The following is a 144179-nucleotide window of genomic DNA, read 5'->3' as shown; positions in this document are numbered from 1 at the left end:
AATATAAAAGCAGAAACATCATAAGAGAGTCTAAATCATGAATAGAAATCTGAAAATGTCTTATGACAAAATAGACTCAAACATATGTCCAACTAGATGCCTCTAAACATGAGTATGGGCGGGGGCTAAGACATGTCCTTAGCTCACCCTCAACATACAATGCAAACAAAAGTCTTTTGAAAAGCAAATAGTAACCAACTTGAAACTAGTCTCAGGTCAATGAGGACTCACACAACACATTCAGATAGGAACGCCTACTAGTTACGTGGACGATTAGGATCTTCAACCTCAACCCCTATATTATGAGACAATGTAGGCAAAAATTATGCATTAGTACGTTGGAATGTACTAAGTATAAGGGCGTGACATGCAACGTAAATCATGGAACTCAAACGTCAAGTAAAACACATGATAAGATGGAATATGTAAAGTCATGAGAAAATCATATTGACCAAAGTATTTAAAAACATAAATTCGAAATCATAACATTCTTAAGAGATCATACATATGTGAGATAGGAACCATAACCGACAATAAGACCATGTGAGCTATAAGATGGAATCCGATGATACCCACATCGAGAAGGAGGAGGCTACTTTGCCAAGGTAGACTCCTACATGCCTAAGTGGATCCACTAAGCGGTCGTGTGAACCGGGTACTCACCCCTAGTTCTTAGACTCGGGTACTCACCTCCAAGCCTTGATATTTTGGGTACTCACCTCTTAGAGATTTGGGTATTCGCCTTTAATCCCTTTGTTCCTAGGGTGACACATAGTTATGAGACAAGAGACTTTATATAAGGACCCTTTAATTCCAGCCTCCACCTCAAGTCCACATTCGGTGCTAAGTCAAATCCCACGGAATACGTACATAACATAATATCATAATTTCATATATTATAGTCATGACCATAGGTTTAAAATCATAGAGTAGCTCATTTTCATAACATACTTGTAATGTGAGAATTTTCTATTTCATCATTACAATCATATTTGCATAATTCATATTGTTAGGCCTTAGGTCACCTTACTTCATAACTTGCATGAAAACCATAATTTGAGACATACTTATAATTCATGATGATAATGAAAATATATAGTCATAATTCATACTTTGAAAATTCATAACCATAGCTTGAACTTGAAATTAGGGTAGGACATGAACGTATGATCAATTGACTTGAAAATCATGAAATTAACTTGAAAACATGCATGATCATAAATTTTTTACCAGCCCATACATAATTCATATAGATAATATCATTAGGAAGTATAATTAAAAATACTTATAATTTTTATCATGAACTCTAGAAATCAAAATAGGAGAATTCATTGAAAAACTCTTCAATTTAATTCAATAACCATCAATTTATATCAAAATAGACTCATGATCATATTTTAAATCAAAATTCATGCAATAAGAATAGAGATCATAAAACCCATAAAATACCATACTTTAATTTGATAGAAAATCTTGAGAAATTGATTGGACTTCATGGATAAAAGGATTCATGAATCAATATCCACATACCTTGAGTGAGAACACCAATTAATTTGGAAGAACTTGAGAGTTTTGATGGAGAAATTGAGTGAATTTGCTTGAAGTATTCAATGGAAACCCTTGAGAGCCCTTTTTGTAGAGAGAGAAATATTTGATATATGAATTGTAGAAGAATGAATAGAATTAGAGGTTTAGGTTAATTTATAGAGTTGAATTAGGTTCTAAAATTGTCTAGGTTCATTAACTAATAATTTAGGAAAAGTCTAAAATGCCCCTTAAAAAAACTCAATTCGGCTAGAAATGCTTCCCAGGTACGCAATGCGGACCTGTCGCGATAAACTCGATGGGAAAACTGCCCCCAGTCTGTAATGCGGTCCTATCACGGACCACACTATTTTGTGGATTCTTTGAAAATCTTTCTTCCGATCTACGGGTCCTAAAAATCTATTTGGATGCTAGAGTGATAACTATTATTGTAGGCAAACTCAATCAATGGCAAATGATCATCCCAACTTCCTCTAAGGTCAATCACACATGCCCTTAACATATCCTCTAAGTTTTGAATTGTTCTCTCGGCTTGCCCATCAGTTTTAGTATGAAAGGCGGTACTTAGCTTGACTTTAGTGCTGAGACCTTTTTGAAATGACTTCCAAAAATGGAAACTAAATTGAGAACCCCTATCCGATATAATCGACAAAGGAACACCATGAAGTTTCACAAGTTCACGAATGTACAACTTAGCATAGTCTTCGGCACATAAGAAGTTTTGACTGGTAGAAAATGCGCCAATTTGGTCATTCGGTCCACAATGACCCAAATAGAATCATGTTGTCTTCTAGTACGAGGCAAATCTGTACCAAAGTCCATATTCACATCTTTCCACTTCCATCTAGGAATTTCAATTTCTTGAGCTAGACCTCCCAACCTTTGATGTTCAACTTTCACTTGTTGGCAATTAGGACACTTATCCATGAATTCTGCTATGTCCTTCTTCATGCCATTCCACCAATACACTTTCCTCAAGTCACGATACATCTTGGTGGATCCTGGATGAATTAAATACCGAGAACTATGGGCCTCATTCAATATCAACTCTCTTATTTTATTAATATTTAGAATACACAACTGACCTTGGTAATGTAGTACCCCATCTTCTCCTAGGGAGAAAGCCTCAATAGACTTTTTGGCAACCGACTTCTTCAATTCGACCAAAGTGGATCATTGTCTTTCTTGGCCTTGACTTCTGCCGCAAGAGACGATTCCGAAATATTATGTATAAGAATGTCTGCATCATTGGAATCAACCAAACGCACACCTAAACGTGCCAATCTATGGACCTCTTTGACCAATTTCCTTTTACCTTCCTCAACATGTGCGACACTACCCATAGACAATCGACTAAGAGCATCGGCTACAATATTTGCCTTATCCGGATGGTAGAATACGTTTATGTCATAGTCTTTTAGGAGTTCAAGACACCTCATTTGCCTAACATTTAAGTCCTTTTGAATAAACACATATTGCAAGCTTCTGTGGTCGGTAAACACATCAACATGCACCCCATAAAGATAATGGTTCCAAATTTTCAATGCAAACACAACCGCCACAAGTTCAAGATCATGGGTTGGATAGTTTCTTTCATGTACTTTAAGTTGCCTAGAGGCATAGGTTATAACCTTACCATGTTGCATCAAGACACAACCCAAACCAACATTACTACAAATTCAAAGTGACCATACCTTGTCCGAAAGGCCGTCTTGGGAATATCACACTCTCTTACCCTCAATTGATGATAACCGAATCGGAGGTCAATCTTAGAAAAATAGTTTGCTCCTTGTAATTGATCAAACAAGTCATCTATGCTTGGGATTAGATATGTTTCTTTATGGTGACCTTATTCAATTGACAGTAGTCTATATACATTCAGAGTGACCCATCTTTCTTCGTAACAAATAACACGGGAGCACCCCAAGGTGAAATACTTGGTCTTATAAAATACTTATCCAACAAATCCTTCAATTGTTATTTCAACTCCTTAAGTTCTGCCAGAGACATACAGTAAGGAGGAATAGAGATAGGTTGGATATCGAAAAGGAGATCTATGCCAAAGTCAATCTCCATTTCGAGAGGAATACCGGGCAAATCATTGGGAAATACGTCGAAGAACTCATTAAATATAGGGACCGACTCAAGAGTAGAAGTTTTAGAATCAATGTCCCTAACTCGCACAATATGATAAATGCACCTTTTGGAAATCATTTTTTGGGCCTTAATACATGAGACGAATTGACCTTTAACCACTGAATCATTACCCTTCCATTCAAGAATGGGCTCATTAAGGAAGTGAAACTTAACTACATGAGTTCTATAACATATAGATGCATAAGCAGCATGTAACTAATCCATACCAAGAATTATGTCAAAATAAGTCATATTAAGTTCAACAAGGTCACATGGAATAACTTTTTACAAGACCCATATGGGATCATTTTTATAAGCTCTCTTGGCTAATACCGAATCACCAATAGGAGTATAAACCGAGAAAGGTTTTATTAACACTTCGGGGCACACATCAAACCTCATAGCAATGTAAGGAGTAACAAAACACAAATTGGCACCCGAATCAAGTAATGCATATACATCAAAGTTAAAAACTCGTAACATACCCGTGACCACATCGGGAGACTCATCAACCTCTTGCCTAGCATAAAGAGCATAGAATCGATTATTGCGTTGGCCACCATTAGATTGAGCTTGGGCACCTTGTTGCACTTGGCCTCCTATAGGATGACCATCTTCATCCTTGTTAGCTACAAGAGAACACTCGGATCGTTTATAGCCTATCTTGCCACATCTATAGCAAGCATCTATTCCCATTAAGCACCTTCCTCCATGATGCTTTCCAGACTTTGCACGCCTTGGAATAGAAGGGTTACTAGCATTTGCACCTCCTTCTCCTTGAGATTTAGGGTATGGCACTCTATCCTTAGCAAACTTTTTCTCCAATCTTTGGCCTTGATGAGAGCGTCCACTGCTACCAACAATCCTAGTATTGGAGAACCCACCTTCATACCGAGCCCTCTTAAAATCCCTCATCCTCATTTCCTTGAGCTTTTCTCCTTTAATTTGTTCGGCAAAAGTCATGAGCTGAGATATGTCCATCTCCTTAACAAGCATAGCGGTGCGATATTCCTTAGCAATCAAGTCTGATACCCCCGATATGAATTTACTCATTCGGGCACATAGATCGACAACCATTGAAGGAGCATACTTGGATAAGTTAGTAAACTTGAGGACATAGTCCCTCATCCCCATATTGCCTTGTCAAAGATTTATGAACTCCAACACTTTAGCCTCCCTTAACTCAAGAGGGAAAAAGTGATCAAGAAAAATAAGTTTGAAAGCTTTCCATTCGACAAGACCTTTATCTACTCTCTCCAACTTCCATTGAATGTACCATAGTTGAGCAACACCTTTGAGTTGGTAAGCCGCCAACTCTGCTTTTTCTTCCAAAGTCACTCCCATAATACTCACTATCTTGTAGACCTCATCAATGAATTCTTGAGGATCCTCATCAACCTTTGAGCCATGAAATTCCAGAGGATTCATTCGTGCAAAGTCCCTTACTCTTGTGGCTGGAGTAGGAACATTAAGAGGAGCCATGACACCTTGGGTCGTCACCACTCTATCTAGCATAGTGACAGTGGTTTGGAACTCCGCACTAGTCACTTGGTCTGATAGAGGACCATTGTCTTGAGGATTTGAGGGAGCTTGGGCTTCATTAATATTCTCTCCCCTTGGAAATGGTGGTCTTCTTGGAGCTATTTTTCTGAAAATAGCAAAGAAAGACTATTAGGGAAAAGAAATCTTAATGTAAACTCTATAGCACAACATGGATCATGAAAGAGGTGAGAATTCCTAAAACACCTTATAGCCTCCCACTCATAAGTGTGCCGCGCTTCACACCCCTGAATAAGACTCTACTTGATGCGGCATGTTGGACACCCTAGGACACTTGGAAAACCTTGTGCTCTGATACCAAGTTTGTCACGACCCGACCTAGGGTCTAGTCATAACACGACGATCAAAACCCCAAAGGGGTCCAACTAAGCCTCTTGTACATATCATAAGCATACATAAGGTAAAATATAAAAGCAAAAATATCATAAGAGAGTCTAAATCATGAATAGAAATCTGAAAATATCTTATGACAATATAGACTCAAACATATGTCCAACTATATGCCTCTAAACATGAGTATGGGCGGGGGGTTAAGACACGTAAGCTCACCCTCAACATACAACTCAAATAAAAGTCTTTTGAAAAGGAAATAATAACCAACTTAAAACTAGTCCCCAGTCAATGAGGACTCACACAACACCTTCGGATAGGAATGCCTACTAGTTACGTGGACGATTAGGATCTTCAACCTCAACCCCTACATTATGAGATAATGTAGGCAAAAATTATGCATTAGTAGCTCATATCGTTACTAAGTCAAATCCCATGGAATACATACATAATATAAGATCATAATTTTATATATCATAGTCATGATCATAGGCTTGAAATCATAGAGTAGCTCATTTTCATAATATACTTGTAATGTGAGAATTTCCCTTTCATCATTACAATTATTTTTGCATAATTCATATCATTAGGCCTTAGGTTGCCTTACTTCATAACTTGCATGAAAAATCATAATTTGAGATATACTTATAATTCATGATCATAATAGAAATACATAATCATAATTCAAACTTTAAAAATTCATGACCATAGCTTGAACTTGAAATTAGGGTAAGACATGAATGCATGATCAATTATCTTGAAAATCATGAAATTAACTTGAAAACATGCATGATCATAAACTTTATATCAGCTCATACATAATACATATAGATAATATCATTAGGAAGTATAATTGAAAATACTCATAATTTAAATCATGAATCCTACAAATCAAAATACGAGAATTCATGGAAAAACTCTTCAATCTATATCAAAATAGACTCATGATCATATTTTAAATCAAAATTCATGTAATAGGAATAGAGATCATAAAACCCATAAAATACCATACTTTAATTTGATAGAAAACCTTGATAAATTGATTGGGCTTCATGGATGAAAGGATCCATGAATCAATATCCACATACCTTGAGTGAGAACACCAATTAATTTGGAAGAACTTGAGAATTTTGATGGAGAAATTGAGTGAATTTTCTTGAAGTCTTCAATGGAAACCCTTGAGAGCCCCTTTTGTAGAGAGACAAATATTTGATAAATGAATTGTAGAAGAATGAATAGAATTAGAAGTTTAGGTTAATTTATAAAGTTGAATTAGGTCCTAAAATTGTCTAGGTTCATTAATTAATAATTTGGGAAAAGTTTAAAACGCCTCTTAAAAAAACTCAATTCGGCTAGAAATGCTTTCCAGGTCTGTGATGCGGACCTGTTGCGACCAACTCAGTTGGAAAACTATCCCCAAGTCCATGATGTGGTCCTATCACGGACGACACTATTTTGTGGATTCTTTGAAAATCTTTCTTCCGATCTAGGGGTCCGAAAAATCCATCGAGACCATTTTTCCTCAGATTTTGACCCCCTGATCGATATTTCGAACTCGGATTTTTCAAAAATATTAAGGATAATGTGTTATGTGAGCGACCTATTTTTAAGGCATTCTTAAGGCACTTATAAGCATTTTATGAGCATTTTTTTTATTTTGAGGGATGTTACACTTGGTTGTGTTCTAATGCAAAATGGTAAGGTGATAGCTTATGATGCAAGGAAACTCAAGGCACATGAGAAGAATTACCTAACTCATGATTTAGAGTTGGCGGCGGTGGTATTTTCTTTGAAGTTGTGGAGACTCTATCCTTATGTTATCCATGTCGATGTTTTTACTGATCATAAGAGTTTTCAATATGTGTTCACTCAATAGGACTTGAAACTTTGACAAAGAAGATGGCTTGATTTATTGAAGAATTATGATATGAGTGTGCTATACCATACTAGTAAGGAGAATGTGGTTGCCAACGCTCTTAGCAGATGTCCATAAATAGTGTCACTCATATTGAGGATGAGAAGAAAGAACTAGTGCGGAATGTGCATAGAGTAGCCCATTTGAGTGTTCGATTTGTTGATTCCAAGAATGGTGGTTTTATGGTGCAAAATGGATCCAAACATCTCTTGTGGAGGATGTAAAGGCAAAGCAAGATAGTGATCTCACTTAGGTTGAATTGATGAAAGTGGTTGCTGAAAAAGCCATTGAGGTTTTCTCTCAAAGAGCAGATGGTATTTTGAGATATCAAGGCCCATTGTGTGTTCCGAAGGTGGATGGCTCGAAGGATATGATATTGTCCAAAGCTCATAGTTCATGGTATTCTATTCATCTCAGTTCTATAAAGATTATCAAGATTTGAGAGAAGTGTATTGGTGGAATGGCATGAAGAGGAATATTACGGAATTCGTGGCTATGTGTCCTAATTGCCAACAAGTGAAAGTTGAGCACAAAAAACTGGGAGGTTTGGCTCAAGATATTAAGATTCCTACTTGGAAGTGGGGAGCCTTAAATATGGACTTCGTTACTGGTTTGCCTCATACTCAAAGGCAATATGATTTTATTTGGGTGATAGTTGACTAAATGACTAAGTCAACTCATTTTCTCCTAATTAAGACTTCATATTCAGCTGAAGACTATGCTAAGTTGTATATCTGAGAGTTGGTTAAGCTTTATGGTATTCCACTGTCTATCATCTCGAATCGAGGTACTCAGTTCACATTTCAGTTTTGGAGAGCTTTCCACAAGGGTTTTGATACTCAAGTGAACTTAGTATAGCTTTTCACCCACAGACGGATGGTCAGGCCGAGTGTACCATTCAGACATTAGAGGATATGTTGAGAGCATGCGTTATAGATTTTAAAGGAAATTAGGATGATCATTTACCATTGATAGAATTTGCTTATAATAACAATTATCATTCTAGCATTGAGATGCCTCCATTTGAAGCTTTGTTTAGTAGTTGGTGTAGATGCCCTATCGGTTGGTTCAACTTTGGTGAAGTTGCTTTTATAGAATCCGAGTTGATAATTGAGTCTATGGAGAAGTCTAGACTCATTAGAGAAAGATTGGAGATAGCCCAAAGCTGAAAAAAGTCCTATTCGAATGTGAGAAGAAGGAAACTTGAATTTGAAGTTAATGATTGGGTTTACTTAAAAATTTCACTAAGAAAGGGAAGCTATGTCTCCGTTATTTGGACCATACCAAATTTTGAAGTGGATTGGTAAAGGTCCTATCCCACACAGTTTTAGTTGAGTTCTAAGTTCTTACGATGATTATGAGATTGTTTTGATACATTGACCAATGTGATAAATGTTTTCATGAATTTACACATGTTTTAAAGGTATTGGTCTTTCATCCCATGATTTATATTGATTATGTTTTATATTTATTGTTCATGCATATTCTCATATACTTAGTGTATTCCATGTACTAACGTATACTTTTTGCCTATATTATATCATAATGTAGGGACCGACGATCACGTTCAGTCTCTTCCCAATCGTGGTTAGGGTTAGCACTATTATACAGTTGGTGAGTGCTCATGTTTCGAGGGTGAGACATTTTATTTTTTATGAGTTTATGAATTCTTTTACCATTTATAAATTGGGTAAGCTAGGGGGATTGTCTTACACCCCCATCTAGACTAGTAGAGGCATGTTAGATGTTCATTGGAGTCTATGTTGTCCCTTATTCCGCACTTCTTTGAGACTTATGTTCTATTTGAGATTTTGCTTCCGTATTTTGATTTAGCTTTCTTGCTTATTTATCTTATGTGTGCTCATGAATTTTATGCTAAGAGGCTTGGTTGGATTCCTTCAGAATTCTAATCGACTAGGCCCTTGGTCGGGGTGTGACAGATCCATAGATGAATTTCCTTATACCTCACTGAATTCTAGCTTGGAATTTGAGAGGAGACTTGACTTCCTTTGAAACACTAGCTTATTGGGGAAGAAGATCCTTCGGAGAGAAAACATTGATGCCTTAGATGATTTTGAGATAATTAGAGGGAATGGGGAAGGTAAAGAATGGGGAGTTAAAAGAATGGGGAAAGACCAAAATGACCCTAAATTAAAAGTTGTCAGAGAGGCCTATGGATAGGACCTACTGTCCATAGGACTTCCTCCGATCCATCTGAAGCACCTATAAAAGCCAGTCCAAACTCTAAGGCTACTGGAATTGCACTTCAATCCTATGAACCTTGTCCTATGGATCATAGAAGCCCTACGAGTCTTACAACATATTCATAGAAATCATGTACCAAAAATACAAGCTACTGGAAACTAATCACCATTCATATGACTCGAGTCTACGGGTCGTAGACAGTCTTACAAGTCGTAGGCACCACTCGTCCCGCACAACTTTAAAATCCCAAAATATAACTCTTTGAACCTTATTTTATGAGCCATCCCGACCCGTAGGACTTCCTACAGTCCGTCGGGACATTCGTGGAATCAGACCTTGGCTACTAGAATTTCCAACTCCTCAGGGACCTTCCTATAGGCCTCATCTATGGATTGTAGGACCTCATATGGTCTGTAAAGGACCCTCGTAGGTCAAACCCTTAAGATTTCAAAATTTTCTAAGTCCTGGGCTCACCTAAAAGTTCCCTCCTACGAGTCGTAGTACCTTATACGATTCGTAGGTAGGCCTTGTCTTATCCCGCACTAGCAATCTTTTCTGCAAGATATTCCTTCGTTTAACTTTTCAACTTCTAGGGTCTTACAATATTTCTCTCTTGGGAACATTCGTGCTTGAATGAGACTAATCTAGCATGAATAGAATAGTGAAAGAGATCTAACAACCCAACATGAATGCAATAAAACATTAAGAAGGCATAAACAAAGGAGTAATCAACCCCAAGCTAAAACATGACTTAAAAAATCGATTTCATAAACATGCATCCATACAAGAACATGAGAATGATTGAAATGCATGAATCTAAAATACCTCAAGCTAGAACAGAGGGAAAGAGCTGAGGATAAAAACATATCATATTGGTGTCGTCCTCCCATGTAGCACACTCAACTAGTTGGTTCCTCCAAAGGACTTTGATGGAATCAACTTAACTATTCCTCAACTTCCGGACTTGACAATCTAAAATATCAATCAAAACCTCTTTATAAGATAGACTTTCTTTGACACAAATACTTTTCATTGGCATAATAGACATAGGATCACCAATACACTTCTTCAACAAAGAGATATGAAACACTGGCTACGCTGATGCTAATTCTGAAGGCAAATCCAACTCAAAATCCACCTTATCGAAATGCCTCAAAATTTGATATGGGCCTACATAACCGGGACTAAGCTTCCCTCTCTTATCAAAATGCATCACACCCTTCATAGGTGAGATTTTTAAGTAAACTCAATCATTAACCTCAAACTCAACCTCTCTACTCCTCACATCTGAGTAGGACTATTATCGGCTTTGAGTCATCTCCAACCTCTTCTTAATGAGATAAACCTTCTCCATAGCTTCATAAACCAACTTGGGACCTGTCAAAGAAACCTCAACAACCTCGAATCACTCGATAGGAGATCTATACCTCCTACCATATTATGCCTCAAATGGAGCAATTTGAATACTCGAATGATAACTTTTGTTTAAGGCAAACTCAATCAATGGCAAATGATCATCCCAATTACCTTTGAAGTCAATTACATCAGACCTCAACATATCCTCCAAAGTCTGAATAGTTCATTCGGCTGGACAATCGGTCTGAGGGTAAAAAGTTATACTAAGCTTAACTTGAGTACCAAGACCCGTTTGAAGTAATCTTTAAAACTGAAATGTAAATTGCGTACCTCTTCAGAAATGATAGATTAAGGAACAACAAATTCACCAACTCTCAAATGTAAAGTCTAGTATAATCCTTGACTGAATAAGAAGTCTTAATAAGATAAAAATGTGCTGACTTAGTCATTCAGTCAACAATAACCCAAATTGAAGCATGTTGCCTATGAGTACAACGAAAACCTGTTATGAAGTCCATAGTCAACTCTTCACACTTCCAATTAGGAATCTCAATATCTTGAGCTAAATGTAAGACCCTCTAAGTTACAAAGTTGGAACCCAAAGGAAATCTTAAATTTTTTTGACTGACTTCATTTCTACTAGTCACTTTATGACTCATAGCCATTCCTACGACTCGTAAGGATGAGTCATAAAGTGCATCCCGGTAGTTGATCACGACCAAACTCGAAGAGAGGTCCTACAACTCAATATTATGACTTATATCCCATTCGATGAGTCATAACATAAAATCGTAACCAAACTTCAGAGAACCTTAAACTTGCAGGGTTTTAGGCCTGCAAAATGAGTCCATATGATGAATCATAGTCATAAAGACTAGTCGTAGACATGAATCATACAAAAACTTTAGAGACTCAAATTCAGGACTTTTTCTCATACCTGTAGGACAAGTCATGTTGATGACTCTTGATCTCTCCTACGATTCATAGGAACCAAGTCATAGGGTCAGATTCAAGTTTTATTGAGGGGTATTTGTGTCATTTTCCAAGTTCGATTCAATGAACCTAGATACAAATGGCTAAGTTCAAGCCTATATCTACCAAATTATTTGAAATTCCCTCATTCTAAATTACTCTTCAAAATTCTCTAAGGCATGAATATAATTCTCTCAAAGATTCTTATCCAAGCTACTAGCTAGGGTTTCATATTTTCATCAAGGTTTCTTCTCAAATTCTAAGTAATTTCAATCAGGTATGTGAAAATTGATCTATGGGTTCCTTTCACCCATGGACCCCTAAAGTTTTCTCAAAGTTTCTTTCAATTTTTAATGGTATATTAACCCTAGTTTTGATAAATTGCATTGGGTTGTTTCAATTTTATTTTAAATTATTATCAATAATTATTCTAAGCATGTTTCTACATGAATTGCACGATTTTAAGTTGAATTATGAATGCATATGCATAGAGCTATCTTAATTATGATTTTGAGGTTCAAGAATGATTTTCATGTGTTGTTTATGAGTTTAATAATTTTCAAGGAAAGCTTTTATACATAAAGTTGAGATTATGATTTTTATGATGAAAGTTATGATGATGATAAATTATGATACAAGATAGTTATTATGGTGTGATAAGTATAATTCTCACATAATCATATTTAAGATGGTGATAAGGACAATTCTCACCAAAGTTATGGATTCCTATGAATCACTAAAGTTAATGAGCTACTCTTAATATATTTTATAGAAATTGATTGATAGGTAGTTACTATGTTTCAAAATAATATTTATGATAATGTTTTAATGAATTCTGTTGGAATATTGAATAAGCATCGAGAGGACTTATTGGTGGGGTTCAATCTGGTAACGCAGTTAGTTACCCAAGAAAATCCTAGTAGCAACCTAAAGTCCCAAACTATATTACCCACGTAGGATTGCCTTCATAGCCTAACTAGTGGATCCACATATAGCATAGTTGAGTTAAGTTGAGTACCATGACGGAGTATACCCTGGAAAGGTAGCCTCCCCCTTCTCAATGTGGGGATCATCAAATTCAATATTATAAATCACATGGTCTTAAGATGTCGGTTAAATATCTTATCCCATACAAGTTGAATGTTAAGTTATGCGATTTACTATGAAGTTTTATGATGTATTGACCAAAAGTTTTCAAATTCCTTTAAGATTTGCTCATGTTCATTATGTTGGTCATACATCTTATGTCATATTGCTCATGTTTCTTTACTTGTTAATATATATATCACATACTTAGTACCTTCTATGTACTAACACATATTTTATCTACATTGTCTCATAATGTAGGAGCGGATGACAATAATCTGATTCTAGCTAGAGTTCTTTAGATATCAAGAAGTTGGTGAGTCCTCAATCTATCGAGGACATAATTTTCATTCTCATTATTCACTTGACTTTTCTTGATACAATTCGGGCGAACTAGGAGCTTGTCCTAAGTCCCAATCAAATACTAGAATTCAGGCATGTTTAGATGATATTTTGATGTAGTCCATTCGGACATTAATTGAGTATTTCTATCCCTTAGACCCATTCCCTTGAGTTATTACTTCCACTTATCTTTATCATGTTTTTTTACCTTATGTATGCGATGTATGCTAAGATATCTTAGTTGGGATCCCTCATAATCCCGATCGCTTTGTCACGGCTTGGCCTTAGTTCGGGTTGTGACAAACTTGGTATCATAGCACAAGATTTAGGAGTGTCCTAGGGAGTCTAACATACCGCATCAAGTAGAGCCTTATGCATTAGTGTGAAGTGCACCACATCCATGAATAGGAAGTTATGAAACGTCTTAGAAAAATCTTATTTCTTTCATAATTCATGTTGTGCGGTAGAGTGGTACACTAAGTTTTTTCCTCTAACGCTTGTTCTTTGCGATTTTTAGAAAATACCTCCATAAAGATACCCTATTAAAAGGAATGTGGTTGAACAGGAGCAACAAGCTCTAAATGATCCCTTGAATGACTAGTCTCTAATGCTGAGTTACGAGCGGCCTTCCAAGTACTCACTTAAGTCATTATGACTCAAGCCAATCGTGAGGTGGTTGCTCTTATGAATCAAAATATGGGTGTGGCAGCGACAAGAGTTTGTGATTTCATAAGGATGAATCTTTTGGAGTTTTGGGGTTCCAAGGTGGAAGAGGACCCATAAGAGTTCATTGATAGCATTTAAAAGATTGTGGAGATTATGGGGGTAAGCTCAGTTGAGAGGGCGGAGTTGGCAACATATTAATTGAACGATGTTTCTAGGATCTGGTATGAACAATGGAAGAATGAGAGGCCTAGGCAAGTGGATCCCGTGACTTGGGAAGAATTCAAAGGGGTGTTTCTTGATTGATTTTTCCCATTGAAATTGAGGGAGGCTAAGATACAAAAGTTAATCAATATTAAGCAAGGCGGTATGAGTGTGAGGGAGTATGCCCTCAAGTTCACTCAATATAAAAATATTCTTCATTTATGGTTGCCGACCCAAGAGCTCGTATGAGCAAATTTATGTCGGGCATATCAAATGTGGTCTCTAAGGAGTGTAAGATGGCTATATTGATTCAGGAGATGGACATCTCTAGACTTATGACCTATGTGGAGAAAATAGAGAGTGAGAAGCTAAAGGAGATTTTATAAGAGGGAAAGGACAGATGATGATGATTTCTCTCATGGTAATTTCGGAGGTGGTGGACGTCCTTATTTTTGCCAAAGGTACTCCATCCAAGGATCCTCAGACGTTACTACTCCAAGGTTTGATGTCATGACCCAACCCCCTAGGCCATGACTTGTGCCCATGTTGGACACTCGTACACACCTGTTAGCTATAATCCATTCGAACTGAACATAATCTGGGAATTCTTAGGAACAATATGTCATCTCAGAACTGTCATATATATATATATATACCAAGGTAACTTGACTTATGTGGAGTCACACTATCAATGGATAACATTGTACATAAACCGACAAGGCTATCATAACATATGGGAAAGTCCCAACCATTTACATACGCAAAACGATAGGGCCACCACTACATACAACATCCCAAAATATATATATATACGCAAGCCAATAAGGCTTCCACTACGAATGGGGATGTCCAAAAACACAAGTCATGCTAACACAACTGAACATCTATATACAACCCACACATATGTCTACAGACCTCTAAGAGTATCAACAATAAATATGATGGGATAGGACCCCATCCTAACCCTAAATGAACATATACATATATCAGTAGATTTGTGCCAAAAGTCTAGACTCTGGAACAACGGAGCACTCTAAGACAGCTGAGTAGAAGTCCTAAGCTGGAGGGTCACCAAATCAAGTATATGTACCTGCGGACATAAACGTAGCCCCCCCCTTCCAAGGAAGGGGGTCAGTACAAGAAATGTACTTAGTATATAAAACATGAAATACAGTAAGAAAGATCATAACTAAAGTAGAGAGTTCAGGAAACAAGTATGATAACCAAGAACTCACTGTACTTGTGTCTTACAAAACAAATCAAGCATATCATTGTCATATACCGTACCTGTCCCATTATGGTACTCGGTACCAAATCATATCATAATATTATCGTATCATCATATACTTATACCGTACCCGGCCCTCTAGTAAGGGACTTAGAGAATAAATTTGTGTGCACGTATACCATACCCGACCCATCATGAGACTCGGTGCCATAACCATATCATTGCATCATTATATCATCATATAGCATACTCGGCCCCCTAGTGAGGGACTCAGTAGATAATGTAGTAAAATATGTGTGATAACATACCCGGCCCTCTAGTAAGGGACTCGGTAAAAGATGTAATGACAGTATGCACGAGTAGAGTAATGAGTAACCACATACATTTAAATCATCATTTAAGACTCAATAGATAAGTAGACTAATCAGTACTTGAGTATCAGGGCGATAGTCATGTTCATTATTCTTTGAATGTCATTATAAATGATACTAAATAAAGTCTCAGGGATCATAGACACGTATCAAGATAATGCGAGACAACTTATAAAAGTAAGGACATTAGTCATTATAGAATATTTAAGCATATGGACTTTCACATACCAATTTATGTCCAACGTATAGAAGACTCAAGGGTAGTAGCTCAACTACTATAAGAGTTTTAACATCAAGAAGTGAATAAGAGACATGAATCATACTAAGAACTTATGAATGGAATTACCCCAAAGCTCATATCATAAATCACTTATATCTAAGCCATGCCAAAAGAAAGAAGGGATAGCTTTCCATACCAGTTATAGATTAACTATAACCAATCTTGCTTCGTTACCCCTTTAGCCTATTTAAAACGAAAGTAACACTATTATTAATAAACTATGGCTTTCCGACTTGTAAATTTACAACCAATCACTTATAGGAATTATTTCTTCATTCACACTTCTCAATTAATATTTTGAGTAGTTAAGGACTTAATGGAAATCGGGCAGCATTTCCTCTATATAACTCTCCTAACCCAAACTTCCAGTTAATCTCCGATTACCTCAACAACACAAACAACAATGATAACAATCTAATAACCTCTCGTCATCCTTCCTCAATTCAAATCATTAACATCTAATATTTTACACCAAGCAGATCAACATACGCTTCTTATATGATACCTTATACACTTGCTTTCTTCCAAATTTATGAGCCATATCAACAACAACATAATAACAACATCGACCACCATCTACATATAATAAAACTACTGTAATATCAGTTTAATATAAGTTCTAAACAGCCCACCAAAACTACGACATCATAATATGATTTTCAATCTTTACTTCGCAAAATTACGAACATACGGAAAAGAGCATAATGTTGCTGCGAATAGCAGCACCTATACTTATCTATAACTATATTTCCAGCCCTTTAATATAAATGAATTACCTTCAAATATAATATCATAATAATGACAACATTAATCAAACTTTAATCTAATAAGAACAACTCCAATTCTGCCCATTTATAACGCCAACAATAACCATGTAATTTTCTTACTTTCAATTTCACTTAATACAAATTAATCTCTCCATTAAAACATCATTAACTCCAATTTTAAAAGAAGAAACCTTACCTTAGCAACTTGGCTACTCAACTTGGCTGAACTTATGGATTCCAGTTGGACCTTCTTGCTGCCCCAATGATTAGTTCATGTTGTTAATCACCTCCAATTGATCAAAAAATTCCTTAGAAAATTAATTTACGGATTAAGATCTCAAAGCTCACTTTGCTTCATCTATGGCCGTGAGTTGCCATGGCTTGGGCTCTCCTTCTTTCTCTCAAGGTTTCTTAAGTTTAAAGATGAGAAAAATGGAGCTCTTAGTCATCAAATGAATTATATATATACAGCCCCTAAGAGTGACACATGTCCAGCCTTGACATGTGACCCATGGTTATCCATGGCAGCCCCTTAGAGTGACACATGTCCATTATGGACATATGTCCTACTATCATCCACATTCCAATCACATTCTATCACGTGTCTTGGTAGGGCCCACTTAGTGGTCCAATTAACTTAATTAATCTTAATTAATCCCTAATCCCCACTTAATAATCTAGACCAAATAAAATTTATAACCAATTTGTGTATTAATTCAAATCAGGAATAAACATCTCTATCTCGTATCCCGAAATAACTTTTTCCATTACTTTAAGAAAATATGTGCATCACCTCCTTGGTTCCTATCACAAATTCGTAAGTAGTTGCATCACCTACTTGCCCTTTTCATTTAAAATGCAGTCCACATATTCTAAGTAGGTGCATCACCTACTTGTCCTTTTTAGTAGGTTAGCAATTAGTCTTACCTTAAGAACCTGTGTGATCCTTGCTACTTAAGCTCGGTGTGTACTCAAGTAGCTTGATTATGTAGGACATCCAAACCAGTAGCTTAAGCAAGTAGGCCTCGAAACCCTTTTCAAATCCTTCCAAACCTATTTCAAACCATCACTACCCATATAGAACTAGTCTATGCAAGATATGCGGCATTACATCCTCCCTTTCTTAGGATTATTTGATAACGTCATGGATAACATGGATCACATGGCAACTTTAGAGGAGCTTAAAAATGTTCTAATGTACAAAAGTACGAGATATAACATTCGTCCCCTCTTTAGAACATTCGTCCTCAAATGTTAACTAGCCTCATAAGGTCTTACAAGGATTCCAAAAAGTCTCTATAATAGTTATCACATATAGCTTTCTTATTAATCAATATAACCAATTTAGGGGTTTAGATTAATTGTGGATAGAGGGAACAAGTGAGATGTTATACCTCGTACCTTTGTGCTTCGGAACGTCTTCTTAAACTTCTTGAAAGTTGTCTTGCGACCCAGATTATCTATAATATTATCAAATAACTCTGAGAAAGGGAGAACGTAATGCCCCATAAGAGTGAAGGTTGGAAATAGGACTATAAGGATTTGAAATGAGTTGGGGGCCAAAAATAACAAGTCGTGGGACTCAACTTACTTCTGTAAGCTACCAACTTGGACGTCTTACATACTTAAGCTACGGGAGTTGAGCTCATGTAGCAAGGATTTCATAGGTTCTTAAAATAAGATGAGATTACGAACCCACAGAAGAGGCGGAAGGAGGCATAACACCTACTCAGAAGTAAGTAGGTGATGCACCTACTTGGACTAAGTAGGTGATTCACCTACTTGGACCAATTAGGTGACATGCCTACTTGGGGGTGGACCCTACTGGCACGTGGCAGTCTAGGGGTGGTTGCATGGTTGAGGTGGCCCAATAAGGGCTTGACACATGTCACCCTTAGGGGATGACACATGTCACCTCCTAAGGGAATGTATATACACATATAAATATGAGTAAACTTCAGTTTACACTTCAAATATTCATCTTGGCTTAAAAGAGTTGAGAGAAAACGTGAAAGATGGAAGAAGGGCAGCCACGGGTTTGGCTAATTTGAAGTAAGCCTCCGACTTTTGATCCATAAATTAATTATTTAAGGTATCCTACAATGATATACCGGTGTCTAATAGCAAAAAAAATTACCATTCGGGGAAGCAAGATAAAGAAGCTAGCAGCCACCAAAGTTCAGTCGCGTCAAGGATCTCTGAAGTCAATTTTCGGTAAGTTTTGGAAGCCCAATTGCTAAGGTATGGCTTGATTCCATTCTACCACGTTTGGGAAAGTATTTAAACATGTTTTGGGTGTATAAATATGAGTTGGAAACGTGAAAATATGCACATTATGGCTGAAGGATGTGGCAGGTCATGTAGGGACTGTTTTGACGTTATTCTAGCAAGTTAAAGTTTGGCTAGTATTGTCGTTAGCATGGTGTTGTATTTGGAGGTATTTTATCTATGGTGAAGGGATGAAACATGGTTAAATATGAGTATATAGGCCGCTGGTTGCAGCCTCATAATCCTCCATTTTGTATGGTTAAGAGTTTGCGAAATAAAGAGCTAAAACCCTACTTTGGCGTCATAGTTTCAGGTGAGTTATGTGGAAATTGTATTGCGTGATATGGTAGTGATTTGAGTGTGTATGGATTATTCTTATTGTTTTTTGTATGGATTCTAATATTAGAGGTTAAAATTGGAAGTTCAGATAGGGCAAGTAATAGGAGAGATGCTGCCCAATTTTCGTTAACTTCGGAGCTATCCAATAGACTAGTCGAGGAAGGTGAGTAAGGAAATGGTGCCTATAGATACTTGAGTATAGATTTGGAAGCTGGAAATTTTAAAGTTAGTAATCTTGGTATTACTCTCATGTTAAATAGGTTAAAAGAGAAATAAAACAAGCGGGACTACAATTGAGCTACTATAGGTATGTAAAGCCTGTCTCTCTTTTCTTTTAGGCATGTCTTAGATTTAAGTGACAAATGATATGTGTATGAAGCTTGGGGTAATTCTATTCATAAGCTCTGAACATGATTCATGATTCATAATTCGTGTTCACTTATGAATGCTAAGACTCTTAAAGTAGTTAAGCTCCTATTCCTCAAGTCTTCTATATGCTGAAAAGTAGTGTATGTAAAGCTTATCTCTTCTTTTTTTTGGCATGTCTTCAAGTTGTAATGAATGATATGAGCTTGAGGGTAAATCTAATCATAAATTTCAAGCGTAAATCACAGTCCTTATTTACTTCTTGATGAAAGCACTCTTACAGTAATTGAACTAGGGCTTCTCAAGCCTTCCATACGTTAGGAAGGGATGAGTATGTAAAGCTTAACTCTTCTTTTCTCTTGGCATGTCTTAGCCATAAGTGGTTGGTATATGTAATGTGGAGATAGTTCCATTCTTAGAACCCCGAGCATGACTCGTTAATAGTATTTACTTCTTGATATTAGAACTCCCGCGAAGGTTGAGTTATGGTCTTGTAAGCCTTCTACGTGATAAAAAGTAATACACGTGAAGCCTATCTCTTCCTTTTCTTGAAATGGCTTAATATAAGTGAAAAGATGTATTTTATGAGTTACAGACAGTTTCATCTATAGGTTTTGGATGTGACTCATGACTTGTACTCACTTTTTAATGATAAGGGTCTTAAAGTAGTTGAACTACGACCCTCGAGCCTTCTATAGGCTGAATAGTAATGAAATATGTAAGCTCCTATACCTAGGGGCTCCTGAACATACTTTATGGTGATACCTAAGGGATGTTTGATATGTTACCAAGGCTTACATGCACGTCTATGCATTGTTATACAATATATGGATCAGGCCATCGTTCTTCGGCATTATTAAATGATATGCGTGCATACGGATTGGGCCGTCATACCTCGGCATTATTATAATATATATAGATCGGGCCATTATACCTTGGCATTATTATATAAGATACGGATCAGGCCATCATCCCTCAGCATTATTATATGATATACGGATCGGGCCATCGTTCCTCGGCATGTGCTTGCTATATACATGGATCGGGCTATACGTTCCAAAATGCTAATGGCATATATATTCCTATCATGATAGATGATGTTTTTGTAACACCGAATCCCTGAGCGGGCTAACTATAGTACGTGATAATGGTATACATGACCTTATTTTGTGAGGTGCAGGTACAGTACCCTATTAAATGTTATACTTGGTTTCCTGCATCCCTATTTAAGTTGTTATCTCAATTATGTTATGCTTATATACTCAGTACATATATCATACTGACCCTTCCATTCTCTGAGGGGCTGCGTTTCATGCCCGCAGGTACAGACACAGGTTTTGAGAGTCCGCCAGCTTAGGATTCCACTCAGTAAGTTTGGAAAAAACTCCATTGATTTAGAGCCGAGTTTTGGTAACAAACCTCCTATGTATATATTTGTTTATTCAGGGGTACGGCGGGGGCCCTGTCCTGCCAAATATAGTCGTTAACACTCTTAGAAGTCTGTAGACAAGTGTGTGGGTTGTGTATGTATGTGTGTTCGATTATGCCCATATGATTTATGTTTTGGGACGTTCCCTTTGCCGTGGCAGCCTTGTTGGCTCGCGTATATATATATATAATGGGATGACCCCACATGCTATGATAGCCTCGTTGACTCAGGTGTTATGCTGCCTAAATGATAAGTCATGGTCCCTTGGGAGACAGACTTACTTACGGTTTACAAGTGTATATATGGGTGTCCAGCTAGGGCACCTGGTCATGGCCTACGGGGTTGGGTCGTGACATGAAGATACTTATTCTTCATCTCCTCTTTGGTTTCCTAGGTCATCTTTTCTTTATTCTTGTTTCGCCATAATACCTTGACAGAAGCCACGTCCTTGGTATGTAACCTTCTAACTTGGTGATCAAGTATATCTATATGGTGTTCCTCATAAGACAGCTCCTCCGTCACTTGGACATCATCCATGGGGAATACTCTAGAAGGCTCACCAATACATTTGTGAAGCATCGACACATGAAATACTGGGTGCACTACTTCTAAATCAGATGGTAGGTCCAACTCATAAGCAATCTTACCCACCCTAAGAATAATCTGATAAGGCCCAATGTACCTCAGGCTAAGTTTCCCTTTCTTGCCGAACATTATTACACCCTTCATTGGTGACACCTTCAAGAACACCTAATATCCAACTTCAAACTCTAAGTGTCAACGTCGATTATCTGTGTATGACTTCTGTCGACTCTGGGCCGCTAATAGTCTCTCCTGGATAAGCTTTACTTTATCCATATCTCATTAAATCATGTTTGGGCCTATTAGTTTAGTCTCACCAACCTCAAACCAACCAATAGGTGACCTGCATTTCCTTTCATACAAGGCTTCATACGGTGCTATCTAGATGCTAGTATGATAGTTATTATTATAGGCAAACTCGATAAGTGGAAAATGATCATCCAGCTTCCCCCAAAGTCAATAACACAGGCCGGCAACATATCTTCTAGCATCTGGATAGTACGTTCAGCCTGCCCATAAGTCTGAGGGTGAAATATTGTGTTAAGACTCACTTGTGTCCCCAATCCTTCTTGGAATGATCTCCAGAAGTTACCTATAAACTGAGCTCCTCTATCCGATGTAATAGATGTGGGGACCCTGTGAAGTCTTACTATTTCCTTGATATATAACTTCGCATAGTCCTCGACTAAATATGTAGTCCTAACTGGAAGGAAATGGGTTGATTTTGTCAGCCTATCTATAATAACTCATGTAGAATCATACTTCCGTGGAGCACAAGGTAAGCCTGCAATTAAGTCCATATTCTGGAATCTTCAACCTCTTGTATTACCTTTCGATTTCTTTAAAAGACTTTAATTGTCACTCTACTTTTTAGCTCTTAATCTCAATCCTTAGGGTTGGCTATCAAGTAACGCTGGAGTTCCCCCATATAATAATTTTACATAGCTGCTCTATGCTTTGTCTATCATTAACTGGTATAATTCTAAAAGAATTTGACATAAAATTTCACCATCTTTTAGTAACCAGCTAGTTCTAATAGTCTAGCTTAAACCATTTTATATTTCCCTTAACCCAACTTGTAATTCTCTTGACACATTATCTCGTGTCATTTCTTTATCTTTAATTCAGACTTTTCTACTGCCCTTTTACTCAGATTTTGCTCTAAATTTTCTATTACACGTTATATTGCAATCTTTACAAGAACATGCGAAGATGCTCAACTTAGCCCAAGAAATACCTTAGCGTCATCTTGCTAGTCTTGATGCTTTACCTTGCCTTCTCCTCTCTTATCTTACAATTGATATAGAGATAGATCTTTGGACCAACCATGGCCATGTCCTATTTTCTCTTAGTATTAATTCTATCTTGGTAATTTGGCTTAACCCATCTTTGCATCTCTCTGTAACGCACCCAAAATATCATAATTGCATTGTCATTATTGAACCCTTACTCTTCTTATCATGTACACACTCACTTGGTCTTATGCTTAACATACAAATATTCGTAGGTTGCATAACTATTGTTGTAAAATTTATATAAGTTATATTCAATCTTAGATATAGTCTTTCCATCTCCTGGTTTATTCTGCTTTACATATCTCATTCATACTAAAACTCGCTCGTCCTATTTTGTCATACTTCTTCCTCTTCTTTTATTTACTCTTTGATTTTCTCATCTCCTACCATAAGAGATTTTCTATTCCTTCTCCTTGATTACTTATAATTCACAATATCATTAGTGAACAACTCTATAGCCAATATCTTGTCCTTTAATCCAGCATAACATCGCCATCCCTTATAATATCTCTTGAGTTATTCGATACCTTTCTCTTGTCATACTCTTTCTTTTTATACACATCCACCTTCTAACGTCATGTCATTCAAGGTCTGTACAAAAACTTCTTAACACTGCCTCAAATACCATCCTGACTTCTATCCATTTATTGCTGGCTTTCAGATCTTACTAACTTGTTTCAGCAAGGGATATCATTTGAAGTTTAAGCATCCATATCAAATATTATTGCAGTGTCAATTGTTTCTATCTCACCCGCTTCCCCCCTTAAGGGTGTACTTATACCATTATCCATTTATACTTTGCTCTGTGTCCCTATTTCCAATCTCAAATTCATCCAATCTCTTTTTCCAATCCACTTGGTACCGTACCATATCCATATCTTTCTTTATAATTTATAACTTGATTATCCACGTATAAAATCTTGACTAAATCACGAAGCAACGAGAACCTATACATAGTGCAAAATTTCATCTAATAATCTGTACTCGAGTAATGCGACCAATGTAACAGCTCATCCAAGGCCACATTCCACTCATTCTAATTAATAGTTAATTAGTACTTTTAGTTATTCCAATCTCAATTAGGCAGCACTTATATTCCAATGATAAGTGTCCAAAGTTCTCTTGAAATAGTATCTTTATCCCAACCTATATCATCTGTTTTTTTGATGAATATATATTGCACCATTTGTTCCTCACGCCTACTGTCTATGTCCCTTAAGGACTCCACTATTTTTGAGGTGAAGTCATGTGCATGTAGTACCCCTTTTATGCCTTATGCCTTTTTACCCTTATTGTGCACCCAACACAGGCTTCTAACTTACTCAACAACATACTAAGTTCTCCTCAATAATGGTCTTACCTTATCACTGTGCCGTCGTACTACATGTTTAAGTTCATAACTATATATTCCCCTTTTATTCCATACTCGTATTCAATTAATTATGTCTATTTTGGGTGCTTCCATTAGAATTCCCTTATCATTGCTCCCATCTATGTCTATCTTTTATTCTGCACACGAGGAATCTTATGCTACCTCTGTATCATTCGGAACATATTACTTCCGCATAATCCTTTTTCTCATTTCCAAAATGTATTCTGTTCATCCATCTTTATTCGCATCATACTAGTCATTTCCTAGCACCCATTCTACCCCGTTTCTCATCTTTCTACAACTTGGTCTTTCACAGTTCCATCACTTTTAGCATTCGTATCCATGTCATAACTTATTGCTACACTGTTATCTCACTTTCTTCTTGTTTACTCTTTTCAGTTACTCTTTCTTTCCTTATGCTCGCTATCATTTCCATTATCATATAACCTTTATTCGAAACCTTCCCTACAGAACTTGATAAGTCATTCTTATTTTTTCTATAGCTCGCTTTTCCATTTTATACTTATCTTTATATTCTTGTCACACAGACCACGTCATATTTTGGCCACTTTCTCACTAGGCTTTACTTATTTCCATAACGATCCTCATTATATTCACATTATATCTTGTTCGTATTCAACCCCATAGTATAACACTTCTTAACCTTTTTCATGATTCTTACTATGGGTCAATTACACTTGGTGAAGTAAGCATACTTAACCTTTTACCCTTCCTAGTCAGTCTTATCCTTAATATCTCACAAGCTGTCTTATTAATACTTCATATCCGTCATAATTGTTTGCCCCTGTACTCTTATCTTAATCACACTATTACTTCTTTTAACTATAACTCATCATAATTTATCCCTATTTATCAATTCAGTCGATGCCTTAATATATCACTCTATCAAGATCTACCCGTATTTTCTAAATCATCTTTTAGTATCACAAGTCTTTTCCAAATTCTTTTTACCATATCAGTATCGACCTCCCAGTTAATATTACCATCAATTCAGCAATTAACTTATTTTTCAGGTCATCCATACTTGTAGTTTAGTCAAATCTTATCATTACTGTGGACACAACCTTTCAAGATATATTACAACCTTATATCTCATTCTCCTTTTATTTCTAGAAAAATTTTGGTAGAGTTTTTTCTATATTTCTTACTATTTCAAAACCTGCACGTAGAAAATACCAATAGCGCCTCACATGGCTGATATATATATATATATATATATATATATCACAGCTACACAAGTCTCCCAATATCAACAACGGTATGAAAATGATGAACTCACCTCGTATATTCAACTCAAACTGCACCTGTTACATTTTCCTATTTACTTCCCTTTAAATCTTCAACCTTATATTTCAATTGTACTTCAATACCTTACTGACATATATCGTTCGTACCATTGCTTACTTGTGCACCTTGTAACTTCCAACATCATCAATCACTTTCTTCTATCGTGTCATTCTTTTGCTGCAATCAAAGGTTAGTATAAAGAATCTAATTTCCTATAGCTCGGCTCTATCGCATGATCTTAAATATAAAATAAAGGTAACATCCTAAATGTCCTGTAGCTTCCTGTTTATAGATGTGATGTATAACACACCGATAAACAAGACTCTACTAGAAATGATCTATAGACATTCTGAGGATGAATTGCTCTGATACCACTTCTGTCACAACCCAACCTTGTAGGCTATGACTAGTACCCATGCTTGACACTCGTATACACCTGTTAGCTATAATCCATTCGAATTGAATATAATGTGGAAATGATTAAGAACAATATGTCATCTCAGAACTTTCATACATATATATATATATATTAAGGAAACCTGTCTCCTGTGGAGTCAAACTATCAATCGATAACAATGTACATAAGCCGACAAGGTTATTATAACAATGGGAACGTCCCAACCATACACCTATGAAAGACGACAGGGCCGCCACAACATACAACATCCCAAAATATATATATATATATATGCAAGCCAACAAGGCTGCCACTATGAATGGGGATGTCCCAAAACACAATTCATGCTAACACAACTGAACAATATCTATATATAACTCACATATATGTCTCCAGACCTATAAGAGTATCAATAGTAACATATGATGGGACAGGGCCCCATCGTACCCCTGAATGAACATATACATATATCAGTAAATCTATGCCAAAAGTCTAGACTTTGGAACAACGGAGCACTCCAAGACAGCTAAGTAGAAGTCCTAAGCTGGAGGGTCACTAAATCAAGTATATATACCTGCAGGCATGAACGCAGCCCCCCCTCAAGGAAGGGGGTCAGAACAAGAAATGTACTGAGTATATAAAACATGAAATACAGTAAGAAAGATGATAACTGAAGTAGAGAGTCCAAGAGATAAGTATGATAATCAAGAACTCATTGTACATGTGCCTTACGAAACAAATCATGCATATCATTGTCATATACCATACCTGTCCCATTATGGTACTCGGTACCAAATCATATCATAATATTATCGTATCATCATATATATATATACCATACCCGGCCCATTATAGGACTCGGTGCCATAATCGTATCACCATATTATCGTATCATCATATACATATACTGTACCCGGCCCTCTGGTAAGGGAATCGGTAAATAAAGTCATGTGCACATATACCATACCCGGCCCATCGTAGGACTCGGTGCCATAACCATATCATTACATAGTTATATCATCATATAGCATACTCTCCCCTAGTAAGGGACTCGATGGATATTATAGTAAAATATATATGATAACATACTCGACCCTCTAGTAAAGGACTCGGTGAAAGATATAATGACAGTATGCACGAGTAGAGTAGTGAGTAACCATATGCATTTAGATCATCATTTGAGACTAAATAGATAAGTAGACTAATCAGTACTTGAGTATCAGGGCAATAGTTATGTTCAGTATTCTTTGAATGTCATTATGAACGATATTAAATAAAGTCTCAGGGATCATAGACACGTATCAAGATAATGCGAGACATCTTATGAAAGTAAGGACATTTGTCATTATAGAGTCTTTAAGCATATGAGCTTTCACATTCCAATTTCTATCCAACGTATAGAAGACTCAAGGGCAGTAGCTCAACTACTATAAGAGTTTTAACATCAAGAAGTGAATAAGAGACATGAATCATACTAGGAGCTTATGAATGGAATTACTCCAAAGCTCATATCATAAATCACTTATATCTAATACATGCCAAAAGAAAGAAGGGATAGCTTTACATACCATTTATAGATCAACTGTAACCAAGCTTGCTTCGTTACCCTTTTTAGCCTAGTTAATACGAAAGTAACACTATTATTAATAAACTATGGCTTTCCACCTTGTAAATTTACAATCAATCACTTATAGAAATCATTTCTTCGTTCACACTTCTCGATTAATATTTTGATTAGTTATGGACTTAATGGAAATCGAGCAGCATTTCCTCTATATAACTCTCCTAACCCAAACTTCTAGTTAATCTTCGATCAGCACAGCAACACCAACAACAACGATAACTACCTAATAACCTCTCCTCTTCCTTCTTCAATTCAAATCATTAACATGTAAGATTTTACACCAAGCAGATCAATATACGCTTCTTATACGATACCTTATACGCTTGATTTCTTCCAAATTTACAATTCATATCATCAACAACATGATAACAACATCGACCACCATTCACATACAATAATATTACTACAATATCAGTTTAATACAAGTTTTAAATAGCCCACAAAAACTTCGACATCAAAATATGATTTAAAATCTTCACTTCGCAAAATTACAAACATACAAAAAAGAGCATAATGTTTCTGCGAACATCAGCACCTATACATATCTATAACTATATTTCCATCCCTAAACATAAACAAATTACCTTCAAATACAATACCATAATAATGACAATACTAATCAAACTTTAATTCAATTAGAACAACTCCAGTTTTGCCCGTTTACAATGCCAATAATAACCATGTAATTTTCTTACTTCCAATTCCACTTAATACAAATTAATCTCTCCATTACAATATCATTTACTGTAATTTTAAAAGAAGAGACCTTACCTTAGCAACTTGGCTTATCAACATGGCTGAATTTATGGATTCACGTTGGACTTTCTTGCTACTCCACTGATTAGTTCACTTTGTTAATCACCTCAATTGATCAAAAAATACTTTAAAAAATTAATTTACGGATCAAGATCTGAGAGCTCACTTTGCTTCAGCCATGGCTTGGGCTCTCCTTCTTTCACTCTAGGTTCCTTAAGTTTAAAGATGAGAAAAATGGAGCTCTTAGTCATCAAATGACTTATATATATACATCCACTAAGAGTGACATATGTCCAGCCTTGACATGTGTCCCATAGTTATCCCTGCCAGCCCCTAAGAATGACACGTGTCCATTGTGGACATGTGTCCTACTATCATCCACATTCCAATCACATTCTGCCACGTGTCTTGGTGGGGCCCACTTAATGTTCTAATTAACTTAATTAATCTCAATTAATCCCTAATCCCCACTTAATAATCTAAACCAAATAAAATTTATAATTAATTCGTGTATTAATTCAAATTGAAAATAAACATTTCTATCTCGTATCCCGGAATAACCTTGTCCATTACTTTAAGAAAGTAGGTGCATCACCTATTTGAAGTAGGTGCATCACCTCCTTGGTTTCTGTCACAAATTCATAAATAGTTGCATCACCTACTTGCCCTTTTCATTTAAAATGCAGTCCACATATTCTAAGTAGGTGCATCACCTACTTGTCTTTTTTAGTAGGTTAGCAATTAGTCTTACCTTAAGAACCTGTGTGATCTTTGCTACTTAAGCTCAATGTGTACTCAAGTAGCTTAATTATGTAAGACATCTAAACCAATAGCTTAAGCAAGTAGGTCGATTACTATGACAAATTATTTGGCCTCGAACCCCCTTTAAAATCCTTTCAGACCTATTTCAAACCATCACTACCCACATAGATTTAGTCTATGCAAGATATGGGATATTACATCCTCCCCTCCTTAGGATCATTTAATAATGGCATGGATAACATGGATCACATGACAACTTTAGAGGAGCTTAAAAATATTCCAATGTACAAAAGTATGAGATATAACATTTGACAAGGATAAGGTTACCCAACCCTAAGACCTAAGGAGGTGCTCCAATTGGCCAAGTGACTCCCACATGCAAGAAGTGTGGTAAAAACCACAAGGGTGAGTGTTTAGCAAGTTTGAATGTGTGTTATCGATGTGGTAAGCTGGGTCATCATGCTAAGGAATGCAAGGTCAAAGATATTCGTCCTCAAGGCCAAGTTGCTCAAGGTTCTCAAGTGCAACCAAATGGTAGTAAATGCAACAACTAATTATATGCTCTTTATGGTAGGCAAGAGGTGGTGAAAACTCCCGATGTTGTTACCAGTATATTATGGGTCTTTCACTATGATGTTTATGCCTTACTTGATCTGGGTGGGAATTTGTATGTTTTTACTCCTTTTGTGTCCATGAGATTTGATGTTATCTCCAAAATATTTCTAGAGCCTTTTTCAATTTATACTCTCATAGGTGAGTTAGTTATGGCTAAAAGAGTCTATAGAAGTTGTCCAATTTCAGTTTTCCATAAAGTTTCTCTATGTGATCTACTTGACCTTGAGATGACCTATTTTGATGTTATCCTTGGTATGGATTGGCTATATGCATGTTATGCTTCTATTGATTGTAGAACCTGAGTGGATAAGTTCAATTTCCTAATGAGCCGGTCCTAGAATGGAATGGTAGTAATTCTGTGTTCAAAGGTTAATTCATTTCATGCCTTAAAGCTCATAAAATAATTTCCAGGAGTTGTATATATCATCTTGTGAGGGTTAGGGATTTGAATTCTGAACCCCCTACTCTAGAGTCGGCCCCATTGTTAATGAGTTTTCAGATGTATTTTTTGATGATCTACCAGTGTCCCTCTAGAAAATGAAATTGATTTTGGTATAGACCTTCTTTCGGGTACTCAACCCATTTCTATTCTTCCTTATCTAAATGATCCACTAGAATTAAAGGAGTTAAAGGATCATTGAAAGATTTGTTAGACAAATATTTCATTAGACTAAGCATATCTCTATGGGGTGCTCCCGTTTTGTTCATTTGAATGAAGGATGGTTCGATACGTATGGGCATTGACTACCAACAATTGAACAAAGTAACTATCAAGAATAAATATCCAATTCCGAGGATTGATGATTTATTTGACCAATTGTAAGGGGTAGGTTATTTCTATAAGATTGATCTTCATTTCTGTTATCACCAATTAAGGGTGAGGGAGTGTTATATTCCCAAGATGATATTTTGAACAAGGTATGGCCATTATGAGTTCTTAGTTATGTCATTTGGTTTGAAAAATACCCCGCCAACATTCATGGATTTGATGAATAGAGTGTTCAAATAATATTTGAACATATTTGTAATTGTGTTCATTCATAACATTTTGGTTTACTCTCTAAATGAGGAGTAGCATACTAGTCACTTGAGGGTTTTATTGCAAACTATAAGGAACAAACAATTATTTGCCAAGTTCAATAAATATGAGTTTTGGTTAAGAGAGGTGGCTTTTCTTGGTCACATTGTGTCCAGTGAAGGGATTATGGTTGATCCTTAGAAAATTGAGGCAGTTAAGATTTGGCCTAGACCGATGTTCCCTTCGGATATTAGAAGTTTCTTGGGCCTAGCCTGATATTATAGGAGATTTGTGGAAGGGTTTTCATCGATCTCGTCACCTTTGACCAAGTTGACTCATAAGAAAGTAAAGTTTCAATGATGGGAAGCTTATGAGAAGTGATTCTAAGAGTTGAAGGATCATCTCACTACCGCTTCTATTTTGACCTTGCCGGAAGTATCTGATTTTTTTTGTGAATTTTTATGCTTCAAGGACTAGTATTGGTTGTATTTGATGCAACATGGTAAGGTGATAGTCTATTCTTCTAGGAAACTTAAGGTACGTGAAAGCAATTATCCAACTCATAACTTGGAGCTAGTGGTAGTTGTGTTTGCTTTGAAGATTTGGAGACACTATCTTTATGGTGTCCATGTAGATGTGTTCACCAATTATAAGAGTTTACAATATGTGTTTAAGTAAAAGGACTTGAACCTTTGGCAAAGGAGATGGCTTGAATTGTTAAAGAACTATTATATGAGTGTGTTGTACCATCCAGGCAAAGCCAATGTAGTTGTCGATGCCCTTAGTCGGTTGTCTATAGATAGCATTGCACATATTGAGGAAGGGAACAGAGAATTGATCAAAGATGTTCATAGATTGGAACATTTAGATGTGCATTTGGTTGATTCAATTGATGGAGGCTTTATTGTGCATAATGGTTCAAAATCATCTCTTGTGGCGGATGTTCAAGCCAAACAAGACCATGATCCGGTGTTATTTAAGTTAAAGAAGTTGGTTGCTGAAAAAGGCATTGACGCTTTCTCCCAAGGGGGAGATGGTGTACTTTGTTATCAAAGTCGATTATGTGTGTCTAATGTTGATGGTTTAAGAGATTTGATATTGAATGAGGCTCATAGCTCTCTGTATTCAATTCATTTGTGTTCTACCAAGATGTATCGTGATTTAAGGGAAGTGTATTGGTAGAATGATATAAAGAAGGATATAGCAGAGTTTGTGGCTAAGTGTCCAAATTGCCAATAAGTTAAAGTTAAGCATAAAAAATTAGGAGGTTTGGCTCAAGACATTGAAATCCATTCTTGGAAGTGGGAAGATGTGAATATAGACTTTGTAACGGGTTTGCTTCGTACTAAGAAGCAACATAATTCTATTTGGGTTGTTATGGATCGAATGACTAAGTTGTCTCATTTTCTACCTGTTAAGACTTCTTATAGTGCCAAGACTATGCTAAATTATATGTTCTAGAGTTGGAAAGACTATATGGTGTTACCTTGTCCATTATATCGAATCGAGATACTCAATTCACTTTGCACTTTTGGAAGTTATTTCCTAAGGGTCTTGGTAAAAAAGTCATTAAGTACCACTTTCCATCCTCAAACTGATAGTCAAGCCGAAAGAATGATCCAAACCTTAGAAGATATGTTGAGGGCATGAGCGATTGATTTTAAGGGGAGCTGGGATGCGCATCTACCGTTGATTGAGTTTGCCTACAATAATAGTTATTACTCTACAATCCAAATGACTTCTTTTGAATCCTTGTATGGAAGAATATATAGATCCCCGTGGGATGGCTTGAAGTATCTGAGATGGCCTTTATCAGTCCATATTTGGTAATAGATGCTATAGATATGGTAAGAGTCATAAGGGAAAGATTGAAGATGGCTCAAAATCATCAAAAGTCCCATTCGAATAATAGGAAAAGAGAGCTTGAATTTGAGGTGGATAATTGGGTCTATTTGAAGGTTTTGCTCATGAAGGATGTAATGCATTTTGGTAAGAAAGAAAAATTAAGTCCAACGTATGTTTGATCTTATAAGATATAGAGGAGTATTGCCAAGGTCGCTTATGAGTTATGGTTGCCATTTGAGTTATCTATGGTTCACCCAAGGTTTTATGTATCTATGTTGAGAAAGTTTGTGGGTGATCCAAATTCCATCGTACCATTAGAGGATATGAGTGTTGAAGGCAATTTGACTTATGAGGAGGTTCCAATGGAAATTTTAGACCGGCAAGTGAAAAAGCTAAGAAACAAAGAAGTTGTGTCCATCAAAGTATTGTGGAGGAATCAACAAGTAGAAAGTGCTACTTGGGAAGTGGAGGCGGATATGATGAAATGATATCCCTACCTCTTTCCCTCTACTCAAGCCTAAAGTAGTAAGTTATTCTTATTCAAGTTAATTGAACTCTTACGTATTCAGTTCCTCCTCTGTCATTCATATGTATGCATGTTCATGAAAGTTGATTTTTAAGTCATGATCTTTGTTAAGTTTGAAATTTTCATGTTCTATGCATTTTAAGCTGTCATTATATTCATGTTGGGTTTCTAGTCCTATCACGACCCAAACTTAGGTCCTAGACGTGACATGGCGAATGAGAAACCCGAAAGTACCTCAAACAAGCCTCTTAGCATTCTTTTAGGCTTTCATAGGTAATGACAATAAATAAAAAGCAGAAATTATAATAGTAAATCTTCAATTTACATATGTCCAATAATACCTCTAACTTTTAGATTTAACGGGCTAAGACAAGTCTCTAGCTCACCCTGAATCATAATAGAAAGAAATGTCATAGTAAGTGTCTAAAGATCTCATAAGCTAGAAATATAAAGGAGTATTATTCCCGAAACATGGGAATTCACCAAAAGTAGTCTTCAAACGAAATCTCAACTAACCACGTGGAGGAGAACAAAGAGGAGCACTGGTCCCTACATGGTGATATCATGTAGGCAAAAGAGTATGCGTTAGCACTTTCAATATACTAAATATGTAAGAACGCATGAACATTGAGGAAATATTAAAATATTTATGTAATATGAATATAATGCAATGCATGCATAATCAATCATATAGATGTCCTTTAAAATATTCATTTTGTGGGAAGATGATTATAACTGATATTTAAGACCATGTGAGCTATTACATTGAATCCAAAATAACCCCCTACGTTGGCCGGGGAAACTACTTGCTGGGTAGAACTTCATCAACTTCATTCATTTCTTTAACTTTAACTTTAAGGGCTATTTGTAGATCCATTAGTCTAAGCCTACAAGGGCTCTTATGTTGGCACATAGTTAATGAGGCAAAGGGTTCCTACTAGGATTTTCTTATCGAATCTCACCTCAATGACCCATTCGGTGCTACTTTAATCTCACAGAATAGTTTAATACTTCAAAATAGTCATAGCATATACTTGAGAATTCAAAACATCATGTTCGGTAGAATAGCTCATTAAAACCTTTGGTAATTCAAATATGCAAGAATTATCCTGATTGCATAAAGAATCCATCATTCATATCTTTTCATCATTCTTTCATTTCATAAAACTCCCTTTTGATTATAGATATTGCTTTCATAAACATTCATTTGGAGTCAAAACTTTTAAGTCAAACTTTATTGAAAACATAATAAAACTAGGTGGGTTCAAATCACTTTAACTTGCAAACATGTATGTAAATGAATATGAATAAATACTTTGAAATCCATTAATTATAAATCATGTTTTAAATAACCCACCATGAATTTCAAGAACTTTTAACTAGATAAATAGAGAAATTACTTGCAAACCATCAATTGATACATATAAAATTATTTTGCATCAAAATAGATTAATAATCATTAGTTTAACCATTATTCAGGCTATTAAGTAGAAATAAAAATTACCCATAAGAAAATCTTATTTGAGATCAAGAGATTTAGTTGAAAGATTTTTGGACTACATGGGTGAAAGAACCCATTGATAAACACCCACATAACTTAGAGTAAAACTTAAAGAAAATAAACATAATTTATCATATAATAAAAATTCTTTAGGCATGAGAGTTGAAGGAATACTCTCATTGAATCCTTACATACCTAGAATCCAAAATGTTACTCAGAATCGAAGGACTTAATAGACACTCTTGAATCTTAGCATTTTCTCCTCGCCGGAGCATTTTGTGTACTACCCAGAGTATATGAATCACCAGAATAGTATTTATACACTACTAATAACTAAAGTTATATTTTGAGAATGAGTAAAAGAGTGTATAGAGAGAAGAGTTGCTTGAGAAAGCTTGATGAACAAAAAAATGAAATAAGGTGGATATTTATAGGTGTGAAGGAGGGACCTAACAATAATTAAAATAATTAAATAGAAAAACCTGAAAATTTAATGGAAGATTGTGATGTCATGGGTGATATCAAATGGAAGACTATTGATTTCATGGGTGATGTCAAGTGGATCTAGATCTTTCCATGGTTGGTGAGATAAACCTTGTTTTAACAAAATACCCTTTTTCGGAGCTGCATTTGAAAAAAGATAACTTCCTCATTAGGATTTGTTGTCTTCATACGAATTGTTACTATAGAAGTCTACTTTAATATAGTTAAAGAATAAACCAATTTGGAGTAATATACAATGAGATATGATTTATTTTCTACAAATACTTAATTTTGTCACAACACCATGCCTTGCAACAATTAATTTATTTGACCTACTTAACCTTCGAAACTTAAACTATGATCTTCAAAAAAGTTTTAGGTAATGATGTTCGAGTTATTCGTAAATTTGAATCACCTAATGTGGACCATCTTATTAAAAGTTATGCCAAAAATATAGAAGATGTATCATTTTTATCAAGAATTGGAACATCATATACAACATTTTTGGGGGGTGTTACAAGTCCTCTTTCTTTGTCCTTCTTATGACAAGTTAATATTATTCGAGGATGAAAGTTTCCAAAGGGGAGATATGGTAATACCCCGTAAGTCAGAAAGTTGTAACCCAAAGGAAATCTTCAAAATTTTAGACTGACTTCAGTTCTACAGTCACTCTATGACACGAAGACATTCCTACGACTCGTAGGGATGAGTCGTAGAGTGCACCCTGGTGATTGATCATGACCAAACTCAAACAGAGGTCCTACAACTTAACATTACAACTCGTAGCCCATTTGATGAGTTGTAACATGGACTCATAACCAAACTTCAGAGAATCTTAAACTTGCAGGTTTTAAGCTTGCAAGGTGAGTCCAAACGATGACCCATAGTCACGAGGACCTGTAGTAGACACGACTCGTACAAAATATTTAGAGAATCGAATTGAGGACCTTTATCCAGACCTGCGGGACTAGTCATCTTGATGACTCATCATCTTTCCTACGATTCATAGGCACCAAGTAGTAAGGTCAGATTCAAATTTTTTTGAGGGGTATTTGTTTTATTTTCCAAGTACGATTCAATGAACCTAGACACAATTATGGATAAGTTCAAGACTATATCTACTCAATCCTTTGAAATTTCCTCATTCTAAATCACTCTTCAAAATTCTCTAAGGTAAGAACATAATTCTCTCAAGGATTCTTATCTAAGCTACTAGCTAGGGTTTCAGATTTTTATCAAGGTTTCTTCTCAAATTCTAAGTAATTTCAATCAGGTATGTGGAAATTGATCTATGGGGTTCTTTCACCCATGAAATCCAAAGTATTCTCAAAGTTTCCTTCAATTTTCAATGGTATATTAACCCTAGTTTTGATGAATTGCATTGAGTTATTTCAATTTCGTTTTGAATTATTATCAATGATTATTCTAAGCATGTTTCTACATGAATTGCATGATTTCAAGTTGAAGTATGAATGACCATGAATAAAGCTATCTCAATTATGATTTTAAGGTTAAGGATGATTTTCATGAGTTGTATATGAGTTCAATGATTTTCAAGAAAATCTTTTATGGATTTCTATGAATCACTAAAGTTAATGAGCTACTCTTAATATATTTTATTAAGATGGATTGATATATAGTTACTATCTTTCCCAACAATGTTTATGATCATGTTTTAATGAATTCTGTTGGGATATTGACTAAGCACTAAAAGGAATTATAGGTGGGGTTTGGTTCGGTAATGCAGTTAATTACCCAAGGGAATCCTAGTAGCAACCTAAAGTCCCAAACTACATTGCCCGGATAGAATTGCCTTTATGGCCTAGCTAGTGGATCCACATATATTATAGTTGAGTTGAGTTGAGTACCATGACGAAGTATACCCTGGCAAGATAACCTCCTCCTTCTTGATGTGGGGATGATCAAATTCAATGTTATAGCTCACATGGTTTTAAATGTCGGTTAAAGGTGTTATCCCACACAAATTGAATGTTAAGCCATGAGATTTACTATGAAATTTTATAATGCATTGACCATAAGTTTTCATATGTTTTCAAATGTCTTTAAGCTTTGCTCATGTTCACTATGTTGGTCATGCATCTTATGTCATATTGCTCATTTTCCTTTACTTGTTCATGCATATCTCACATAGTTAGTACCTTCTATGTACTAATGCATATTTTGCCTACATTGTCTCATAATGAGGGGAGGGTGATGATCATCTAATTTGTGGCTAGAGTGCTATAGATATCAAGAAGTTGATGAGTTCTCATTCTATTGAGGACATGACTTTCATTCTCATTGTTTACTTGACTTTTCTTCATACAATTTGGGTGAACTAGGAACTTGTCCTAAGCCCCTATCAAAGACTAGAATAGAGGCATGTTTAGATGATATTTTGATGTAGTCCATTCGGACATTGATTGAGTATTTCTATCTCTTAGACCCATTCCCATGAGTTATTACTTCCACTTATCTTTATCAAGTTTCTTTACCTTATATATACGATGTATGCTAAGATGGCTTGGTTGGGATCCTTCGTAATCTCGATCACCGTGTCACGGCTTGGTTCTAGTTTGGGTCATGACTCTAAACTTTCTAGTTTTTGATGTTCAACCTTCACTTGTTGACAATTAGGACACTTAGCTATAAATTTTGCAATATCCTTCTTCATGCCATTCCACTAATAAACTTCCCTCAAATCATAATATATCTTTGTAGATCTCGGGTGAATAGCATATTGGGAACTATGAGCTTCATACAATGTCATCTTCCTTAATTCATCAACATCAGGAAAACATAAGTGACCTTGGTAATAAAGCAAACCATCTCCCATTTGGGAGAAAGCGTCAATGGCTTTTTCAATCTAAAATTGAGTTGTCCAGTTTCCATATCAACCAAAGCATATCCAGTGGCTAATGGTCTTTCCAGAATGATAGGAACCTCAAAGTTAACCTCACAGTCGAGAATGAAAAAATCTGCTAGGAATATGAATAATTCAACCTTCACTAGAACATCATAAAGAATGCCTACGAGCTTTTTTAAGGTACAATCTTTTATAAGTACCTGCATTGATGTCGGTTTGGGGGCTCCCAAGTCCAACTATCAAATCACCGCTAGCGACATCAGATTAATGCTAGCACCCAAATCACATAAAGTTTTAGCAAAGTTGAATGCTCCAATAGTACATGGTATAGAGAATGCTCCAGGATCCTCCTCTATTTCACTATAATGATGCAAGTTGTTGGCATGTTCGAACCCTACTGTTCTCTTCTTTGTAACAAGGTCCTTTGAGGATTGAACCCTCCACCATCAACTCTAGCCTTCTTGAACCCTCTTGAACTCTTCCTCAACTTCTCTTTTTCAATTTGTTCCACATATGTCATGAGTCGGGCGATGTCCATCTCTTTGACCAACATGGCCGTCTTGCACTCCTTGGATACCAAATAAGAAACACCGAAAATAAGCTTGATCATCCTTGCCCTTAGGTCGGAGACCATAAAAGGAGCATACTTAGACAATTTGGTGAACTTGAGGGAATACTCCTTCACACTCCTACTCACTTTGTGAAGGTTAATGAACTCTTAGATCTTTGCCTCCTTTAGCTCCAAAGGAAATACATGATCTAGGAAGGCACACTTGAACTCTTCCCATCCCATAAGCTCCATATCTTCGCCCCTATCTATAATCCAATACTCATACCAAATCCTTGCCACGCCTTTGAGTTGATAAGCTACTAGCTTGGCCTTTTCATTTGGAGGCACACCCATGATAGCCATATTTCGGTAAACCTCCTCAATAAACTCCATAGGGTCCTCATCTACCTTGGAACCATCGAACTCGGGCGGATACATTCTCTTGAAGTCCCGAATCCTAGAAGCTAGCATAGGCACTTGAGGAGGAGGAGAAATGCCTTGATTCCCTTGGTTGTTTATGGCTTGAGCCAATAATGTGATGATATTCCAAAATTCTGCATGGGTCACTCCCTCCTCATGATATAGAGGAACCGGAGGAGCCTTGTCCTCATCATCAACCCTTGCTCTAGGTGGATATTCTTTTCCTCGAGGTATTATCTAGAGAACACAAAATGGTTCTTTAGTTAGAGGAAGTCTTAGGACACTCTAGGGCACAACAAATTTGAAAGAAGTGAAAACTTTCCGAAATGTCCCATAGTCTCCTAATAAAAGTTGTGGCGCACTTCACAACCATGAACAAGACCCTATTCAACATGGTATATTAGACTCCTTGAACCATTCAAAACCTCGAACTCTAATACCAAGTTTGTTACGATCCAAGCTTAGGGCCTAGGTGCGACACTGCGAATGAGATACCCGGAGATACCTCACCCAAGCCTCTTAGCATTATCATGGCCATTCATAAGTAATGACATTCAAGAATAAGCAAAAGAAAAAGGTAATAATGGGACTAAGGGAAAAACAATATATCATAAGAGTAATTAACCATATCAACATAGTCTATTTGTCAAACAATACCTCTACTACTTTAGACTTGGCGGGGGCTAAGAAATTTCCCTAGCTCATCCTCATAATAAATAAAAATAAGTGTCATGATAAGTATCCCAAAAGTCTTTACATAAAAAGCTAGAAAGGAAAGGATGTTGTTCCCAAAATATGGTAACTCACCAAGGTAGTACCCTTCAATGATCAAACTAGCCACATAGAGATGAATGAGAAGCAACGCCGGTCCCTACATGGTGATATCATGTAGGAAATAGAGTATATGTTAGTAATTTGAATGTACTTAGTATGTAAGAATGAATGAACATTAATATAGTATAAAACATAGTGTAATATATGCGTAATCAATCATGTAATTAAACTTGAAACATTCATTAACCAACATTTAAGATCATGCGAGTTATTATATGGAATCCAACATAACCCCCTACGTTGGCATGGGGAGACTACTTGTCAGGTAGAACTCTGTCAACTTCATTCATTTCTTTAACTTGAACTTTAAGGGCTATTTGTGGATCCACTAGACCAAGCCTACAAGGGATCCTATGTTAGCCTATAGTTAATGAGACAAGGGGTTGCTACTAGGATTTTCTTACCGAATCCCACCTCAATGCCCCATTCGATGCTAAGTCAAATCCCATGGAATAGTTCATATAGTAAGAACATAATCATTTACATAGCTTTAGATCATCAAAACATCATTCTGTAGAATAGCTCATAAAAACTTTCATTTGATTCACACAAGTGAGAATTGGCCTCACACAAGTGGAATACATTATTTCATAATTATTTCATCATTCTTTCATTTCTTGAGATTCCCTTTAATCATAGACATTTGTTTTCATAAATATTCATTTTGGAGTCAAAGCTTTCACTTCAAACTTCATTGAGAACATAGCAAAACTAGATGATTCTATTCTTTCAACCTTTAAATCATTTAAAACAATGCTAGCATGCATGAGAGTAATAAAATGAATCAATTAAGATATCTTTGAAACAATCCACCAAAACACCTTGAAACCCTTTCATGTCTTCATATAAGCACCTTTAATAAAATCATCAATTTAATGAAATTAACAGTCAATATAGAGTAACATAGATAAATAAAATTTAAATAAACAAAAATCCATGCATTTAGAATCATGATATAGAAACCCATAAGATTTCACCATTTGAAATTGAACTATCATGTTGAGAAAAACATTTGGGTTCCATGGGTGGAAGATCCCATGAATGAGACCCGCATACCTTGGGGAATAAAAACCTAATGCAAGCTTGAAGGTAATAGAGACTTGAAGAACCTTGAATGAAACTCTAGGTCTTGAAAATAAAAACCTTGGGAGAACTTCAGATGAGTCTAAGTTTGAGAAATGAGGGATTTAGAAGTTTTAGGATCTTTATATAGGCCCTATTCGGCACCCAAAATGACCACACTTCAATATTAAAACATAGAAAAAGACCAAAATGCCCCTTTTAAATTTGTTCAGACTAGGAGTAGTAGGAGAAACTTTTAATTTATTCTGAGCCCAAATGATAGATTTAATAAGTTCTTACCAATAACCATATCCGCTAAATAGAAACCTTTACATAGGAACCATCATGGTTCGTGGTGCTCATCACGGCCCATGGTAGTGTCTGGTAATGATTGACTTGGAGGGAAAAAATCTTGGGGTTACAAGGAAAGTCACTGAACTTCTTCCATAGAGACCTTCACGGTTCTGTGGAGGGCATCACGACCCATGAAACGTGGTCGTATTATAGATTCTGTAGGAGGCCTGCAGAGTGACTACCATGAAAACACACCATGATCCATGAAGAGCTCAACATCCCGTGGTAGTCAGCTGTGGTCTTCACCTTGGAAAGTTTCCTGGGGCATTAGGGGAGGGGTTACCATGGATGGCACTACGGTCTGTGGTTCTCACCATGGACCACGGTCCGTGGTCCCTTCCCAATAGGTTTGAGTCTCTGAATCTCTACCACGGTTGCTCACCATGGTCCCTTGTGCGTACCACAACACGTGAAGGCCTTTCGTGGTCATCACCTGGTGCTATTTTCTATATTTTCTGATATTTCATCCTTTGTTCCCTGTATTAGGACTTTCTAAATTTCGGGGTCTTACAGATGAGTACCGTGTTGTTGGTGCTCACCTCTTACTTCTTCATATATGTAAGATCTGAGCATGGTACCTCCTACTCTTAGCGTTTATGTGGATTGGAAAAAGCTTTTGGACGTGTGAAAGGTAGCAAATTGTCTTCTCCAGTATACTCTCGCTGCCCATTTATCTTATATTTTGCTCTATTTGAGGATTGAAATATTTGGAGTTGTACTTTCTTATTTCTATCAAAAGCTAGTGTCTTGTATATGTGACACCAATTCTTGGGTGGTGTTAGACTTATCTTCCGCTAATCTTTATGTATATATACTTGTTAGACTTTACTCTTCCAAGTTTATTCTGTTTATAGACTTGTTTAGACTCTTAGGCTGACTTTCCATTGGTGGGTTAGACAAGTGCCATAACACCCAATTTCAGGTCATGAAAATTGGTATTAGAGCTCTAAATTCATAGGTCTCACATGTATATAAGCCTAGTCTAGTAGAGCCTTGAGGATCTGTGTAGAGATGTCTATTACTTATCTTTGAGGGGTTATGAAGACTATTAGAAAATTTTCTTTTTACTTCTTTCAATTCTATCATATGTGGGTTCTTGTATAAGTGCTGATTTATCGCGTGTTCTTTTGACAAATGGCGAGGACTAGAGCATCATCTTCTACTGGACGAGGAGAGCCAGTCCCCGAGATTGCTACTGAGACCCCAGCATGTGGTACAGGTAGAAGTAAGACCAGAGGTCGAGATAGAGGTTGGGGCTGAGGAGCAGCACTAGCCAGGGATCATGAGAGAGGTATTTCCCCCAAGCCTGCTATAGAGGCCAGAGGAGAGCAAGTTTCTCCTGAGTATGCGGTAGCTCTAGTACTACAAGATACTCTACTAACGGTTTTAGGCATGCTTGAGACTATGGCACAGACTGGCAGCATAGATGGTATACCAGGTACATCACAGACTCGAGTGAGGGTCTAATTCCCAATAGAAACCTCCCAAGGCTCAGAGATAGGAAGGACAGCCGCTTGTAGTCCCTATAGTTGAGATTCCTCCAGCACTAGCAGATGAGGGTCAGGATACACCAGTAGCTACATTGACTAAGGATGAGCAGCATTGATATAAAGAGTTTAAGAAGATGGACCCACCCAAGTTTCAAAATAGGAAGACCAAGGATGTATATGAGTTTTTGACTACTTGCAAAAAGTTGTTGAAGACAATTGGGTTGGCTGAGTCCCATGGTGCTTGTTATGTTACTATTCAGCTTTGTAGACCGTCTAGAAAGTGGTGAAGGACATATTTCAGGTCTCTACCAGTTGGGTCTCCTCCAGAGACTTGGAAGGTGTTCACCAGTTCCTTTTATGATCATTTCATCCCTTGGAGTGTGAGGGAGAAGAGTCAAATTAGGTTTGAGAGCCAGAGGTAAGATGGGATATCCATTTCTAAGTATGAGGTTCGCTTTTGTCAGCTAGCCAGACATACTACCACTATCATCCCCGATGAGACCGAGAAGGTTTGTCATTTTGTTAGAGGTTTGACTTATTCTAGTAGGCAGTCTGTATTTTGGGTATCTAGAGATTGAGCCTCCTTTCAGTTTGTGGTTAGTGTTGCCAAGGAGGTGGAGTTGATGGAGAGGGAGAAGTTTGGGGACCCCAAGCGAGCCCGTGCTTCTAGTCAGTTTTCGGGTACCTCATTTGGAGGTAGAGGTTCTTATAAAGGAGGTGGCTTGTTTCAATGTAGAGGGAAAGTTCATGCTTCTATACTAGCATCTGAGGGTGGACATGGTCACTTGGTTCATACAGCTCGTATCAAAGTTCTTCGAGTCATAGCAGAGGCCTATAGGCCAGGGTGGTTATAATAGTCCTCATGTTTCTTTACATCAGTCGTCCGTTCTGAGATCATGTTTTGGGCATGGATTCTTAAACTATTTAGTCCGATAGTTCCTTACGTAAACTTATTCTTTTATGCACCGTTCTTTCACAGTAGCGCCAGTCAGGGGTTCGACACCACTAGCCAGAGGTTCAGTCCCACAGACTCGAGGTCGTGGTAGAGGTTGGTTTGATAGAGTTGGGCATAGAGGATCTAGGGGAGTTGGTGATGCCCTAGCACTGTAGAGTGGTAGAGGAGTTTCCAGATAGGTGGCGGATGAGGAGCTCACTGCTATGCTTTTCTAAGAGACCCAAGGCTGATACCTCTGAAGCAGTCATCACAGGTATTATTCTAATTTTCCACCACCCCACATCTATGTTATTTGATCCTGGCTCTACTTATTCGTATGTGTCTGCATATTTCTCTTTTGGGTTTGACTTACTATGTGATCTTATACCCGTGCATGTGCATATTTCTATCCCATTAGGAGAGCCCTTAGTAGTGGATCAGGTGTAACAATCCTGTCATATGTCTTTGGCGGGTTATGAGATGTGGTTGGACATGATTATACTAGATATGGTAAACTTCGATGTCATTTTGGGTATGGCCTAGTTATCTCTGTATCATGTTTTTCTTGATTATTATGTTAAGACTGTGACCTTAGTTATGCCTCATAGGTCGCAGATAGAGTAGAAGGGTTCAAGTGGTTTTTATCCTAGTAAGGTTATTTCTTATATTCGGGCCCAACAATTGATCGATAGGGGTTGTTTGGCGTATTTGGCATTTATTCGCGATAATGTTATTAAGCTACATTCTATAGAGTCTGTTCCTGTAGTTCGAAAGTTTATGGATGTATGTTTTACTGATCTTCTAGCGTTCCACCTAATAGGGATATTGACTTCGCTATTGACCTCGAGCCGGGCACCAAGCCTATTTTTATTTCTCTTTATCGTATGGCTCCAGCAGAGTTGAAGCAGCTAAAGAAGCAACTTTATGATCTGTTGAGTAAGGGGTTTATTCGCCCCAGTATTTCACCTTAGGGTGCCACGGTCTTATTTGTGAAGAAAAAGGATAAGTCCATGAGTGGTGTATCGACTATAGACAATTGAATAAGGTGACTGTTAAGAACAAGTACCCTCTTCCCCGTATCGATGATTTGTTTAATCAACTCCAAAGATCTGCCTTATTATCTAAGATCAACTTGAGATTCGGGTATCATTAGTTGAGGATTCGGCCTTCAGATATTCCTAAGACAGCCTTTCGAACCAGATATGGCCACTATGAGTTTTTTGTTATGTCTTTTGGGTTGACTAGCACCCCAGTAGCATTTATAGAGTTGATGAATAGGGTGTTTCATTAGTATCTGGATTCATTTGATTTGTCTTCATTGTTGATATCTTGGTTTACTCTAAGATTGAGATAAATCATGTGCAATACTTGATGATTGTGCTCTTGAGGCTTAGAAAGAAGAACCTTTATGTCAAGTTCTCCAAGTGTGAGATTTGGTTGAGTTCAGTGGCATTCTTCGGGCATGTGTTTTCTAAGGAGGTCATTAGAGTCGATCTGGCTAAGATTGAGGAGGTTCGATGATGGACTAGACCCACCTCAACTATAGAGATTCGCAGTTTTATGGGTTTGGCTGGATATTATTGCCGTTTTATTTAAGGCTTCTCTACAATAATAGCTCCATTGACCAGGATCACGCATAAAAATGTGGTATTTCATTGGTCGGATAAGTGTGAGGAGAGCTTCCAAAAGCTCAAGGTATTATTGACTACCGCGCTTGTGTTGACCTTGCCTAAGGAAGGTGTTGACTTCATCATGTATTCTAATGCATCAAGAGTGGGTTTACGTGGAGTATTATTACAAAAGGGGAAGGTGATTGCCTATTCTTCGAGGCAATTGAAGACTCATAAATAGAACTATCCCACCCATGATTTAGAGTTGGCAGCAGTTATCTTTGTTTTGAAGTTATGGCGGCATTATTTGTATGGGGTCCATTGTGAAATATCCACTGATCACTGGAGTCTATAATATATCCTCAACCAATGGGACTTGAATTTGAGGCAAAGGAGGTGGGTTGAGATTTTGAAGGATTATGACTTGACTATTCTATATCACCTTGGGAAAGCCAATTTGGTAGCCAATGCATTGAGTACGAGCTGAGGAGGAACTCTTGGGTAGAGATTTTCAGAGATTGGACAATGGGTTAGTGAGATTGTAGCTTTCAAATAAGTGTGGAGTGCTTTCTTTCATAGAGGCCCACTCTTTTTTGATTGATCAGATTTATGAGAGGCAGTTTAAGGATGAGAAGTTGTGCCTCATTCGAGACAAGTAACGAGAGGGGAAGCTAAGAAAGCAGTTCTTGATTTTGAGGGTATTTTAAGGATTGGGGGTCATATCTATATGCCCAAGGTGGGTGATTTGATCAGATTAATACTTGAGGAGGACCATTACACTTGATATTCTATTCACTCAGAGACAGCAAAGATATATCACGACTTGAGTCAACACTATTGGTAGTGTGGTATGAAGAATGACATTATCGAGTTTGTGTCCAAGTTTTGACATGCCAGTAGGTTAAGTATGAGCACCAGAGGCCCAAAGGTGAGTTTCAGAGGATGCCCATTCCTACTTGGAAGTAGGAGAGTATCACTATGGATTTTGTGGTAGGTTTTCCCACTACTGTGGGAGGATATTATTCCATTTAGGTTGTGGTCAACAGATTGACCAAAGCTACTCATTTCATTTCGGTTAAGGTTAATTTCATAGTAGAGAGGTTGGCTCGGCTCTATATTAGTCAGATTGTTAGACTTCATGGAGTTCCTGTTTTCATTATATTTGATCGGGGCTCATTGTTCACATCTCACTTATGGGAGACCCTGCAACGTGGGTTGGGTACTTGATTAGATCTGAGTACTGCATTCCACCCTCATATGGATGGACAATTTGAGAGATCTATTCATATGCTCGAGGATATGCTACGGGTGAGTGTGATTGATTTTAGTGATCGGTAGGATCATCACTTGCCCTTGGCAGAGTTGGCTTACAACAACAGTTACCATTCCAGCATCCAGATGGTTCTTATGAGGCCTTGTATGGCTGGAGATATTGATCGCCCATTGGATGGCTTGATTCCATGGCGGTGGATAGCCTAGACACTAATCTGCTCAGAGATTCTGTTACACCCCACACTTTCAAGCTCGTAATGTCTCTTAAGTTCCTTAGACATTATCATGTGAGACGGATAAGCCACGACACCATCAAACCACTCTAAGGAAGGGAGAATGTGATACCCCATAGTAAAGAAGATTGGAAATAGAGTCATAAGAATCCGGAAGGAAGTGGAGGCCAAGTAATGAGTCGTAGGACTCAATGTACCTACGTAAGCTACTAATTTATAAGTCTTATGCACTTGAGTTGCTTCAGGACATATCAAGCTTGCGTAGCATGGATTACATATGCTCTTAAAATAGGATGAGACTATGAACCCACGAGGAAGGAGAAAAGACAACATGTGGCAGCCAATAAGGGGGTGACACGTGGCAGCACCTCAAACAAGCAGGTGACCCACCTGCTTGGGGTCAAGTAGGTGACCCACCTTCTTGGGGGAGGTGGGCCCCACTGCCACGTGGCAGCCCCACCTTGCTTGCAAGGACACGGTGGCCCAATAGGGGATGACACGTGTCACCCCTTGGGACCACATATATGAATGTATATTATGACTATACTTCAGTTTTGGGACTTAAAAATGCAGCAAAAATCAGAAAACAAACCCTAGAATAAGAGAGAAAATTGCAATGGCTAGGAGGAAAAAAATAGGTACGTTCCAATTTCATTTCATAAATTAATTATCCAGTGTATACCACAATGATATGTAGGTATTAGAAGTATAAAATAGCGGCCTGGTGCAGCCAAAATGGACAGCAACCAGTCCACACAGTTTCAGCGCGCTAAAGAGGTTTTTGAGGAGCGATTTTAGCTAGTTTTGGCCAATTTTGGGTAAGGTAAGGTTTCTCATTTAAATTTGGACTTTATGGAGTTGTTATGGAGTGTATTATGTACCTTTTATACTGCTGGAAGTATGAAAAAAATTGTGGGGATGCTCAGCGAAAGAAACAATCTAAATTGAAGTCGTCGTAGTTAAATGGTAGTCGAAGTGAGGCGTGGTGTGTTTGGAGGCTGCTTCTGGTTGTGTGGTGTGTTTTTCAGGGTCTAAATGTGTTCTAAAATAAGTGTGGGAGCTGTTGTTTGCATACAAACGATTCCATACTTCATACAGTTAAAGGTTTCGCAAAATAGAAATTAGAAACCCTATTTTGGATATCGTAATTTTGAGCGAGTTGTTCGGAGGTTGTAATGTATAATGTTGCAAAGTTTTCTATATATACGAGCTTATGGTTATGTTTTTGGTTGGATGTAGGTATTAGGGACATGATTGGGAATTCGGATAGGGCACATTATAGGGAAGGTGTTGTCCGATTTTTGTTAACGCCTTAACTAGTTAAGGAACTAGGCGAGAAGGCGAGCGAGGGAATGGGGTTTATGAATACTCTTAATTAATGTAAGACGCTGAAAGGTCTAAAGATGTTGATGTTCATATTGATTTCATGTTACCTAGGTTCACGGGACGACAAGGCAACCGGGACAAAGACTAACCCATAATAGATATGTAGAGTTATTCTTCTTTTCTTTTGGGCATGTCTTAGGTTTAAGCTATGAATGGTTTGTATATGAAATTTGGGTATAATTCCACTCATGAAACTCCAAGTGTAATTCATAAACTGTATTCACTTTGTATTGTTAAGACGTCTGTAATAGTTGAGTTATTGCCTTTTAAGGCTGCTAGATCATGAATAGTAGTATATGTAGAGCCTGTCTGTTCATCCTTTTGGAAGGTCTTAAGTATAAATGTAATAGCATATGATATGAGGTGGAGGTAGTTCCAGTTATAAGCTACAGGTATAACTTGTGACTTTTATTTACTACTTGGTATTAGAATTCTTAAAATAGTTGAACTACCCTCAAGTCTCCTATCTGTTGAATAATACTTGAATGTGTCAGCTCCTATTTCTAAAGTCTCTACGACGAAAAACATTTCTACTTCCATAAGCTGTTTAACCTTGTCTCGATACACATCTACGATTCCTGAAACTCCAGTTGATATGCTCCATAACGATGTTTAGAAGATACTTAAGACGATTACTACTCTGATCTTCAGGTGACGATTTACTTGACTGTTTCATTGAGTCTCAAATGATGACTTAGTTTCATATAGTTTCTCACTACTCTACTTTAACACCCTGTAACCCATCTTCCTCTGAGTCCTATAAAAGGGCCGGGAATGCGGTCATCCTAGTTTTACTATTCGTTCATCGAGTCCCAGGCCAGCTATATATATATAGAAGTATACGAGGATGAGGTGCCATATATGATGAAGTGAAGCATACGATGACGCCGTATGTGATGATGCTCGTCACCGCATCCCGGGCCAGATATATATATGATGATATAATGGAAAATATGGATTGAGCCATATATTCTTCGGCATTATTTTAAATTACGGATCGGGCCGAACGTTCCTCGGTGTATTTTACTATATGATGATGGTACGTTATAGACGTACACTACTCTTTCACTGAGTCCCTCACTAAAGGGCCGGATACTTTATGTAGGCATGCATATGAAAATATAGGGATACATTTGTGACCCCGAGCCCCAGAGTGGACTGGATATGCTGTGACGACATATGAGATTATACCGTCTATGATGATATGATGCCGTATATGATGACATGATGAAATGATATACATGATGATAGGACGACACGTGATTATGATGAATTAATTATGATATCGAGTTCACTAGAGGGTCGGGTACAGGGTATGATAAGGTATATGACTGCATGTCCTAAGCTGCAGGTACAGTAATCTGTTAACTATTATACATGTTGTTTGTATCCCTATTTTAGTTGTTGTTTCAGTTATGATATGTTATACTTTATACACTCAGTATATATGTCGTACTGACCCCCCATTCTCCGGGGGGCTGCATTTCATGCCCGCAGGTACAGATGTTCATTTTAGAGATCGGTCAGCTTAGGAGTTCCTCTCAGCTATGTCGGAAGTGCTTCACTATTCTGGAGCCTAATTTTTGATACTGGTCATTTAATATATATATTTATTTATTCGGGGGTACGGCGAGGGCCCTGTCCCGCCATATGATACAGTTATTACTCTTAGAGGTCTGTAGACATGTGTATGTGGGTTATTTGTAAGTTTGTTTCAGTTGTGCTCATACGACGTATTACAAATGTTTTCGTCGTATGGCAGCCTCGTCGGCTCGCATGCCCTTTCCTATTATGATACAGGTGAATGAGGCTATAGATTTCTGAAAAAATATTTTTGACCCATTAGGGTTTGTATATAGTATCACATTACACACGGTTCAACTTAAGGGTAGCTGATAGATACGCATAAGAGGGTTCAAGTCGGACCCCAGTAGCGGCCTATGGGGTTGGGTCGTGACAGATTCCATGGAGCGAGTTCGATTGATTCAGGGGTAGGTTGTTGACAGCTCAGAGTCACCAGAAGAGCTATGCTAACAGGTGGGTTCGACCTTTGGTGTTCATGGTCGGTGACCAAGTATGGTTGAGGGTCTCATCCTTAAAGGGTATCATGAGGTTTGGGAAAAAGGGCAAGCTCAACCCTAGATTTATTAGTCTTTTTGAGATCCTAGATCGAGTGGGAGAGGTGTCCTACAGACTTTCCTTTCTACCTAGTCTATCCTCTGTACATCCAGCATTTCATGTCTCGATGCTATGATGCTACATTCCAGATGAGTCTCATGTGGTTTCCCCTGATTCGGTTGAGTTGATCCCAGATTTGACCTATGAGGAGGAGCAAGTGGATATTTTGGACAAAAAGGTCAGGAAGTTGAGTACTAAGGAGATAGCTTCGGTGAAGGTCCAGTGGCGGTATCGGCCCGTGGAAGAGGCTACTTGGGAGTTAGAGTCAGGCATGTAGGCCCGCTACCCCCATCTTTTTGAGACTCATGGTATGTCCCTTGCTTTATGTTTGAGGATGAACATAGTTTTTAGTAGTGGATGATGTAATTGAAGGTCATTTTTGATTATTTTCTACAATATTACCATTTTACCCCTCCCGTTAATTTCCCTAAGTCAGTTTTGGTTGGGTTGGAAGGTTGGTTTCTTGAAATCTTGTGAAAAGTTGAGTTTGAGGTTGTGCTAGATTGATGAGTTTTAAAGGCTTAAATCCCAGAAAAAAAAAGGCTTAAATTGTCAAATTTTGAGTTTTGGAGTCATTTGAAGTTTCGAGTCTCAGAATAGAATTTTATCAATTTCATCAGCTCCAGAATGTGAAAATTAATCTAGGAGAGTTGATGTAATCAGATTTGGAGTTGAAACGTGAATTTTAGGTCTAGAGTTGGGAATTGAGTTGAAGTTTGATCCAAGTTTGACTTTGATCAACATTTGGGGTTCGAGTGCTCGGATTGGATTTATGATGTTCTAACGGTTTCAGGAGGTGATTCTAACTCTAGAAATGGCTTTGCTATAATTTTTAGAGGTCCTTAGGGTATTTTGGATATTTCAAGTGTCGAAACTAGTTGAGTTATATCTTATTAGATTCCGGATCAAGGAGGCCTCGAATTCAAATTCCAATGACTTCATTGACTAGCATATATTGTTTATGTATACGGGATTCCCAATGATCCCGAGGGTTATTTCGGAGACTTTGTGACTTAGTGAATTTCCCTTGGTTGCTAATATTTGGTTTCCTCGCTTTAGCGAGGTGAGTGTCTCTTAAGCTACGTTCGCTTAAGAGAGACTCCATTTCTAAAGCGATGTTCGCTTAAGAGAGACTCCATTGCTAAAGCGATGTTCGTTTAAGAGAGACACCATTGCTAAAAGGACGTTCGCTTAAGCGAGACTCCATCACTAAAGTGAAGTCCGCTAAAGCGAAACACTCATCGTTTTAGCGAGATAGGCCACTTAAGCAGGGTTCTCTTAAGCAAACCCTGTGTCGCAAAAGCGATGGTCCACGAAAGCGAACTCTTGGTCGCTTTTATGACACCTGAGAGGGGTTTTGGCTGGGGTTTAAGGTGTTTTCACCATTTTTGGACTTTTAAAGCTCGATTGGGAGATTTTCAAAGAAATTTTCATGGAAAACCATTGGGTAAGTCATTTTCAACTCATATCTTTGATTTACATTGATTAAATGATGATTTTAACCTCAAATTTGGTGATTTGAATTGGAGATTTTGGGGAGTTTTGTCTAATCCGAAATTTATCAAAAATTAGGTTTATGAACTCATTTTGACCCCATTTTTGAATTGGTTTTCACCATTAGATTTCTGATTACTTGAGGAATATTTTCATCTAAAAATAATAAGATTCCGAGTTTATTTTTTTATGTGGGATTTTTGACCATTTTCACCTGAATTATTTGATTTTAGTATCATTGGCTTTGAAATGTGATTATGAGTCAATATTTGATTAGATTGTGGTGATTTGGGGTATCGTTGAAGGGGAAAGGTTTTGGATTTGAGTTGATCGTGACTTTAGCTAAGGAAAGTAAATTTCTAACTTTTGTTTTGAACCTAGTATCTTCCTATGTGATTGGATTAAAGTGTATTGGGATATTAGATTGACTTTGGTTATTATGATATGAGGTATGATTGTGGAATTCAGATATGGGTAATTGTCTATATGTTGTGAATTATGAGATATTGACTTATTGTGTGATTGTGGACTATATAGGCATCATATGTGAATATTTATTTTGTTTTCACTCATTACTTGTGCATATACTTATTTGTGATGGCTGAGAAAGTTATATGAGGGAGATACTAGATATTGGGACCGAGATTTCTACCGGTAGAGGTGATTTTTTGAGATCTCTTCCAGCGGCCGAGGTCTTTTCCGGTGGATATTATGGTCGAGGTCTCTTCCAATAATGGTGATTGATACATGGTCCATGCGAAGCCCTCATAGGTTTTGATCTGAGGTGATCAGCGAATGTATATCATAGGATAAACATGCATCGCGATTATTTGACATTGTATTTGCATCTATTTCATCCTGTGATTATATATAATTAAGATTACTTGTATATGCCTGAGTATGGTGATGAGAGCATATATATACTTTCTACTTCTGGACTGTCTGGTATTTTTAAGCTGATTGTTGTATAAATTGTATAGAGTGGGTTGTTTGAGTGCAGGTGTGTAGTTGTGGAGGATTATGGTTGGAATGTCAGGAGTACCTGTGTTCTGCATTGCTTTACTTGGGATTTAATTTCTATTTTACTGAGTACCGTGTTGTTGGAGCTCATTCCTTGCTTCTACACCTGTGTAGGATCTGAACCCGGTACCTCCTACTCTTAGCATTTTTGTGGATTCGACCGAGCTTCCGGACGTGTGAGAGGTAGCAGCTTGTCTTCTCCGGTAGACTCTCACCACCCATTTATCTTATGTTTTGTTCTGTTTGAGGAGTGAGACATTTTGACTTGTACTTTCTTATTTCTGTCAAAATCTAGTGGCTTGTACATGTGACACCATGTCTTGGGTGGTTTTAGACTTATCTTCCGCTAATCCTTATGTATATATACCTTGTTAGACTTTACTCTTCTGCCTTTATTTTGTTTATAGACTTGTTTAGACTCTTAGGCTGACTTGCCTTTGGTGGGTTACCTTTGGTGGGTTAGACAAGTACCATCACACCCAATTTTGAGTTGTGACAGTTGGGGTAGGTGATTAGAAATCGAGAGACCATGATCATAATATTAAACCTATAAATCAGTAATGTGATAACCTTCTGAAATCCATGAAAGAGATACGAAGCATGAATTCTTAGTGCGCTACAGCCTTGGAATTTTTCCTATCATTGTAAGTTAATATTTTTATTCATATTTGATTCTTGCAATTTTTTGTATAAAAATATTAATAGTATTTTTTAGCTCACTTAAATAAATAATTAAACTTAATATAGTTTAGCAAAATAGTTAATCAATAAGTTCACGTGGATTTGACATCCATCTCCTAAAAAGAGACACTTTATTACTTGCATGACCGCATACACTTGTGTGTGCGTTTGGACGCAACAAATTTTTGACGCCGTTGCTGGGAATTTAGAAATTAACTATTTTCTAGGTTATATTTTTCTTTTTAATTATTTAAGTTTTAAATTTTTTTAATTTCTTTTTAATTCAAATAAATTTTTTTATTGAATATTTTGATACTCTTATTGAGATGTATGCTTGGGATAGATATTGACTGGGTGATGGGTATCCTTGTCAGTAATGTGGAAGACCTCACTTAGGTGTTGGTCGTCATACTATTCAAAGGAGCGGATTCTGTGTACCGATCCAATCCTTTGAATGAAATATATGTTATATATGTGATGGTCAGGATGGTCATTGGGATGGATGTCTGAACTCGTGTCTCCCTATCCCGAACCCCTATTATGATGCTTCTTTTATTTGTAATGTTGACAAGAGTAATGATGTGGAGGATGCGGAACAAGAAGCTCTCACTATTGAGTTGTTGAAGCAATTTATGGATTAAGAAAAAGAAATAAGGGAGGCCATAGAAATGACCAGTTCCAAAATCACGAAAATATAGGCTACTATTGACACTTGGAATCTGCAAGCTACAAGCCTAGCTAGTCCCTAACTGACAGAAGAAAGAGTTGAGCTCAAATAGGACATATATAAATTTGGCTCAGAAATTCATGACTTAAAGGCTCACTTGAACGAAAAGGTTGAGGTGTCTAAGGCCCAATCACTAACTGTCGTGGATGATGACCAATAGTGGAGCAGAAAGAAGGATTCCACCCATTCAACTACACTTTGTTCCTTGATGTTGATGTTGATGTTGAGGAGTACAAAAGAGAGAATATCGTACATAATGTTGTTTTGAAATTGAGGCATCTTGGACCTCGTTCGAAATATTTTTCTATATTAGGCTGGGGTGATGACGAGAAATTCGAGTCATCTGAACTAATGGAGGAGTGTCTAGATAAGGAACATGGCCCTAACATCCTAAAGTTTTCTAACTCACAAAGACGAAATAACATTTTCACATAAGGGCGAAGAAGTTCAAGATGCAAAATATATTTCTTGGTCCTTTTATCTTCAGACCAGCGCCCCTGGAGCGGAAAAGAAAAATAGATGCAAACTTAGGGGTGCAATTCATAGCCTCAAAGTAGGAAAAAAATGGGTGGTGATTTGAGTCCTATCGCGACGTTAAATCAAACGCTTGTTGGAAGACAACCCAATCAGCAGTGTAACTTCTTATTTTTAACTTTCTGTTAGTATCAATTTTTTGTATTGTTTTTGTGTTCGCAGGTTTAGGAGAAGTCTGAGTACCCAAAATTTGAAGCTAAGGAGCTTGATAAAAATTAAGTGTGGGGTCAGTCACCCCTCGTGATGAACACTAGCTAGGCTTAGAGGCCTCAAGGAGTTTTTCTAACCTTTGTTTTAAATTTTAAGTGATGCTTTGAGGACATAGCATATTTTCAAGTGTGAGGTAAGGATTCTTCCGAATATATTGTTTAGGGCGGAGTGTCCTTTAGGTTTGTTTAATATTCGTGTTCATTTTAATTTTTTTTATTTTAGTAAAAAAATTACAGTAGGGTCCACGATGGCTCCGCATTGCGGACCTGGTACGAAAAACAAATTCATAAAAAAAACAAAAATTTGTGCCTAGAAACAAAAAAAATTCTTCTTCACTAAGCCTACTTTTTGAATATAAAAAATTACAATTTTTTAAAATTTTTATTTTTAATTTTAATTTTTTAATTCTTTAGTAGAAGCACAATTAGTCCACCCTCTTGGTTTTTCTTTTTGATTCTTTTCCTAGGAGGGTCCCTTTGAACGGATTATCTTTTTTTTTTAGGAGTAGAATTTTCTTTTAATTTTGACTTGGTACTTACTAGGGGTGTACATAGACCGGGTTGAATCGGATTTCTTACAAACCAAACCAAACCATTTGTGTCGGGTTATTAAATCTATAAACCAAACCAAACCAATAAAAGTCGGGTTTTTCGATATCAATTTTCTCGGGTTTTTCGGGTTTTTTCGGGTTTTTCGGGTTTCTCGGGTTTTTTCGGATTTTTTCGGGTTTCTCGTAGTATCTAATAAAAAGCACAGAGCAGTGCTTCTTAAAAAGAGTTCTAGTACAAAATATCAACATATAAGATGGAGGCACAACACTTTTTGAAGTTTTAACTTTATAATATAATTTTATAAGATAAGTTTTTTTTTATATTATTTAGATGGGCTACTCAAGTCTAAATCTAAATGTAAGAAAGAAAACAAAAATTATGAAAAAAATTTTAAAAATATTTATAAATTACATTTTAATAAATATTTTTATGTATAACATAATTTAAAAGTAGTATATCTATAATCGGGTCGGTTTGGGTTCGGTTTGACTTTTTTTAGTTAAAACCAAACCAACCCTATAATGGTCGGATTTTTTTTTCAAACACCAAACCAAGTCAAACCAAACCACTAGTCGGGTTTTTTTTCGGTTTGATTCGGTTTGTCGGTTTGGTGCGGTTTATCGGTTTGTCCTGTACAGCCCTAGTACTTACTATTTAGGCCTAATTTTGAGTAGTACTTTCTTGTGAATGCTTGAGTGCTCATAAAATTGTAGATCATTTGACACCTATGCTTATAGTTGTAACTCTGTATATAGCTTATTTTATTTTATAGTTTACTATGACATGTCTATCTTAAAAGCAGAATTGATCCATCTTGATTGAAACTTGTGCATATGTGGTGAGAATTTGCATTCCACGTTTTGCATTTTAGTCTAGAACCTGTCTTGCATGTTATTGAAGCAAAATAAAAAGTGTTGCTCTGTTTAGAAGATAATAATATGCTTTTTTTGATTTGTCTTGTAAATTTTAGCCTTTTCAGATATTATATCATTAGTCAGCCCTTTTGAGCCTGAAGCCTTATGTTGGTAGTTGTAATATTTGCCTTGACTATTTTTTTGAATCTCTAATTTTTGCACTTTGCTTCCTAAAGCATTGTAGTATAAACTTATTATAATTATTAAATTTGAAGAAAAGGAATGGTTGAGTGTAAAAAGGTAGTCAATGATAGCTTTTAAGTGATGAAAAAGTCCTCTTTGAAAGAACGTGACTTGAAAAAAATTGCTTGAAAAAAAAAGTGAAACGTTCTTGATTAGATGAGATTACTATTGAAATAATTGTTAAAGAGATGGCTGAAAATAATGGGTGATGAAGTCTTCAAGTGCAAAATGTTTAGGGAAGTGTAAGTCACTATTATATAGTTTTCCTACTCGTCCCCTAGCCTACATTACAACCCGTTAAAGTCATATTTGATTCTATTCGAGAATATTTAATTAGTTTAAATGTACATAATGGGCAAGCATATGGTTCTTTGTGCATACATGTGAATTCTTTTATAGTGTAAGAGTTGTTTTATGAGGGCACTTGTTTCATGATAGATATGTGATTTTATTAACTTTCTTAGATAGAGTAGGTGAGCAAACATAATTGGATGAGTTAGAGTCCGTCTTTGCGGTTAGAAAGTTAGAAGTTTGTTATTTTATAATATATCTTGCATAATAATCGAAAAGTGTCCTTGTTTTGAACGTTTTGTATGACCTAATTGCTTGTATCAATCAAAATGGTGGTCCTAATTAATTTTTTGATGAATCTTAATATTTGTCGAAAACGAGCAAAAGTTTAAGTGTGGGAATTTAACAAAAAAAAAAAGTTATGCGAGGGTAATAACTTAATTGAACTATGATAAGTGAAAATAAGTTTTTTTTCGTGAGAATGAGGTCATCTATTGACGTAATACATATTGTTGTTACATCACACCAAAATTGAATCTTATGAAATCTGCTTAAAGTTTTAATTATTTATGATCTTTGACTCTCTTATTTGACTTCACCAACTAATCTGTGATTTTAACTTGACTCCAAACTTTCAATTTTTTCCTTAATTAGATACAACTGAATAGTGAGAATCTCTAAATGCAATATTTATACGGAATTATACGACCGTGATATTGTCTTCTACACTATACATAAACATAGTTACATGGTCCTAAATTTAGTGCTCACAATTATAATTTTTTTTCTAAAATAACTGTAGTCACTTTTATAGCACCAATAAAAATCTCAATCAGTTTTTCTTGAAAATGATATATATCTCTATATTATATTAAAAACATAAAATTCCTACTTAAAATTTAAATCGTAGAATTACCCTTCTATTTATCTAAATATATTATTTAATCTCCAGAATCCACGTTGTGGGATTTTCACTGGATCGTTATTGTAATTAATTTTAAAAAATCTCTAAAAAGAGACAACACTTGAGAGAAACACTACTTAAAAGAAAACATAACTTCACAAATCAAAGTCACCATTTAATTAAAAAAAAATCATTTTCATACCCTCTAGTTACAATCACAATAATTCACTAATACTTTTACTAATACTTTTTCTTTCCTCTGATCAAATTAGTTTTAACCTGTTGCTGCTTCTCCAACAGTCATGAATATAAATTGGAATTGCTTTTGTATATTTGTGAATAATTTGAAATTTCGAAATTCAACTTGAATTGAATTTCAAATTTTCTGAAATTTTATGGCCAAATACGATTTTCGAAATTTCACCTTAAAAAAAAAGTAAAAAATATTTGGTCACTTACTCTTTTTCACTAAAGGTTCCTGTCTTATATTTATGGGTTAGTCAATCAATGATAAATGACCAAATGAAGTATTTGGAAAAAAAAAAATCTACGTGGCCATTGGAATATATGCACAATTAAATGGAATTTTTGTCACAGACATTTATAAACTTGCATATTATGAGAATCAAAATAGATAGAAAATTCAATTTGCAGCTAGTGTAAAATTTCACAGAGAACCAATGAGACTAAGTTCAGTGACGGAGTCAAGATTTTTGCTCAGGAAGTTTAAAGTATAAAAAAGAAGCTCAGGTGATAATGCAAGTGCGGGGTGAGCATAGTAGCCCCCTCGGCATGCTCTTTCTACAAGCAATTATAAGTATTTCATTTGTTCATAAAAGTAAACACCAAACTAATCAAATATATCAAAAATAAAGATACGTTTATAAAAAGAGTTTTAGTGGATCGGTTGTATTACATAAGTTAATTCATTAAACACATGAAAATTAAAGAATGAAAAGGGGAGCGAGACGGAGAAGAAAAATATTTGCCTTAACCTACTAAATTAATTTACCTTATCATACCGCATTAAGCATTTATTCCTATTTTTACCCTGCTTCATCGAGCATTCTTAAAATTTCTTATGTTTTTATACTTTTATTTTGTAATGTTTTACTTTATTTTGTATTTTTTAAAAATTTTAAATTAGTATCCATTCAATCACATATTACTATGAAAATCGTCTAGATTCTCCAAAAGTGTGGAATAATAGAGTTACTAATATTATAATGCATATCCAGAAGATAAATAAATGACATCATCAATTTTTTAAGTTCATTTAGTTCAATTAACTAGGTTAGTCATCATATGTAAAAAAAATGACGAATAAATCAAATAAGTTTAGTTTCCATTGTTGACACTCAATTTTGACCCTTCACAACGCAAATTAGCTATCGAGTTTCTTTGAATTTCAAATATTTTAAAAATAATTGGCTTTTATAAAAACAAAGAAATTTTCATGTTATTCTTAACTATTTTTATCTTTTTATAAATTTTAGTATAATATACATATTTCTATATAACTATATTTTTAATTACTATTTATGTAGTTATTCGAAAACCATCTCAAAAAGATTTTATTTTTAACTAAATACAATGTTAGTTAGGTTAGTTTAATTATAGTTTGAAATTTTGAAATTTTTCTTTTTTTCTAAAAAAAAAATCACAATCTCCCACATTGAAAATGTATGAAAATTTGAGGGTTTTGGAGCCTATATAAAGACTCATATTCTTGTTGAGAAGGGAGAAGAAGTGGGAGGTTTTTTAGCCACTCCAAAGTTAGAAATTTTCTTAACTTGGCTAGGATTTTGGACTCTTGTCCGTAGCTTAAAAGTTGTGAAAAGTTCTAGCATTCAATCTATATTTTTTTCTTCAAGGAAAATAGGAGATTGAAGTTGAAATTTAGGTTAAGAACAATGTTCTTATAACATCGAACCCACGAAGGTTCGAGTCTAAATTTTTAATTTTTCTTTTGTGGATTGGAGTTCCATCAAGTTTTTTGGTGGTGGTGAAGTTGTCTTCCGCTAGTCGTCCTCAGTCTCGCTGCCCGAAAAGTGTTAAAAAAAATTCTCAACTTTATTTTATTTAATTATTTCATGTTTTATATTTAGTTGATTCGTAGTCTTATTTTTTTTAATTAGCATGTATTAAGAATAATTAGATTAATGATAGAAATTTTTTATAGTTAGCATGTGTTAGGATTATTTCATGAAAGCTATTAGTTTTGTTCATTATTTTTCTAAGTAGTTTTCTTTGACAATATTCATGTTTTCAATTTCTTCTTTTAACATGATTTAGATAACAAAAATATGCTTAAAGTTGTTATTTAATTAGAACTTTCATGGCATAATTGATTTAATTCTTTCTTTAAAATTTAAGCTAGAATAGCGTATATATTAAATTCGTATTTTTTAGTTACTTGAATATATTTCTTCTTTCCTTTCCTTTGTCTACATATATGCATGTTGTTAGTTACTTTTAGGATGTTCATCAATTTGATAATTTAAAATATCATGATATATTTCTTGGTTTAGCTTAGAATGAATAAATGCTTATGTAATTTTATTTTGGTGCATGTAATATCAATTCGAGTCCATCTTTGGACTCCATCCTTGCATATCATTGAGTTTTGAGTCTCCCATCATCTTGCTCGAATTACTGAAAAGTTGATACATGGAAAAGAAGCTAATATACATGGTTTGAATATTGATATTGGGTTGTATACATGGAATAGAGGTGGAAAATAGTGTCGTATACACTTATATACAGTATCTATACAGTCCGATATGTAAGAAAATAATATTGTATACACTAATATACAGTCTAATATACAGTGATATACAGCAAATACAGGGAACAAACATGTGGTATACTGTGTGTATACAGTTCGATATACAAAAATAATATTGTATACACTGTATGCAACGTATATACAGTCTGATATACAATGTATATACAACTGCAATATATAGTGGAATTGTGCTTAAGGCCCAAAACGCAGATGACCCAACAGCTTAGTCCAGACGTACATAAACTAAGTGTCGGGCCATATTTTCATGTGTTATTTATTATTTATTTATATTGATTGGGGTTGTAATAGTTTATTTGCTTATGGTATTTATGCTTGCTTAGATATTAATTTTAATTTATTTTAACTTAATTAGATTTTCCTAAAGATAAACCAATTTATGTTAATTTATTCTTTAAATGATTTTCTACCTTTACTTAGTCATTTGATAAACTTTTACTTTTTTTTATATACATGTATATTATTTTCAATGTTAACATTTCATCACTTTTTTTAAAAAATAATTTTAAAGTATTCATTTCCTCTTAAATTAATATTTTCTCAAAGTTAGTTAAGTGCTAAAACCTTCTTAAGGGGAACAAAGATGTTGCTGGGGGGATTTGAACCCTAGGAGCAATTCTTGAAACCCTTTTCCATTAAGCTAAGCTTATCATTTTATTTAAAAGGTTCATTTTTAATATATATACTCATAGAATCATAATTTGACATAAGATATAATTTATCGACGAAGGGAATTTAGGTGAACCCCTGAACACCAAAATGGTGAGAAAAAACATGCTAAAATAAAATAGGTAAAGGAACATACAGTTGGAACAACATCTATACGAAAGTATTACACGAGATACACTTCGTTATATGCTTGTATATCATACAATAAAAGTTAAAAAATTTATGCAACTAAACTTTGACCGTGACAAGAGAAATTGCTCAAATGATAAACAATTTTCATCTTTAATTTTGAGGTTGTGGGTTCAACTCAAGCAAAAAGCCCAAAAAGTGTGATAGTTCCTCAAAAAAGGATCAAAAATGCCTTTGAACTATGTGCTCGTTTATAGTTTGATCGAAAAATATTTTGTTCGCCAATACTTTGATCCAAAAATACTCTTGTTGTTACCAATGAGTCAAAAATGCATCTTTTTAAAGTAAATGTATTATTTATTTTCTTTTTGAACACATTTTTTCTATTAATATTTTTTTATCGGCAAATATTTATTCTACTTCAATGCAAAAAAAATAAAATTAAAAATATTTCTTATTTTATTATAATTATTTTTTATCGTTATCTAAATAAAAATTAATTATATACTTACTATGATCTTACATATAGACATATATTATTCATTAAAAGGGTGCATGAAGTTATTTCATTTTACTTGATAAAACGAAATTAAGAGAGAAAAATATTTATGACATTTTTATTAGAGGGAGAGAAATTTTATTATGTGAGTCACATAACCAACGTTACTTATATGAGTTTAGTTTATTATTTGACAAGTGGACTCATGGGTCCCACAAGCCTATTTTTAAATAAAAAAATAGAAAAGAAAACATTAAAATTTATACATTTCCTTATTAGGATGCTTAGTTAAAAGGAAAATTAAATTTTCAAAGATCTCCAAATCGACAAAGCAGTTAATGTTACCGTGTTAGAACTTAGTTGCGCAAGGCTTTCAAAGCATGAGCAATTTCCACATTTTGCCAGTGGCTATTCATAATCATATAGATATTCTATTATTTTTTTTCAATTAAGATCATATTTAATTTAATATTCATGAAAATTATATATTCTACACGAATCTAATCGTGTGACTACTCGAGCTACTGAAAGACTTAATTCTTCATTTTGTCCAAATCAACAAACAAGTTATAAGATTGATGATATTATAACTATCTTCCATACTTATTTTTGGATCGAATTCTCAATTTCATAGGGGTGATGTTCAACTAGAGACAACTTTAGAATTTAAGTTTTATAAATTTTATCTTTACATTTTTTGGCATTGAACTCATTACATTTTAAAGAGTTAAAAATTCATATCAATAATTTGTTACCAACATTCTACATTCGCCTCTACGTTAAATTGACTTTTACCGTTAAAATTCACGTTGCCACGAAGATGTATGTCCTCCATATTCTTTGATGAGAAAGTATGTTTGTTGCTCTTCTTCTTAACCGTTGTGAATGCAAAAATCCTAATATTATAATGAAGGAGTAAATCTTGCTAGAATGCAAGAACTTCAATTAAAAATTATAATGAAGGCAAAAAGTCTTGCAGCAACTAACACCAACGCTTTTGCTGGTTTGAAGATCTTTTAAAATTTTAATTTTCCTTTTAGCTAAGCATCCTAATAAGGAAATGTGTAAATCCTAATATTGTCTTTTCTATTAAAAAGTAGGCTTGTGAGACCCACGAGTCCATTTGTCAAATAATAAACTAGATTCACGTGACTAATGTTGGTTATGTGACTTACAAAATAAAATTTCTCATGGTAAAAAAAATGATTTTTTTAATTAGAAACAAAATGTATTTAAAAAAAATAATATATTTATTTAAAAAATGACATTTTAAACCGATTTATAGCAATGGGTAATATTTGAATCACACCAACAACAAGGGTATTTCATTTATTGGTTTCATATAATATATAAGAACATGTTTTATACTTTTTCCGTTGAATAAAAAGGAAAGGAAAAACGGAGTGTTCAACTTCATAGTATAACCAACTCAGCATACAATCATGCAGATTAGCAAGTGCTTTTTCATTCCTTTGTGGGGAAAATGCTTTTGCTTTGTACATGTGTGAAAACTTTTTCAGAATTATCTGCAACATTGCAAAAGAATAATCTTCCTCAAATGACAATTATTATACAAAGATTCTACAGATTATGTTACTTAAATAGTCTTCAACTACTTCTCCACTATATAAATACCCCCTTTCTCCAGCCCTTAGTGATTATACACCGTTTTCATCCCTTTTGTATGATTTTCTTGATTCTCTCTTGTTTCTTGATTCTTTTGTGTGAGTTTGAATTGAGACTTTTTTCACTGAAATAGTTGATTTTTTTTCCCTGATACTTTGTTTCTTTGTTACGCTACTTTTTATCTGATCAAAACCCTTGAATTCTTCACGAGGTTTTGGGTTTGATTGGACTTTTAGATTTTTGAGTTTCTGGGTTGGTTTAGAATGGATCCATTGGATAGGAATAAAAGAAATGGCGAGGGTATAAATTTGAGAGATGGGATTGGGGTGGAGCCATTGAGTATGAATCAAAGAAATGGGATGGAGGGCATGAATTTGAGTGATGAGACTTGGATGGAGCCATTGAGTGGGAATCAAAGAAATGGGAATTTGAGTGGTGAGACTTGGATGGAGCCATTGAGAAGGAGTCAAAGAAATGGGGAGGGCATGAATTTGAGTGATGAGACTTGGATGGAGCCATTGAGTAGGAATCAAAGAAATGGGGAGGGTATGAGTTGGAGTGATATTATTTGTATGGAGCCATTGACTAGGAATCAAAGAAATGGGGATGGCATGAATTTGAGTGATGAGACTTGGATGGAGCCGTTGAGTCGGATTCAAAGAAATGGGATGGAGGGCATGACTTTGAGTGATGAGACTTGGATGGAGCCATTGGGTAGGGATCAAACAGATGGGGAGAGTATGAGTTTGAGTGATTTCATTTGTGTGGAGCCATTGAGTAGGAATCATGGTGTGGATTTGAGTAATGAGATTTGTATGGAGCCATTGAGTAGGAATCAAAGAAATGGGGATGGTATGAATTTGAGTGATGGGATTGGGATGAAGAGGGTTCCTGGGGGAGTGGAAGATGACTCAGTGGTTAAAAAAATTAGGCTTGGTGAAGAATTTGATGAAATATTTGGTTCTCACAAATACACTGATGAGAATGTTGCTTTAGAAAAGGTTAAGGATGAGCATCTAGAGAGTAAAAGCCAATTCATGGTTTTTGAAAAACTCGATGAAAGTATTGGGCATATAGGTAAAATGGACATTTTGAAAAGGGGAGGGGTCAAGAATGGGGCAGTGGGTGCTGGAGAATTTATTGTTGGGTGTCAAGAAGGTGGACTTTTAAGTGTACCAGAAGAAGAGTCTCACAATGCTATTCAAATGTCAAATTGGAACTTAGGGAATGTTAATGGGGGCAGTGAATTGGGTTTTGATTTTAATGTTTCAGTTATGGAAGCAGCCAATGGAAGTACTTTAGTTGGTATGCTGGAGGATACTCAGAGGATTATTGAATTAAATGAAATTAGGTCTGATGTGAGTGATCACAGGGAAGAAAGAGTGAACAAAGGAAAGGCGGAGCAAATTGAGGAAATAATACCTTATGTCGCCTTCGGAAATTGCAAACTTGAGTTGGGAGTGATGACCAAAGACCAGGATATTTGTGGAAGTAGTTCATTGGGCGGTGAGAAGAGATACACCAGAGAACAAAAGGGAAAGGCTAAGGTTGACAACACTTGGCTGTCACTTACAACCTTGCCAATGGAGTTGGACTTGCAACACAGCAAGCAGCAGCAGGAGGCTGTTTCAACATTGCTGCAGCTAGGATCCATCCAGCATAGACAAAGTGTTGATGTGTTACCAATGGAAAATGCTGAAGTTAATTTGATTGCTGAACATGCAACAAGACAAAAAATTGCATTAAGGGAAAGGGCTCCTCGCTTTGCGCGCTTTGAAGCTCCCCATGAAGGCTCTTCTAGTCCGGAAACAAAATTGCCAACTTGGGAAACTATTAAAGATCAAGGGAACACACCCGATCCCTTTTCTACTGCATTGAAGAAGATTAGGGAGTGTATACCTAAACGAAAGGATGAGAAATTGGTTAGACGGGAAGCTTCTCCAAATCCTGAGAATAAAGAGTTTCATTGTGTGTTTCCTTCGCTGCTAGATCTTTCCTTGAAAACCCTTGCAGAAAATGCTGAAGCAATAGTTTCTCTTGAAGGTGTCCCTGATATCTTGAGGCGGCGATTGACTGAATTGCTCTGCAATTCTAGGAAAATGAGTTCTCATATGTTGGACCTTCTTATTCAAGGATCACCAACTCAAATTCGTATAAAGGACTGTTCATGGTTAACAGAAGAACAGTTTTGCAACTCATTTAGAGACTTTGATAGACGAAACTTGATGGTAATCTATGCTTCTTCATTTTAAATTTAGTTTATTGTTTTTGTTAATGTGGCATATATTACCCTCTGAAATGTTTCTGCCATATTATGATTAGGGTACTAGAAGGTAGAGCTAAAGTGTGATTTGTAGTATTATACAGTTGGATAGTTGGAGTAATCTTATTGTTGCATGCATTTAGAAACCTTTGTGGGGCTACTTACAACCACCTATAAGGCTAGGGAAAAACTAAAGAGCAGTCAAGAACGCAAGGGTACTTATCAAGCAGCAGATTTATTCTTTCTACTTCATGAATGACACAAGTTTTCTACCACAGGAGACAAGATACAGTAGATAATTCTTAGTGTTGAGAGTTTCTTACTGGGGACATATGAACTTTTCTTCTCGTGTTTTGCACAAAGGTTGGTAGAGGGATAACAGAGCATGTAAGTAGAATGACAACAGAATAGTGTCATCTGTTAAAAACATTTGCCGAGCTTTACTTTTCTTTTAATTGTGTTCTCTGTTTAGTATATACTTTTGTTTGGATGGTTCCTACTCTGTTCTGCTGTCTCAAAAACTGTGTTATTCTAAAGATTTACAAAATATATTCTACTTTTTCCAAGGTGTGGGGATGGAGAGAAGAGGGCAGCAGACCTTTAGGGAAGGTGTTTTCAGTAGGTTGTTTTGTCTTTCTTTATGGAGTACTACTTTTGGTGCATATGTTATAATACCTTTATTCATTGGGAAAGGAGCGGGCATTTCAACCTGACTTCTGGTCACCATCCTGTGACTTTTCTCTACTTCTACATTCTTTTCTCATCATCTTCTTTTCATCCTGGCAAGATTGCCTTTGTTCTTTACACAGATTGTTAGAGAAATTCATTTGTGACATCCTCCTGAGAATGCTTAAGGATTTAAACGTTATTCCTAAACAGCACTTTGCATTAGTCAAGTTACTTTTTTCCAAGAATGCGGCATTCCTTTTGCAACATGGACAGCCGTAGCACAATTTCAGTGAAGTAGTTAGCTTCTTGGTGAAATGGTTTGTTGGACCTTATGAAGTTGTATCTGTTTTGGTGGACTCTAAAAGAGTCGGCCCTGTGGTTTTTCATCTGAATAATTAACCTTATTATACTCTCTTATTGTTCCCTTTCGGGGTAGATAGAGGAATTACTACATAAAGAACTTCCCAAAAGGAGATAAATGGAGAAAAGCATGTGTGTAGCTCACGGTAACCCAAAATCATTGTCATATAACCCAGGCTTTCAGGGTTTTTGTTACTTGCTGCTGATATGATTTTGCTAGAAATTTTCCAGTTGATGTCCTCATTATTTCTGGTAAATTTTGAAGTGTGAACTGTTATGCAATGTCTAAGTAAGCCTTACTTCATTAATGTTGTTTTATCAGTTTCTTAATCAAAAGTAGCAACTATGCATAAGCACCTTAAAGTGTATGAGTGTTTGGATAAGTAGAGTATAGCAGGATAAGTTTAGTTCTCATAAAAAGAACGAATGTCTAGTGAGACTGGATGTGATTCTGGTGCCTAAATGCTGACAATTATTTTCAGGAGAATGACATGATAAATCGAAATGTACCATATAGAATTAACATAATATGGTAATGAAATTATTTGGGAAAGTTTGAGAAGCTTAATTAGTAGGAATCAGTTTGGTGGAAGTGAATGTCCAACTTCTCTCCTGAATTTCGGCAGACCCCAAACCATTTCTGATCATTCATGGACCAGCCCTCTCTCATTTCACTTATCCTTCCAGACTTCTACTTAAAACATCCATTACCAAAAATCAAAATTAGATCTTCTTTCTCTGAATTACCACCTTCCATTGCAGATTTCACTTACTATGCCAGAAAACCCTCTCATTTATAGTCTTGATAGCAGAATTAGTGATTTGATTCTGAAAGTAACTTAAGCCTAGTGTATGGCGGCAAGAAATATAAATCAAGTTATCTAACTTCTCTAGTTTCATTATCAACCAAATAGAAAGGAGGGCAATCTTTGTGGGCTGGCTAGAAATCATATCAAGTCAATTGAGAGAGTTGGCTGACAACTCGTCAGGAAGATATGAATTCCTTTAGAGGAGGCGGCATTTGGTGCTATCAGTGTTTTCAAACGAGCTCTTAAGCCCTAAAGCGAAGTGCAAAACATCTTGATGTATATTCTTCTACACATGTAGTCCAGGAACAGGCTTTGGTTGTTTTGTTTCTCGCTGCTGATATACATGAATTTGATAGAAGTTTTCAAGTTGATGTCCTCATACTTGCTGATAAATTTGGAAGTGTAAACTCATGCATTTCTAAGTAAGTCTTTATTTTCAATAATGTTATTTTATCAGGCTGCATAATTTTCTATCCCTTCTGTTTCTACCTTGTCGCTGGGAGCTGATATTAGATATACAATTATTGTTATTGTTGTCGTTACTACTACTGCTATTACTTTATTTTGATTATTCTGTAAGCTGATATGATTCTTATACTTTTATGGCTTGGAAGCAGGTGCTTCAACTAGATCTTTGCGGACAACCCACACTTGATCATGTGTTGGGTACAACCATTGCTCCGGCTTCAAATAGCTTACCTAATTTAGCCATCTTGTCACTGAGGGGTGCTTGTCGGATGTCTGATAGAGCTCTGGAAACACTTGTTACATCAGCTCCTTCTCTACAGTCCATTGATTTGAGTCAGTGCTCCCTTTTGACCCACACTAGTATTGGTATTGCAGCCAACTCATTGGGATCAATTCTCAAGGAGCTCTGTATAGATGATTGCCAGAGCATAGATGCAATACATATATTACCTTCACTGGAGAAGATGGAGTGTTTGGAACTGTTGTCGGTAGCTGGAATTCATAGTGTATGTGATCAGTTTGTAAGCGAGTTACTTACAGCACGTGGTCATAATATAAAACAGCTTGATATTTCCCGCTGCCAGTAAGTAAATATTACTTCCACTTCTTGATTTACAATGGCACAGTTGATGAATATTAAATGCTCATATCATTTTGATTTAATTTAGTCTCTTAACCTGATCTGTTCTGGATGCAGGAATCTGACTGATCATTCCCTGAAGTTTATTGGAGATACATGTGCTAACTTGCATTCATTAAATATTTCAAACTTGAGTAAATTGACAGATGTGGGACTGCAGTTTCTCGCGAATGGTTGTCGATCAATCCGGAAACTCATATTTTGCCGTAATAATTTCAGGTTTGGTCCTGATCTCCAGTTTGCTTCTTGAAATGTTCAATTATGCTACTATATTTGATGGAAATAGCGATGGCTCTTTCACTAAGATTTTCTTGGCAAGCATTTTCCTGTCCATACACTCCTAAAAGGAATAAACATTTATATGTGAAGGAACTTTGAGATGGTATTTCTATACCAGATAAGCTCAGAACAAAACAAAACAAAAGTACTTTATGTACTGACCATCAATTTACTTCTGTCATTACATGTTTGTGGATCGTGTTTTTTTTTCATTTTTCAATATTTGGAAGCATCTTTAAAAGGTTCTTCAGAGAAATTGGACTGCCCTTTTTAAGGAAAGAACCAAGAAGAAAGCAGTGTCCGGAAATTGGCCATACTTTGACTTGCTGCAGCATGCGTAGACTGTTCCTGCAGACGAGCAGCTAAAGAACTTGTTATGATATATTGAACATGTCTACCCTGCATCATGATTGGCAGAAGACTCTTAATTCCTTAGGGTAGTGAAGCTCAGATAGAGAGCTCAGCTCTGAGAAGGAAGAGATTGATTTCAACCGATGTTGCTCCGACTCTCCAAAAATGTAGCCACACCCATGTCGGATTGTCTAAAATGCATAATTTTGGAAGATTTGGCACAAACCCGTCACCATAATGAAGAGTCTGAGCAACATAGGTTTCAACATATAAGGTAGGGCATTCTTGAGGGGTCTTTTACAGAGGCTCCTGCAGTGTACTATTATGCTGTGCTTTTCACGTGAATAAAGGTGCTAGAAGTAAGGTTAGCTTCCAGGAGTCCTACAAACAACCAGAATAAGGAAGACAAAAAGAGTCCTTTCTATTGGTGCATGTTGTCATCAATAGAAAAGGAGAGGCACTAGAAGAATCAGGAGTGAGGCAGGAACCTAGTAGTTCCTTGTTCTGACACTCCCTTGGGAAATGGGGTTAGACGTGAAGCAATTAAGATTGAACAACTCATTATTATCCTATGTTTAGCTTTAAGCAATTGCTTTTAGATTTCTGGCAGTCAATGTAGTGGCGAAAAGAGAGAGACACTAATCATTTATCAATGGGCAAGAAAATGGGTGTATGAGAGGTGTGGCGAGTGGTCCCTGGACTTGGTTATTAAGTTGACCAAATTATGCCTCCATATCAGTTTAATGACATATCCTCCAACTAAAGTAGAATAATTACCACATAATACTATAAGTCTAATTAAGGTTTAGCGATAGGTTGGAGGTTTGGAAACAGATCCTTAAGTCAGGGTTCAAGTTCAGAAAGACTAAGACAATACTTGGAGTGCAAGTTTAGTGATATAACTCACGTGGGTAGATGTGGAAGTAAGGATTGATACACAAGTCATCTCCAAGAAAGGAAGTTTCAAGAATCGGGGTCAATAATCCAAGGAAATGGGGAGATTGACGATGGTGTTACACATCGTATTGGAGTGGATTGGATGAAATGGAAGCTTGATCCGGTGTCTCGTGTGATAAGAATGTGCTACAAGCCTTAAAGGTAAGTTTTATAAAGTGATAGTCAGATCATCCATACAAGGCTGGTCAAGAACTCGTACGTTCAGAAGATCGGAGCAGCATAAATAAGGATTCTGAGATGAATGTGTGGACATACTAAGAGAGATAGGATCAGGAATTAAGTTAATCAGAACAAAGAGGGAGTGTCCTCCATAGTGGACAAGATGAGGGAGGGAGGCTGAGATGGTTCGGCATGTGAAGAAAATATGCATAGATGCCCAGCTAGGAGGTGTGAGAGGTTGGCTATTCGAAAAGTCTTGGGAAGAAGAAGAAGTAATTAGGCAGGACATGACCCTAGATAGGAAGATATGGAGATCGAGGATTAGGGTAAAAAGTTTGGAGGTAGTCGAGCATTGGCTAGTTCCTTTATTAGTATTGTTATTATTACTCTCCCATCTTATTCTTTGCTTTTAGTATTACATGTTGTTTCCTTTGCTTTAGATATCGTATTATTTGTTGTTGCTACTTGTTCTCTTCTTAATTGTTTTTAGCATGATTTCTTTGCTATTGTATTTACTTTACATACTTGATTTATGATATGCTTTATTCGAGCCGAGGGTCTTTCAGAAATAACTTCTCTACCTTCACAAGGTAAAGGTAAGGTTGCGTAAACACCACCCTCCTTAGACCCCACTTGTGGATTATACTGGTATGTTGTTGTTCCCACTTTTTATTAGCTCCCCCTTTTTCAGTAACATATACCAAGAGTAAACTAGTAATTCTTTTCACTCTGATATCATGGTTATAGCTGGTGAATTGACTCCTTGATAAATGACTGTGTATGTGTTAAAAAATGATTCTGACTATTCCAAGTCATATATTTTGTCATCATGATAATGTTACATCTAATCCGTTATTGCAATGGATTACTTGAAGAGTTGCTGCCTATATCTTCATGATGTACCAGAAGACAGCAACAATGTTTTGTTTCTAATGGTTTTGAATGATAAGGAATTGCAGGAAAATACTTATGCGTAATGAAAGAACAAATAAAAGAGCTTATGAAATGAAGTTGAAAGTTCGATATTATTTTACTGCAATCTAAGACTACAAGTTGTAATAGAATACTAACTCTAAAGATAAGCAAAAAATTCTGCTGAAAATAACAAACTCCTAAAGTCTTGAATATACTAATTATTCAAAATTCAAATAGATATCAACTTTTAAATACCAGGTCTATCTAGTTGACTGGATCTATCTTAGTAATATTACTACAGTAAAGAGCTTGCAATTCTAAAGCAAATAATCAACACTCCTCCTTGCTTTAGGAACTGTAAAATTTTGATCTTCAATCTTGGATTCTTCACCCTTGATAACCGAAAGTGACCTTGTGAATAAATCTGCAGATTCATCTTTGGACTTCTCGTGATCTAAATTCACTTCTCGACGTGAATGCAACCCTTGACTACTAAATCATTTTGGCATGTCTTCCAGCTCCGTTAGCATCTTCACTTTAAACTTATCCATTTTATTTTCCTGAAACATAAACACATCCTCCATTGCTTCAATTCTTTTTGGAACATTGAAAGCTTCTTTAAGCCTAGCAAGTTCACATTTTAATAGTGCTTTTTCTATTGGAAGATCATCTTCTAATTTTTCTATAGGAACATCTTCCATTGGATCAAATGAGAATTGTTTTCCTCTCATCTTAATGTTGAAAATTTCTTTTCCAGCATCGTCACTGAAGAAACAATGCTTATTTTCAAAGGATACTTCGAATCCTTTTTCTACCAACCGACAAATACTCAACAAAATCTGATCCATATGAGTTTACATAAAGAACAGTTGAAACTGCCTTATCTTAATGTTGAAAATTTCTTTTCCAGCATCGTCACTGAAGAAACAATGCTTATTTTCAAAGGATACTTCGAATCCTTTTTCTACCAACCGACAAATACTCAACAAAATCTGATCCATATGAGTTTACATAAAGAACAATTGAAACTGCCTTATTACATGAACTTGTTTGATGACGACAATTCCTTTTCCTTCAACAAGAATTTGGCCTCCATTTCCGATCTTGACTTTGGATATTTCAATAGGCTTTAACTCCTTGAACAAACTCTTGTCATAAGTCTTTTGGTAAGTGCAAACACTATCCGTTAACCAATTTTTTTGTTGAAACCTTATTTGAGATACATGTTGCAACAAAAAGATGGTCTTCTTCTTCTTCATCGGCGACACGTGCATCTGCTTCATGGCTCTCAGATTTATTTTTACAAACCATTGCTTCATGACCAAGCTGATGGCACTTTCTGCACTTCATGTTCAGCCTTTTCCAACATCTGAATGGTGGATGGTCCACTTTTCCCCAGTGCTCACAAAGTGGGTAATTTTTCAAATTTTTACCCCTGCTTTGAGTTTTGTGACTGACTGCAAAGGCTCCTTCAACCATTACATCTTGCCTCATAAGTTTCCTTTGTTCTTGTACCTGGAAAGAGTTTATCAACTTTGCCAAGGTAATCTTGGACAGATCTTGTGTGTTTTCCAAGGTAGTTATACATGCCTCATATTTTTTGGGTACTTTTACAAAAAAATAAATTTCGACAAGTCTTGAATCTTTAAATTCTGTGCTTAGCAATCTTACCTTGTTAACAATGCCAAGTGATCTGTCTGAATATTCTTTGACTGTTTCAGAATCTTTCATTCTCTGTGACTTGAATCCTCTGTTTAAATTCAATTCTTGCATCTCTCGAATTCGTTCATGTCTAGCATATTGTTTCTTTAGATTATCCCGAATTTCTTGTGGTAATGTGAGAGGCATAATTCTCGTGAAAATAGTTGTTGAAACAACAACAAACAAAGTTGCTTTCATGTTGGACTCAGTGTAGTCAAAGGCGCGCTTTAAGTGTGCTTAAGCCCTGAAGCAAGGCTCAAAACGTGTTGAGCGCTTCACCTTGCTTTATGTGCGCTTCAGTGTCGTTAGTAACGTTCTAAGGCAAACTTTTCCTTGCCAATGAGCCTCTTCTAAAAAAGTGATACTAAACAATTGATATTTCACTTTATCATAGTTTTTTCTCAATTTCTTTGGTCATATGTTTGTCATTCATGTTTATAATTGTTAGTCTTGGACTAAACATATATATTTGTATATTTTTTTCCCTTTGTGCCTTTTTTCATTAAAGCCCACGCTTTATTTGCGCTTTGCGCTTAAAGCCCCAACAGATCTTAGAGAGTTTTTGCGCTTTTTGCCTTTGATAACACTGGTTGGACTTCGTGGTTTTCTTTTTCTTGTGACTCTTGATTTGGGCTATTGTGGAATTATTTGGCAGTGAGTTAATTTCATAATCCTCTTCCACGGCTCCCCAAAGATCAAGGGCCTCCAAGTAAGTTACCATTCTCACAACGCATAATTGATAATTTTCACCATCAAAAATAGGAGGAGCCATTTGTGAAAAACTATTTTCGGAATCCATCTCATCACTCATGGGTCCCTCAAGAAAAATAGCTCTAGATACCAATGGTTTGTTTTGAAAGAGAAGAAATTGCAGGAAAATATTTATGAGTAATCATCATCATACTATACTAAAAGTGGGAAGCTCCATAGTTAAAAGTTGGATTATGAAAATATCCTTCAAATATTGAATAAACAATTTAAAATCTTTTAAATAAATATAAATAATGTTATTGAGAGTCTTTTCCACTACTCTACTGAATATGCATACAAAATATGACATATATCTCATATCTTTGATATTTGTGCTGAAGTTTAAATGGTCAACCCAATTCAATGAATACTACTAATAAATAATCTATTGAACTCGAAAACAAAACCACGTCTCCTCATCTGCCTATAACACTTTCTGCATTACATTGTCTTTCCATCTTCTCCGCTCCCCCTAATTTTGTTGCTGAAACCCTCTATTAATTAGAACCATAACACTCAAATATCATTTATGTGTAATTTATGACACCCTTTCATTTGTCCAATATATTCCTATATAAGATCATTATTATATCAGAAACTCTAAATAAGAATTTCTTGGAAACATTATTGTTTATCCCAAAAATTTGATTAAATTGTGAATTTAAAGAAATTGGCTTGCACACACATCAGTTGTGCATTAGTGATATGAGGCTTAAATTTTCAAAGAGAACTTAATTACTTTACTTTTGTTTTATTTCGAGGTTATGGAGCTGAATTGTAAAACATTGATATATTTTTATAAACTTTTTCCTTTTCTTGAGGTTAGAATATTAATTATTTCAGATATGCAAATTCTTGATGATTATGAAGTATCTTGGAGTGATTGTGTTATATTAATCTTGATTTAGTTATGGTTTTTGTTAGCCTTATTGAGGTTAAGGATTTCAATGACAGATCTTTCACGCTTTAAGCCAATGGCAGCTCCTTTAGACCAAAGTTTAAGGAAATATACAATAGATTTGTTAGTCCTAAACATTAAAGCATTGTTACCTAATTTGAGTTTGACTAAAAAATTGTCTCACTTTTCTACTTATAAATTATGATTCTATTTGAATTTCTTCAATAATATGTAAATTTGTTATAATTTTCTCTTTGTACATATATAATCTTGAAGTAGGTATCTATTGTTTTCACCTTTTTCATATGGTGGAAAACAATGTAGTACACCCCCTAATAATGTTTTGAAAATGAAATACAATCAATAAGAAATGATATTGATGTAGGGACAGTCAAATAAAACCAACATCGTTTAATTATTATATGTTCCCTTCATCTAAAGTTTGATTTATACATAGATTTTTGTATTCATTTCATATTTTGCTAATTGAATTTGCAATTTTTTTCATATTATATTTTATATCTCACATACAAGTTTTAAGAATATTTATGTGGTTTAGAAAATTTTGAACTAATTGACAGAGATTACACGTGCAATGCACGTGTCCAAATACTAGTGAAAGAATAAGAATGAAGAACAAGAAAAAGAAGAGCATATGAAATGAAGTTGAAGGTTCCATATTATTTCACTGCAATCTAATACTAATTTATAATAGAATACTAACTTCAAAACCTACAGATAAGTAAAAAAATCTGCTGAAAATGGCAAAATCCTTAAGTCTAGAAAATACTATTTATTCAAAATTGAAATAGAAATCAACTACTAAATACTAGGTCTAACTAGTTGACTGGATCTATCTTAATAAGATTATTGCAGTAAAAGAGCTTGCAATTCTAAAGCAAATATTCAACAGTTTCCTACATAGGAGAGCTGTTAATGTAATTTTTTCTGCATTGTAGCAGTTTTAAGGATAATCAAAATTTTGTTGGCACCATCATTTTTGGTTTCTTTGTCATGCAAGTTCCGATCTAATATATACTTTGCATGTTAGTGATGAAGGGATTGCTGCATTTTTGGAAGCTTCTGGAGCATGTTTGGAGGAACTTTCACTGAATAATTGCTCTAAGGTATACTTATCGCGCAGGAGTATCTTTTCGACTCTCAAATATGCTTATTAAGCCCAATGATATTGCTAGTTTCTTAATACATTTCTGTGTAGAGTTACTGAGTAGTTTGAGATTCCCTACTCCTGAGTTGTAAACAAGATTTAGCTGTTGACCTGCATTTAAGGGTCTGATGATAATATCCTTCATAATTTGTGTTGTGATATGATCCATTTTAGATTCTTTCTAATTTTAGCCACTGTAATAGTTAGTCATTAAGTCGGTTAAGAGTTGGACATGTGCTACACACGTGAAGTCCAGAAATCAGTTAGACAGTTAGACAGTTGACTAACAACTTTTCCCTCCCAATTCGCAGAACCTATATCTGCTTCTCTTCAATGTAACACTGACTATTCTCTGATTTGTTGATGGAATAATATAATCTCTTTTTCTCTCTAGTTCTTCTCTTAAAGATCATCAGAGCTCGAGTGAGTCCGTTCAAGAACAATTTAGTATTTTGTTCTTTAGGAGCACTTATCTGCTTCCCTATCTAGTCACTTCTAGATTGGGATCTATCATTGGTATCAGAGCACTCGATTTTTCGGAGCTGTGGGTATGGGAGATCACAATACAAATTACAAGGATGCAGGAATTAAGGAAGGAGGTGTATCACCTCAAGGGATCCATGGACACCGTCGTCACATCCATATCGGAGTTACGCCAAGCGATGGATGCAAAGGTTGCACAAGCTATGGAGGAAATTAAGCGAACGTTGTCGACAAATTTACAGGGAGGGGAAACAACATTCCACCCAGAAGCTCCAAGGAGTGGTAGAATTCCAGGGGTTGAACAAGGAAGGCAGGACGATTATAGACTTCCGACTCGCGAGTATCATGTAGAATTCCCTAGATTCGATGGGAATGGGCTGAAAGATTGGTTGTACAGATGTGAGCAATTTTTCGAGGTTGATGAGACTCCGGATGAAGCCAAGGTGAAATTAGCCTCCTGTAAGTTAGAGGGGAAAGCCTTACAGTGGCACCAAGCTTTCATGAAACAAAGGCTATCCAGAGATTGGCCGAGATGGAGTGAGTACGTTCAATGCCTCTACGCACGGTTTGGGGCAGAGTTGTTTGACGACCCCATGGGGGATTTCAAGGATCTATGTCAGGTGAGTTCTGTCCAGGAGTTTGTTAATATTTTTGATGAGTTGCTTACTAGGGTTGAGCTTTCTGAAGATTATGTGGTTAGTTGCTTGGTGAGGGGTCTGAAACCAGAGATGCTAGGTCCTAGATCCTTGGCTAAAGCAATTAATTTGGCTAGGATTCAGGAACAAACACTGGTGGTGCAGAGGCAAGTTTTTTCTCAAACTCCAGTTCTCTCCAACCCAAGGAATGTGTCCAGATTTACGCCCTCTTCCTCCCAAGGTTTTAGTCAACCTTACAGTAAACCTAATGGCCCTCCAAAATCTTTTGGACCATCTAGTGGTAGTTCTAAGCCTGTTTACAAGAACCCGAGATTACTCACTCCTGCTGAAATGGAAGAAAGGCGGAGCAAAGGGTTGTTCTATAACTGTGATGAGAAGTATGTTTTTGGTCATGTGTGTAAGAAGAAAAGACAGTTGTTCTGTATGGAGGTGGAAGAACAAGAAGAACAGCAGGAATCCGAGGAGGAGTTGAGGGTAGATCCTGGTGAATTGCTAGCCATGATGGCACAAGGATTAGAAACTGATTCAGAAGGGTCCATTCTACCTCATGTATCTATGCATGCTATGACTGGCATCATGTATCTATGCATGCTATGACTGGCATCCATGACTTTAGAACTATGAGGGTAACTGTTTCTGTGAGAGGCAAAGCTGTGCAAGTTCTGATAGACACAGGGAGCACCCATAATTTTTTAGATCTAAACACTGCCAAGAGGTTAGATCGCAGGTTAACAGACATAACCCCATTTAATGTATCTGTTGCTGATGGTAATAAGGTCCTAAGCCACTATGTGTACAAGAAGCTGGACTGGAAAATGCAAGGAGTATCATTTGATTCTGACATGTTGATCCTGCCTATTGGAGGGTGCAGTATGGTCCTAGGCATTCAATGGTTGATCACCCTTGGGGACATTATGTGGAACTTTAGGAAGCTCAAGATGGAATTTAGTATCAAGGGTCATAAGGTATCACTCAGGGGGGGGGGGGGGGTCCAACCTACAGCTGTAAAGATGCTGACAGCTGGCAAGATGGACAAGCTACTAGCCAAACCTGCTGAGCTTTGTATGATCTCTATGGGGATGTGGTTAGGGGGAAACCAAGCAGTGGAAGGGAGTCTATTTTCATTGACAGGAGAAGCCTTAGTCAGTACTGAGACTCATGCACTAGAGGCTGTACTGGACAATTATGCAGACTTGTTTGAAACCCCAACAGATCTTCCACCCTCCAGAAGTCATGATCATAGGACTATCCTGAAAGAAGGTACTTCCCTAGTAAACCTTAGACCCTACAGATACCCTAACATACAGAAGAATGAAATTGAGAAAATGGTGAATGAGATGCTCAGTTCTGGCATTATCAGGAACAACACTAGCCCTTTTTACTCCCCTAATGTGATGGTCAAAAAGAAAGACGGAACTTGGAGATTTTATGTCGATTACAGAGAACCGAACAATGCCACAGTGAAGGAAGAGGAAGGCAGAGGAAAAAAGACGAGAGAGCAAGACCCAGACTTTTTGGGTGCTAAGATCCAAAGTCGAGAGGGAAATCTTGAAAGTGGAGTGGACAACTGGCATACCTTGAATCTAGCCTGCAATCGACAAGTTTCCTATTCCAGTCATTGAAGAACTGCTTGATGAGTTGCATAGTGCAGGTACTTTTCCAAGTTGGACCTTAGGTAGGATACCATTAGATCAGAATGCAGGAGGATGATATTCCTAAGACTGCTTTTAGAACACATCATGGACACTATGAGTTCTTAGTCATGCCATTTGGCTTGACTAATGCCCCTTCTACCTTCCAAAGTTTGATGAACCAGATCTTCACTCTCATTGAAAATTCATTTTGGTTTTGTTGATGATTTACTAATCTACAGCTCCAACTGGACTGAGCACTTACAGCATTTGGAGAAGACCTTTGAAATGCTAAGATCCAATGTCTTGTATGTAAAGAGGAGTAAGTGTGACTTTGGTGTAACCAGAATTGATTATCTTGGTCATGTTATATCTGAGGTAGGAGTAGCCATGGACAAACTCAAGGTGAAGGCTATGATGGAGTGGCCACAACCTACCAATCTCAAGGGCCTGAGAGGATTCTTAGGATGACAGGCTATTATAGGAGGTTCATTAAAGGCTATGGTACTGTTGCTAAGCCCTCGACTGATTTGCTAAAGAAGGGGAATTTCCATTGGGATCAGGAAGCTGCTACAACTTTTATGAAGATAAAAACAGCCCTCACCACTGTTCCTGTATTGGCACTTCCTGACTTCTCCAAAGAGTTCACTGTTGAGACTGATGCTTCAGGAGAGGGTATTGGAGTTGTGTTAGTTCAGGAGAACAAACCCATTGCTTTCTTTAGTAAGGATCTTTCTGCCAAGAATAGAGCCCAATCAGTCTATGAAAGGGAGTTATTGGCCTTGGTGATTGCAGTGCAAAAATGGAGACCTTACTTATTGGGCAGGTACTTTCTTATCAAAACAGATCATCATGGTCGTAAGTACCTACTTGAGCAAAGAATTTCAACAACTAGTCAGCAAAAATGGCCTGTAAAATTGCTGGGCTATGATTACACCATTATGTATAAGAAGGGAAAGGAGAACTTGGTGGCGGATGCATTATCCAGGAAGGGAGAGCTGGTTCAGATGTGTAGCATTTCTGGGGTACAAGCTGCTATCATAGATGAGGTGAAGTTATCTTGGTCCTCAGACCCTCAATGACAAAAGCTATTACTTAGCCTCTCCAAGGGCACTGCCCCAAACGATACTATCAGTTCAAAGCTGGTATCCTCAGTGGGAAGGGAAAGATCATGGTGGGGTCTGATGTAGCTTTGAGAAAACGGTTAATATCCATCTTTCATGATAGTGCCACTGGTGGACATTCAGGCATCTCTGCTACACTGCATAGACTACAACAAGAGTTTTATGTGAAAGAGATGAAACAAACTGTGTATTCTTTTGTCAGAGAGTGTGATACCTGTCAGAGGTGCAAAGGGGAGAATGTTGCATATCCTGGTCTTCTTCAACCTCTTCCCATACCTGATAAAGTATGGCAAGACATATCTATGGACTTTATTGAAGGACTACCTAAAGCTGCTGGAAAAGAGGCTATCTATATGGTGGTTGACAGGTTGAGCAAGGCTGCTCATTTCACGGCCCTCAAACACCCTTACACTGCTTTGGATATCACCCAACTATTCATGGATGGCATTTTTAGGCTACATGGTTTGCGCAAAACTATTGTCTCTGGTAGGGACCTTGTGTTCCTCAGCAAGTTTTGGAAAGAACCTTTTAGACTACAGAAGGTTTCACTACTCACCTCCACTTCCTACCTCCCCAAACAGATGGACAGACTGATGTTTTCAACAGATGTTTGGAGTGCTATTTGAGATGCATGACCTTCGACAAACCTAAGGATTGGCCTCACTGGCCGGCTTTAGCTGAATGGTGGTACAATACATCTTACCACTCTGCCATTAAGATGTGTCCTTATGAAGTGGTATATGGTCAAAAGCCCCCCTCTCTACTTCCCTATCTTCCTTTAGACTCTCAACTGGAGCTGGTTGATAGAAGCTTACAGGCCAGGGAAGCCACTATCAGGAAGTTGAAATTTCACTTGTCCAGGGCTCAACATAGGATGAAACGAGAAGCTGACAAACATATGACTGAGAGGCCCTTTGCTGTAGGAGATTGGGTTTTCGTCAAGTTACAACCCTGTAGGCAACTCTCCTTGAAGGACAACTCCTTCAAGAAACTGTCCGCGAAAATTCTTGGACCCTTTCAGATCATTGCAAGAGTTTTTCAGCGGCCTACACCCTAGATTTGCCCTCTGGTAGTAAGGTGCACCCTATGTTTCATGTGTCACAACTCGAGAAATTTGGCAACCGTGTTGCTTCTCTTACCTTGCCTGTGGTTCATTCTGATTCTGGTCACATCCTTCTGGTTCCTGAAGCCATTTTGGACAGGAGACTTGCTAAGAAGCATGGAAAAGCCGTCACGGAGGTCGTGGTCAAATGGCTTAACGCTGCCCCTGAGGACAGTTCTTGGGACTCGCAAATTTCCCCTATTCAATCCTTGAGGACAAGGATTCTGTGAAGGGTGGGATATTTATATGATCCATATTAGATTCTTTCTAATTTTAGTCACTGTAATAGTTAGTCGTTAAGTCGGTTAAGAGTTGGACACGTGCTACGCACGTGAAGTCCAGAAATCAGTTAGACAGTTGGCTAACAACTTTTCCCTCCCAATTCGCAGAGCCTATATATGCTGCTCTTCAATATAACACGACTATTCTCTGATTTGTTGATGAAATAACAGAATCTCTTTCTCTCTCTATTTCTTCTCTTAAAGCTCATCAGAGCTCGAGCGAGTCCGTTCAAGAACAATTCAGTATTTTGTTCTTTAGGAGCACTCATCTGCTTCCCTCTCTAGTCACTTCTAGATTGGAATCTATCATGTTGTGTTGCAATTTTCATGCCCTCTACATTTAGTAATAAGTTATAATAACTAGGATATGATATATATCATATTTTTATTGAGCTTGTTAATATTTCGAACATTTGCCCATGTGTGGTCTTCTCTTACAATATAATTGTATTGGGTAGCTTGGTGTCACGGACTTAGACTTCAACTAAGACTTCCGTGCGGCACTTGACAACTTACTCACGAATCTTTCACGATCTTGTAAGCTCAAGTAAGCCTTTAAGATTAGATCGCTAAGGGAATGCTAAATAGTAAGAAAGACAAGAGAGCTTTTATGAAGAAGGCTTTTGTATTGCTTTGGAAGAATGTTGATTGCTTGATGGTTTGCTACAAATGAATGCCCCCTCTATTTATACTACTCCTAAGGGGCTCAAGTGTAAATAAAAATTGTTATACAAGTCCCTCCATATTTACAAAGAAGTCCCTCTCTAGAATTCTCTACACACTCTAGAGAATTCTAAGTCTTTCAAGACTTCTCTACAAGCTTCTATAAGGATCTAGAGTCTTCCACTAACCTCTCCAAGACTCTAAATTCTTCCACCTTCTTCAAGATCAAGTGGCGGGCCATAACATTGGGCTTTTTTTTTGATTGATTGTTAAATTAAGGTTAGTCTGGACTCTTAGGCTGATAAGGAAATTAATAGATGAATAAGAAAGAAAAATAGCATCAATATCTCCGTAGAAAGAGAGAGAGAGATCAATTCCTCTTGGGAATTGGTAAAGAGCAGGGGAAAGTCATATAGTTTACTTTTCCTAAAAAAGTGTTGGTTTCTTTTTGGTACTACCTGCTTTGTTTAGTGACTGGCGGAGATCTTTGACAGGCTAGCACTAGCACTGCCTTCTCACTAGCCAAAAGTTCAAGAAAATTACTGCATTTGGACCTATCATGGTGTCGCAGAATAAGTGACGATGAGCTAGTGCTGATTGTAGACAGCTGCTTGTCGCTCAAGCTACTCAAACTCTTTGGCTGTACACAGGTATGCCTGGGAAACACAATAGCTAACAAGTTTTTCAATTTCGTTTTTGGCATTTTCAAGTGTTTACCTATTTGATGCACGTTATCGTTTTCTTGGCTCATATCCATGCATTGTGCTATTGTCTGCTATAACTATATAACAAGAAATGGTTCGGGGAATTCTAGCATCTTTTCAATTAGCGGCACAACCTATTGGCTCTCTCTGCCGGGGTTCTGTTCCAACTAGTTGGTGTCAGCAACAGTTTGGCCAACTGTCACTTTGCAATTATGATACATTTGATATCCCTACAAAGTGAAAGGGATACGGAATAGATAAGAAAGGTGGTAGTTCTATGAGCGGAACTTGTCATCCATCGTTTCTTATCTCATCCAGTTCTCTATTGTGTGTTCTCCATTTTCACAGTCGTCTGGTCCTTTCTGATTTAATGTCGTTGTCATATTTACTATCTTTTCTGAGGTTTCACTGAGCTTAGAACTGGGATAGTATTTAAGAATCAAAATGTTTGATAATTTGCAAAATCTTACTTTTTCTTGCAGATAACAGATGTATTCATAAATGGCCACTCAAACACTGTAGTGCAGATCATTGGATTGAGTATGACTCAGATATCTGATAAGATTAGCAGGTTTGACGGCGTGGAAGTTCTGTTGAAATATTCACCAGTAGTGACATCTTCTAATTCATGAAGGACACTTGACATTATGATTGAAGATACATCTAAAGATTCCTCAATGCACAGCATTGCTGCACCTATTGGAACAAATAGAAATTGCCTTTTTGTTGTAATCTTTTCTTTGGAACAGCCTCTCCTTCCTTATTTTCTAATTACATTTTACTTTACAGGTCATACATGATCACTAGACAATGGTTGCCAAAATTTGGCCTCACAGGCTTATAGCAATACCTCTCTTGTCTTCAACGTTATAGCTTGTTTCTTTCTGACAAAAGATTACATCGAGTTGATTACTATAACAAGTATCTCCTCCTTGCTAAATCATTCAAGTCATAATGACCTGCTTGGTTCCCACTTCCAAATGCATTATGTCTATGTAGATCTGTCAATTCAACTTATGAATTCGTGACTGCAGCTAGACTTACCAGTTCTATATTGAAGGGGTGGGCAACATTTTACTCCCAGTGTCCTCTTTTTAGTCGGTCACAGAAAGAACGAGTAACAATTTAACTTTAAACTTCTCATTTTACCCTTAATGAGAGATTTACAGCCACACAAATATTTATGGCTTATTGTGGACCACAAGTTTCAAAAATCCTCCTTACATTCTTAACTTTTTCCCTGGTCAAACACCTACACATAAATTGGGAGAGAGAAAGTAGTTATCTTGGATGTAGCAACCATCAAATACATGATTGCTCGTTTCCTTGCAGTAAAGAACGACAATGTTAAATCAAGTCTTGAGTTGGTTTTACTTCAATGTTTGCTGATGCTTTATAGCATGTTTGACTTAACTTATTTTAAGCAATTTATAAGCTAAAAAGTAAGTTGGATAGTTCAACTTATTTTTTTGACTTATAAGTTGTTTTTAGCTTATAAGCTGCTTTAGATAAGCTAAGTCAAACAGACCCAATAATTTTTTGGACTTATTTTAAGCACAAAATGACTTTAAATTGGCCAGTCAAACACTCAAAAAGCTGAAAACAACTTATAAGCAACTTAGAAGCCAATCCAAACGGGCTCTTAGTCCAAAAACTCTTTTTGCCCCCTTTGTCAAACCACACATGAACGCTAAGAATACAACTTGTACATATCTTTAGCCCTTTCACTATTCATGCTAGAGAGCTTTAAACTTCAAAACAAATGCAAGAACAAGGAGAAGAATAAGAATCCCAGTGGAAGAACCGCCAACCCTGTGAATCCAGTAAGGATCGAACCTGGTAAAGCTGTGGTCCAAGTAGCATGACATAGCAATGGCAATGATGAGAAACAACATGAGCAATGGCAAGTATGAAGAGATGCCAAGTGATTGCTCTTCAAGCTCTGGATCAACTAATTTTCTCCTGTCGATGTACAGAGGTGAGAGTATGGCAACAAGTGTAAGACCTATCGCTAGAAGCCTGTTATCATAGGATGAGAACCGGGCCAATTGATGAGAAATACTTATGCTCATGATGAGGGTGATCAAGAAGAGCAGTGGAAGATAGGGAAAGAGGAAGTTGATGGTTTGTTCTTCAAGCTGGGGTTCAGTAGTGTTTTTTCTACTGTCAATGTATAGAGGAGAGATGACAGCCACAAGTCCAATGCCTATGGCCAAAATCCTCCTATCATTTGTAGGCAACCTGCCTGTCCTGCTTAAAGATTCCTGCTCCATTGAATATAGTAGTCACCAATGCTTCCTCAACTTAGACCTTTGATAGGGGCATTGATTATTAAGTTGTTTTAATTTCCAGAATCTTCTATTTTTTTTTTCTAGTGAATTCCCATCCCTTGTTATCTTTACATCAAAAGTAACCCTTCAAGAAGAAAAAGAGTGACCCTTTTGATTGAGGATATTTCCAGAAAGTAAAAAGGTTGATATTCTTTTAAAAGATAAGGCAGCTCCTTTGTTGATCAATATCGTGTGCAAGTGGTGTTGTGTAGTTTGGCATCTGATTCTGGCTGCATGAACCTGGAATCTCTCATCGTGCTCCTCTATTTTTACAAAGCATTAGTGGAACACTTTTTCTTTTTGCTTATTTTGAGCCCGGGTCTCCCAGCTTTATTGATCATTGCCACATCCTTGGGTGAACATAAGTGGAAAAATACTCTAGTTGCACTTTATAAACTAGATTCCCATAGAAGGAATTGGGAGGATGCTGTAAGCATACAACCTACACTACTTTCTACTAGTAAAATAGTGTTGTAACCTACAGAAAATTAGCTACCAGAACTAAAGAGAGATTTTAGACAACCATCTACTAGGTTATCGGAGCCTCCATCAAAAATATTTTCACTTGATAGTGACATAACCTTCTATCCAAATGGAAGAGAACAGAGCCAAAGATTATTAGTATTTCCTCTCTTTTAGATATAGAAGCTACTGAACTGACGAAATTCTTTACATGATAGATTGATGAAAAGCTTACTGGTTTACATGAAAAAATAAATCCAATTTATAGTACATTTACATTTTAATCGCAAATTGTAGTGTCAACAGAGAATGGCTTAGCATTTGGTGAATACATGAATGATTAGCAGAAACCGGCTTAACTTTCAGCATCAGCAGTCTTTGACTTGTTTCCAGAAAGTCTCCTCATCCATTTCTTCTGCGAATTAGTAAGATGAAATACTGGTGCACGAGGTGTTGTATCTGATGAAGCTCTCACAGTTGTGGATGGAAGTTCAGCAGGAAGTGCAGATGCAGTGCTGGTAAAGGCATTCAAAACAAGAAATGCCAATATGGGTGAAAGATCCAGAGTCCCTCCAAGTGGTGGAATAATCCCACGGAATATGTTCAAGTATGGGTCGCATAGAGTGCTGAAAAGGAATACAACATTTTTAACAATGTATGCATTTCACACACAATTGAGCCATAAGTAATTTGACTCTGCAATACACAGCTGACTGACACCAACTTCTCTAAGTGGTATTCGTTCAGATAAAAATTAGAACAAAAATGTCCTGAAAACTACACTATCCACAGTTTATGAATGCTCAAATGAGAAGAATACAAAGCTCAGATTTTCTAAATACTTTCCACGATGTCGACCCATAATATTATAACAAAGAAGCAGGTCAACGGAGCTCTTGCTAATGAGTTGATTTGCTTGTAGAAGTTCAAATTATTTTCACTTTCACTAGGAAAGAAGTACACAATCTGCTCAAGGATTACTATTGTTGTTTTCTTTTAATAAGGTCCTAGAGGACTATTTATATAACATCGTAAGTCTTAATCCTCCAGTCTGATTCATCAATGCAAAGCCACAAACAGAAGACAAAACATGCAGATATTGTCTCAAAAGTAAAATAAAATAACAATAAAAGAATTTTTGAATTGAAGTGAGGAAAAACACACTCGAGCTACCAATAAAAATCTGGCTATTAGTGTCTTTTCTTTTCCCATTTTCTTTATGGATAATTAGCTATCAGTTTCATTGAAGTAAGAGGAGGAGGATGCCATTTCGATGCTTGAATTTTGAGGACTATCTTGAATCACTATTTAAAGCTTTATCAATTTATTTCCTCAGCATATATGTTCCTAGTATGCAAAGTTGTCATTGCTTTAATTGCTTATAAAGCAGGTCAGGTCATTTGAATCATAGACATTGTTGAACTATAAATCATACCTGAGGGGACTGACAATGGCAGGAGGAGCATTTGGGAACCAGGTTAAAATAAGCCTGACAACCAGCAATGAATTGTAGATGTTCAAGAAATTTATAACTCCATTTGCAACAACAATTCCTGCAACTGAGTCACCAGGCAAGACAGCTGCAAAATTGTGATGGGACAGATTACCCAAGTTCTGGTAAGTCCTGTACTGTACCTGGAAGTAAATTCAAATTATTGCACAGATAAAATAATAAAAGGCAATAAAACAAGTCGAGAAACTTATCATTTCTCGAATAAGTCAAGAGAACAAATTGTTATGTAAGAAAAGGAGGGGACATGAGAAGATAAAGAATTAGAATATTTGCATGAGAAAAACATAGAAACTTCAAGAACAATGAATATCACGTTTCATATCAGAGAACTTAGAGACTACGCCATGCAACTCATATGCATTCACATGAGGAATCGGCCAGGAGTTGCGAATTTGCAAATTGAGGGGAACTTGCAATGACTGGGGTATTTCAAGATTCAATTGCATTTTTCTTAAAATTGGGGTTAGACAATAATAAGTTCCCAGATTAGCTAAAAGCTTATGTATCAGTAATTTTTAAATGTTTCTCCATTAAGATTTGGCTACTGGTAAGAACTTTTGGAGAAATGAGTGTCTTTCATCAAGAGCAACTAAAAATGAAACTAAGACACATAACTACATAATCAATCTAAACAGCCTTCATTGTTTCCTAGTCAATTCTCATTTTTTTTCTTGATGATGATGGTGATGGTGGTGTTTGAGCCATCTTGCGCACACTTTAGACTATTCCACTTAATACCTGCTACATGCTACAAGCACAGGCACCAAGTAACTCTATCCAACAAGGTTTAGGCAGATTAGAGAAATCAGCTAGTGTTTTTTTGTTTTTGTTGGGATTTGAATTGTGAACTTCATATCCAAGGGTGTGGCTAGTGGTCAATGAAGTGGTTGAGAACCCTGAGGTCTCAAGATCAAAACTTCAGTGGAGACAAAAAAAAGGTGATTCTTCCCATCTGTCCTAGCCTTGAGAGTTACTTGGTACCAGTGGCGGAACCAGAATTTTCATTGAGGGGGTTCAAAAAAATAAGTAAGCACACTAATAGTATCTACAAATAAGCGGGTCGGATCGGATCATATATGAACGAATCGGATCAAATATAAGCAACTAGATAAAATTCAACTTTAGCTCAACACTAACAATAAAATAGAGAAAGTACGCGTTTGACATAATATTAAAATCAATATGAGAAAATATATTTTTAAAATTTTAATTATGGGTTCTGTCGCCGTCATTATTGTATATATACATTATTCAATTTTTGAAAGTAAATAAGGAACACAAAAGATTATACTATCCAAAAAAATATATGAAAATAAGATAAATAATTAAATGAAAGTTTAATAATGAGGGTTTTCTTAATTCTTGATTTGTACGTTAAAGACATATTTTTTCTTAAGTTGTGGTCACTAATCTGTAGTAGAAGGATATGAGAATACTTTCAAAATCCAATCTTATTTATTTAATCTTACTTATAACCATATTATTCCTTAATCAAATAAAAATTAAATGTTTGACTTAAAATGAGTATGAGAGAATATTTTTTTAATTTAAAATATGAAAACTCAAAAAAAAGTTATAACTTTTACTTAATTTTATAAAAATAGAAAAAAAATTATTGTAAAGTGTAGTTCATTTTATGTTGTGCTCTAAAATATTTATGTAAAATAATTAAACACATATAATACAGTTTAATATTACAATATTGGGGTTAGACTTTTCATTTATTAAGCAAATAAAAATGAAAATTGGCTGAAACTAAAATATGAAAAAAATGTTGTTACGCGGGCTCGAACTCGCAGAGTTTCGCTCCAGAATTTGCAATTTTGTGAACTCCTTTTCCGCTGGACCAAGTCTTTGGCTTGTATTCAGGGGGTTCATTATTAAATATATACTCATAAACCAACAAATTAATTCTATATATACGGTGTAATTTTTCGACGAAGGGGGTTCGGATGAACCCCCTAGACTGCATGTAGGTCCGCCCCTGCTTGGTACCTATTTCTGGTGGGAGGTTGTAGGTGGATCGTGGAATTAGTTGAGGTGCGCGAAAGTTGGTCCGAACACCACGGTCATCAAAAATAAATTAAAAAAAATTCTGAATTTCATGGTTCACCCACTTTATTGACCAATGGACCACCCCTTTTCGATTCACAATTTGGTTTCTCAAATAGATGCTCTCAAGTAGCACCTTCTTTTCAAAATGCAATCAACTTGTGATGTAAACAGGTGGCTGCATATGGCCAGTGGCCCGATAGTTCTTACTGTTAAACAGCAAAATGTTTCTCATGTATGCAGAATCCACACTAGCCATTATAACCTTCTTTCACTTGGAAAGGAGAAATGAAAATTTCTGACAGAGTAACTGATGGAGATGTCCAACAAAGCCAACAAAACCATTGAGAGAATGCACATTTCACAAAATTTTTCATATCGCTTCGAACTTCTTAGCTTTATCTAACCTCTTTTTATGCTTTTATTGAGCCGAGGGTCTTTCGGAAACAGCCGTCCTACCTTGGTAGGAGCAAGGTCTGCGTACACTTTACCCTCCTCAGACCCCACGTTGTGGGATTTCACTGGGTTATTGTTGTTGTAGTTCCTATTGCCAATCTGAGAGTTTTCCTTTTTCTTTTATAAAAAAAGGTAACATTCACAGTAGGAGTGAGCCTAAATTGTTCAATAGAAGTTCCTTATAATCCTTGAGGCATATCACCCAATACATCTATAAAAGATATCATCTTTTGCGATAAACACTTTGAATTGCTTTACACTATGTGTTACATTATCAAGTACTATCCTTAGAATCAAGCCGTTCCATATACATCCATCTTGACTTCGCGTGGAAAAAGTTAACAGTTTCACAGTCAGCTCAAGGCCTCATGTCCATAGACTAGATTTATAGCATGCTATACATATCCTACCAGCTCAGAGCCTAAGCGAGCCGCTTACTGACGAATTTAACTTTCTTGGTCAGGGCTAATAAGTTGCTCTATAAGTGTTCATGTATACTTGTGGTAAAGTGATGTTGATATTCAACTTAGATCAAACAAAACGTAAGTGAAACAAAATTACCAATTCATATATTGGTCCGGCTCCAGAGTTGGAGCATTAAAATATGCAGCTTTTAGCCTTCAACACATTTCTTTTTTGCTTTAATTCAGGAGTTCGTGGCCTGGATGGTCACTCAACTTGTGGTAAATGACCACTATAGTCACCTGTGTGCTGGAAAAAACAGAATTAAGTAGAACAGGTGGAGTACGAGTATGATTTATCTGATTTTTTGTCCAGAAGTGAAGAACAATCGTGTTCTTTTAGTTAAATGTTATTAAAGATACTTTTTATTTAATCAACTAACAATTGTGTTCTTTTAGTTAAATGTTATTAAGTGGGGGTTGAGTCCCCAAAAAATCTAAATATTAATTTTGATTTTAAAATATCTTTCTTCTAAAAATTTACAGCTACCACGTGATTAAATAGGCACCGAAAATTTGAATTTTCAGCTAAAATGTCCGTGGAAGCTAACTAGACAAATTGAGTGACTTTTGAAAGACAAAACAAAATTGAGTGACTATGATGATCATTAATCATAAGTTGAGTGATCATCCAAGCCATAACTCTTTAATTCAGTAACTGTCTCCATTTTGAAAAGGCTACTTGTTTCCAAGTGTACGCACATTGCAACAAAAATACAAAGCAAAATCACAGATATCATTCTTTTGGTGACCGTGGTGTCTGGGTTCATTTGAGGAACTAGAACATATAAAAGCAAGTCACCTAGTATTTTTTTTTATCTATACTGAGATTTGAACTTGAAATCTTATGGGTCTCAATTCACTTTATTGAAGTCCCTGCTAATCTTTTTCACACACACACACATCTATATACTCCCTCCATTTCATCTTCTACAACACTTAACATACGGAAAAAAAATACTAATTTGAGGAAAAGTTAATTGGAAGAGAAATCATCACATCATAGTTGAATAAACTTGAAGTTTTCTTGATAAGGTAAATGAATTAGTATTGGTTAAATGTGATAGAAACTGAAATAAGAGAGAAGAGCATGTACCTGAGAGAAATGAGAAGAGAATTTCATGATTTTGTTGAAAAGGGGTTGAGTGGCAACAAAAGAATGCAGCAAGCTGAAGCATTTCTCAGCTGTGGAGAGTAAGGAGTTGTGAAGATGAAGAAAGGCATTTGGTGCCAACTGTAGATTTGATTTTGGGAGTTGTTTGAAGAATGGAGGGGTTGAAAAGGGTAGTGAAATTAAACAGTTTGATACCACACAATTTTTCTTCTCTCCTAATGCTTCACCCATTGATTGCGCTGAAGATTGAGCAACCATTCTTGAACTCCCTTCTTCACTGCTAGGCTATTGGAAACAAGATAAGAAGCGCTGTTTTAGTTTTATTTATTTACTTTGTTATTCTTTTTCAATTATTCGTCGGTTTTCTATTCCGTCTTTCAAAATATAATAGAAAAATATCATAAGTCCACCCAGGGTGGCCCATCGGGTTTAGGCACGGCCCATTTACATACATAATATAATATTTTACATTAATTACGCATAAGATATACTCTTACAAAAAAAAAGCATTAGTTTTGTTATCTGAAATATCAAAAATGGAATAAATAAATCATTCTATTTATTTCTCTCTGTTTCGTTAAAATTCTTTTCTTTATTTATCTCCGTTTATTTCTCTCTCTACTCAATGAATTCTCCAACGGTTAGCACCAATTCATCATCATAACTAGCAGCTTTGTTTGTGTTTTAACTCAAAATCTTCAATTTGATTTTGTGATACAGATCTATTGAGGTATGTTACTTTAGTTTGTTTGAGTTTTTGTTTTAAAATTTGATTTGAAAAATAGAAATTCGTGGTATTTTTCTCAATTTCGATCTACTAAACAGTCAAGTTCTTTCTTGATTTTGTTTGCACAATTTCATTTGAAGTTTTGTTTCAAATATTGAATTTTAAAATCATAAATTCATTTTAATTTCCTCTATTTCAATCTGCTGAACAGTCGAGTTCATACTCGATTTAGTTGCTTGATTTATAGCCTGTTTGGATTGACTTATTTTTAAACATATTCTAAGTTGAAAACTGCTTATAAGTTAAAAAAAATAGGTGCAGGCCAACTTTTTTTTGACTTATAAGCTATTTTCAACTTATAGACTGCTTAAAATAAGTTCATCCAAATAAACTCAACTATTTATTGAGGCTTATTTTAAGCACAAAATAACTTTAAGTTGGTCAGCCAAACACTCAAAAAAGCTGAAAACAGCTTATAAGCAGCTTATAAGTCAATTCAAACGGCCTCTTAGTTTGAGTTTTTATTTTAAAATTGAATTTGAAAATCAGAAATTCATTGTAATTTCCTCAATTTCAATGTGCTGAACAGTCAAGTTCGTTCTCGATTTCGTTTGCTCGATTTAGTTTTGAGTTTTTGTTTTAAAATTGATTTTGAAAAAAATAAAAAATTCATTTTAATTTTCTCAATTTCAACTTTCTGAACAGTCAAGTTCGTTCTCAATTTCGTTTGCTCGATTTAGTTTGAGTTTTGTTTTGAAATAAAATTTGCAAAACAGAAATACTCGATTTGATTTGAATTTTTGTTTTAAAATTGAATTTCTTCACTGATTCGTTTCTTTTCTCCCTTAAATTCAAATTACTGTACGAGTTTGCACAATTCATGTTAGTTTATTATATGAATTTGTAGGCATAATTAGTTATAAAATGACAACGATACCTATTATGCTTTACCACAATGGAAGATGGGATAGTAGCAATCGATATATTGATTACAATGTAGATGCAATTCTTATAAATTCTGAATCAAGCTACAAATTGGATGATTTATCAGCATCAATGATAATACGAAATAATATGAGGGTACAAGTGTATGCTGAGTTGAAAAAGAATAATCGGGATATCATTAAATATCCTTTGTGCATCACAACAATGGAGCTTGAGGTCCAAGGGCATGAATCAAGCTTGATTCCACATTTGTGTGCATCTGATTTTGTCTTAACCTCTCAAATTCTTAACACATACAATTTTAATTCAATGCTTGAAATTGATGATGCGATACAAGAAGTTGGAATGGAATCATGTCTGAAAATTCAGGAATATTCATATGATGAATCTGAAATCATAACTAACCCCTATCAGGAATTGATTGAAAAACATCAAGTCTATCAACAAAATTCTATTTTAGTTAGTGCAATGAAGCGTTATTTCATTTTGCATAAATTTCAATTCAAGGTCATCCGATCAAATGCAAACAAGTAAGCATTAGTTCTCTCTCTATTAAAAGTCATTTAATAGAATGGTATTCCATTTTGATTTTATAAATAGTTTGTATTATGCTTGATTGTTTTGAAATTTGTTGTTTTATTATTTTGATGTTTGGATTGTGGACTCACTTTAGTTTATTTTTTATAGTTATACAATAAAATGTAAGGGTGAGAATTGTGACTGGGGTTTACGAGCATCAAGTTTGAACAAATCTGGAATGTTCAAAGTTATAGAATATCTCAGCGAACACTTGTGTCTGCTAGGGAACAATTCTATTTCTGAAAGACATGCAATAACATCTATGGTTGCAGCCATTATAATAAAAAAAGTTATAAAAATTAAAGTTGATTACACACCACGGGACATACAACGTGACATGTTGGATGATTATGGTGTGTCACTAACCTACATGCAGGCTTGGCGAGCTAAGGAAAAGGCCTTAGAACTAGTGAGGGGTGATCATGTTGATTCATATCATAGACTGCCTAGTTACCTTTATATGTTGAAAAAAACTTATCGTGGTTCACATGTAAAATTGCACAAGTCAAATAATGGGCATTTTCTTTATGTATTTGTGGCATTACATGTGTATATAAAAGGCTGAGAGTATTGTAGGCCTATTGTAGTTGTTGACGAAAGTTTTCTTAAAGCTGCATACAAAGGGACAATGTTAACTGCTATCACTTTAGATGCAGCAAGTTAATTTTTTCGTGCTTTCAATTGTGTGTTAAAATTGTGTCCGCTTGTATTAATTTGTCAATTCATTTCCTACATGTAGGTAGTATACTGCCATATGCTTATGCGGTTGTGGATTCAGAGAATGACGCATCGTGACAATGATTTTTTTAACAATTCAAGGAGGCATATGGTCAGAGACCAATGATGAGTAGTTTCAGATAGACATGACAACATAATCAAAGCAACTTCAACAGTTTATAAAGGAGTTCCTCATTTTGCTTGCATCTAGCACTTGTGGAAAAATGTAACGAAGAATTTCAAAAAAAGTCAACATAAGATAAGTGAATTATTCTATACAATGGCAAAGGCTTACACTCAATTGGAGTTTAATAAAAGTATGAAAAGGATTGAAAGGATAGAAAAATGAGTTAAGGACTACTTGTTTGATATTGGGTACAGTAAGTGATCACGTGTGTATGCCCCGGTGAATAAAACTTGGACAATGACTTCCAATATCGCAAAAATAATAAATTCAATAAATAAGGAAGCAAGGGAGCTGTCAGTTTTGAAACAGCTCAATTTCATGCGCTTGCTAATTTAGAAATGGAATAACAATAATTAGTCAAAGGCAACGTTTTCAGCTTTCCACGTTGATAAAAAATATCATAATCTTAAAACTTAACAAAGAGGAAGTAGACAAAATGAGGGTATGTAACTATCTAAATATATTATAATTGTCTAAACATTTTCTAACTATTTAAAACTATTTTTACTAATTGTAGGTACGAAAAACAACTGAGTACTTGTATACAGTGATTGATGGTATCGCAAACTTCACAGTTAATATTCAGGATAGAAAATGCACTTTCTGAAGATTTCAATTGGACGAACTATCATGCCCACATGCTTTAGTGATTATAAATAAAAAGCATCTTGACTATGAACCCTACTGCTCCGCATACTGCACAAAAGTAAACTTGTTGCAAACATACCAGCTTCATCTGTAAAATCTCCCTGAGTCAAGCACTTGAAATGTGCCGTTACATGTATCAACTGAGATAAAAAAAAAGCAGCTGGAAGACCAAGCAAAACAAGAATTAAAACAGGTGAGAGCAAAAAGCGCAAGCGATCTAAAAATTCGTGCAGTAATTGTGGACAAGCAGGTCACAATCGAAAGAGTTGTAGAAATATTTGAAACAAAAAGTGAGGCACACTTTACAAATTTACTTTGCCATCCATGATGCATACCTTTTTCAGAAAATACTGTTGAATTTCCAATCTTCTGTTGGACAAGTTTTATTCTCTTATTGTTGATTGAATACATTGATAGTTCCTATACTTTTGAATATTGACTGAATATATTGAAAACTGCCACAAATTCATATACCTCTTCTTGTTGTTTGATATCGATATACAAGGCAGATTGTGTCATCTTGTATTATAATTAGTTTAATAGATTTGTGTTACAACATGGTATTAAATATGTATTAAATATAGTTTAATGCTCATTAGTTTAATGGATAGATTTGTGTCATCTTGTATTAAAATTAGTTTAATAGATTTGTGTTACAACATGGTATTAAATATATTTTAATGCTCATTAATTTAATGGATAGATTTGTATATTAAATATAATTTGTATTACAAAAGATATTAAGTCTGTGGTGGCTACATATGACTTGGGCACACCTATTCAATACATGTGGGTTACCAAAAAAAGGGGGAAACTCAAAAGTATTAAATTTGTATTGAATAAAGATTGTAATCTATGTTGTTAACACTAGTGTATTAAAAATATATTAAATTTATTTTGAATTATAAATATAAGTCTGTGCTGGTTACGTATGACCTGGAAATACCTATTCAATACATGTGGGTTGTAAAAAAAAAAGGAAACACAAAAGTATTAAATTTGTATTGTATATAGATTGTAATCTATGTTATTAACACTAATGTATTAAAATTGTATTAAACTTGTTTTGAATTATAAATACAAGTCTGTGCTAGTTACGTATGATTTGGGCACACCTATTCAATACATTTAGAATATGAAAATGATGTTCTGAAAGGCATATGAAAGACACATTTTATACAGTTGGTATTGTTCTCATATTTAATACATGTGGGTTACAAAAATAAATGAAAAACACAAAAGTAATAAATCTGTATTGTATGTAGATTGTAATCTATCTTATTAACACCAGTGTGTTAAAATTATATTAAACTTATTTTGGATTATGTAGAATATGAAAATGGTGTTCTGGAAGGCATATGAAAGACACATTTTGTACATGTGGGTTATTTAAAAAAAGGGAACACAAAAGTATTAAATCTGTATTGTATGTAGATTGTAATCTATCTTATTAACACTAGTGTGTTAAAATTGTATTAAACTGTTTTGGGTTATATAAAATATGAAAATGGTGCTCTGAAAGGCATATGAAAGGCACATTTTATACATGTAGGTTATTTAAAAAAAAAAGCAACACAAAATAAATGCTTAATTAATATTCAAGGGGAGTACAAAATACAAACTGGACAATTAAAGAAGAATGAAGGGAGTACTTCGAAACGTCCTATCAAAGAGGGGAAAGATGCAGATTATCATATGCAACAAGGAATACGAAAGAGTACAATAGATAGTTCAAATACCATTGTCCTAACCATTACTGTATTTTTCTTATCTTCTGTTTATCTAATTTTTACTTTTCTTACTCTCTTTTCAATTTATGGATCACCTCTGATTAATTTTGGAAGAACATAATTAATATGATTAATGGAAGCTTGTTTATTTTTTCCACCATAGCTTCGAAGCCATTTTTCTTTTCCTTCTTTATTTTCTCTCAAATATAACATATTTTCATTTTACTTTATTTATTTTCAACTATGAACCTTTTAATATTTAGGTAAGATTTTACATTTTGATGACATGAATTTTTGAATTTATTTGATTTATTAATCGTGGTTTTTTTATTACACAATAAATTTTCTATTTTTAGCCACTCGACAAAAATAAAGAGAAAAGTTGTAAAAATGTGATACAGATACCATGCCAGAAATTTTACATTTGACAATTGACTTATATATTAATTCTTTTGAATTCTTTTGATTTAGAGATGGAGAAGAATCCTAAAATTTTAAATTAGTGGATTCATCAAAGTATTATATTAATTATTGACTATGTGTGCCATTTCCTCTCGTTTGGTTTTGCGTGATTTTCAGATGAGTTCGAGCTTAACATTATGACAAGTAACGATAGTCTCCCAGATAATACTAATCATATTCGAAAGGACAACAACACCAATAGTAACTCAAAACTTCCCATAAGTGATGAAAAAGATCAAAACTACTATTGCTTGAAGCAAGGGGTACCAAGGAGCACAAACTTCGCTCCATTATTGATGTATACAAGGTGCTTCAAACTACATTGAAAAATGATTTCCGTACATTGATCTTGTATATACTTATTTTAGTTAGCTTATCAAGTTTCTTATTATTTTACAGCATACAAAGAGACTCTCATCATCTAAAGAAGAATATAATTGGAGTCGTCCAAGTACTTTAAAGAACCAGAAATCTGAAGTACACAATAAAGGCAAAATGGGAAAGGATCAAGTAAACCCTATCAAGGAAATACTACCCAACAAACAAAAATAAAAAATTATTCATGGTACATAATTAGTTAACTAATTAATTTAAACATCTTACAATTGATGACTTATACTATTAATTATCCTATTTTTTAATTGGTTATTTCAGGTGAATTTGAGAGCGTTGAACATAGCCAGGAGGACAATTCTAATCATACCTTAATGGAGGATAACATTGATAATAGATCAATTCTTTCAATGAAAGAGAATAAAGATGAAGATAACTATTTAAATAAGGGAATATCAAAGAGTACGATGTTTAAATCCCTTTTTGACTTATGCGAGGTAATCAATTAATCATGACTTATGTCTATTTACTTAATTTAGGGAATATTTGGATTTTTTTTTTCTACTATGAAATATTAATTTTGAGGGAAAGATTTTACTTTTCGCTAGCATGAATTTTCTGTTGAGCTTGCTCATTGTATTCCACAATAAATGTTTCTTCTCCAAATCATTTATAAGAAAACAAACTGAATTTATAGGTGATAATAAAACACGAGACATCGCGATCTGAAGAACACGGCAGAAGTATAACAAGAAAGGATCACGAGGACTCTATCAAAGAGGAACTACCAGAGGAACAACAACAAAACAACATCACTGGTACACAAAGAATTTTACATCTCACAATTGATACTTACATTAATTTTTTCGATGGTTAAGTAGAGGTGGATTCTAAATTTTTAATCAGTGGGTACATAGTATTACCCTTCTCACTATCTCATCTGATCCGTTGAAAAAGAACGAGATTTCTTCTAGGATTGGAACTCCGGACCTAAATGGCATAGGGCTGAGTTGTAGACTAAGGTGCATACATGAATTACATTCCAACTCGAATATAATTCTTTTCCTTTGTTATCATAGCTCTCTCATTTGTTTATGCATGTTTTTCCAAGTGAGCTTGAGCTCAACAAAGTCACAGGTGAAGGTAGTCTTCTGAAGATTAATCCTGATTGTGTTTTAAACGACAATGACGCCAATTGTGGATCAAAACTTTTGAGAAGAGATGAAAATGATGGAAGCCATCGTATCACACAAGGAATATCGAGAAGTATAAAATTTCGTTCCATTAGCAACCTCTATGAGGTAATTCATATATATCTTGTGTCTATTATATTTTCTTACATTAACACTAAGTATTATTGAACAACGGTTTGCTCCTTCTTTAGCTTTGATCCTTACATATTTGACAAAACAAAATAAATTTTTTAGCTTATTTTGATTATATCTTATAAAGTTTTCTTGCATTTCCACAGTGTACTACTAGACTTTCACGTGTTGAAGATGAATATAATTGGAATCTTTCGAGGGGAGAAGATTCAAATATGAATCACTTGAATAAAGAAGACTCAAGTGACAAAAAGAATTTCTAGTATAAGAGAAAATTTAGAGAAAACCAAAAAGGCAAGGGAGAAAAGGATGCTACGACTTAATTCGTCCACCTCCAATGTTGTATTTCAATTATTTCTTTTCATATTGAATTGTGTCAATTCATTTACAAATTTAAATTTAAGCCACCTTATAAACCTTTTCAATTGCTTCTTCAGTTGTAAGTTCTTCATTAATTAGCTTTTATAAAAGGTTCATTTTCAAAATTCTTTAGCAAGAACGGTGTGATCTCTCTCGGGGATTTTTTTAATTCACGCATGCTGAATGTTAATACCAAATTAATAAATATGAGCTCTACTAATGTGTCTGATTAAATTACAACATTTTAACTCCATTGAACAATAATCATGATCTTTCCAAAAGGGTTTTGGCACTCAAATAAAGCTTAGTACAGTTTTTCACCCTCAGACAAATGGTCAGGCTGAGCCATTCAGACGTTAGAGGACATGTTGAGAGTCCGTGTCATTGATTTTAAAGGTAATTGGAATGATCATTTTCCATTGATAGAGTTCGCCTATAATAACAATTATCACTCCAGCATTTAGATGGTTCCATTTGAGGCCTTATGTGGTAGGAGGTATAGGTCTCCTATTGATTGGTTTGAGGTGGGTGAAGCTGATTTGATAGGACCCAAGTTGGTACATGAATCTATGGAGAAGGTGAGATTGATTAGATAAAGATTGAAGGCAGCCCAGAGTTGACAAAAGTCCTATTCAGATGTGATGAGAAGAGACCTTGAATTTGAGATTAATTGTAAGACCCCGAAAGTCAGAACGAAGGAAGAATCTCAAAAAAATGGAACCAAACTTAGGTCTACGACTGTATCTACGAAATGTAGTCACTCCTAAAACTTGTAGGAATGATTTTTAGAGTGAGTCCTTGAGCCTGTCCAGGACCATTCTCAAAAGAAGCCTCTACGGATCAACAGAACGAGTCGTAGTCTAGCTGACGATTCATAACATTGACTTGTAATAAAACTTCAGAGGCTCAAAATATGCAGGTTTTTAGACTATAGGACGAGTGGGGTTTATGATTCGTAGACTCAAGGATGAGTCATAGAAATAATTCGTGGAAGAGAATCAGAGACCCCAAAATTTCAGGGTTTTAAGGACCTGCAGGATGAGTCATTCCTACTACTCGTTAACACTTCTACGAGTTTTAGAGTCCTATTTGTAGGTCCAAAATCCAAAATTTAATGAAGGATAATTTTGTCTTTTCCCAAATTCGATTCAATGAACCTAGACACTTTTATGTCCAAGTTCCTCTTGCAATTTAAAGCTAGGGTTTCAAGTTCAACAAGGTTCCTCTTCAAATTCTGAATTGATTTCACCAAGGTTTGTGGGATTGATCCATGGGTTCCTTTCACCCATGGATTCCCAAGGTTTCCTCAAAGTTCTCTTTAAATTTCATTGGTTTTCTAACCCCAGTTTTGATAAATTGCATTGGGCTATTTCAATTACATTTTTAATTATTATTAATGATCATTATAAACATGATTCTACATCAATTGTATGATTTAAAGTCAAATTATGAATGTTCATGCATGAAACTATTCTCAATGATGATTTACATGAATTATGATTAGGAAGTTCAATGATTTTCAAAGTACTTTCATGGTTTTCAATCAAATTGACCATGTATACAGATTTCATCGTTCAACTCCTTCACTACGTATCTAAGTTCGAGTAAAACGACTATGTCTTTCCAAAAGCTACGTTCGTTCAACTCCTTCGGTGTCGGATTCAAGTATGAACAATGATTAGGGATCTCAATTATGATCAAGATATGAATTTCATGCAAGTTTAAAAAAAGTTGACTCAGGATCCTTAATTGGTGACCTAGGGACCTAATGACATAAATTATGCAAGTATGATATTGTGATGTTGGAAGGATTTTACTCACATTGCAAGTATGATATGAAAATGAGCTATTCTATGAAGTATGAAATTTATGAACAAGTTTATGGTATATGTTAAAGTGTGATTATTATGCTATGTGTTCCGTGGAATTTGACTTAGCACCGAATGATGGCTTGAGGTGAGGGATCGACCTATGGGGTCCTTATGTAAAGTCTCTTATCTCATAACTACGTGTCATCGTAGGATTTACCTATATGACCTAGCTAGTGGATCTACATATAGCATATGTACATGACCCACCAAGCGGGGTAGAGTCTACTTTGGCAAGTAGATTCCTCTTTCTTCCATTGTATGGGGAGACATCGGGATTCCATGTTAAAGCTTGCACGGTCTTATTGTCGGTTATGGTTCTATCCTACATATGTACACTTTTCTTATGTACTCTTTTATGATCTCAACTATATCTCTTAATGTTGTGATCATTATGATTTTCTTATGACTTTACTTGTGCTTTCTTTGTTATCATATATGTTATTTGATCATTGCATCTTATGATTTATAATGCATGAGATTTCCACATATTTATAATGCATGAGATTTCCACATACTTAGTACTAACGCATATTGTTGCCTATATTGTCTCATAATATAAGGGTCAAGGATCATATTCCTTCCACACATGGCTAGTTGAGTTTCTACAAGATAGAGTTTTGGTGAGTCCTCATCTATCGAGGGTGAGTTATGAGTTTGTTCTTTTTTAAAGAATCGTGTTATATTCACATTGGCGGTGATCTAGGGACACGTGTTAGACTCCATCCTTCTTGATTAGTAGAGGCATTTGTTGGACAAATGATATAGACTCTATGTTGTCGTACTCCTATACTTTTATGATTCATGATTAGAGACTTTTCTTATGATATTTCCATTTTACTTTACCTTATGTATTCTTACCATATGTCAAGAGGATTGGTTGGAGCCATTAGGGTTCTGTCACGCCCCAAGAGGGTACCTTAGGCATGGCCGACACTCAGAAGCCATTGCTGGTTCCCAAACGAACCACTTGGCCTGATCACACATTCATTGACTCAGCGAAAGACTTAGTTTAAGAGAAAAACAATTCTTAGTGGGCTAACTCATTCATCAATCTCCATCATTCAAATCAAAAACATAGTTTGAAAGAAAACTAATTAAGAGTTAAAGCCATCAAAATAACTTCATCGCTATCTAGTCTATGAAGCCTCTATATCTACTACCTAAATAATGCCAATGACAAGTTCATGGCTACCTCAAAAAACTACTCATAAACAATGTAAAGAATGAATATGATCCCTCCGAAGGCAAGGAGGTCTCACTACTATCAGGAAAGCTCGAAAGCTTGACGAAGAAGCGAAAAAAGCCTATCTATTCTATTTTCTTAGTTTAGTAAAGGGCTTTTCCCTTACTAGTCAAGTGGTAAGGTAGGGCGCTAATAGATATTTAACGAAGCACCTGTTTCATAAAATGATGAAGGCCCAAATAGATGTCAGTACGTCTAATGTATGAGTATGTAATATGGAAGAATGAAATAACAATACATCAATGGTACTCAAGATAGAATGAAACTCACCCAGCTTAGTATGATATGCAAGTATAAAATATAACAATGCTTTAAGAAGGACTCGGTAATATACAACTTGTTCAAAACATGTCATATACTTTCATGCACAATATGGGAGTCTCTCTTAACCGACAACAATCCCACCACCTATAAGTAGGTAATGTACATCGAACTGACATCATTGCCACGTCCGTCCAATACTTGCCAAGGTAAAGGACAAATCTATCAATCTGGATCCACCAATCAATCAAGTCCTATTTTTTCAAGACAATAAAATAGGGAAACATCCGACTTTAACGGTCCAATCCTCTCCTATGTTGGATACGTAGTTATTGAGTTTTACTCTCTCAATTTGGTGCTCAATACTACTCTCAAAACTCAAAATGCTCATGCAACTTAAACAAATCAGTTCAATCAAAACTTTCGACTAGTCTTATTAGACTCTCATCGAAACTCAATCTCATCTCAATCATTATGCTCTTTCAAATCTACTCATTGAGATTAAATACTCAACTTTTTTAAATCTCTTTAAAACATGCAATTTTGACTCAAAATAATGCATAGCGAAATCACTATCAAAATGGTTAAAATTCTTAAAGACTCTTTCAATTCAACTCGGGCTTGACTCAAGCTCAAATCATCAAGTTCTTTCACAAATATATTTTTGAAAATCAATCAAAACTCATTAAAACTTTATCTCAAAACCATCATTTATGCTTAAGATATCCATATTCTAAATAATGAAAAAATCAACTTATGTGAAAACTCAAACTCTTGTACAATCAATGCTCAAAATCAAATATAATCTTCAATTAGGTTCACATGTATGAAGACATGAACATGCATCCAAATCAAATACTCAACCCATGAACAACATCAATACGTATTTTAAATATGTACAAGGAACCCAAAAAACAATAGATAAATCAAGAATTCAATTCAAGAAACTCGAAAACTCCAACTCAACTAAGCCACAGAGTTTGGATACGATTTCCCGATCATAGATCCATGAATCACATCAATAAAGATGAAGGGGCACATGGACGAACTCGGTCCAATATTGTGTTAGCCTTACATACCTGAATCTTAGGAGTTATTGGATAAAAGTGTTGGGTTTGGAACCTTGTAGCTTGAAGTTGAGAAACCAATCTATAGATTTGTGAAAGAGATCTTGAACTTGGAGTCTTTAGATCTTCCAATATTGGAGAAATCACTTTCTTAAAGTTTTTGATCTTTGGGAGAAGGAGAATTTGGTATTTTGAGAGTATCTCTATGTGTACGAATATTATTAGGTTGAAAGATTGAGAAAAATTACCTTTTAATAAATCCCATCGGCAATTTCGGTGAGCTGGAGGTCTTCTCACCGACCTATTCAGTGAGTCACGGTGTTTTAGCTCACCCAATCCAACAGTTTCTAAAGGATTTTGGGCACTATTCGGTGAGTTAGGTCGTGGTTCACCAAACTATTCGGCAAGTCGCCAAATTGGCTGGTGAGCTCGTTGAATTGTCCTGTCCGGACATGCTTTAGTAAAACTATCATAAATATTTACTTCGAAATCCAAAAAATATAATCTTAGTGGCGTTGAAAAGAAGACTCAAAGAGATTTAATTTTATAGGTCATGGGCCACCAATTCGATATATTCTAGGATATATGATTGTTTGAAGTTAACCCTTATACGAACTCATTCGGAAACTTAGCCGATAGAAATTCTTTGGACTTGGCTTGGTTTTAGGGATCCCTTATGACCCTAAATCACATCTAATACCCTTAAAATACTTAATAATTTATCCTAACTCATATATAAAATTACAAGTCATTCAGTTCGAGTCTACACACATATGAAGAATGGTTCGAGTCTACACACATATGAAGAATGGTTCGAGTCTTGGCAAAACAAATTGGGGTGTTACAAGTTTTGATCATCGTGTTACAGCTAGGCCCTAGTCCGGGTCGTGACATTAATGATTGAGTTTACTTGAAAATTTCACTTATGAAGGGTGTGATGAATTTGGGGTAAGATAGGAAAGCTAAGTCCCCGCTATTTTGGCTCATATTAGATTTTGAGGCGGATTGGCAAGGTGGTATATGAGTTGGATTTGCCTTCGGATTTGGTATCAGTGCATCTCATGTGCCATGTGTCCTTGTTGAGAAATTTTATTAGTGATTCAAGCTCTATTGTTCCATTGGATAACATTGATGTGATGGAGTGTCTCTCTTATGAGGAAGTTCTAGTTGAGATCCTAGAACGCCAAGTTAGGAAGTTGAGAAACAAGGAAGTAGCTTCAATCAAGGTCTTATGGAGGAATCAAGAGGTTAAGGGTGCTACATAGGAAGCAGAAGTTGATATGATGTCAAGATATCCTCATCTCTTTTCTTCTATACCTAGTTGAGGTATTTATTTCCTTCATGATCGATTCATCCCAAACCATGTATTTCAGTCATTCTCATGTTTTCATATGCATTCTTGTTCATGAAATGAGCTTTAAATTCATGTTTTATCTTGAAATTGAGTATTCCATATTTTATGCACTTTTGAGATGTTTTGCATTCATGTTAGATGGATATGTTCCTTTACTATTCCATTCATGCTAGTTTGAGTCCAATTCAAGGACGAATGTTCCCATGGGGGACATATTGTAAGACCTTGGAAGTTGGAAAGTCAAAAAAATGAGGTTCAAAGAAAGTTTCTCAGAAAATCTTAGTTTTTGGCACCAAATGGTCCTTGACAAGGCCCTTCACGGCCCGTAATGCTCTCCACAAGCCATGGAGAGTGATCCTGAAGATCATCAGTTAAAGGGAAAAGTTACAGGAGGGACCACAGATGACTTCATGGACTGTGGTGTGAACCATAAGCCATGGTGTGGTCCGTGATATCCAACTCCTCAGATTACTCTTTAGGGAGTCGACCATGAAAGGCACCATGAGCTGTGGTGGCCCCCATGGAGGTCACCCCTCAGAATCCCAATTTCCCAGATTTTAAGGCAGTCACAACGACCACCACCACGGGCCGTGTGAGGTTCACAAACCGTGGTGGGTTCCCCGTCCAACTGCAGTTTCAGTTTTAAGTTGGACATAGTTTGGTCATTCCCTATGTTTTTAGTAATGAATGTGGATGATTTTTGGGAGTTTATTCTAACCTATTAACTACCCTAAGACCTCCTAACCCTTTCATTCTCACCCTAATACTCTAAATCAAAAATCTTCTTTTTAAAACTATGCTCTCCAAATCTCCTTCTTCCTCAAGCAAATTCTAAGGATTTCTTCAAGTTCAAGCTTCAATTCTCTGCAATTTAGGGCTTTTAAGGTCAAAGATATGTGGGAATTCATTCTTGGGCCCTTTCACCCATGGAATTTCAAAGTTTTCTCTCAAAATCTCTTATGATCTCTTCTTCTAAAATGCTGAAAAGAGCCACGTAAGCTGAAGATCAAATATATTCTTGTCAATAAATGTTTACCTTGATCAGGATAAGTTACAAAAATTGACACTATCCCCGAAACATCACAGATAATGATTTCTTCGAGAGGGTAATTCTCTATTTAGAAATGTGTGTTGTTTTGTGTGAAGACGAGGGTTGGTGGGGAGGGGGGTTGAGGACGTTAATTGAGTTGAAGTGCGACTTCTAGTAACGGAAATGCAGGTTGACACTTATGTTGCTCGGACTCTTCAAAAATATTATCACACTTCTGATTCTAAAAAAATACACTACTTATGGAGCATCTGACACATACCCTCTATATTTTTGAAGAGTCCAAATAATATAGGTTGAGACTAATGTCGCAACACTGTAATCTTTTACAATGTAAAAGGAAAATTTATACCTAATGCGAGCATAATATGTTTATTATGTGTTGACAGCAAGAAACGAATATCTCAACTTAGCTTACCATCAAGTATGCAGAATATGAAAAGTCAAATACGCCAAAGTTTTCACCATCAATGACAAAAGATGGGCAATTGATTAGTTGAGTTTCTGCGACAAACTGAAATTGGAAGAAATGGTTATAAGTTTTGAACCAAGTCTTTTACTGTGAAAGATTTGTGAATCTGTCAATGATGTGTTTATAAATGGTGTGTACCGAAATTCCAATGCCAATAAGGTGTAGGATACTGACATCCTTTCTAAATACTCGTGCTCCATGTGTAAACCTATTCCAAGAATGAGTCCTAGTACCAGTCCTAGAACTACTCCCAACTACACATTTCATGAACTAGATCGTTACTAGCTCATTCACGATTAAAAATATACTCGTACGTGAATACTCTGTTATTAGACAATTTTAGTACCTGTGACACCTTTGATGCTGTTGCAGAACACCTACTGAAGTCCTTTTGAGCAAATGCACTTGCTAGTATTGCATGAAAGGAGAAAAGGAAAGTTGAAGTTTTGAAGTTTGTTCACATAATATGATGACCATCGATGCTTTCTCATGGTGACGAATATGAAATTACAAATGTTTTTCACTAGAGATATCTGAAATAATACACTGTCAAACTTCTCTATAACAATATCATTTGTGCCGATATTTGTTTGGTAGCTATTGGGCATTGTGTGATGACCCGCCATACCATTACGCCATATAAGCGCCACGTAAGTGCCATATGTCACAAAGTTGCCCATGTGGAAGCCTTACATAGGAAAAATGCTAGTCCATAGTGGAAGGTTATAGAGACATGTGGAGAATTTCCTTGAAAGACTTTAGAATTTTATGGATTTGCATAGAAAGTTCTTAGAATCTTCTAGTTGTGTAGAGAAATCTAGAAGAGGTATTAGTTTGTAAATATAGAAGGACTTGTGTAGTAATTTTTATTTACACTTAAGTCCCTAAGGAGTAATATAAGTAGATGGGGCATTCATTTGTAAAAAATCATCAAGCCATCAAACATTCTTCCAAAAGCAATACAAAAGCCTTCTTCATAAAAGCTCTCTTGTCTTTCTTACAATCTAGTGTTCCCTTAGCGATCTAGTCTTAAAGGCTTACTTGAGCTTGCAATATCGTGAAAGATTCGTGAGTAAGTTGTCAAGGGCTGCACGGAAGTCTTAGTGTGAAGTCTAAGTCCGTGACAACGTGGTATCAGAGCGAGGTTCTACTAAGGGATATGGCAAGTGAGGAAGACATCAACACCACTACCGCCACCAACGTCAAGCAAGATAGTGGAAACAAGTACCGCAAGGGAAATAAAAACTCTAAGAGAAATGAAGAGGTACCACTTGAGCCTACCCCAAGCGAGACCCTAACATCCTACTCACCCTCGTCCACTAAGGTGAGTGACGATGAGCGAGGCGAGGAACCCGTGGACATCACACCCGACATGAAATGGATCGCAAGGGTGGATATTGCCCGACAGGCCATAGAGATATTGGGCAAGCGCTTGAACAAGTTTGACGGCAAGTTTAAGTCTCTATAGGAGCTCACCCTTGAGGAGAACGACAACATCCGAAAAGAGTTGGAGGTGCGCAAGGCTTCCAAGTACGAGATGAATGAGGTGATCACTTCCTTGGAGTGTTGGCTCATGGATGCGCTAATAACGATGGAGACCATGAAGGCCGAGATAGAAGCACTCAAAGGAGACATAGATGCTGGTAGATGCATGACATCCAGTGCAGACCGGGAGGCCAAGATTGAGGCTCCCAAGCCACCGACGTTCAAAGGTGCCTATGATGCACAAGAAGTGGAGAACTTCCTTTGGCACTTGGAGAATTACTTCAAGTGTAACAAAGTAAAGAATAACGAGACGAGGATCAACACGACTATGTTTTATCTCTCAGAGATGGACATATTGTGGTGGAAGTGCAAGGAGTCTGAGATCAGGAAGGGTCTATGCACAATCAACACCTGGGAACAGTTCCGGGATGAGTTTAAGAAGGCCTTTTCCCCCAATAATGTCATCTGTGATGTCAAATGCAATTTCGGGAATTGAAGCAAACGGGTAGCATACGGGCCTATGTGAAGGAGTTCACTACTCTCACGCTTCAGATCCCAACCTCACGGATGATGACATATTGTTCCACTTTATGTATGGGCTATAAAATTAGGCCAAGATGGAGTTGGAACGCCGACAAGTCAGGACTTTCGATGAATCCATCACACAAGCCGAAGCTTTGACAGATTCAGGCATGATAAGCATAACCGAGGAAGAGAAGATGAGACGATAGGTAGTCATGAACAAGGTGGGGGAGGTTGTGAAGAGAAACAACCTCATTCCAAAAACCATGACAACCTTAAGTCCGATGGTAAGAAGGCTGGACGATGAAGCGATACCGATAAAAAGGCATAGACTGCGAAGGGGAATAGATGCTACATATGCGGAGGGCCACATGGCTATGCAAGGTGTCCTGAACTAAAGAACCTTGGTGCCATCCTACGGGAATGGAAGGAGAAAGATGTACAGGAGGAAGAGCAAGGTTCAGACATGACGCAATTGGGACTGATTGGACTATGGAGAGCTATCGCAAAGAAATCAGGAAAGCCGAAGGAGTACGGCACACAATATATAGACATCATGATCAATGGACGACCCGCTCGTGCAATAGTTAACACAGGTGTAGAGGCCAACATAATGACCAAGTCAGCAGCTATGAAGTTGGGGCTAAGTTACAGTCCAAGTGATGCCCTCCTTAGGACGGTTAATGCACCCCTGACACCGATGTACGGAGTCGCTCAAGGAGTAGACATCACATTGGGAAAGTGGCGAGGTAATACCAACTTTACCGTCGCTCCTTTAGATATCTTTGATATCATCCTTGGGCAGGAGTTCTTCCAGAGATGCCATACAATGATCGACCCCTACCTCCAACAACTCGTAGTTATGGAGCAAGAGGGATCGTGTATGGTGCCCCTAGTCAAGGTGCCAAAGATGGATGTAACGACCCAACCCCGTGGGCCGCGACTTGGTGTCCGAGCTGGACACTTGTATATACCCCTGATAATCGTAAATAAACCTATCGCCTTTTTGGGTCACAGCATCTCAATAGGCAACACAACTTATAAGCCGGCGAGGCTATCGTAGCTTGTAGGGTCGTCCCATTATAAATATACACGTGAGTCGACAAGGCTGCTCGACTAAGAGAACATCCCAAAATCTAATTCATACAGGCACAACTGAACACGCATATGTACACAACCCACACACGTATCTATAGACCTCTAAGAGTATTAGTGACAATATAAGGCGGGACAGGGCCCCCGCCGTACCCCTGAATAAACAAATATACATCAGAGGTTTAGTACCAAAAGCTAGGATCCGACACAGTAGAGCTTTTCCCAAACTTGCCGAGTGGAACCCTAGGCTGGCGAATCCCTAAAGCGCGCGTCTGTACCTGCGGGCATGAAATGCAGCCCTCCGAAGAAAGGGGGTCAGTACGACATACGTACTGAGTATGTAAGCATGTAACAGTATATGAAGAATTACAGTTAAAACAGGGATGCAGGGATAATTATAATATTTAACCATTCATCGTGACTGTATTTTATGAAATAAAGTCGTACATACTATTATCGCGTACCGTACTTGGCCATTTCAGGGATTCAGTGTTACAAACACATCATCTATCATGATAGGCATATGCATATTATTAGCACTGTGGGACGTACAGCCCGATCCATATATATAGCAAACACATACCGAGGAACGATGGCCCGATCCATATGTCACATGATAATGCCGAGGTACGACGGCCCGATCCATATAATGCATAATAATGCCGAGGTACGACAACCCAATCCGTATAATGCATAATCTGTCGTGGAACGTACGACCTGATCCTTACATAGCAAAATGTGCCGAGGTACGTTCGGCTCAATCCATATATATCATAATGCATATACGTGTACGTAAAACTCTGTAAAATATCAAATATCCCACATATATCATCCTAAAGCATGTTTAAGATTCCCTAGGTATAGGAGCTTACACATCCCAACACTATTTAACCTATAGGAGGCTCAAGGGTCGTAGTTTAACTACTTCAAGGCCCTTATCATTCAAAAGTAGGTACAAGTCATGAGTTACATCCAGAATCTATAAATGGGGCTATATCCAAATCCATGTCCTATAGAACCTTTTGTTTAGTCTTTCTAGAAGCAGGAAAAGATAAGCTTTACATGCACCACTTCCTATCACATGGAAGACTTGAAAAGTAATGACTCAACTTGTTACCGGAGTTTTAATCAGTAGGAAGTGAACAAGAATCTTAACTCACCCTCAGAGTTTTAAGAGTGGAATAACTTCAAACTTCATATACGCAATACTTACATCTAAGTCATGCCAAAAGAAAGGAAGAATAACTTTACATACACTACTTCTCAGCATATAGAAGACTTGGGGAATGGAAGCTTAACTACTTTAAGAGTCTTAACATTCAACAGTGAACACGAATTATGAATCATGAATCATGTTCAAAGCTCATGAATAGAGTTACACCAAGCTTCATACACATATCACTTGTCATATGGATCTAGGACATGCCCAAAAGAAAGAACAGATAGGCTGTACATACTTATACCAAAACATGCCAAAAGAAGGCTTCACATACCTTTTACGGATTAATATTTACCACGTTCGCCTCGTCGTTCTCTGAACCTATTTAACACGAAAGCAATATGAATGTCAACAACCTTAGACTTTTCAGCGTCTTAAGTTATACATGAGTATTCATAGAACTCCTTTCCTCGCTCGCTTCCTCGACTAGTTCTTTAGTTAGCTAGAAAGTTAACGGAAATCGGGCAGCACCTCCCCTGTAACATGCCCTATCCGAATTTCCAATTACACTCCTAATAACTACAGACAACCAACAACAACAACCTGCAGCACATGTATAAGAAGTTCACACCAACATAATACAATATAAACTGCAAATGACTCGCTCGAAACCACGATACCAAAATAGGGTTTCTAGTTTCCATTTTGCAAAATCTTTAACTATAAGAAACGAAGGGTCGGGTGGCTACAATCAGAAGGTCCCACACCCCTTTTAGTATAATTTTAGGCCCTGCAACACAACACCACAAACTGCAGCAGCACCTCACACGAACATCACTATACTTTGACGGCAATTCAACTATAGCGACTCCAATTTAGTTTGTTTTTAACGTCCAGCACTTATATGAAGTTCTTACACTTCCAGCAGTATAAAAGGTGTATAAAACACCCTATGATAACACCATAAACTTCAAATTGAAAGAAAAGACCTTACCTTCCCCGAAATTGACCAAAACTAGCCAAAACCTAGTCTCAGAAGTTTCTTAGAGTGCTGAAAAGTAGTGAACTGTTTGCATCTTTTTGGTGCTGCTACAAACCATAAATTCACGTTACTAACACCTTCACAGCATGTACAAACGCTTACCAAAACGAGGGAGAAGATAATCAAGCCATACCTTAACAAACGGCTTTCCAAACTTGCTGAAAATTAACTTCGGAACTCCTCGACGCGACTGAAATTAAGGGGCTGTTTACGTTGCTTCTTGCTTCCCCAAATCCGAAATTTCCATTATTAAACACCGTTATATCACCGTAGAATACCTTAAATAATTAATTCACGGAACGAAATTGGGCCTTACCTCTCTCTTGGCTCAAACCCGTAGCTAGTCTCTCTTTTCCTCTAGCTTTGTCTAGTTTTTTTTTTGATAAGTATAGATGCTGAAATGAACAGTTAGTCAGCAATATATACTTATATACACCTCCTTAGAAGGTGCCATGTGGCATCCCCTAAGGGTGACACGTGGCATCCCCCTAGGGTGCCACCTCAATCGTGCACCCAATCCAAAACTGCCACGTGGCAGCATGGGCCCCACCTCAAGTAGGTGCATCACCTGCTTGCTTCCGAGTAGGTGTTACACCTCCTTCCGCCTCTCCCGTGGGTTCGTAATCTCGTCTTACTTTAGGAGCCTATGTAATCCTTGCTACGGAAGCTCAATATGTACTCCAGTAGCTTAGTTATGTAAGTCATCCAAGTTGGTGGCTTACGTAAGTAAGTCGAGTCCTACGACTTGTTATTTTGCCCTCCAACTCGTTTCAAATCCTTATAGACCTATTTCCAACCTTCACTCTTACGGGAAATCACGTCCCCCCTTCCTTAGAGTGATTTAATCATGTTATAGATAATCTGGGTCACGGGAAAACTTTCAAGAAGCTTAAGAAGACGTTCCGAAGCATAAAGGTACGGGGTATAACAACGGAAGGACCAACCCAACTTTCAGCCATGCAGCTTGAGAAGGGCCTAGAGGAGGGAGTACCGATGTTCATAGACACCATTGCGAGTTTGAGCGAAGACAATGGTGTTGGAGAGGCATTGCCACCTTGCATGAAGAAGGGCGTGATGCCGAAGAAGTTAAGACACTTGCCTCTAAGGTGCCAAGAAGGACGGAGGCCATTGTTCACTAAATCGGGCAAAAATTGGGACAACAGGCCATTGCCATATTCCTCGGGGAGAGACTATTTTCGAAGGAGGCCACATAGGAACGGTATGAAGACTTGTGGTAGCTTAAAGACAAAATCCGAGAGCTTTTGTAGCAGCAGTGTGCCGAGGTCATCGCAACATCAAGTGGAGGAGAGTGTGATGACCCGCCACATCATCACGCCACATAAGCGCCACATAAGTGCCACATGTCACAAAGTTGCCCATATGGAAGCTTTACATAGGAAAAATGCTAGTCCATAGTGGAAGGTTCTAGAGACATGTGAAGAATTTCCTTGGAAGACTTTAGAATTTCATGGATTTGCATAGAAAGTCCTTAGAATCTTCTAGTTGTGTAGAGAAATCTAGAAGAGGGATTAGTTTATAAATATGGAAGGACTTGTGTAGTAATTTGTATTTACACTTAAGCCCCTAAGGAGTAGTATAAGTAGAGGGGGCATTCATTTGTAGCAATACAAAAACCTTCTTCATAAAAGCTCTCTTGTCTTTCTTACAATCTAATGTTCCCTTAGCGATCTAGTCTTAAAGGCTTACTTGAGCTTGCAAGATTGTGAAAGATTCGTGAGTAAGTTGTCAAGGGCCGCACGAAAGTCTTAGTGTGAAGTCCAAGTCCTTGACAATTGGCTATAGAGAAATGCTTTTATAGAGAATAATAATATAACATAACATGACAGATCGGTTTCACAGAAAACGTGATTGTTGAAATGTTGTTCGAGCGGATGAATGTTATGGAGAGGTCTGACTATTGTATAGAGATCCACTACTTTGAGTAGTGAACACATTGTTTCTACAGAAATGAATCTTCCTAGATACTAATTCACAGATTTAACCTTCAAAAAGTAAATTGTTTGTGGGGTTCTATTCTAAGTTGCGCAGACTCCTTACTTTCGATGTTGCACCTGTGTCATATTCTCCAATAATACACTACTTTTGGAGAATCCGACCTACACTCGTTGATATTTTTGAGAGTCCAAGTAACATAGATTCTAACACAATTTAGTTCCTAACTGTTAATTAAACTTCCTAAAAGTCACCCAAGGAGCCAGGCCTTGTGGATTTTCCTACAACTATAGCAATGAATAGTTGAATACTGCTATACTAAGTTACTTAGAATTTTCAAAAATTTCAGTGGGTGAGTGCTAGATCATCCAAAGATAGTGCATTTTTGGAGGATTCGACTCACACTCGTCGGCATTTTGAATAATCTTGAGTAGCATAGAATAGAAGTATTCATTGCTAACGTGGTCGGAAATCCGACACCGGTGTGGGAACATTAATGGAGAGTCCGAGCAACATAACTTCTATATGCCATTTTGGAGCAAATAATGGTTCCCTTTCTTCTTGAAATTATGATTTCTTGGAAATGATACATCGATCTGGTTAGAAGTTCTTACATTTTAGTAATTACCAGTCTTTCTCTTTTCCTCTGTCTCTTCATTTTATTTTAGACTGACGAAAAGTATTGATGGGGGAGATCATGTCTCACCTGCCCAGCAACAACTAACCCGTCAGCTAGAAGAGATGTAGCTAGCCAAATCTGCAAGCAGACCTGAAATGCAGCCATTTGTGTTGGTCCTAATCTTGCAGCCAATGATGCAGCTAATGTTACGCAGAATGTTGCCGCTATGACCCTCACTAACAATAGGAAGCCTGAAATTAGGAGGAAAAAGGAAGACAAAATCAGTTAACTTCTCTACGAGTATGAATGGTATACATTTATAGTTGGCATTAAAGTGAAGATTCATTTATAGACAGAAACACAGAATGAAATCTGATGAACGAAAGTGGTTCAACGTTTCCGAAAACAGATGGACGGCGAAAACTCAAAAGGTTTGATAGATCAGATTAACGTAATATAGTCATCTGAGTACCACGTTACCACCTTAAACACATACTCTGACCGTAGTATCAATTGTAAGAAATCATGTTTCTTTGATGATTTTGTGTTGAACATGTAGTAGAAAAAATCTTTGGTATTTTCGTACGGAGATTTTCTGAGAACTAGCATCAGTAGGCCTTATGGAAATTCCAGTGTTTTCAGGTATTTGGATTACTAAACAACAACAACATACACAATGTAATTCCATAAGTCGGATCTGAGGAGGATAGGTTGTATGGTCGAAATGATTATTGACCGCTTCGCCAGCAAAACTACCTATAATGCCAACAAAATATTCTACGTTTGAATTTCACATTTGAATTTCTCTTACATTCTACGTTCCGAAATGAATCCTACCAAATATTTCACATTTTCTATGATTATCTCTATTGACCTTACCCCTGCCTTTGTGGGGTAGAATGGTTGTTTCCAATAGACCATCGGCTCGACAGACAAGAAAAGAATTCGAAGCATGGCAGCAAGAAAATATGATAGTAAAATAGCAAGTGAAGCAGCAAATAGTAATACACAGAGAAGAAAAAGAAACGCGATTCCTAAGATACTTGGTAATGAGGATTTGGTGAACAATATAAGTAGAAAGAAAGCAAACATGCTTAGTCTGATACAACAAGAATGCGACTTAGGAAATTCGAGAGCCTCGTCCTAACAAAAATGGAGCTGGTTTTGTACTTAATTGAAACATATAAATTTAGTAGTTTACAGACGCAATAAAATCCTTACCATTTGTAAGAAATCGAGCAAATTGAAGGTACTTGAGACTAGGAGATACGATATCAACCTTTTCCAATAGTCTCCAAAACAGTATAACTGAAATTAGGTACCTATAATACCAATTCAAGTAAGAAAATCTTTCCAACATTTCACAAACTCTTTTATCATTGAAACTGTTGCCTCGCGATTTTATTTATCATGAGGAGAGACTAGAATCTACTAACTGAGAAATTACATGAGAGATTGCAGCACCTCTGACACCGAAATGGAAAACAAACATGAATATAGCGTCCGAAATTATATTTGCCAGATCGCTAGCCACCGTATGATATGTCAAAACACACACAAAAAAGGAAAAGCTGAGTCAGAATTAGGCCACATTTGTTTTTATTAAGATTAAGACGTCTGAATTTGAAAGCATATTTCCATGTGTTGACACCAAATTTTGGCATGATATTTTAAAAAATTAACACTTTTGAGTTTTTATTCATTAAATAGTTCAAAAGTGCATTTTTTATAATTTTAATCCAAATTTGTTGATAATTATCCTTATTTCTCAAAAACGATTAGGATTTTTATCACTTTATTTTATTTAGTTTCAATTATAGCTATTTTTATCACAGTTAGTTAATTTGCATTATTACATGTCATTTGTTATATTTATTTATATTTATTTTAGTATTTTTATCACAGTCTAGAAATATACTAAAATACAGATAAATATTAAATTTGTTGAAAAAATGTGTGACTAACACAAAAATATATATGGTAAAAATAGTAAAAATAAAATGGAAAAATAATGACACTAAAATTTTTACGTGGAAACCCTTTTATATAAGGAAAAAACCACGGGCCAAGAGGAGCAAATGATATCACTATAGTAAGAAATTTGACACTGGATAGTCACACGTGCAATACTCAAAGTGACCACAACACACTCAAAAGAAATAACACTCTTTTGATTTTCCACCTTATTAAAATATCGCTCACACTCTATTTTTCTTCATAGAGTATTTTCTTATAGTCTATGAAATACCTCACCTTTGCTCTCTAATATTTTGCTCTCTATCTTGGTGTGTTTTACAAATGACCAAGAGTGCCCTATTTATAGGAAGAGAAAAAAACCTCCCTATGTCACTGATGACATAAGCAAATGTAAAAATTTCAATATTTTAATGTGAACAGATCTTTTTGACTGGTTCAACAAAGGTGTGTGGAGATATCATTTGAACGGTTGTCAATTTCAACAAAGGTGCGTGAAGATATCTTTTGGCCGGTTGTCAATTTCAATAAAGTGTGAACAAATATTTTTTGCCGGTTGTCCACATCTCCAAGGCATTATAATTTTTACCAAAGGAAGATAAAACATCTTCCATAAAGTCATGGACTTGATCAAGATGGACTACTCCATCTTTACTTGAAGATTTTAGCTTTTTCGCTTTGTTAATATCTTCAATGACTTGATTTTCCATGAAGACAATATCGCGGCTTCTCACATGCTTTTTCTCAATTGGATCATATAGCATAATCAAATTCATTAAGGCCATATCCAATGAAGATGCACTCTCTTATCTTGGCATCTAACTTTGACCTCTCATCTTTCAGCACATGTACGAAAGCTTTGCAATCAAATACTCTCAAATGGTCATATGAATCATCCTTTCCATACCAAACTTTATTTGGAACATCACTTTGCAAAGCAACAACAGGAGATAAGTTAATAACATGTGCAGCGGTCAATAAGGCTTCACCCCAAAAGTAGTTCGGCAACTTTGCTTCAGAAAGCAAACATCTAACTCTTTCCATCAAGGTCTTGTTCATCCTCTTAGCCAATCCATTAAGCTGAGGAGTATTGGGAGGAATCTTCTAGTATTTAATACCTTGATGCTTGTAGTATTCATCAAGTGGTCCACAATTCACCACCACTATCAGTACAAATACATTTCAATTTCTATCCATCAACTTAAGCTTGAAACTACTTAAAGACATCTAACACTTGGTCTTTAGTCTTCAAGACATAAACCCAAAGCTTTCTTGAGAAGCCATCAATGAAAGTGAAAAGTAAGTACACCACCCAGAGTCCTTGTCTTCATTAGACCACATAAATCAGAGTGCACCAACTCAAGCAACTCTGTCTTTCTTGAAGGAGGGTTAGACTTAAAGGAAACTCTATTTTGGAAATTTGACACCAATTGTTTCTTGGCCAAAACATTAAGACATTTCTCACTATGTGACTAAGCTTCTTGTGCCATAACGTTGAAGAGTTATCCCTCTTAATTGCATTCACCATATTGGCACAAGTAGAAGTCGTAGTCCAGTATAGACCATGATGTTCGTTACCACGAGCCACAACCAAGGAACCCTTAATGAGTTTTCACTTTCCACTGCCATTAGTACTAACATATCCTTCATCATCTAGAACACCAACAGAAATTAGGAGCAGACGAACATCAGATGCATGTTTTACATTGTTCAAAACTAGTTTAGTTCTAACACTAGTTTCCAAACTAACTGTGCCAACACCAACTACTCTAGATACAGTTTCATTACCTATACTCAAGGTTTCAAAGTCACCAGGAGTATAGGAAGAGAAGAAATCCTTCCTTGATGTCACATGAAATGCGGTACCAGTGTCCACAACCTAGCTTGACACAAACAATATTTATCATATGTGCATCAAGGACTGTAAAAGATCTTCGGTGGAGACGGTGGTTAGACAATTTTCATTGCCATCTTCTTTATTATCCTCTCTGTCTTTGTTCTCCTTATTCAATTTCCTACAGAACTTCTTTGTGTGCCCTTTCATGCCACAATGATAGTACTCAATATCTTCAAGCCTACCTCTGGATTTTCTCCTATTATTTTCTCTATTCTGAGAACCACGACTCTTGTTTCTCCCCCTGAAGTCAGTTACCAGGACATCCGACAAAGAAGAACCTTGAGATTTTCTTCTCATCTCTTCATTAAAGACACTATTCTTGGTGGAATTCATAGAGATCACACCATCCGGAGCAGAATTTGACAATGAAGTTCTAAATGTTTTCCAAGAGTCTGGTAGGGAACCAATTAGAAGCAAGCCTTGAATTTCTTCATCAAATTTAATGCCCATAGAAGATAACTAATTCATGATTCTCTGAAAATAATTCAGGTGATTTGTCATCGGAGAACCATCATGATACTTTAAACTTAACATTTGTTTTATCAAGAACATTTGTTGGTTTCAGTCTTACGAGCATATAAACTTTCAAGATGCTCTCATAGGGTACTAGCGTATGTTTTTCTAGAAATATGATTCAACACATTATCGTCAACACATTGCCTAATAAATTCACAAACTTGTCTATGCAACAGATTTCACTCTTTATTTATTTTATTTTCAAGCTTTACAGTGATAAAGACTGGTGATAAAAATTATTGACATAAAGCAGATCTTCCATTTTCCCCTTTCAAATGGCATAATTAACACCATTCAAAGTAACAATTTTACTTGTGTTCACTTCTATCGTTTTTTCCAAAAATATATAACTATTGCAAATCAAAGTAAATCTTTTCTGATGTGGAAGTTCAGACTATGCTGCAACCACAGAGCATATCAGATAAAACCTTACTCTGATACAAGTTTGTTGGAAAAATACGGACTAACACAAAAATATAAATGGTCAAAATAGTGAAAATAAAATGAGAAAATAATGACACTAAGAATTTTACGTGAAAACTCTTTTATATAAGGGAAAACCACAGGCCAAGAGGAGCAACTAATATCACTATAGTAAGAAGTTTTACACCGGATAGTCACGAGTACAATACTCAAAGTAACCACAACACACTCAAAAGGTATAACACTCTTTTGGTTTTCCACCTTACTAAAATATCGCTCACTCTATTTTTTCTTCACAGACTTTTTTTTCCTTATAGTCTATGAAATACCTTACTTTGCTCTTTAATATTTTTCTCTCTATCTTGGTGTGTTTTACAAATGACCAATAGTGCTCTATTTTTAGGAAGAGAAAAAACCTCCCCATGTCATTGATGACATAAGCAAATGTAGAAATTTCAACATTTTAATGTGAACAGATCTTTTTGGCTGGTTCAATAAATGTGTGTGAAGATATCATTTGGACGGTTGTCAATTTCAACAATGGTGTGTGAAGATATCTTTTGACCGATTGCCAATTTCAACAAAGTGTGAATAAATATTTTTTGTCGGTTGGCCACATCTCCAAGGTATAATAATTTTTACCAAAGAAAGATAAAACATCTTTCATAAATTCATGGACTGAACCTTATAGAAGGGAGTAATAAATTTCTCTTCCCTCTCTGTTTTTTTGAAGAGATCAACTTACAGGTTTGACTCCCATGAATTTTATTAAAGGCTTTGCTCCAGCGATAAGAAATATTGCTTGGACGATGCCAAGGACAATACCAATGATCAACGCAGATGAGACGAATGGAATGAGTCTCTTTTGGGGCTTAGATTTCACTACTTCAAAGCTCGTAACTATCTTTTCGGACTTGCGTACACTAGCTGCAGAATCTGAAGGTAAATGGAAACATAGCGTCATTATCAAAAAACTGAAGGGAACTTGCACATGAAATCATTTCTCGAGTGTGTAAAAAGCTGCTTATTGACAGTTTTATCACTTCTATCCAAACACACAACTACTTTATTCATAAATTCAGCTCCAACACTTACAAAGTGCACGGTGACAAAGTTTCCAATGCTTCAGCATCTCCTTCATTCTGCTCCGTACTTTAATCATCTTGCAGGTCTGGGTTTGCTTTCGTGATTGCATCTTCCTCCACGACGAAAGAAGTTGTTACACTGACCAGGGGAAATATTGCAATCTTAGATGCTTGGTTGAATACGGCAATCGAAACTCCTAGAGCAGCCTGCTCAATCGCACCTATGTCGAACGAAATTAGTGTTCTTTGTGATGGCAGAGCAACAATAATACTTATGGGTTTGCGGCAGAACTTAGCAACTTTGTCTCACCCTATAATTGTGTTGAAGGGTGAAAATACACCAAATGTATTTTGATTTTTTGAGTTTTATACCTGAATTATCAGGTGTGCGAACTCTTTTTATTAGAATTATTATCAAATGTTTATCGAAACACATGACCTCAACTATTAGTTGTTCTCTTTTTCTGACTGAACGGTAGTGATATTTCAGGTAGAAAAAGGAGAACAACCGATAATTGAGTTGTGTTTTGATAAATAATTGATGATAGCTCAAATAAGGAAAAGTGAACATCTTATAATTCAAATAGGAAATTGGCAACTCTTTCATTTGATATATACAAATAATCTATTTAGAATCCAGTAAGCAAAACAAAATTGTGATCCAAAACACATAAACTAAAATTTTTGGCTCCCTGGCAAGATAATAGGAAAACATTAAATTTTGTGAAGTTGATACCTATATGGCCAATAAATGTTGTATCAACTAAAGATGCAATAGGATCTGATGTTAAAGCTAGTGCAGCAGGTAGGCTATCCTTCCTTTTTCGTGGAAAAGTTCATCCAATTAAAAAATTGATCTGCTTAAAGGAAGAAAGAGAGGACAAGTTATACATATGGCTGGCCGACGGGGAATAATTACATCCACAAGTCAAATATACATTATTTTGTACAAAATATGTACAAATATCCACTGGATATACATTATTTTGTCCACCCTTAAATCTATCAGATCTCATCAACATTTCCCTATATTTGGCGCCATATTGAGCCCGTTTGGATGGGCTTAAAAAAAGTAACTTTTATGTATGAAGTACTTTAGAACTTTGAAATGCTGAAAGTTATTTTTATAAATAAACAGTTGAGTGTTTGGATAAAAGTGCTTAAATGAGGAAAATGATGTGAATTTTAGGGTTAAAAGAATAAAAATGGTAGTTTGGGAATTTAGTTAAAATATAAGAGATATAAAAGTAATTTCTATGATCAAAGAAAATGACTTTAAGCACTTAAATTTTTTTTTAGGAATCCTAACTTTTCATTTTTGACTGACTTTAAGAACTTTATGGCTTAAAGTTAGCATTAGGCAAATACGTCCGAAAGCTAAAAAGGGATTTTAAGTTGATTTTGACCAACTTAAAGCCCATCCAAACGGGCTCATAATGTTGGTTGGACTCTTCAAATATCATTAATAAAAATCAGAAATTAGTGATGGATAAATCATGTAGCTAAATAGTAACAACAAAATTCATCGCTAATCCTATTTTAGCAATATATTAGTTGAAAATTCTCTTAATTACGAATAATTTATCGACAAATCACCAATCAAATTCGTAGCTAAATCCAACATTTTTAAAGGGTGTATGTAAGATACTCCTAAAAGTATATTTTTAATCATAAGACACTTATGCGGCAACATTTTTAGAAGATCTGAGCAACATTAAAGGTATGGGGCAAGGACAAAAATGAGAAAGAGGCACATTAATTTTATCATTTCTCACATGTAATTCAAGTGTGTATAATCCTTTTAAATTAAATGATAAATCTTGAACTTTTTGACCAAGAGGAGAAAAAAGAAATTAAAAGGCAAAAACTTTACCTTATACCTCTGAAAAATATGGAGAGTGGGCTTTTAAATCCTCTCTACATGAAACTTCTTTTTCTTCCATACTTGTATACTGCAAAATGGTAAATTCCTTATATATACACATATATTACATTCTGAAGATAAGCAGTATAATACTTTAATGGACTTACTAATAACTCTTAGCGAGAAAATCCAACAACAAGATAAAAGTATAAACGATTGAACCAGACAAAAGAGGATAACTAAAGACTAAACCAGTTAATTGATATAATATCTAGATTAGAATATAAATTCGTTATACAGCTTAAGGCAAGAATAAATATAGTTTATGAAAAAACATTCAGCTTTCCGCGATATAAGGTCTCGATATTGGTTATTATACCGAGAATATACCTTAAGACGAATAACTGTAGAACTTAAAAAGAAATTAGAAGAATACCTTGTAGTGGCAGAAACCGTTGATAATTTAGAAAAAAAATATAATTCCTTCAGACAAGAACGTATAGTGAAACACGATTTGCTTAGTGTTTTATGGTGGAAAATACAAAGTCAAGAGAGCGAAATAGGCTATTGCGACAATAGAATAAATTGGATACACAACCGTATGAGACAAAAAGCTTATCAATTAGGGTGAATTAATGCAAAATCAACCATTATTTCAAAGATACAGACAATTACAATAGTGGCTTTAAGAAGAATTAAATCATAAATCAGAATTATTAAAAACAGAACATGAACTAGGTGAACTGCTAGACACTGTAGAAGAAGAAAATACACTATATCTATATAGAGATCTAAATTATATTGTACATCAAGTAGAATTTTCTGAAGTTAGAATAAGACAATATCAACAAAGACTTTAGTCCATCCCATTAGGATAATCTTATGCTGCTTAAATATGTACGTAAGATAAGATCAAGACAGAATTGGATACACAAATAAAAAAAATACATATCTGAGTTTAAACAATCTCTAAACAAGCTAAAAGAAAATCTAAACTGGTTAGAAGAACAATTGACAAAACCAATATTTCAAAAACCAACTCTTTTTACGGAATCGTTGATAAGACAAAAGGCAGACTTACTTCAAGAAATTTCTAACGCAGAAGCAGACATCAGATTTAGTACTAATAGAATAAAATTATATGGAATAATTTGGAAGATTACGACTCCTTTAGGATAACAAAATAGATTTTTTAAGACATCTTGAATACTTAGATTTGTGAATACACCCTGAAAAGAAATATAGATCCTTATACGAAAATAATATAGAGGCTGTTTGGATTGACATATAACCTATTTTCAGCTTTTTTTGAGTGTTTGGCTGGCCAACTTAAAATCATTTTGTGCTTAAAATAAGCCCCAATAAATAGTTGGATTTATTTGGATGAACTTATTTTAAGCAGTTTATAAGTTGAAAACAACTTATAAGTCAAAAAAAAAAAGTTGGCCTGCACCTACTTTTTTTTTAACTTATAAGTAGTTTTCAACTTATAAGTTGCTTAAAAACAAGTCAATCCAAACAAGCTAATAATAAGGTGTAATTTTACAAAAGGAGAACATATATTACATTCTGAAGATAAGTAGTATAATACTTTAATAGACTTACTAATAAATCTTACCGAGAAAATCCAACAACAAGATAAAAGTATAATAAGACTTTTAGAGACAATACAAGAAACCCAAATTAACCAAACTAAAATACTAGATAGACTCGAAAAGAACTTTGATTTCTTAAAGTCACAAGAATTAGAAATAGATAGGAAAAATCCAATATTTAAATACAAAGTTTAATTTAGAAAAAATACCTACAAAAATAGAAATAGAAAAGTTAGTAAGAATAATAATGGAAAAACCTAAAGAATTAGAAATAAAAAGATACCCAAGTAGTAATAAAAATTATAGAACAAGTACAAATAATAACTACTGAGATAAGCGATTTAAAAGAAATAATTAAAAGACCGGAAAAGATTTCGCTTTCATGAGCGAAGAAGACATAAATTACAAGAAAGCTTTAGAAAATACAATCAAATTTCATACTAATCCGATAGGATTTTCATCACATCTTCCGTCAAGTCAAACGAATAAAATCATAGTAAAATAGAACAATACTATAATAGCCTTGATAGTAGAATTAAATATAAAAATAGACAAATTAATAAAGGAAAAACAGATCGAAATCCAGGTACCTAAAAACACAGAAAAAGATGAATTAATTACCAAACTAAAGAAAGTAGAAATAACCTCACAATAACAAAAACAACAAATAACTAGAAATACGCAAAAATGGACTTTCTTTCAACTAGACCAAGACGTACAGTCGAAGAAGACAAACAAAGAGTAAGCTTTTAAGATAATAGAATTGACAATAATATCATATCTAGAATATTATCGCGAAGACTCTCTAGTGAAGAACAAGACCAGGAGTTAAATGAAATAATAGACGTCGATAGAAATTTACAAATCTTTCAACAAAATCAACCAAAATTATTAAATCCAAAGACACTATACAATGTGAAGTACTTCTCTAGGGATAATCAACTATATAGACATTATAGAGAAGAACAGATATCAACAATAGAAGAAAAAATTTCTACTTTAAATCTAGTAAACCCTACTTTTATCAAAACAATTAAAAACCCAGACTTATTGTAACAACCCCTAAAATGTTGTATGTCGGTATTTCAATTCTCGACGAAAATAATACAGCCTCTGTATTTTGGGCATAACTTTTCATAAGTTGGTCCAAATTAGATGATTCAAATTTCTGGGTAACCACAACATCCTTACCTACAACTTTCATGAAGAACATATCTTAAGATTCAGAGTATAAGTAGGTCAAATAAATTAATCTTTGCAAGATATAGTACTGTAACGGAATTGAGTGTTTATAGAAGAAAATTCATATCTCACTGTAGGTTGCTCCAAATTGGTTGATTCTTGAACGATATGAAACTAGACTTCCATATCTACAATTCTTATGAAGACACCAAATCCTAATAAGGAATTTATCTTATTAAACGCAGCTCCGAAAAAAAGTATTCTGTTAAAAAGAACTCATCTTACCTACCATGGAAAGATCTAGATACATTTGACATCATGCATGACATAAATTGTCCTCCATTTAACATCATCCATGACATCAATATATTCCATTAAATTTTCAGATTTTTCTTTATAATTATTTTATTTATTGTTAGGTCCCTCTTTCCCACCTATAAATACCCACCTTATTTACTCATTTTATTCATCAAGCTTTCTTAAGCATTTCTTCTCTCTATATACTTCTTCTCAAATATAGTTTTAGTTTTAGAAGTATAAAAATACTACTCCGGTGATTCTTATACTCTGGGTAGTACACAAAACGCTCCGGCGAGAAGAAAAGGCTAGGGGTCCAAGAGTGTTCCAATTCGGAGTAAACCTTCGGATTTAAGGTATGTAAGGCTTTCATAGCATTGGATTGAGTTCGTCCATGCGCCCAATATTTAAATTCATTATAATTGAATTATAGTTGAATTTTATCTAAATTTTGAATTCTAAATGAAATAATTCTTCTTCTATTGAGTTGGATATATTTATGCATTAATATTATTATTATTGTTATCTCTCATATTATTGGAATTATTGTTCATGACTACTTTCCCATGAATCCTAATTGATTTGATATTCATAAATATTTTTATACACGTTTTGAGTAAAGATGTTGGCTTTTTTATTATTTTCATTGATAAAAAGATAGTTATATGAATTAATACTATATATGTATTTTATTGAGTTTTGAAAGAGCAAAAGAGTTGAGTTTGAATGAATTTGAGCAAATGATATTTTGAGTAAGATGTTTTGATGAGATGTAAATGATATTTTTGGAAGTATAATGATTGATGAACATGAAATGAGATGAGTTTGATGATTTAAATTAAAGTCCAATGAGACTAGATGATGAGTTTAATATGAGCACATATTTTGGGAGTAGTATTGAGCACCGAGTTGGGTAAGAGTTTAATTGACTCAAACCCCAGAACTACGTAGCCAGCGTAGGATGGAGGCTATGCCTCTTAAGTCCCAAAAAGAGGACTTTGATGAGTGGATCCAAGATGGTGATGTCCTTTACCCTGGCAAGGTATTGGATGGATGTGGCAACGACATCGCTTCGTTGTATCATCGCTAGCTCATAAGTGATGGTTGTCGGTTAGAGAAACTCCCAACTGAGTAAGCAATTCTTATTACTATTATTTTTATTATTATATTTTAAACTTGCATTACATATTGATGTTGAGATGATGTTGAGTTCTGAGTTGAATTTTATTGAGAGGAGTATCTTGATATCTATCCTTACCTTCCTGCTATTTTACATACTCGTACATTCCACGTACTGACGTCATTCGACCTGCATCGTTTTATGATGCAGATACAGGTGTTAGAGATCCTCAACAGGCGCATCGTTGAAGATCATTTCTTTTCAGCTATTTGGTGAGTCCTTCTTGTATTCGAAGGAACTCCTTATCCTTTTATTATTGTTGAGTGTGATGTTTCTTTTGAGGTAGCCATGGACATGTCATTGGCACCATCTAAGAGTATTAGATGCTTCATAGACAGAGTTTAATGATGTAATTGGAGTAGTTCTCCTTTGAAACTACTTCTTCTAAAAACTTCTTCTTTCATGAGATGTTGTTAATAGAGAGCCCATATAAGTATTCTTATTAAGTCTTCCGCTGATGAACGAATAAGTGATGAGACCAAGTGGTTCTCTTAGAGGCCAGAGATGGTTTCTGAGTGCCGGCCACGCCTAGGGTACCCTCTCGGGGCGTGACAAACTTGGTATCAGAGCACAGAGTTCAAGAGTCCTAGGGTGTGTATGTAGCCGTGTCTAGTAGAGTCTTGTTTATGGGTGTGTCGTGCACCACACTTATAATCAGGAAACTATAGGACATTAGGAATTATTTCACTTCTTTCATAATCTGAGTTCGTGCGATAGAGTTTAACTCTATAAAAGTTTTCTTTCTAATTCGTGCGTTTACACGTTTCAGACATGCCTCCTAAATGTTCAGCTAGTCAGAGGAACGCTGCCAGCACTGAGGTTCCACAGTCAGTGATGCCTCCACGGAGGACTAGGGGCCGACCTACAAGGTCTACTGAGGTACCCCAAGTACCTACTGTTCAGACCACTCCTACTTCTGAGGAAGATTTTCGAGGAGCGATTGCTATGCTCACCTAGTTGGTGGCTGCTCGAAATAGTAGCCAGAGTTCACCAACTCCTAGCTCTAGTTATCAAGAGCCGTCTGCTGCCACGAGGATCAGAGATTTTCTGAGAATGAATCCGCCGGTCTTCACGGGTTCCAACGTTGATGAAGACCCCCAAAATTTCATTGATGAGATGTGGAAGATACTAAAAGCGATGCATGCTACAGCGATCGAGGGGGTTGAGTTGGTGTCTTATCAACTCAAGGATGTGGCAAATGTCTGGTATAACCAGTGGGAAGAAAGTAGAGGTGAGGATGCAGAGCCTGCTCTTTGGGATGAGTTTGAAAGAGCATTTCTTGATAACTTCTTTCCCCAAGAGCTATGTGAAGCAAAAATTGAGGAGTTTGTGAACCTCAAGCAAGAGAGTATGACTGTGAAAGAGTATAGTTTGAAGTTTATTCAATTATCCAAATATGCCCCAGAAATGATTCCTCATATGAGGTCTAAGATGAGGAAGTTTGTCTCTGGCCTAGGCAAACATGTAAAGAAAGAATGTAAGGCAATGCTAATGATTTCTGACATGGATTTTTCTAGATTGATGGTGTATGCTCAGCAGGTTGAGGATGACAAGAAAAAGGACCGAGCGGAATACCTAAGCAAGAAGGCTAAGTCTGCTGGGCATGAGAATGAGCAGAAGCAAGGGAAGGGTAACAAATCTTTCTTTCAGAAAAGGTCTTCCAATTATGCACCTTCCCCAACAAATGCTTTTACACCTAATACCAGGTATGATCAGAGATCGCTAAGTCAGCAAAACTTTCGATCTCAAGGTTCTCAGTCCCAATTAAGTATGGCTCAAGGTTCTAGAGGGAAACCACCATGTGCTAGATGTGGAAGGCTCCATTTGGGAGAGTGACGTGTGGGCACCAATGCTTGCTACGGATGTGGAAAGACAAGTCACTCCCAGAATGAGTGTCCTTCAAAGAGGCAGGGAGATGGAAGTAGTAGAGCTCAGTTTTCTTCTGCAGCTCCACAGAATAGAGGTAATCATAGAGGTGCAGCTTCAAGTGCAGGTGGGGGAACCAACCGTCTGTATGCTATGGGTAGTCGCCAAGACCAAGAGAATGCACCCGATGTTGTTACTGGTATGCTCCGAGTCCTTTTTTTTTATGTGTATGCATTACTTGATCCGGATGCTACATTATCTTTTGTGACTCCTTACTTGGCTAGTAAATTTCAGATCCTTCCTGAGTGTCTTCTTGAGCCTTTCAGCGTGTCTACTCCTGTTGGTAAGTCTATCTTCGCTGAGAGGGTCTATAGAAATTGTACTGTATCAATCTATCATAGGGATACCATGGCTGACTTAGTTGAGTTGGACATGGTTGATTTTGATGTGATTCTTGGCATGGACTGGCTTTATTCTTGTTATGCTTCAGTTGATTGTAGGACCTGAATTGTCAAGTTTCAATTTCCAAACGAGCCTATCTTAGAGTGGAAGGGGAATTCTGTAGTGCCTAGGGGTAAATTTATTTCCTACCTTAAGGCCAGAAAATTAATCTCTAAGGGATGTATATAACATATAGTCTGAGTCAAAAATATTAATGATCAGACTCCATCTCTTGAGTTAGTTCCCATTGTGAATGAGTTTCCTGAAGTCTTTCCTGAGGATCTACCCGGAATCCCTCCTGATAGAGAGATAGACTTTGATATTGATGTCCTTCCTGATACACAACCTATCTCTATTCCTCCTTATAGGATGGCTCCTGCTGAGTTGAAAGAGTTGAAAGAACAACTGAAAGACCTCCTAGATAAGGGGTTTATTAGGCCAAGTGTCTCACCCTGGGGCGCTCCTGTCCTATTCGTGCGAAAGAAAGATGGGTCGCTTAGAATGTACATTGATTACCGACAGCTAAACAAGGTCACCATTAAAAACAAGTACCCTCTCCCCAGAATAGATGATTTATTTGACCAACTTTAGGGTGCCACATGCTTCTTTAAGATAGACCTCAGATCAGGCTATCACCAGTTGAAAGTGAGAGAATGTGACATCCCGAAGACGGCTTTCCGAACCCGCTATGGTCATTTTGAGTTTCTTGTTATGTCCTTTGGATTGACAAATGCTCCAGCAGCTTTTATGGACCTCATGAACCGAGTATTCAAGCCATACCTAGATACGTTTGTAATTGTCTTCATCGATGATATTTTGGTCTACTATAGAAGTAAGAGTGAGCATGCTAATTACCTTAGGATTGTCCTTCAAACTCTTAAGGAGAAGGAGTTGTATGCTAAGTTTTCAAAGTGTGAGTTTTTGCTTGAGTCTGTAGCATTCCTAGGCCATATTATATCTGGGGATGGAATCCAAGTTGATACTCAAAAGATTGAGGCAGTTAAGAACTGGCCCCGACCTACCTCTCCAACCGACATAAGGAGTTTCTTAGGTTTGGCTGGTTACTATAGGAGGTTTGTTGAGGGATTTTCATCCATATCCTCACCATTGACTAAGCTGACTCAGAAGAAGGCTAAGTTTCAATGGTCTGATGCTTGTGAGAAAAGTTTTCAAGAGTTGAAAGCTAGATTGACTACTGCTCCAGTACTATCCCTACCCGAAGGAACGGATGGTTTTGTAATCTATTGTGATGCTTCAAGAGTTGGGTTGGGATGTGTATTGATGCAGAAAGGTAAGGTCATTGCCTATGCTTCCAGGCAGCTTAAGACTCATGAGAGGAACTACCCCACTCATGACCTTGAGTTGGCAGCTATGGTATTTGCTCTTAAGATCTGGCGTCACTATCTTTATGGTGTACATGTGGATGTGTTCACAGACTATAAGAGCTTACAGTATGTATTCAGCCAGAAGGAGCTGAATTTGAGGCAGAGGAGATCGCTAGAGTTGCTCAAGGATTATGACATGAGCATTCTCTACCACCCAGGTAAAGCAAATGTAGTTGCTGATGCTCTTAGCAGGTTATCTATGGGGAGTACAACCCATGTGGAAGAGGAAAAGAAGGAGTTGGCAAAGGAAGTGCATAGACTTGCGCGTTTGGGAGTTCAACTTGTTAACTCTAGTGAGGGTGGTACAATAGTACGAAATGGAGCTGAATCATCTCTAGTTGCAGAGGTGAAAGAAAAGCAAGATCAGGATCCCATTCTTCTTCAACTGAAGGATGAGGTTCACAAGCAGAAGGTAATGGCTTTTACCAAAGGGGGAGATGGAGTGTTGAGATATCAAGAAAGATTATGTGTTCCAAGTGTTGATGGTGTTAGGGAGAGAATCATGAAAGAAGCCCATAATTCTAAGTATTCCATCCATCCAGGATCAACAAAGATGTATCATGACTTGAGAGAAGTATACTGGTGGAGTGGAATGAAGAGAGATATAGCAGAGTTTGTGTCCAAGTGCCCGAATTGCCAACAAGTTAAAGTTGAGCACCAAAGGCCTTGTGGAGTGGCTCAGAATATAGAGATCCCGGAATGGAAATGGGAAATGATCAATATGTACTTCATTACCGGTTTACCACAAACCCGCAAACAACATGACTCTATTTGGGTGATTGTGGATAGGATGACTAAATCGGCCCATTTCTTGCCGGTTAAGACTACGAACACTGCAGAGGATTATGCCAAACTGTATCTTAGAGAGATTGTTAGACTGCATGGAGTTCCTTTGTCTATCATCTCTGATAGGGGAGCTCAATTTACTGCTCAGTTTTGGAAGTCATTTCAGAAGGGCTTGGGTTCAAGAGTGAACCTTAGTACTGCTTTTCATCCGCAAACAGATGGCCAGGCAGAGCGTACGATACAGACTTTGGAGGATATGTTAAGAGCCTGTGTCATTGACTTTAAAGGTAATTGGGATGATCATTTACCTCTTATTGAGTTTGCATACAATAATAGTTTCCACTCGAGTATTCAAATGGCTCCTTATGAAGCTCTGTATGGGAGGAGATGTAGATCACCAATTGGTTGGTTTGAAGTTGGTGAAGATGAGTTGATTGGACCAGACTTGGTTCACCAAGCTATGGAGAAGGTGAAAACCATACAAGAGAGGTTGAGGACTGCTCAAAGTCGCCAGAAATCCTATACTGATGTTAGAAGAAGAGATTTGGAGTTCGAAGTGTACGATTGGGTATACTTGAAAGTTTCACCCATGAAGGGTGTGATGAGATTTGGAAAGAAAGGGAAGCTTAGTCCCCGCTACATTGGTCCTTATCAGATTATGAGGAGGGTAGGTAACGTAGCCTATGAATTGGAATTGCCTCCAGAATTAGCTGCTATTCATCCCGTGTTTCACATCTCTATGCTTAAGAAGTGTTTGGGATATCCTTCACTTGTTGTTCCAGCTGAGAGTATTGGGGTGAAAGAGAGTTTGAGTTATGAAGAGATTCCAGTTCAAATTCTTGATCGTCAGGTTCGCAAATTAAGAACTAAGGAAGTGGCATCTGTCAAAGTCCTATGGCGAAATCAATTTGTTGAAGAGGCTACATGGGAAGCTGAAGAAGATATGAAGGCTAACTATCCTCATCTATTTATGCCTTCTGATGACGATATTCAAGGTAATATTCCTTACTTCTACCTTTGAGTCGATGTTTATTCTTGAGTTTGAATCATTGACCATTTGAGTATCGAAGTTGATGTATTGATGATATTCATTCTTTATGTCTCCTATTTTCATCTTCATTCAAGTACGAATGATCCCAAGGGGGAGATATTGTAACAACCCCTAAAATGTTGTATGTCGGTATTTCAATTCTCGACGAAAATAATACAGCCTCTGTATTTTGAGCATACCTTTTCATAAGTTGGTCCAAATTAGATGATTCAAATTTTCTGGGTAACCACAACATCCTTACCTACAACTTTCATGAAGAACATATCTTAAGATTCGGAGTATAAGTAGGTCAAATAAATTAATCTTTGCAAGATATAGTACTATAACGGAATTGAGTGTTTATAGAAGAACATTCATATCTCACTGTAGGTTGCTCCAAATTGGTTGATTCTTGAACGATATGAAACTAGACTTCCATATCTACAATTCTTATGAAGATACCAAATCCTAATAAGGAATTTATCTTATTAAACGCAGCTCCGAAAAAGAGTATTCTGTTAAAAAGAACTCATCTTACCTACCATGGAAAGATCTAGATACATTTGACATCATGCATGACATAAATTGTCCTCCATTTAACATCATCCATGACATCAATATATTCCATTAAATTTTCAGATTTTTCTTTATAATTATTTTATTTATTGTTAGGTCCCTCTTTCCCACCTATAAATACCCACCTTATTTCCTCATTTTATTCATCAAGCTTTCTTAAGCATTTCTTCTCTCTATATACTTCTTCTCAAATATAGTTTTAGTTTTAGTAGTATAAAAATACTACTCCGGTGATTCTTATACTTCGGGTAGTACACAAAACGCTCCGGCGAGAAGAAAAGGCTAGGGGTCCAAGAGTGTTCCAATTCGGAGTAAACCTTCGGATTTAAGGTATGTAAGGCTTTCATAGCATTGGATTGAGTTCGTCCATGCGCCCAATATTTAAATTTATTATAATTGGGTTATAGTTGAGTTTTATCCAAATCTTGAATTCTAAATGAAATAATTCTTCTTCTATTGAGTTGGATATATTTATGCATTAATATTATTATTATTGTTATCTCTCATATTATTGGAATTATTGTTCATGACTACTTTCCCATGAATCCTAATTGATTTGATATTCATAAATATTTTTATACACGTTTTGAGTAAAGATGTTGGCCTTTTTATTATTTTCATTGATAAAAAGAAAGTTATATGAATTAATACTATATATGTATTTTATTGAGTTTTGAAAGAGCAAAAGAGTTGAGTTTGAATGAATTTGAGCAAATGATATTTTGAGTAAGATGTTTTGATGAGATGTAAATGATATTTTTGGAAGTATAATGATTGATGAACATGAAATGAGATGAGTTTGATGATTTAAATTAAAGTCCAATGAGACTAGATGATGAGTTTAATATGAGCACATATTTTGGGAGTAGTATTGAGCACCGAGTTGGGTAAGAGTTTAATTGACTCAAACCCCAGAACTACGTAGCCAGCGTAGGATGGAGGCTATGCCTCTTAAGTCCCAAAAAGAGGACTTTGATGAGTGGATCCAAGATGGTGATGTCCTTTACCCTGGCAAGGTATTGGATGGATGTGGCAACGACATCGCTTCGTTGTATCATCGCTAGCTCATAAGTGATGGTTGTCGGTTAGAGAAACTCCCAACTGAGTAAGCAATTCTTATTACTATTATTTTTATTATTATATTTTAAACTTGCATTACATATTGATGTTGAGATGATGTTGAGTTCTGAGTTGAATTTTATTGAGAGGAGTATCTTGATATCTATCCTTACCTTCCTGCTATTTTACATACTCGTACATTCCACGTACTGACGTCATTCGACCTGCATCGTTTTATGATGCAGATACAGGTGTTAGAGATCCTCAACAGGCGCATCGTTGAAGATCATTTCTTTTCAGCTATTTGGTGAGTCCTTCTTGTATTCGAAGGAACTCCTTATCCTTTTATTATTGTTGAGTGTGATGTTTCTTTTGAGGTAGCCATGGACATGTCATTGGCACCATCTAAGAGTATTAGAGGCTTCATAGACAGAGTTTAATAATGTAATTGGAGTAGTTCTCCTTTGAAACTACTTCTTCTAAAAACTTCTTCTTCCATGAGATGTTGTTAATGGAGAGCCCATATAAGTATTCTTATTAAGTCTTCCGCTGATGAACGAATAAGTGATGAGACCAAGTGGTTCTCTCAGAGGCCAGAGATGGTTTCTGAGTGCCGGCCACGCCTAGGGTACCCTCTCGGGGCGTGACAGATTCTTTGTGCAAAATTCTTTTAAATTCATAGACTGAACCTTCTTCTTCTGATACTGATAAATGTACTTCTAATTCTTCTAGTTCTGTTGATAATCATTTAAGAGTTTTACATAATGAAGATTTGTATTCTGATTCTGATAGATCTTTATCTGATAATGACTGTGTACCCTATCAAAGGGGTTTACCTTGTGAGAAGGATGATACTCTTTATAATTTGTTATCTAATTTTCAAGATCTAACTGTTACTGTTATTGATGATGACAAGATATTCAATATTTTGAAAACTATTAACGATAAGGATTTGAGAAATAAGATTTCTGATACTGTGTTTGATGAAGGATCTAGTAGTAATAAAGTAGAAGAAAAATCTGCTAATATTATTAGACGACCTGCATATTATTCAATGTCTGATTTAAAACAGATTCTGAATCAAAGAAATTTTATTAAAAAGAAAATTACTACTTCTGATTTACAATGAGAAGTTAGTGTTTTAAAAGAAGAAATTATTCAGTTAAAAAATCAAAAAAAGATTTATGACAAAAGAATTTCTAGTTTAGAGGATGCAACAACCTTTGATTTACTTTTACTGGCCAATAAACCTGAGGCAAAACATAAAGAAATTTTGATAGAAACCAATTTGAAAAATCAGGATGACAACTTTTTGACAAATATTCGATTTGATGATAATAGTGAATTTTTACAAAAACTCAGTATTATCACTTCACAAAAATTCTTTACTAATATTACTCTTCAGATAGATTATAATTTTAGAAAAGAATTTGTTGCTTTATTTGATAGTGGTGCTGATGTTAATTGTGTGCAAGAAGAAATTATTCCTTCTTGATATTTTCATAAAACTACTCACCGTTTAAGATCTGCTAGTGGTAGTAAAATGAAATTGAGATATAAACTGCCTGAAACATTTTTATGTAACAATGGTGTTTGTTTACCTCAAAGTTTCATGATTGTTGAAGATATTTCTTGACCTATTATTTTAGGCATGCCTTTTATGAATGCTATTTTTCCTTTAAAATGGTGGGATAGTATTAAATTAATTGGTACTTATAAAAATAAGGATTTTCAATTAGATTTTATTACTAGACCATTTACTAAATCAATAAATCAAATTGTTGATAAATTAGTTTTAAAAAATCAACAGATAGATTTTATTAAACAATAAATCTCTCTGATGGAAATAGATGTTATTTTGAAAAATCCTAAATTACAGAAAAATATAGATTTATTAAAAAATTAGTTTATTCTCAATATCTTTGATGACCATCCTAGTGCATTTTGAAATAGGAAAAAACATGTTGTTATTTTGCCGTATGAAGATTCTTTTAATGAACTTAATATTCCGACAAAGGCAAGACTTGTCAAATGAATTCGAATTACTTAGAATTGTGCAAAACAGAGATTAATAGTTTATTAAAAAAGAATTTAATCAAACATTCTAGTTCTGCTTAGTCATGTATTGCTTTTTATGTTAATAAACATGCTGAACAGGAAAGAGGTGTACCTAGATTAGTCATTAATTATAAACCTCTTAACAAAGTTTTAAAATGGATTAGATACCCGATTCCTAATAAAAAAATTATTAGATAGATTACATGATGCTATTATTTTCTCTAAATTTGATTTAAAGTCTTGATATTGGCAAATTCAGATTGCTGAATCAGATAAGTATAAGACTGCTTTTAGTGTCCCTATGGGTCAATTTGAATGGAATGTTATGCCATTTGGTTTAAAAAATGCTCCTTCAAAATTTCAAAAGATAATGAATAATATTTTCATACAATTTACCAATTTTATTATTGTTTATATCGATGATATCCTGGTATTCTCTAAAAATATTGAATCACATTTTAGACATCTTGAATTATTTCAAAAAATTATAATTCAAAATGGGTTAGTAATTTCTAAAAGAAAAATGTTTATTTTTCAAAAAAATGTTAGAGTTTTAAGACATAATTTTGAAAAAGGTCAAATTAGTCCTATAAATAGAAGTATTGAATTTGCTTCTAAATTTCCTGATATTTTAACTGATAAAACTCAACTACAGAGATTTTTAGGTAGTTTAAATTATATTTCTCCATTTATAAAAGATTTGGCTACAGATACTACTATTTTGTATGATAGATTAAAAAAGGATCCCAAAGCTTGAAATGATTTACATACAACTGCTATAAAAAATATTAAGTTAAAAGTAAAGGAGCTTTCTTGTTTAACTCTTGTTAATCCTAATTGGAAAAAGACTGTTGAAACAAATGTATCTGATATTGGTTATGACGCTATTTTAACCTAGTATTCTCCTATTGATTAACAAGATTTTATTATTCAATTTTATTCTGGAAAATGGAATACTAGTCAGAAAAATTATGCTACTATTGCAAAAGAAATTTTAGCCATTGTTAAATGTGTATTAAAATTCCAAACTGATTTATATAACCAAAAGTTTTTAATTAAAACTGATTGTCAGGCTGCTAAATTTATGTTCAATAAAGATTGTAAACATAATTTTTTTGAACAAATGTTTGCAAGGTGGAAAGCACTCTTAGCCCCTTTTGATTTTGATATTGAATATAAAAAAGGGATTGAAAATAGCCTTCTTGATTTTTTGACTAGGGAATACTTAAACTAACTATTTAAATGTACAGGATGCATTCCGAGTGGTTCGGGTCCTCTAATAGAGGAAGAGCCCATCCCCAATATAATAACAGATTCATAGCTCAAACAGATTACTTTCAGGAGCAATTTCTCCAGGAGCGTAATCTTCAACAGCTGACAATGCCAGTATTCGACCTTCCTACCAAGATTACCAGAACTATTTGAATTTTATCAATGCCAGCAATGCTGAAACTACTTGGGGTAACAATGTTACCATTCAATCCACCTCTGTTGAGGATCAAACTGAAGAAGATTCTTTTGCCTCTGTTATTGGCAAGTCTGACAAAGAGATTTTTGAGACAAAATCTAAAAAAGAATTGATTTTATATGTGGATCCAAAATATTTTCAATGAAAACATAACCCTTGGATTGTGATGAAAAGGTATTTAAATAATGCATTATTTTCAATGCAGACATAAAAAAAATAGATTACATTTTGAGATGATATTAACTTCTACTGGGTCTGTTGATATTACACACAATAATACGGGAGGCCCAAATAAATTATATTTTACTTATTCAAAAATGATTATCAAAAGGCTGATTTTGCCAGAGGAATGGGGACTACGCACTTTAAAAGATTCTCAATATGTCCACCCAGTGCAAAAACTTCTGTAAATTTTAATTATTGGGATTATGTTGAAGCCTTTTCCAAAACTTTATATTATGAAAATGATGACCATAAACACTCATGGTTCATCAAGATTTGTGCCTAGGTTTTTCGTAGCACAACTATTCCAACCTGGTTTATTAAATGGTGGTCTTTTTTCAGACCCTCCATCAAAATTCTACCAAAATAGTTCCTAGATCTATACTCTCTTTGGATAGAGTCAACCCCAAAATTTTTTAAACTAAACAAAGAGGACAGATTGTTTCCAGGGACGCCTTTACTAAACTTTTTCCTCGAATTTTCTATTCCATGGAATTTTAAATGGACTATCGAGGTTGACATTAGCCCTAGGTTAGCTGGTCAGTTAGCTTATGAAACTGAGGATGCTAGTACTTCCCAAACGCAGTCTAATGCGGTTTATACTTTAGTTACTACTATGGTTGAATATTTTTATGGTCGTTGGACTAATGAAGCTAAAACGATTAGAACTACTTTACAGAATTTACGTTGTAGACAATTTGCTGATTTTAGATGGTATAAAGATATTTTTCTAAGTAGAGTTATGGAATTGCATGATTATAGCCATAAACATTGGAAGTCTAAATTTATTGATGGATTGCCTTTTATTTTTGCTGAACGAGTTAGAAAAAATCTTCATGGTAATAATGCTAAGATTCCTTATGAATTGCTTATTTATGGCAAGATTATTAGTGTTTGTACTCAAGAAGGATTAACTGTTTGTAATGATATTAAAATAAATTATCATATCAAGAAAAATAGATTAAATGAGAGACAACAATTGGGTGAATTTTGTGATCAATTTGCTATTGATATGCCTGTTAAATTCAGGAAAAAGAAGCTTTCTCATTCTACTGAAAAGTTTTACAAAAAATGAAAGTTTAATCTAGAGATAAATCTGAGCATAGAGATTTTTCCAAAAAATATAGGAAAAAGAGTAAACGCCAGTTTTTTGATAAAAATGGTAAAAGAGATTATAAACAGGGTATTAAATGCCATAAATGTGGTAGATTTGGTCATTATGCAAATGAGTGTAAAACTCAGGAAAAGATTAAACAATTGGATTTGGATGATAAATTGAAAGATTCTCTGTGCAAAATTCTTTTAAATTCTGAACATGAATATTTTTCTTCTGATACTGATAAATCTAGTTCTAATTCTTCTAGTTCTGTTGATAATCAAATACGTGTTTTACATAATGAAGATTTATATTCTAATTGTAGTAGATCTTTTTCTGATAATGAATGTGTACCCTGTCAAAAGGGTTTACCTTGTGAAAAAGATGATAATCTTTATAATTTGTTATCCAATTTTCAAGATCTGACTGTTACTGTTATTGATGATGATAAAATATTTGATATCTTAAAAACTGTTAAAAGATAAAGATTTAAGAAATAAGATTTTTGATACTATATTTGAAGAAGGTTCTAGTAGAACTAAGGTAGAGGAATGATCTACTGATATTATTAGACAACCTACATATTATTCTATGTCTGATTTGAAACAGATTTTGAATCAAGGAAATTTTATTTCTAAGGAAATTACTACTTCTGATTTACAACAGGAAATTAGTATTTTAAAAGAAGAAATTATTTAGTTAAAAATCAAAATAAGAGTTATGACAAAAGAATTTCCAGCTTAGAAGATGCAAAAACTTTTAATTTACTTTTATAGGCTAATAAACCTGATGCAAAAAATAAAAGAATTTTGGTAGAACTCAATTTGGAAGTTGCCGATAACAACTTTTTGACTAATATTCGCTTTGATGATAACAGTGAATTTTTACAGAAACTGAGTATTATTACCTCACAGAAATTTTATACGAATATTACTTTGCAAATAGATTATAATTTTCGTAAAGAATTTGTTGCTTTATTTGATAGTGGTGCTGATGTTAATTGTGTGCAAGAAGGAATTATTCCTTCTAGATATTTTCATAAAATCACTCACTGTTTAAGATCTCCTAATGGTAGTAAAACAAAATTGAGATATAAATTGCCTGAAGCATTTTTATGTAACAATGGTGTTTGTTTACCACAAAGTTTTATGATTGTTGAGGATATTTCTTGTCCTATTATTTTAGGTGTGCCATTTATGAATGTTATTTTCTCTTTAAAATGGTGGGATAGTAATAAATTAATTGGTACGTATAAGAATAAGGATTTTCAATTAGATTTTATTACTCTACCCTTTACTAAGTCTATTAATCAGATTGTTGATAAATTAGTTTTAAATAATCAACAAATAGATTTTATTAAACAAGAAATTTCTCTGATGGAAATAGATGTTGTTTTAAAAAATTCTAAATTACAGGAAAAAATAAATTTATTAAAAAATCAGTTTATTCTTAATATTTGTGGTGATCATCCTAGTGCTTTTTGGAATAGGAAAAAATATATTGTTATTTTGCCTTATGAAGATTCCTTTGATGAATTAAATATTCCGACAAAGGACAAACCTTGTCAAATGAATTCTGATTATTTAGAATTATGCAAGACTGAGATTGATAATTTATTAAAAAAGAATTTAATCAGACATTCTAGTTTGGCATGGTCTTGTACTGCTTTTTATGTTAATAAACATGCTGAACAGGAAAGAGGTGTTCCAAGATTAGTTATCAATTATAAGCCTCCAAATAAAGTTTTAAAATGGATTAGATATCCCATTCCTAACAAAAAAGATTTATTATATAGACTGCATGATGCTATTATTTTTTCTAAATTTGATTTAAAGTCTGGTTATTGGCAAATTCAGATTTCTGAATCAGATAAATATAAGACTGCTTTTAATGTGTGCCTATGGATCAATTTGAATGGAATGTTATGCCATTTGGTTTAAAAAATGCACCCTCAGAATTTCAGAAAATTATGAATAATATTTTTATACCATATACCAACTTCATTATTGTTTACATTGATGATATTTTAGTATTCTCTAAAAATATTGAATCACATTTTAGACATCTCGAATTATTTCAGAAAATTATTATTCAAAATGGGTTAGTAATTTCTAAACCAAAAATGTTTATTTTTCAAAAAAATGTTAGAGTTTTAGGACATAATTTTGAAAAAGGTCAAATTAGTCCTATAAATAGAAGTATTGAATTTGCTTCAAAATTTCCTGATATTTTAACTGATAAAACTCAACTGTAGAGATTTTTAGGTAGTTTAAATTATATTTCTCCATTTGTAAAAGATTTGGCTACAGATACTACAATCTTATATGATAGATTAAAAAAAAATCCTAAAGCATGGAGTGATTTACATATTACTGCTGTCAAAAATATTAAATTAAAAGTAAAGGAATTACCATATTTAACCCTTGCTAATCCTAATTGGATAAAAACTATTGAAACAGATGCTTCTGATATTGGTTATGACAGTATTTTAACCCAGTATTCTCCTATTGATTATGTCACACCCCGAGAGGGTACCCTAGGCATGACCGGCACTCAGAAACTATCTCTGGCTTCCGAGAGAACCACTTGGTCTCATTACTCATTTGTTCATCAGCGGAAGACTTAAGAATACTAATGTGTCTTGTCATCATCAACATCAAAGGAAAAATAAATAATTCTTAGAAGAAGTAGTTTCTAAGGAGAACTACTCCGATTACATCATCAAACTCTGTCTATGAAGCCTCTAATACTCTTAGATGATGCCAATGACATATCCATGGCTACCTTAAAAGAAACATAATACTCAAAAATAATAAAAAGATAGAGAGTTCCTTCGAATACAAGAAGGACTCACCAAATAGCTGAAAATTAATGATCTTCAACGATGCGCCTGTTGAGGATCTCTAACACCTGTATCTGCATCATAAAATGATGCAGGTCGAATGACGTCAGTACGTGGAATGTATGAGTATGTAAAATGGCAGGAAGGTAAGGACATATATCAAGAAATTCCTCTCAGGAAAACTCATCTCAGAACTCAACATCATCTCAACATTAATATGTAATGCAAATTTAAAATAATAATAAGAAATGCTTACTCTGTTGGGAGTTTCTCTAACCAACAACCATCACTTATGAGCTATCGATGATACAATGAAGCGATGTCGGTTCCACATCCATCCAATACCTTGCCAGGGTAAAGGACATCACTATGTTGGATCCACTCATCAAAGTCCTCTTTTTGGGACTTAAGAGGCATAGCCTCCATCCTACGCTGACTACGTAGTTCTGGGGTTTGAGTCAATTAAACTCTTACCCAACTCGGTGCTCAATACTACTCCCAAAATATGTGCTCATATTAATCTCATCATCTAGTCTCATTGGACTTTAATTTAAATCATCAAACTCATCTCATTACCTCTTCATCAATCATTATACTTCAAAAACATCATTTACATCTCATCAAAACATTATTTACTCAAATTCATTTAAACTCAACTCATTTGCTCTTTCAAAACTCAATAAAATACATATATAATATTAATTCATATCACTCTTTTTATCAATGAAAATATTAAAAAGCCAACATCTTTACTCAAAACATGTGTAAAAATATTCCTGAACATCAAATCAATAAGGATTCATGGGAAAGTAGCCATGAATAATAATTTCAATAATATGAGAGATAATAATAATAATAATATTAATTCATAAATATATCTAATTCAATAGAAGAAAAATTAATTCATTTAGAATTCAAGATTTGGATAAAACTCAACTATAACTCAATTATAATGAATTTAAATATTGGGCGCATGAACGAACTCAATCTGATGCTATGAAAGTCTTACATACCTTAAATCGGAAGCTTTACTCTGAATTGGAACTTGAACACCTAGCCTTTTCTTCTTGTCAGAGCATTTTGTATACTAATCGGAGTATAAGAATTACCGGAATAGTATTTTTATACTACTAAAACTAAAACTATATTTGAAAAAAAAAGTAAAGAAGTGTATAGAGAGAAGAGTTGCTTAAGAAAGCTTGATGAATAAAAATGAGGAAATAAGGTGGGTATTTATAGGTGTGGAGGAGGGACCTAACAATAAATTAAATTAATTACAAAGGATGATCTTAAAAATTCAATGGAGGATTTTGATGTCATGAATGATATCAAATGGTTCTAGATCTTTCTATGGTAGGTGAGATGACATATCTTTTAACGGAATATCCATTTTCGAAGCTGCGTTTGAACAAGATAAATTCCTTATTAGGATTTGATGTCTTCATAAGAATTGTAGATATAGAAGTGTAGTTTTAGTTAGTTTAAGAATCATCCAATTTGGAGCATACTACATCGAGATATGAATTTTATTCTACAAACACTCCATTCCATCACAACACTATATCTTGCGAAGATTAATTTATTTGATCTACTTAACTCCAAATCTTAAGATATGTTATTCATGAAAGTTGTAGGTAATGCTGTTGTGGTTACTCAGAAATTTGAATTCCTACTTTGGACTATTCTATGAAAAGTTATGCCTAAAATACAAAGACATTATCATTTTTATCGAGAATTGAAATACCGACATACAACATTTTAGGGGGTGTTACAAATTAACAAGATTTTATTATTCAATTTTATTCTAAAAAATGGAATACTAGTCAGAAAAATTATGCTACTATTGTAAAAGAAATTTTAGCCATTGTTAAATGTGTGTTAAAATTCTAAACTGATTTATATAACCAAAAGTTTTTAATTAAAACTGATTGTCAGGCTGCTAAATTTATGTTCAATAAAAATTGTAAACATAATGTGTTTGAACAAATGTTTGCAAGGTGGCAAGCACTCTTAGCCCCTTTTGATTTTGATATTGAATATAAAAAAGGAATTGAAAATAGCCTTCCTGATTTTTTGACCAGGGAATACTTAAACTAACTATTTAAATGTACAGGATGCATTCCGAGTGGTTCGGGTCCTCTAATAGAGGAAGAGCCCATCCCCAATATAATAATAGATTTTAATCACCGGGGTAGATTCCTAGCTCAAACAGATTACTTTCAGGAGCAATTTTTCTAGGAGCGTCGTCTTCAACAATTGGCAATGCCAGTATTCGACCTTCCTACCAAGATTACAAGAACTAGTTGAATTTTATCAATGCCAGCAATACTGAAACTACTTGGAGTAACAATGTTACCATTCAATCCACCTCTATTGAGGATCAAATTGAAGAAGATTCTTTTGCCTCTATTATTGGCAAGTCTGACAAAGAGATTTTTGAGACAAAATCTAAAAAAGAATTGATTTTATATGTGGATCCAAAATATTTTCAATGGAAACACAACCCTTGGATTGTGATGAAAAGGTATTTAAATAATGCATTATTTTCAATGCAGACATAAAAAAATAGATTACATTTTGAGATGATATTAACTTCTACTGGGTCTGTTGATATTACACACAACAATACGGGAGGCCCAAACAAATCATAGTTTACTTATTCAAAAATGATTATTAAATGATTAATTTTACCAGAAGAATGGAGATTAAGCACTTTCAAAGATTCCCAATATGCCCACCTAGTGGCCAAGACCTCTGTTAATTTTAACTACTGGATTATGTTGAAGCTTTTTCTAAGACTTTATTTTATGAAAATGATGACCATAAATATTCATGGTTTAT

At 35.6% G+C, this 144179-nt stretch overlaps 3 protein-coding genes and 1 pseudogene across 5 annotated transcripts; 1 reads left to right on the top strand and 3 right to left on the bottom strand.

Annotated features, from left to right (window-relative positions):
- The first annotated feature begins 63639 nt into the window (after window positions 1-63639).
- Window positions 63640-83877, top strand: LOC129889172 (uncharacterized). 3 transcript variants are annotated; one of them, XM_055964369.1, is made up of 6 exons: window positions 63640-66101; window positions 68592-69025; window positions 69140-69301; window positions 76144-76219; window positions 82695-82850; window positions 83387-83877. In XM_055964369.1, exons 1-6 carry the CDS (start codon window positions 64137-64139, stop codon window positions 83534-83536), a joined length of 2943 nt encoding a protein of 980 aa, XP_055820344.1. In that variant the 5' UTR covers window positions 63640-64136; the 3' UTR covers window positions 83537-83877. The 3 variants fall into 3 exon arrangements, 2 of the variants coding, with proteins under 2 accessions (XP_055820344.1, XP_055820345.1); XR_008766824.1 differs by lacking the exons at window positions 82695-82850; window positions 83387-83877 and adding an exon at window positions 71419-71476; XM_055964370.1 differs by lacking the exon at window positions 82695-82850.
- Window positions 83878-84489: 612 nt separating this feature from the next.
- On the bottom strand, window positions 84490-85349 carry LOC129889174 (uncharacterized). Its single transcript, XM_055964371.1, has one exon. The coding sequence runs from the start codon at window positions 85175-85177 to the stop codon at window positions 84641-84643; it is 537 nt and encodes a 178-aa protein (XP_055820346.1). The 5' UTR covers window positions 85178-85349; the 3' UTR covers window positions 84490-84640.
- Window positions 85350-85886: 537 nt separating this feature from the next.
- On the bottom strand, window positions 85887-91619 carry LOC129889171 (ylmG homolog protein 2, chloroplastic). The gene is made up of 3 exons (XM_055964368.1): window positions 91275-91619; window positions 87132-87331; window positions 85887-86322 (listed from the first exon to the last, which is right to left on the bottom strand). The coding sequence occupies exons 1-3, from the start codon at window positions 91548-91550 to the stop codon at window positions 86052-86054; spliced, it is 747 nt and encodes a 248-aa protein (XP_055820343.1). The 5' UTR covers window positions 91551-91619; the 3' UTR covers window positions 85887-86051.
- A 14939-nt stretch (window positions 91620-106558) lies between these two features.
- Window positions 106559-122334, bottom strand: LOC129890562 (protein DETOXIFICATION 42-like; annotated as a pseudogene).
- Window positions 122335-144179: the final 21845 nt, after the last annotated feature.

Source organism: Solanum dulcamara, chromosome 5 (genome assembly GCF_947179165.1).
Source record: "Solanum dulcamara chromosome 5, daSolDulc1.2, whole genome shotgun sequence".
Lineage (NCBI taxonomy): Eukaryota > Viridiplantae > Streptophyta > Magnoliopsida > Solanales > Solanaceae > Solanum > Solanum dulcamara.
This window is presented reverse-complemented; position numbering and strand designations above follow the sequence as displayed.

Bases quoted from the DNA above. Each gene is read 5' to 3' on its own strand.
- LOC129889172 (XM_055964369.1), top strand. From the start codon at position 64,137: ATGGATCCATTGGATAGGAATAAAAGAAATGGCGAGGGTATAAATTTG. The intron at 69,026-69,139 runs GTAAGTAAATAT...TTCTGGATGCAG, and splicing joins CTTGATATTTCCCGCTGCCA to GAATCTGACTGATCATTCCC. The intron at 69,302-76,143 runs GTTTGGTCCTGA...TTTGCATGTTAG, and splicing joins TTTTGCCGTAATAATTTCAG to TGATGAAGGGATTGCTGCAT.
- LOC129889174 (XM_055964371.1), bottom strand. From the start codon at position 85,177: ATGGAGCAGGAATCTTTAAGCAGGACAGGCAGGTTGCCTACAAATGAT.
- LOC129889171 (XM_055964368.1), bottom strand. From the start codon at position 91,550: ATGGTTGCTCAATCTTCAGCGCAATCAATGGGTGAAGCATTAGGAGAG. The intron at 87,332-91,274 runs GTACATGCTCTT...ATTTACTTCCAG, and splicing joins TCTCTTCTCATTTCTCTCAG to GTACAGTACAGGACTTACCA. The intron at 86,323-87,131 runs GTATGATTTATA...ATTCCTTTTCAG, and splicing joins GCCATTGTCAGTCCCCTCAG to CACTCTATGCGACCCATACT.